General features: G+C 39.6%; 2 protein-coding genes and 1 non-coding gene across 5 annotated transcripts; 1 reads left to right on the plus strand and 2 right to left on the minus strand.

Annotated features, from left to right (window-relative positions):
- Nucleotides 1-34,069: 34,069 nt before the first annotated feature.
- On the minus strand, nt 34,070-51,934 carry RWDD4 (RWD domain containing 4). 2 transcript variants are annotated; one of them, XM_014786238.2, is made up of 7 exons: nt 51,720-51,934; nt 47,247-47,327; nt 42,685-42,794; nt 42,449-42,596; nt 41,050-41,167; nt 38,542-38,591; nt 34,070-35,915 (listed from the first exon to the last, which is right to left on the minus strand). In XM_014786238.2, exons 1-7 carry the CDS (start codon nt 51,741-51,743, stop codon nt 35,883-35,885), a joined length of 564 nt encoding a protein of 187 aa, XP_014641724.1. In that variant the 5' UTR covers nt 51,744-51,934; the 3' UTR covers nt 34,070-35,882. The 2 variants fall into 2 exon arrangements, with proteins under 2 accessions (XP_014641724.1, XP_087274460.1); XM_087418334.1 differs by lacking the exon at nt 47,247-47,327 and having other exon boundaries at nt 51,720-51,933.
- On the minus strand, nt 44,828-44,930 carry LOC147913327 (U6 spliceosomal RNA). The gene has a single exon (XR_015548887.1). It is a non-coding gene; the product is annotated as a U6 spliceosomal RNA (small nuclear RNA).
- A 253-nt stretch (nt 51,935-52,187) lies between the features above and the next one.
- On the plus strand, nt 52,188-99,336 carry TRAPPC11 (trafficking protein particle complex subunit 11). Of its 2 annotated transcripts, none has more exons than XM_004428731.3 (30): nt 52,188-52,345; nt 54,976-55,200; nt 57,259-57,428; nt 58,084-58,154; nt 59,269-59,383; nt 63,440-63,539; nt 63,906-63,979; nt 66,207-66,303; nt 68,204-68,337; nt 68,988-69,135; nt 71,554-71,647; nt 72,634-72,713; nt 72,827-72,905; nt 72,987-73,041; nt 73,380-73,525; nt 73,968-74,029; nt 74,148-74,280; nt 75,091-75,221; nt 78,622-78,777; nt 79,865-80,052; nt 80,169-80,317; nt 80,708-80,829; nt 81,620-81,739; nt 84,528-84,593; nt 84,703-84,859; nt 88,863-88,974; nt 91,963-92,054; nt 93,365-93,498; nt 94,969-95,136; nt 98,344-99,336. In XM_004428731.3, the coding sequence occupies exons 2-30, from the start codon at nt 54,997-54,999 to the stop codon at nt 98,386-98,388; spliced, it is 3,402 nt and encodes a 1,133-aa protein (XP_004428788.1). In that variant the 5' UTR covers nt 52,188-52,345; nt 54,976-54,996; the 3' UTR covers nt 98,389-99,336. The 2 variants fall into 2 exon arrangements, with proteins under 2 accessions (XP_004428788.1, XP_087274461.1); XM_087418335.1 differs by having other exon boundaries at nt 80,181-80,317.
- Nucleotides 99,337-144,179: the final 44,843 nt, after the last annotated feature.

Here is a 144,179-nt window from a genome sequence, read left to right on the forward strand (position 1 = left end):
GCCTAGAGCAACCAAGAGCTATGGGACAATATCAAACAACCTAATATATGTGAAATTGGAGTCCCAGAAGGAAGGAGAGAGAATAAATATTTACTGATTTATTTATATAATATTTGAAAATTATTTGAAGAGATAATTGTTGAGAATAAATATTTAATTTTATTCAATGTAAAATTGAACCAAAAACATATTTGAAGAGATAATTGTTGAGAATTTTCCAAAATTAATGAAAGACAACAAATCACAGATTCAAGAAACTCAGAGGACCCCAGGCTGAGGGGAAAAAATCACTCACTCATTTCATGGTCAAATTGCTAAAAACCAAGGCTAAAGATAAAATCTCGAAGGTGGCCAGAGTAAAAAGAAACATTACATTGTTGTTTTAATTTTCATTTCCCTGATGCCATAGGATGTGAAGCATCTTTTCATGTACTTATTTGCCGTCTGTATGTCTTCTTTGGTGAGGCATCTGTTAAGGGCTTTGGCACATTTTAATTGGTGTTTTTGTATTCTTATTGTAGAATTTTAAGAGTACTTTGTATATTTTGGATAACAGTCATTCATTAGGTGTGTCTTTTGCAAATATTTTTCTCCCAGAGTGCAGCTTGTCTTCTCATTCTCTTGATATTGTCTTTCACAGAGCAGAAGTTTTAAATTTAACGAAGGCCAACTTATCATTTTTTTCCTGGATCGTGCCTTTGGTGTTGTATCTAAAAAGTGACAGCTATACTCAAGATCATCCAGGCTTTCTCTTATGTTACCATCTAGAAGTTTTATATTTTTACATTTTACGTTTAGATCTATGATCCACTTTGAATAAATTTTTGTGAAGGGTATAAGGTCTGTGTCTAGATTCTTTTTTCTTTCTTTTTTTTTTGTTTGTGAGGAAGATTCGCCCTGAGCTAACATCTATGCCAATCTTCCTCTATTTTGTATGTGGGTCGCTGCCTCAGCATGGCCGCCAATGCGTGGTGTAGGTCTGCTCCCGGGAATCGAACCCGGGCCACTGAAGCAGAGCACACCGAACTTAATCACTAGGCCATGGGGCTAGCCCCTAGATTCATTTTTTGGCATGTGGATGTCCAGTTGTTCCAGCACCATTTGTTGAAAAGGCTATATTCTGACAATTTTTACTAGTTTTCTCATTGCTCTTATAAAAGAAATAATTTTCAGAGGTCTTATTTTGTTATTTTTCTGACGCTGACTCCCAACAGAGAAGCACTGGGTTATCATCATATCATCATATTCACCCCACTTCACGTTCATGTCAATAGTTTTAACATTTTGCATGAGGATAGCTCTGTTTTTCTGAAGGTTCTGATGAGACCAACAGCCATGTCTCACCGGCAATGCAACTCAACACATTTGCCACACACGTTTGTGAGCAATCTCTTCAGATTTCTTTTTGAATCAAAGTTCTCAGTGCTGTTAAGCATCTTGAGACAGTCTGTCCCTAAGGGACTAAAATAAATAAATAAAAAACAAAATGATCTCTCAGTGGCTTTAATTAATTTTGTTTCATTAGTTCTGCACTTTCATGCTTTTGTCACATAATTATTTGTAAATTATATTCATAACTGTTTCTTAATTTGTAGTAATTTTATCACTCAGAGGATAATTATTAATTATTTTTCCCTATAGTTAGCATGCAAGAAAAACAAGGCTTTTAAAAACTGTAAAATTAAATTGGAAGGGAATTCTAATCAGTCACATTCCCTTTTGCTCTGACATCCCAGATGGTGTCTACGATTTATATTCATAATTACGCAAAATGACAGATGTCGGGAAGCAAATATTTTCAGCATATTAATAAGAGCAATGTACTAGCCCCTTCTGTATTAGCAGGTATGGCACTGATAAAGAATGCTGAGAACTCTCTCAGATACAGCAGCAAAAAGGCTCATACACTATCTTCGTGTCTGGATCAGTAAACAGAAAATAAAAAAACTAAGCTCTACCCCCTACTCCACCAGAGACTTCCTTTCTGACTTTGGTTATGTTCCTTCCGGAATGCGATTGTGGTATGAACTAATCAGTAAACTAGTAAGACTAACAGGCAGATAGCAACAGCTCATGCATTCAGCACCATAAGCAGGGAATGAGGTGGTGCGCACAATTTCCCAAATATCTGAAGCTTATTTCTTTAAGATCTGAAATGCTAATTTTATCAATTTTGAAGGAAATCCCTCTAAAACTTATCACATAGGTAATTGCTTTCTTAAAGTGAATGACATGGAACACCATTTCAACCTCATCTTCATAACTCAGGCCCTTCAGGGGGAAGATGAGCAGGTAATTTACTGTGTGACATAGCATAGAGGCCAAACAGCGTGGGCTGTGAGCCAGGCCCCCAGGGTCTGCAGGCCAGCGCTGAGATTTTGAGAACTGATTCAGGACCCTAAGTCATGGCCTCATGAAGCCCGATCCATCTCAAGGAAGATAAACGAAAAAGAAATCCACCTCCAGACGAGGCAGGGTGAAAATGAAGAACACCAAAGACACGGGGAAGAATTTAGAGGAAGAAAGACAGATTACCTTAAAAGGGGTGGCTTAATTACAGTTGACTTCTCAACAGCAACCACAGAAATCAGAAGATGGAGCAACGGTATCTTCATTTTGCTGAAAGAAAGTAGCCACCAATATAGAACTGTTATACCTAGAGAAGATACTTGTAAAGAATGAGAGTAAATAAAATAATCTTCAGACAAACAAAAATTGAGTTCACCACCAACAGATCCACACAAAAGGAAATTTGAAAGGATATATTTTAAGCAGAAGGAAAGTAAAGGCAGAAGGAAGGGCTGAGATGTAAGAAGGAAAGAAGAGCAAAGGAAAGGGTGAAAAGGCAGGGTTATCAGTCACGATGGGCTATGATGTAACATGGCAGTGCAGCATAAATAACAGAGAACCCCCAATACTCAGTGTCTTGAAACAACAAAGGTTCACTTCTCACACGCGCCGCTTGTCCATCGTGCGTTGGCTGGAGGCTCTGGTTCACATTGCCTCCTTTCAGGGATGAAGACCAATGGAGCCTCCCCCATCTGGAATGTTGCTCTATCTTTTGGAATGGTGCTGGTTGCCGTGGCAAGGAGAAAAGGAAATGGCAAAATGCAGAGTGGCCCTTAATGGTTTCCACTCAGAAGTGACACAGGTACTAACATACATTTCATTGGCCAGAGCAAGTCACATGGTCACATCTAACCTCCAGAGGGTCGGGGAGAGCAATTCTGCTACGTGCTGGGAAGGAGGAACGTCAGAACTTCTACCACTGTGGGAAAGTCTAAATGAACATTGACTACTTGGAATAATAATAACTTCAGAAGTTAAGAAAACAACAGCATAGAATTAAAATACACAATGACAATAATATAAGTAGACATAGGACAAATAAAATCTAAAGCATTAAAATGTATCGTCTGGGAAAGAGTAAGTGTTTGATAAACTTTAGCCTTTGATAATTTAGGTATATATCTTGTAATTTCTTGGATAATTGCTAAAAGAACAGAAATAAACTGTATAACCTCCAAACAAGTAGAGTAAAAAAAAGGGGTGGAAATGATAAACAATGAAAGGAGAGAATAATATTTTATTAGCCAGGATTTTCCAGAGAAACAGAACCAGTAGGATGTGGATAATATAAAAAAAAGATTTATTCTGAGGAATTGGCTCATGAGACTATGGAGACTGGAGAGTCCAAGTATGTAGTGCGGGCCAGCACCCTGGAGACTCAGGAGAGCTGATGGTGCAGATGAGGTCTGAAGGCAGTCTGCTGGCTAATTCTCTCTTACTTGGGAGAGGGTTGATCTTTTTGTCCTATCCAGGCCTCAACTGTTTGGATGAGGCCCACCCACATTATGAAGGGCAATCTGCTTTATTCTACCAACTATAATGTTAATCTCATCCAAAAACACGCTTGCAGAAACACCCAAAATAAAATTTGACCAAATATCAGGGTACCCTGTAGCCCAGTTAGGTTGACACATAAAATCAACCATCATAAAAATATATGAAACAGATGGGACCAATAGAAAGGTAGATTTAAATCCAAATATATCAGTAATTACACATAAATGGACTATATGTTGTAGAGAGAAGAGATGGCTGTGGTCCAGAACTCTCTTCCCAACTTGAACACTTCTAAGAAGGCCTGTGTCTGCTGGAGGTGACTTAGCATGCTACAGAGGCCTCTGGGCCTAACTTCTCTCCCACATACGTGAGCTTTGGTATGTAGATTTGCAGGTCTAAACGTCAGAGTACCCTCCCTCAGGTCTCTGGACTGTGTTGTTGCATGAGTTATGCTTTCTCAACTCACGAAAGCAACCCTTCAGCTCTGGCACCTTATTTTAACTACTATGACTCTTCTACTCCCTGTTCAGACCCTGTTTCTAGTGGCATGGAAAACTAATATGATTGGTTTTCAAATGTTTTGTGCTTGGAAGCATTGATGACAATAGCAGGAATCTCAGTTCATTAATTTTAGCTCCCTCTGCTGATTCAGCAGCACAGATCATTTTAAAAAACCAAAAACCAAAAAATCACACACACACACACACACACCCCTTAAGAACTCTTAAGGAGAGGAAAAAACCAGAAACTGACTTGGGGATTGCTATGGTCTGCCTGTGCCCACACCCCCAAATTCATATGTTTAAATCCTAACTCCCAAGGTGATGATATTTGGAGATTGGGTCTTTGGGAGGTGATTAGGTTATCAGGGCAGAGTCTTCATGGTGGGATTAGTGCCCTTATAAAAGAGGCCTGAGAGAGACCCCTCTCGTGTGAAGACACAGTGAGATGGCATCACCTATGAGAAGTGGGCCCTCACCAGACACCAAAGCTGCCAACACCATCATCTTGGACTTCCAGCCCCCAGAACTGTGAGAAATAAATTTCTGTTGTTCATAAGCCACTCAGTCTATGGTATTTTTGTTATAGCAGTCCGAATGGACCAAAACAGGGATGATAAGGAATATTCCTTAGATTTAGATTTTAAAAAGAAGTAATCTCCATGTGAAAAACTAAACAAGAAGTCAGGGAATGCATTTTTTAAAAATAGCTACTTTTTTCTTTCACTGCTTCTTCCTTTTCATCATAACTAAAAATTATGTTAGCATCAATAAATATTACCAATCTGATCATAATAATTTATGGCTTGGAGTTACTCATTTATTCTTTTTTGTGTGTGTGTGAGGAGATCAGCACTGTGCTAACATCTGCCAATCCTCCTCTTTTTTTGCTGAGGAAGACTGGCCCTGGGCTAACATCTGTGCCCATCTTCCTCCACTTTATATGGGACGCCGCCACAGCATGGCTTGCCAAGCAGTGCGTTGGTGCGCGCCCAGGATCTGAACCAGTGAACCCCGGGCCGCTGCAGTGGAGTGCGCGCACTTAACCGCTTGCGCCACCGGGCCAGCCCCTACTTATTAATTCTTCAACAAATATTTTTGGAATGCCCATTATGCATGTGGTGCTGGGTGCTGAGGATACAGTTATGAGGAAAAGAATTGTTTTTATAATGCTCTTTTGTCTTATAAATCTGCAAGGCTTTCTCCCTAATGAGTCTCATTGTCATACCCACCCCCTGGATAACAGATGAACTCATTAATGAAGATAAATGCAAATTACTATGGATTTATTTTTAAAAATAAGACCCTCCAAAAATCTTGTCTCCATCTGATCTTCAAACCCGTCATTACAGGCAGCAGTGTGCAGCTTAACAGCACAGACTTGGGCAAGCAACAAACTTTCTGTGCCTCCGTTTCCTCATATGTATCATTGGGATGATGATAATAATAACACTACGTCATATAAGATTGTTGGAAATAATAAATCAGTTAATACATGTACAGTGCTTAGAATAGAGTCTGACATATAGAAAACACCAAATAAGTGTGAGCTGATGTTTTCATTTGTGAATTAACTGAGCAGATATTATGTCCTTCCTATTCTTATGAGCAAACATACAAAAGAAGGTTTTATACTTTGCTAATAGCTTATTATTTCCATACCCCTTTCTCATTCTTTTCAACGGCAAATTTTCTGAAAGACAAGTCTTCTGATAATTGCCATCTCTATGTCCTCACTACTGGTCACACCTGAATCCTCTGCACTGTGGATCCTGTCTCTGGTCTTCTTCAGGATCCGTATTTCTGAAAGTCACTAATATCCTCAAAGTCCAGTAAGAAGTTTCCATGGACCTTCTCCTTCTTGAAGTCTTGAAGGTATTTGACTCCTGACATGCATTGTTCTTGGGGTTTCTCTGACACTGTGGTGTAGAGTTCTCCAATCTCTTTGACCCCTTTTCTGTCTCCTGTGCCCTTTCTTTTGTCCCAAGAAAAAAGATTCTTCAAAGTTCTGTACTCAACTGACTTTTCTTCTTCCTTCTCTACGGCTTCCTGGGGGGACATCATCCATTTTCACAGGGTTAACCATTACCACTGGGGGAGGGGGAAATGGTGTAGAAGCTGACAGCACCAACAACCCACTCTCCAGACACCAACTGGGTGTCCAACAATTCAGTTCCATTCTGACACTAATTACCTGGAGTTAGTATCAGATTTCACAGATTTAAGGATTCGGTCCCTCAAGACTGCTCCCACTTCAGACGCCAGTTACAAGTCCTACCCACCCCTACTTCTGACCTACCACCTATAAATCAGGGGCTCCTACAACCCCCTCTTCAGGTTCAATAATTTGCTAGAACAGTTCACAGAACTCAGAGAAACACCTTACTTAGGTATACTGGCTTATTATGAAGGATACAACTCAGAAACAGCCAGATCAAAGGGATGCCTAGGGCAAGGTGTGGTGTTGGGGGTGCAGAGCATCCACACTCTCTCTGGCGTGCCACCCTCCCAGCACCTGCATATGTTCACCAATCAGGAAGCTCATCAAATCTTGTTATTCAAGAGTTTTTAGGGGCCAGCCCCGCAGCTTAGCGGTTAAGTGCGTGCTCCGCTACTGGCGGCCCAGGTTGGGAACCCGGGCACAGACTGATGCACTGTTTGTCCGGCCATGCTGAGGCCACGTCCCACATACAGCAACCAACAGGATGTGCAACTATGACATACAACTATCTACTGGGGCTTTAGGGGAAAAAAAGGAGGAGGATTGGCAATAGATGTTACCTCAGGGCCTGTCTTCCTCAGCAAAAAAAAAGAGGAAGATTGGCATGGATGTTAGCTCAGGGCTGATCTTCCTCACACACACACACAAAAAAGAGTTTTTATAGAGCTTAGTATTCAGCCACTCCCCACTTCCCAGAGTCAGTGGCTGGGGCTGAAAGCTCCAACCTTCTAATAAGTTGGTCTTTCTGGTGACCTGCCTCATCCCGAGGCTACGTAGGGGCTCCACCTTACGTCACCTCATTAGCATAAACTTAGATGTGATGGAAAGGGGCTCGTTATGGATAACAAAAGACATTCCTATCACTCAGGAAATTCCCACGGTTTTAGTAGGTCTGTGCCAGGAACCAGTGATAAAGACCAAATATATTTATTATACCACAGCTCCAGAGTCAGACTGCATGGGTTTGAACTCAGGCTCCAAGACTTATGAGCTGTGTGACTTATGAGCTGTGTTAAGTTATCTCCATAAACCCCAGTTCCTGGTCTTTTAAGTGGTGATGATAACAGTAGAACCTACCTAATAGATTTGTTGCGAGATTTAAATGAGTTAACAAAGGCACTTAGAACAGTGCTTGGCACACAGTAAGCAATTTAAAAGTGTTTAATCACTATTCACTCCCAGCCTCACCCCAAATTCTGACTCCTCTGTCCCCTACAGGTTAAATTCCAAAGGGCATTCAAGGCTATCTATTCTGTGTTATTCACAGTAAGTAGTTTAATAAGTGTTAGGTAGAGGTGAGTTTGGTTAGTTGTTAGTGCTGTCTAGTGGATTCCGACTCCTAGTGACCCCGTGGACAACAGAGTGGAAACCTGCCCGGTCTTTTTGCTCCATTCTCTCCCCTTCCGGCGCTCTATCAGAATGCTCTGCTGCTATCCATAGGGTTTTCATGGCCAATTTTTTGGAAGTGGGTGGCCAGGTCCTTCTCCCTAGTCTGTCTAGTCTGGAAGCTGTGCTGAAACCTGTCCACCATGGGTGTCCCTGCTAGTATTTGAAATGCTGGCATCACAGCAACACTCAGCCACCACAGTATCACAACCAACAGGCAGGTGGTGTGGTTCCCAGGCCGGAAAATGGACCTTGGCTGCTTCAGGGACAGTAAGAGCACCGAATCTCAACCACTAGACCACCAGGGCTGGCTGGCTGTGAGTTTGATTAGAAGTGCCCTTTATTCTAAATGAGGACCTTGGGAGTGTCGGCTCTGTGTGTGTGTGTGTGAGGGTGGGTGTGGGTGTGTTTTTGCAAGCACATGAGTGACATTTAGAGAACTCCACCCTCCGGAATGCAAATATTTAGAGAGTTCATCTAGGCTTTCAGTTATACCTATCAGTATAGTAATATATACAAGATAACAGAAAAGTTCCAAACCAAGAATGAAGAAAGAGAAATCTTTCCAAATCAGAAACTGATGAGTGATTTTCGCCAAGATATTTAAATAAATCATGTTTCTGGTTGTTGGCAGAATGTCAGTATTTCCATGATAAAATGTTGATTCAAATCCAGATGATACAGGATAGAGTTCACTGTGGTGCATTAAAGCCTTGGAATTCAAGGCTGCATGTACCCTGATTCCTTCCAGGGTATTACACGATTCTCATTGAAACAGGGGTAAAATCTGTTGATTCATTAAACTGATCATGAGACGACAGCAGGCAATAAATCCAAAGACAAACCCATACAGGAAAGTCAGGTTGCAAAAACTAATCCATCTCACACACCCACTTGTCTTTCCTTTGTAGCTATTTTTGGGTGCATACAACAGTTTAATTTGTGAGGATTCATAGAATCCTTTTAAGGATCTGCTTAGAATTCCCTCCTTCCTGCCAACAACGTCCTATGTATCCTCCAAGGTCCAGTTCAAGTCATACCTATCAAGAATCTTCTCCAATAACCTTATTTAGCCCTAGTCCACTACTCCTACTGGCTCATCTTGGGGGAAAAAGTCCCAGGCCATATTTTTTGGGATTCCCACTAGGTAAGTCTGGGGTGGGGCCCAGTAACCCACAATTTGAAAAGTTTCCTAGGGGATTATGATTATCAGATGGAATTAGAAGCCACTGGTCTATCTCAATGATCCGTTACTTGACAGAAGTGTGGTAGATGAGGTTTGGGAATATTCAGTCCCCAAGACCCTCTTCTCTGAGAACTTTTCCCCTGTCCACAAGGGATGGATCCTGATTAAGACAGTTTCAGTGCCCGACTTTCTCCTAGGCCATGATGATTTGACCAAGGGAAGGCATCTGGCATAAGCTGGGCCAGATTTTTTTCTCTCATTTTACAGATCTTCCTCAACCTACAATGGGTTTATGGCCCGATTAATAAACCTAACCTTCCGAACATCATAGCTTAGCCTAGTCAACCTTAAATGTGCTCAGAACACTTCCATTAGCCTACAGTTGGGCAAAATCATCTAACACAAGGCCTGTTTTATAATCAAGTGTTGACTGTGTCGTGTAGTTTATTGAATACTGTTCTGAACGTGACAAACAGAATGGTTGTCTGGGTACAGGATGGATGCGAGGGTTTCAGTTGTTGACCCTCGTGGTCGCGGGGCTGACTAGCAGCCGCGGCTCGTGGCCTTTGTCCAGCATCACGAGAGAGGATTTGCTGCATTTTGCTAGCCCGGGAAAAGATCACAATTAAAAATTTGAAGCACAGTTTCTACTGAATGAGTATTGTTTTTGCACCTTCGTAAAGTCAAAAAATCTTAAGTCAAACCATCATAAGTCGGGGACACTGTCTGTATTTAAACTGAGAGACACTGAGACTGAAAGAGCTGGATCTGCAAGACATAGAGGAGGATGATCCCAAAGGTCCACACACCTGCTACCAGGTCCCCCAGGCTGCCCTGGTTCCCACCTTTCCTGAGGCCCATTGGTTCAACTTTCTCTTGAATTCTGCAAAACACTCTGTAATAGTTTCCTACGGCTGCCATAATAAACTATCACCAACTGGATGGCTTAAAACAATAGAAATCTATTCTTTCACAGTTCTGGAGGCCAGAAGTCTAAAATCAAGGTGTCAGAAGGGTTGGTTCCTTCTGGAGGCCTGAGGGAGAAACCATCCCACGAGTCTCTAGCTTCTGGTGGTTGCCAGCAATCCTTGGCATTCCTTGGCTTGTAGACAAATCATTCCAATCTGTGCTTCTATCTTTACATTGCCCTCTTCTCTGTGTCTCTGTGTCCTCTCTTCTTCTTAGGACACCAGTCATTGGATTTAGAGCCCACCCTAAATCCAGGAAGATTTCATCTCAAGATTCTTAACTAATTACACCTGCAAAGACCCTATTTCCAAATTAGATCACGTTCTGAGGTTCTGGGTGGACATGAATTTGGAGGCAGGGACACTATTCAACCTACCACACACTCATTTGCTTAAGTAAGTAAGAAGTCAAAGACAATATGCTCACAATCCCAAAGAGAGAGGACTTCTCTTCTTCAGCATTTATACCAGTCCCATAAAGAGCCCAGGAGTCAGCTTAGGTCACATGACCACCCCTGGACTAATCAGTGTGTCAAGGGAGATGGGCATTCTGATTGGCCTGCCTAAGAGACACACTCGCCTCCACTAAGGAAGAGGGTCCACGTGATTGACAGCCTCACTAGAGTCACCTGGGATGGAGGAGGGCAAGGTCCCAAGGGGAAGGAATGCTGGGTAGATCATATATCTGCTATGTAATTCCAGCCCTCCCACATCACTGCAACTCATTCTGGCTCCAAATTTGAAGGAAAAATAAAAATTTCAATCAACATTTTCATAGTTCATAAAATTTATAGCAAATTGGCCCCCCAATACTCTCTCATTCCAGAGGCTTAGCAAACTTTAGTTATGAGGTTCCTACTGCCTACTAATAAAAGATAAAATTATTAGGTAAAGGATCTAAACCTTAGTCTCCCAATCTTTATTCACAGAAACAACTGACTCTGTCCAAAGAAATGATAGTTATTCACATTGACATGGCACTTTGCACATTCATATCTATTATCAAAATTGATAAGCACAATAACTCTGGGAGATAAGCATGTATTATGATTTCCATTTTAAGGATTTGGAAAACTGAGGGGCAGAGTGTGGAAGTAATTTGCCTGAGGTCACATGATCAGAACCAGCATTAGCATCAGATGCACCAGATTCCTGATCCAGTGATCTCTGTACTTACTGTAATGGCCCAAGTCTGGTGTCCCATTGGAAGTGAGGACAGTGCTCTGGCGGACACAGCACCTCCCCCTCAACCTGCTTCTCCATGACATAGAATTACTTTTCTGCTGGGAGGCTCTATTAGAAAATTTTGATCTCACAAATACATTTTTTGTTCCCTGGAAGCACGTATTTTCATTCAGAAGAAGTGTAACACTTAGAGGTTTCGGGAGAAATCAATCTTTGCTCTCTCCTGGGAAAAAGGAAAATAGTTAGAGAGTTTGATATTTTCTTCTCCTCTTGTAATAAAAGCAAACAAAAAATAAAGTATGGCCCCTTTCTCCTTTGGGACGTTGAGACTGAGGCCTGAGGGTGATGGGCTTCAATCTTGTCGGGAGGGACTTGTCAGGACTCAGGACACATCATGTGTAGACTGACTCTCCGGGCACAATTGTGTTGTGTGACACAAGATAATGATGTTAACTTTCTCACATCATGGTTAGTTCCCAGTGCTTATTCTAATGTGTGTTTTCCTAAGATCCAGGCAATAACAACAGAAACTAAATGGCATTTCTTCACTGTCTTTGGAACTGCAGGAAACCCAGCCCTCTCCATCATCCTAGACCTCCTGACCAGTTGAGGAAGAACCCAAGAGAAAGGATGGGTGTGATGGTTAATTTTGTGTGTCGACTTGGCTAGGCCACGGTGTCCAGACATTTGGTCAAACACTAGTCTAGCTGTTGCTGTGAAGTATTTTTTAGATGACATTAACATTTAACTCAGTAGATTTCGAGTACAGCACATTACCCTCCATAATGTGGGTGAGCCTCATCCAATCAGTTGAAAAGCTCAAGAGAAAACAGACTGAGGTCCCCTGAAGAAGAAGGAATTCTGCCAGCAGACTGTCTTTGGACTTGAGCTGCAACATCAACTCTTCCTTGGGCCTCCAGGCTGCTGGCCTGCCCTGCAGATTTTGGACTTGCCAGCCTCCACAATTGGGTGAGGCAGTTCCTTGAAATAACTCTCTCTCTGTGTATATATCTATAGACATCCCATTGGTCTGTTTCTCTGGAGAACCTGACTAATACAGTGAGGAACTTTCCTACAGCACGCTCCTGCACACACTCTTCTGGCTGGGATGTGACACCTGCATTTCCCCCTGTCCTGCTCTTATGGCTGCTTTTGTTCCCTGCCACCCTAGACGCGTGGGGTCTGCTGTATCTTCTCCATTCCAGTGTGGGCTGGTCCTGCTGGCTCTACGGGTCATTCTCACATGTACTGTCATTCCCTCATGTTTCTGTTCCCTGCTCTGATATGTTCTGCCCTTGGCCAGCATCCCTGGTCCTAACACCATCGAGCAGCGCTGACTTACACTCAGCCTTTAGGGACTTTAGCACTACAGCTCCTTCAGTTTTGCTATCTCCTCTTCCAGGGCCTTGGCACACATTTCTAGGGGAAGCCATGGTTTCTAATGACCCTCAGAGGTATCATAAAGACCTCCTTTTTGAAAAAATTAGTACATTTATGTGTTCAAATAAATCTTCTTTCTAAGACACAGGTATAAAGACCCCATAGTGTGAATTCTCCTTCTCATCCAGTTATTTCCTGAACTCTTGTACAGACTTTCAGTCACGTGCCATAGCTTTAATTTTTGATATTCTAATCCTGATGTCAAATTCACCATCATTTGGAAATTTAAGCATTGGATCCTCTGTCGGCATCCCAGGATGTTCACATTTAATTAAAAACAACCAGGGAAGACATTTCTTTAATAATGTATTAGTCTATTATTAACCACTTAAGCATATAGTAGCTCTAGGCTGTAGGAATAAATGACTTTTATCTTCCTTCTTTTCTGAAAAATCCACAAATTTCCATTAGCTCCTCTTGGTATTTGAACTACTTTCCTTTTGGGGGTGACACTTCATTTACTACTCTACTTGAAAACTTGCCCTTGACAATGACCTGAGAGACCAGGGGGCAGTGCAGAGTGAGCTTTGTCTTTGCAGGTGTCACAGTTAGTGCTTGTCTTTATCTCCCCTCCCTATCTCCTAAAATCTGATTCAAATGATACACAATATATTTCTCAGAATAAATCCATAACAGAGCTGGAAAAGAAGAAAGGTTGTTATTGGTAAATCAGAATTTTTTTTTTTTTTAATCCATAAAGGTTTCTTTTTCTTTTTTTTATTGATGTTTTAATGGTTTCTAACATTGTGAAATTTTGGGTTGTACATTTTTGTTTGTCCATCACCACATATATGACTCCCTTCACCCCTTGTGCCCACCCCCCACCCCCACTGCCCTGGTAACCACAGTCGTGTTTTCTCTGTCCATGTGTTGGTTTATATTCCACATATGAGTGAGATCATACAGTGTTTGTCTTTCTCTTTCTGGCTTATTTCACTTAACATAATACGCTCCAGGCCCATCCATGTTGTTGCAAATGGGACAATTTTGTCTTTTTTTATGGCTGAGTAGTATTCTATTGTATATATATATACCACATTTTCTTAATCCAATCGTCAGTCGAGGGACACTTAGGTTGCTTCCACTTCTTGGCTATGGTGAATAATGCTGCAATGAACATAGGGGTGCATAAGCCTCTTTGGATTGTTGATTTCAGGTGCGTTGGATAGATTCCCAGTAGTGGGATGGCTGGATCATAGGGCATCTCTATTTTTAATTCTTTGAGGAATCTCCATACCGTTTTCCATAGAGGCTGCACCAATTTGCATTCTCACCAGCTGTGTATGAGGGTTCCTGTTTCTCCACATCCTCTCCAACATTTGTTGTTTTTTGTCTTGGTGATTATAGCCATTCTAACAGGCGTGAGGTGGTATCTTAGTGTTGTTTTGATTTGCATTTCCCTGATGATTAGTGATGTTGAGCATCTTTTCATGTGCCTATTGGCCATCTGTATATCTTCCTTGGAGAAGTGTCTGTTCATTTCCTCTGCCCATTTTTTGATCGGGTTGTTTGTTTTTTTGTTGTTCAATTGTGTGAGTTCTTTATATATTATGGAGATCAACCCCTTGTCAGATGTATGTTTTGCAAATATTCTCTCCCAGCTGGTTGGTTGTTTGTTCATCTTGATTCTGGTTTCATTTGTCTTATAAAAGCTCTTTAATCTGATAAAGTCCCACTTGTTTATTTTTTCTTTAGTTTCCCTAGTCTGGGTAGGCATGTCATCCGAAAAGATTCCTTTAAAACCAATGTCAAATAGTGTGTTGCCTATATTTTCTTCTATGAGTTTTATAGTTTCAGGTCTCACCTTCAGGTCTTTGATCCATTTTGAGTTAATTTTTGTGGATGGCGATAGCACATGGTCCACTTTCATTCTTTTGCATGTGGCTGTCCAGTTTTCCCAACACCATTTATTGAAGAGACTTTCCTTTCTCCATTGCATGTTCTTAGCACCTTTGTCGAAAATTAGCTGTCCATATATCTGTGGTTTTATTTCTGGGCTTTCAATTCTGTTCCATTGATCTGTGTGTCTGTTTTTGTACCAGTACCATGCTGTTTTGATTACTATTGCTTTGTAGTATGTTTTGAAGTCAGGGATTGTGATGCCTCCTGCTTTGTTCTTTTCTTTAGGATTTTTAGCTATTCGGGGTCTTTTGTTGCCCCATATAAATTTTAGTTTTCTTTTTTTTATTTCTGTGAAGAATGTCATTGGGATTCTGATTGGGATTGCATTGAATCTGTAGATTGCTTTAGGTAATATAGACATTTTAACTATGTTTATTCTTCCAATCCACGTGCATGGGATATCTTTCCATTTCTTTATGTCATCATGGATTTCCCTCAATAATGTCTTGTAGTTCTCATTGTATAGGTCCTTCACCTCCTTGGTAAGATTTATTCCTAGGTATTTTATTCTTTTTGATGCAATTGTAAATGGTATTATCTTTTTGAGCTCTCTTTCTGTTAGTTCATTATTAGCATATAGAAATGCAACTGCGTAAATGAGAATTTTTGGGGGGGGGGTGGGTTCTGGAATATTGGAAGCAAATGGCCTCAGATTTATGAAGAAACCAAGGCAGACAGATACACCACTCAACACGGGCAGGTAAGGGGGTTGTTACTGAGGAAGCCATTCTCCCAAAGGGAGCCCCAGAGAAACTCCAAGCTTAGGATCCATGTAGCAATCACAGACTTGAGTTGAAAGGCTGTTTGCAGGATAGAAAGACTGTTTGTAGATCATCCCGCCTCTCTGCCATTTAGCATCTAAAAGCCTCCTGCATATTAATAGGAAAAGGATAAACAGTTAAGTAGAAATATGTGTATTGGATACTAACAGTCAAAAGAAATAAAATGGCCTTTAAGTACGTGAAAAGATGCTCAAATTCACTAGAAGTCAGATAAATGCAAATAAGAATGACAACAATATACCATATTTTATGCATTTAAAAGCTGACACTGTTCTGCTTAAGTAAGCGTATGGGTGACTGGGCTCTGAACTCTGTTGGTAGGAGTTTAAAGGTTCAATCTTGAGATAGCAATTTGTCAGCATCTAACAGAATGTCACAGGTACATAGTCCTTGATACAGCAATTCTTCTAGGACTTTCCTACAGAAATATTGACACGTGCAGGAAATACAAGAATATGCCATGCAACATTGTTTGCAATGGCTAATAATTAGAATCAATAGGGAAACGGATAAATAAATGGTGGTTTATTCATACTATGAAATAATATGTTTAAAAGAACTGACATGAAAAGACCCTTAAGATATATTGTTAAGTAAAAAATTAAGAAGCAACATGCAGAACAATAGGGATTGTATGATCCACTTATATTTTAAAAATCAACTAGCCATACATACAAACATACATTCATACATACATATGTGTAAGTACATGCATATGTAAATGCATAGAGAAGGTGTTTTAGCTAGGAATACTTCAGCTCCTACTAACTGGAAACTTCGCCACGGTGGCTTAAACAAAAAGGGGCTTGGGGCCGGCCCCATGGCCGAGCGGTTAAGTTCGGTGCACTCTGCTTTGGTGGACGGGGTTTGGTTCCAGCATGTGGACCTACACCGCTCATTGGCGGCCATGCTGTGGTGGCGTCCCACATGCAAAATAGAGGAAGATTGGCACAAATGTTAGCTCAGGGCAAGTCTTCCTCAAGCAAAAGGAGGAAGATTGGAGGCAGATGTTAACTTAGGGCAAATCTTCCTCAGCAAAAAAAAAAAAAAAAAAAAAGAGTCAGGGGGGCTTATATTTCTCCCATGACAAGGAGCACACAGGTAGGCAGTCCAGAGCTGGGCGGCAGTTCAGTGTGGCCCCCAGGGACCCGGGCTTTTTCCATGTTTTCACTCTGCTGCCCTTAGAGTGTCAGCTCTCATCCATCACAAGATGGGGCTCCTCCGCCAGCTTCATATCCACCTTTCAGGCAGGAAGAAAGGCAAGGGTGACAGGGCCGGCCCCGTGGCATAGCGGTTACGTGTGCGCACTCTGCTGCTGGTGGCCCAGGTTCGGATCCCGGGTGCGCACCGATGCACTGCTAGTCAGGCCATGCTGTGGCAGCATCCCACATAAAGTGGAGGAAGATGTGCATGGATGTTAGCTCAGGGCCAGTCTTCCTCAGCAAAAAGAGGAGGATTGGCATGGATGTTAGCTCAGGGCTGATCTTTCTCACACACAAAAAAAGGCAAGGGTGACAATTCAAGGTGTCACCTGTACCAAGAAAGCAAAAGTTTCCCCACAAGTCCTCAGCTTACATCTCACTGCCCAGAACCAAGTCCCACACGCACCCCCTGCTGCAAAAGCATCTCCACTCTAAACACAACCAAGGTTCTGTTGGGAAGGAAGAAAGGGAAACAACTATGGGGGTACACAAACATTTCTAACACAGAAAGGAGGTGTAAGTGTGTGACCAGGCAGTGTTATCTCCCAGGTTGGGGGAGGGGGAGTAGATTTCCCTTTTATTTGACATATTTCTTTTGTTGCTGATTTTAAAATAATTTCAGACATACAGAAAAGTTTCAAGAATAGTAGAAGAAACTTGCCTGAATCATTTGTAAGTTACCGGTATGATGCCCCGTCATCCTTGAATTCTTTAGTTTGTGATTCCTACAAACAAGGAAGTTCTCCTACATAAGCAAAACTAGCACCATCAAATCAGGAAATAAACAACGAAATCTTCCTGCCGTCTAATCCACAGATCTCATTCAAGTGCATTGTTTTCTCTGTGATCACATATTGAATTTTCATTGGTGATTTTCTTTGATGTCAACTATTTGGGGGAAAATATAAAATATTATTAAAAATGGGTCCTTCGAATTGAGGGTATTATGCTAAGCGAAATAAGTCAGAGGGAGAAGGTCAAATAAGTAGAAGGTCACTCATAAGTAGAAGTTAAAAACAACAAACACACACACAGAGACAGAAATTGAATTGGTGATTACCAGAGGGGAAGGAGAGCGGGAGGAGGGCAAAGGGATGATTAGGCACATGTGCGTGGTGATGGATTGTAATTAGTATTTGGATGGTGAACGTGATGTAACCTATGCAGAAATAGAAGTATAATGATGTACACCTGAAATTTATACAATGTTATAAACAAATGTGACCTCAATAAAATAAAAAAATAATAATAAAAATAAATAAACAAATAAATAAAAACGTGTCCTTCAAAGGGCTTGAGCAAACAACAGTGAGAGTCTTCTGGGACAGGCTGGAACTCATGAGCAGATGCACGGTCTCTGGTCTCAACACTCTGTGGAGGGACGCTTGGGTCGGGCCAAGTTGGACTATTGTGGATCTTGACTCCAAGAGAGGGAGTCAAGGCCCCCTCCCCCACTCAGTTGCTTTCCCTTTTTATAGAGCAAGCACGAGAGTGGCCTTGCCAACTGGGACACAATGTCTGCTTGGACATCAGGCAGTCTGAGGTCAGATGGCAGCTGCTCAGGGAGTTAGGTGTCTGCAGTGCTGTTGCTGGCACCTGTTGACCTTGCGGGAAGTTGCGTTTAGGCACAGCCCCATCTGCTGGGGGAGGGGAGGCTCTGGTCCCATTCAGATTGTTGCTAGGCAGCCTAAGTCTTCAGGGTCAGACAATCCTGTTTGTCCTTCCACAAAGTATATAGACAATTCATAAATAAAGCATAGCTAAGTAAAATTTAGATTGTCAAGGGAACATAAACTAGGACTTGTTTTTTTTTGCCTCTCTCTCTTCCATCATTGCCTCCAGAAGTTACTGATTTGAAATAACTTTTAGATGGTCTGCACACACAGTCTCTGCAAGAAAGAACACAGGGATAAATGTCCCATAAGCTGATGCGGCGATGATATTGTCACATGTTAGGAGTAACCTTAGTGGAGCACAGTGATTTTACAATCCACTATTTAAACAATGCATAAACACAACTACTCAAGTGGTTTGAGTTCAATGACTCCACAGAATTCTTTAGTTGTTTAATCATTTAGGGCTGCATTTTGTTATTTCACCTCTAATATATATATATTTTTTTTTTTAATTTTTTGTTTATTGTGGTAACGTTGGTTTATAACATTGTAAAAATTTCAGGTGTACATCATTGTACTTCTATTTCTGCATGGACTACATCATGTTCACCACCAAAATACTAATTACAACCCATCACCACACACATGTACCGAATTATCCCTTTCACCCTCCTCCCTCCCCGCTTCCCCTCTGGTAACCACCAATCCAATCTCTGTCCCTATGTGTTTGTTTATTGTTGTTATTATCTACTACTTAATGAAGGAAATCATACGGTATTTGACCTTCTCCCTCTGACTTATTTCACTTTGCATTATACCCTCAATGTCCATCCATGTTGTCACAAATGGCTGGATTTCGTCGTTTCTTATGGCTGAGTAGTATTCCATTGTGTATATATACCACAGCTTCTTTATCCATTCGTCCCTTGATGGGCACTTAGGTTGCTTCCAAGTCTTGGCTATCGTGAATAAGGCTGCAATGAACACAGGGGTGCATGTACCTTTACAAATTGGTGTTTTCAAGTTCTTTGGATAAATACCCAACAGTGGAATAGCTGGATCATATGGTAGTTCTATCGTTGATTTTTTGAGGAATCTCCATACTGTTTTCCATACAAAAAAACTACCAACCCAATTAAAAAATGGGCAAAAGACCTGAACAGACATTTCTCCAAAGAAGATATACAGATGGCCAACAGACACATGAAAAGATGGTCAAAATCACTAACTATCAGGGAAATGCAAATCAAAACTACAATGAGATATCACCTCACGCCCGTCAGAATGGCTATAATTAACCTCTAATATATTTAAATCCATCCTTAATGCCATAGGAAACCTTCCCTCTAGACCTGTGCGTCCAATGTGGTAGTCACTAGCCACATGTGGTTATATTAATTAAAATTACAATGAACTACTTGAAATTAAGAATTTAGTTTCTCGGTTACAATAGCCACATTTCAAGTGCTCAACAGCCACATGTCGCTAGTGGCTATCTGATTGGATAATGCTGATATAGAACACTTCCATCATCGCAGAAAGTAATACTGGACAGCACGGCTGGCCTTCGTCAGGAGACAAAATCTCAAATTGTCTGATTTCCAAGTCTTATGAAAAGCCTGTTTAGGAGAAGCAATATTTCCAGAAGATTGGTGGCAAGGTGCCCATTCCTACAATTTCTTTGAGGTTTAGCCGTGAATCAAGCCAGACCATCAACAGCGTTTTTGGATCACCGCATCCTGGCTCTCCACAGAACTGCTCTCACTGAGTCACATTTTGGGACTTTGTCCAAGAACTCATTAAGATATAACCTCGTGAATATTGCTGTGCCAGAAAGTGAGGAATTGCTCAAGTATGATGGGAGACCTGTCAAAATGATATAGGTGCCAGTTTGATGGGGCATTCACTGGCCAAATCTGGAAGAAACTGAGCAGCAAAATAAATGATGATAAAATAGATTATAGAATAAAACCAGCATGGAAATGCGTCCAGACTGACATGTGGAGGAGAATGCCATACCACAGAATGCCAATGAATAAGTGCAGGAGGAATGGCTGAATTAGAGCATCACCACTTGGCAATCTCCATAGCCAGTCTCGTTTCAAGCAAGAATCAGCAATAGAAATTATAGGTGAAAGTTGGATACGGAACAAATATTTGCATAATATCAAAGCATCTCCTTACAAAATATTTATTAATTTTAAAGGTAAGAAATAGTAAGTTCACAGTGGAGAAACCTGATAAACTCTACCTTAACCAAGTGTTCAAAGTTGACGTTACCAGGAAAGGGAAGAGTAGATACCATGTACCTCCTGACGGGACAGTGAGGGTACAATACTACTTCTGAGATATTTGTGCCAAAAATACATGACCTGAATCTAAACATAAAGAAACACTGGACAAACCAAAATTGAGGGACATTTTACAAATATTTGGTCTGTACTGTTCAAAAATGTCAAGGTCTTGCAAGACAGACTACAGAAGTGTTCCAGATTAAACAGCAAAGAGACATGATAACAAAGTGCAGATTTGATCCCAGATTGGATCCTGGAATAGAATTTTTTTTTCTTTTGCTCTAAAAGACATTTGAGAAAAATGGTAAAATCTGAAAGGGTCTGTGTATTAGATAATAGTACTGTATCAATGTTAATTTCCTGAGTTTGATCATTGTACAGTGGTTAGGTAATAGAACGTCCTTGTCATTGAAAATACACGCTGAAGTATTTAGGAGTAAAGGGGCATAATGTCTCCAACGGTTCAGAAATATGTATATATGTATGTATGTATAAAGGGAGAGAGAAAACTAGAGAGATTGGGGGCAGGGAGAGAGAGAGTGATAAAATAATATAGTAAAATATAACAAATGCAACATTGGGAGAATCTGGGTGAAAGTATAAGGGACTTCTTTGTACTGTTTTTGCCTTTTTTCTATAGGTCAGAAATTACTTCACAATGGAAATTAATAAAATAATCCTACGAAACCTATTACTACATTTGTTGCAGGAGGTTTAAAGCTCTCTGCATCCTCGCTGTGAAACTTAATATGAGAAAATTCTTATAGAGTTGAAAGCTATAAAAGCTTTGATTGCCCCCAAGGACTGTCTAGTTTCTCTTTTTGCCTGTTAAAAGCATAACTGTCTTCCTTTTCACTTTGATCTACAGAAAGCTCAGAGCTAAGTTTCTGGCTAACTACAGCAACTGTATGGGACCCTATAGAAAATTCTCTGTGTTCCATGTATCCCCATTGGTCCTATACCTCCTATATTTCCCTAGTCCCGATGCCTCTTTGTTTGTTTATACTTCATCTGCCACCAATCCTCTGTAGAGCAAGGCAGGGCAAACATAACGGCACTGCTACCTTCAGCATCTCTATGTCCTAGGCTCTGTTCTCCGTACTTTTCATCATCTTATCTTATTTGATGTACACAAGACCCCACCAGGTGGCTACTCATACTACTCCCCCCATTTTACAGATGGGGAAACTGAACACAGAGATGTTAAGGAGCACACAGCTCACCAGATTAGGAAGTGGGAGAGCCCACAGTTGAACCCAGGCTGTCTGTCCCCACAGCTGGAGTTGATGACCCCGTTGAACTGTACTGCTTCTCGAAAGGTGAGAATCAGAGAGAGGGAAGGAGGTCATTTCACAAAGATCCCCTCAGCACAGAGTTTGCTCTCAGGCAAGAGTTAAACAGGTTTGGAAATACATAAGTCCACACTGTATTGTTATAATTTTTAATTAGTGTGTCAAAATATATAATAAGGGAGAATTTTTGCAAAATAAAGGGTATTTTTCCTGAAAATTTCGTATAAACAGTTCACACCAATTACATTCATTGATGATGCTGTCATGGATAATATTGGAGAAGCACTGGGTCGGGCTAGAAAAAATTGCTAGGGAGGCACGAATATGGCAACAGATATGAAGGTGGTAGGAAGCGTGGTTATTTTTCTCCCCTTGTTGTTTGCAGAAAAAAGACGGCTATAAACTGCAAACTTTATCTATTGGTAAGGCGAGAGACTGGGCAGAGAAATGTGGTCTTGGGGCCAACCATTAGTACCTACCAATGATAATGGAAAAAGCAGATGTATTTACCAGCTGATCAGCTCTGGACGTCTCACCCACCACCCAGGCTGGCCTGGCACCCACCCCACCAGGGGTCTGCAGAGGAGGCTGACCCCTGGAGCAGGGATGGGGGATCCAAGGGCTGGCTACAGGCACCTGGTTCTCTCTTTCTGGAATGCACTTTCCCCCACCGCCTGGCTACTGCCAAACAAGAGTGGGTCCTTTCTATCAATCTATCTCATAAAACCCTGTTTTTTCCCTCATAACATTTACCATAAGTTGTAATTATAAGCAAAAGCACTTCTATTTCACTTTCAACATGAAAGCTTGCATAGATATCAAACAAAGCTCTTCTCAGAACCAAAGAAATGAACACCATGAACAGAGGCTGAGCTCAGTCACATCCAGGGTGACCACTGGTGAATTGTCCAGTGTTATCACTGAAAGTCCTGTGTCCTGGGAGACTCCACAGTAGCTTTCCCATCATGTTGTTTATCTTTGCTGCAGGATTGCTGCTGGTACATACAGGCAGCTTTGTGCAAATTAGGAAAAGGGGATTCCCCCCCCTTCCCTTGGCAGACCAACAGGAAAGGATTTTCCTTCTTCCCTGCAGAGGCGGTCTCAAGCCTGGGCACGCAGCTTGGCAATTAGTGTGTGACATGGATTTTAGTCCTTAATTGAGGCCCTTGTGCAAGGCACAGACACACATGATGGCCCTGCTTTGCTGAGATCACAAGCTCATGGCTCAGGGGACTAACCTACCCCATGGCTAGGTTTATTTGGCCTGTTTTAAAAATATTTTAATTACTAACGGTTAAAATTCAGGAAAGCTGACATAAAAATACAGATGTTTTGCTTCTCTTTAAAGACCTGGTAGGGCCGGCCCCGTGGCTTAGCGGTTAAGTGTGCGTGCTCCACTGCTGGCGGCCCAGGTTTGGATCCCGGGCGCGCACCGACGCACCGCTTCTCTGGCCATGCTGAGGCCACATCCCACATACAGCAACTAGAAGGATGTGCAGCTATGACATACAACCATCTACTGGGGCTTTGGGGTGAAAAATAAATAAATAAATAAATAAATAAATAAATAAATAAATAAATAAATAAATAAATAAATAAAGACCTGGTAATACTCCACTTACCCTCTTCCATGGCAACAACAGCCTGGAGTCAAGCATGCTGCTCTGCAGACCTCTGCACTCCCCATCGCCCCAGTGGCCCTGGACTCAGAGGCTGAGTAGAAGTTGTCCTTCCTTAACGCTTTGTGTTATTTTTCCTAAACCCAATCTGCCTCATTCACTTTTGTGATGGCCTAACCCTGTCGGCTCTTAAGCATTCAGTCCCTGTTACAATCTGACTATCCTTTGATCACAAGGTGACACATAGCAGCAATTTCAAACCTTACAACCTCTTGGCTTTAAGCCAAAAAGCAGGAGCATCTCTCTGAGTCTTGCGAAACCCTACTATGTACCACTGGCTCTTGGGGCCGGAGCAAACCTTACAACAGCATGCGAATGTTGCATTTCTGCACTTCCATTTGCTTGCAGTCTCACATTTTTCACATCATTAGGGTTATGACAGCTTGAAGGAAGGATAATGGATTTACACTGTGTTTAGACTTCTGGGAGAGTAAGGTTTCTAGGAGGGCATTGTTCCTGAGCCACATTTTGGGGAAGGTGAGGGAACACAGGAGGTGGATGAATATTCCAGACCGAGAGGATGGAACAAGGAAGAACAGACTGTGCACAGGATGAGGACGAAGAATGAACTGCCCCAACGCCCCTTAGGACTTTTCTGGCTGTGTCTTTCTCCCTCTTTCCATAAAGGCTGATGCTATTTGTCATGCGCATCTTCTATAAGCTGTCAGCCAGAAACATTTGCTGAAATAAGGGCCATCTGTCCTGACGGGTGAATGTCAAGTTGAAGCGCTCTCTGGAGGAATACAAAACAAAAAATGAACTTATTCCAGAAAAGGAAGATCTGACTTTGACCCCGGAGGGGCTTTGACACCCCCTGGCCTACAGTGGACGTCCAGAAGCCAGGTTGGTCAGAGCTCCCCCACAGTGTTCCAGCGTTCCTAGTAGAGTCAGCCTTCTGGTTGGTACAAGTCCTACTGCTAATGCTAATGTGTCTCTTCTGCATCAGGGAAGATGCTCGCTTGTTAGCACTGTGCACTGAGCACCCAGTGAAGCGAAATGGCAGGTGTTCAGAGGCAAATGCCATCAGTTGGTAATGTTGGAAAGACACACTGGTCTGGACAGGTGAGAGGCAATCTGTAAATGGGAATGATAATGGTTTCTACCCCATGTGGAGATGGACAAGCCTGGCACTTACTGAGCACTCAATAAAGGTCAGTTACTAAGGAGAAGCATTGACGTGCAGGTAAGGAGAGAGGTGGCGCAGTAAGGTGGAGACGGGTGGGAGGTCAGAGAAGGGCTTTCATTCTTCTTGTTTGAGAGGAGATACTGGAGCACGCTTGTTGGCTGAAGGGAACTACCTGGTGGACACAACTGATGATGCAAGAGAGAAAGGGGTACCTGAAGAAGTCCTCCAGACCCTTAGAGACAACGGGATTCAGAACCCCAGTGGAGAGGTGGGCCTGGGTAAGAACAGAGGTATTTTCTCAGTGTGTCAGGGAATAGGAGCGAATATGGGTACACTTACAGCCAAGGTGGGAGTGTGGTGGTGGGAAGATAAGTTACTTTATGCAAACAGTTTTCCTCCAGACTCAAGAGAGGCATTTAACCAGAGGCATCAATATGAGTTTTTTTTTTTTTTTAATTTTTATTTATTTATTTTTTCCCCCAAAGCCCCAGTAGATAGTTGTATGTCATAGTTGCACATCCTTCTAGTTGCTGTATGTGGGACGCGGCCTCAGCATGGCCGGAGAAGCGGTGCGTCTGTGAGCGCCTGGGATCCGAACCTGGGCCGCCAGTAGCGGAGCACGCACACTTAACCGCTAAGCCACGGGTCGGCCTCTCAATATGAGTTTTCATGAGGAAAGACCACATGGAACATGGGATGGACACAAAGTGGGAACTTTGGGACTTCAGAACAGCATGTGGGCTCTGAGTGTCTGTGGAGCCGAGGAGGGAGACAGGGAAGTGGGGGACACCAGAAGAGAGGTGGGAAATACAGCTCTCACGCCCTGAAGTGACACTTGGGCTGTGTATGGCAGCGCTGCACGTTTTGAGCTAGTGAATATTCACCAGGATCTTTTACTTAAGTGCCCATAGATTGCCTTTTCCTGATCAAAATTGTAAATCCTTGCAGAAACCAAATTCTGTTGAGTGAATCGATGAAGATCAAAATAGTATAGTCACCACTGGGGAGAGAAGTCAAGAAAAGTGCTGAGGAAGCTGCCTTGGCCCAACGGCCTAAGGAAGAGGGACAAGTGTCTGTATCACCACATACTGACACAGGTTCAGCCAGACCTGGGCCCATGGATCGAAGCGGAGATGCCTGTCAGGCCTTTCCTACTAAAACACTGTCACTCGGCATTTTCTTCAATAATAAATAAAATCGCTGAGTATGGAAAAGGGAAATTATTTCAGGGTGAAATTTACAAAGATGGAGAAAGGAATTTTAAGCTGATTATCAACTGCTTCAGAATGACATTCTCCTTTTGCTTACAGCCACAATGTGGGTGCCAAAATGGAGCACATTTTTGTTTTTATCACGACTCAACCCAGTAGTAAAGTAGAAGTCCTGCCGTAAAGCATGATGTGGTTAGAATGACTCAGAGGTACAGTTCAGGTGGGAAACAAACTAATTCTGTAGCTTATTAAAGAAACAGGAAGCTTAAATAAAATGCACGATTCTGCTCTATATTAGAGGAAAACTAAAATTTTAACATAAGAATGCATTTGCTGACAATAAAAATGGGTAGAATTTGTTTCTTGCAGTCTCTCAATCTGAACTCTCTGGGGCTCTGTTAGATGGGTTGGTGGCAGGGATCAAAAACTCCGGACATGCCCTGGTTGGCTGATTGGTTAGAATTCACTCCTTCTGACTTTCTGCCTTCTTTGGTCCCATCTAAGTGCTGTTCTGGTTAAATACAAGATTATTTAATCGGATTCCACTGGAACGCTTACAAACGTTCAAGCCAAGTAGCAATTTCGGATTTAGAAAAGTGGTTTTCAATTTTTTAAAAAATAGAACTCACAGTACATTTTATATCACAACCCAGTAGGTAAACACACACTGGTTCTAAAACAAGCTGAAAACATTCACAAAACAGTATCTACTCTGAGAACATACATTGTATTCTGATCTCTTCTACTCTGTTATGTTCATTAAAAAAAGAAAATGTGGCTGGAAGCCTACTAAATTGAATATTTACCCACTAATGGGTTAGGTTGTGAACCAGTTAGAAAAGCACAGGTTTAGAGAGTGTTTTTCTCTATTTCAGATATCTATATAGTGGAATGATAGAGAGCCAAGATTATAAACTAGAAAACATTTGATATTGATATTCAAGGACATCTGATTTGAATAACAGAGTTTACAAAGGTATTTATTTAAAAATAAAAATTACTACTTATTGCCTACTCTGTAACCAATACAGTATTAGGCTCTTTACAAACATTTTCTCTAATCTTCACAACAACTTTGTAATTCAAGGTACCATTATTTCTGTCAAGGGATAACTCCAACCTCACAGAGGATGTCAAGATGTAACAGGGCTCTACAGGAGACAACAAAGCAAGCAAACTGATTGAATGGCTATAACTCTGTAGTCGCTGGAAATGAACAAGACTCAGTGGACCAGAGTGAGACAGATTATGACTCTCTGCACAGCACATGACAGCAGCTCAGCATGACAGAGCCAGTTTCCCTGACCCTATGTCCCATGGGATGGTCCCATGGCAGCTATGTACATAATGGGTCGTGCTGTAGCTGAGGAACCAGGGCCAAGGGCTCAGCCCTCTTTATAGCAAGAGGTAAACAAGGCAGCCTAGTGAGATGAGCAGGGTGCATGGCAGTCATGTTGTGATTGCCTGTGGGACCAGCTACAATGAATGGCTTGGGGTCAGAGGATGGGAAGGCCTCGCAGGTTGGCACTCTCAGCAAGGACATGCGGGGTCCTCGGGCCCCATGGTGGACGCCTCTCCCAACAATTCTCTCTCTTTTTTTTTTTCTTTTTTTCCCCCAAAGCCCCAGTAGATAGTTGTATGTCATAGCTGCACATCCTTCTAGTTGCTGTATGTGGGACGCGGCCTCAGCATGGCCGGAGAAGCGGTGCGTCGGTGCGCGCCCGGGATCCGAACCCGGGCCACCAGCAGCGGAGCACGCGCACTTAACCGCCAAGCCACGGGGCTGGCCCAACAATTCTCCATTTTATAATCGAAGTACTGCAGGCTGAGAGACATCATTTTCTTAAAGCCACACAAATAATGTGGTAGAGCATACACTGCAATACATCTGCTTGATTCTGAAGTGATGTGCTTTTCACTCTACCACACAGCCTCTAATTGATCCCAGACCCAATCTGGTGCCTTTCACCCAGGATATACCTATTGATACTAACTGATACTGATTATGGGCAAGGAATTACACCAGACGTTATCCACACACACGGATCATTTCACACACAGACAAGTATAGAAGTGTGAATAATTCCCAGAAGTGGAATTTCAGGACCAAAGGCCTTGGCGACTTTGATAGATATTGCTAAATTGTCTTTCATAAAATTTGTATCACTTTATACTTAAAAAACTTTGTAAGAGAGAACCTGTTTTCCCACACTTTCAAAAACAGTGTTACCAAATCTTTCAGTCTTCGCCAAGCATAGGAGAAAAATGGAATCTCATTGCAGTTTTAATTAATTTCTTATTATGGTGTGAACGTCTTTCTGTTTACAGTCATTTACAATTCCTTTTCTGAAACTGTCACATTCTTTGCTCATTTTTCTATTACACTGTTGTTCTTTTTCTTGATAATTTCTAAGAGCTTTTTATATATAGCACTTATATATTGAAAGTAATTTTGCTTTCAAAAATTAAATTTTCTTTCAAAAAGAAAAAGTAAGTTTGTTGTTTATCTTCTTATTTATGGAAATTTTTTTCATGCAGAATTTTTTCACTTTTATGTCATCAAACTTAGCATTTTCCTTATGGCTTCAGAGTTTTGTGTCCTACTTAAGGAAGGTAGTCTCATCCTGAAATGGTACATTTAAGACTCTCCAACATTTTCTTTTTTCTGTGAGGAAGTTACTATTATGTAAAGTGTGAGAAAGGCAGGTCTTTTCTCCCCCTAGGTGGCTATCCACCAGTTGTCATAATACCATTTATTGAAGAAATTATATTTTCTACAGAGCTATCATAAATTTCTGCTTATATTTAGGTCTATTTCTGGACTCTATTTTATTTCATTGATGGGAGCAGATGCCAGCACCTTATCACTTTAATTCCTGTTGCTTGAAATGTTTTATTAACTGGTAGAACTAACCTCGCCTTATTAACCTTGTTTTTCAACATTTTTTCTGGCTATTCTACTATGCTTAGTTTTCCTTGAGAACTTCTGGATCGGCTTGTTTCTTTCTTTTAAAAATCGAGTTGCAATTTCACTGAAATTACCTTAAATTTATAGAATAATTTGAGGAGAATTAATGTCTCTATCAATTGATTTTTTGCAATTACTCAGGTCAAAAACTTAGGAGTCATTTTTGATGCGTCTCTCTCCCACATCCTTCATCTGGTCCATTAGCAAATCCTGTCAGCAGTACTTTCAGTATATATCCAGACACTGATCAGTTCTCACTCACTTCCACCTCCCACCCTAGTTCCAGCCATCATTATTTTCACCCACGTTTCTGCAATGGCTTCCTAACTGGTCTCCTTGTCTTCCCTCTTGCTTCAGTCAATTCACAACACGGAAGCCATAATAAACTGTTCAAACATAAGTTAGATTGCCTCATTCCTCTGCTGAAAACCCTCCAAACAATGGAGTATCATTCAATCATGAGAAAGCAAGAAACGCTGCCATTTGCGTCAACACCGATGGAACTCGAAGGCATCATGGCTCAATGAAATAAGCCAGACAGAGAGAGACAAATACTGTATGATCTCACTTGTATGTGGAATCTAAAAAAGCCCAACTCATAGAAACAGAAACAGAAACAGACTGGTGGCTGCCAAGGGCTGGGGGGTAGGGAGAACCGGGGAGATGTTGGTCAAATGGGACAAACTTCCAGCTGTAAGATGAATAAGTTCTGGGGACCTAATGCACAGCTTGGTGATTACAGTTAACTATACTGTATTACACACCTGACAGTTGCTAAGCAAGTAGATCCTAAACGTTCTTACCACACACACACAAATAATTATGTGAGGTGATGGAGGTGTTAGCTAATCATATTGTGGTAATCACTGCGCAATAGTGAGTGTATTAAATCATCACACTTTACACCTTAAACTTACACAATGATCACGACAACTATATCTCAATGAAGTTGGGGGGAAACCCTCTAGAGGCTTTCTACCTTACTCAGGGTGAAAAACAGACTTGGAGGAAAGATCCGAAGGTGAACGAGTGAAGGTCTGGCGAACGAGTTAACCATGTGACTACCTGAGGGAAAGAGTCCCAGGCAGACGCACGAGCGGAGCAAAGGCCATGAGGCAGGAGCATGGTGGACGGTCATGGGAGCCGAGGTCACAGACAGCGGCAGACCGCAGACCAGGGTCTGCTGGGCCAGGTTCAGCTCAAAATTGTTGAAAGCAGTACCTATGTGGAGTGGGAATCGGGGGGAGGAGTGTGGCAGGGAAAATGGTCTTTTTACACTAAAAGCCTTGTAGACCTATTTGACTTCTAAAACCACCTATACGTATGACTTTGATAAAAATTAAAATTTAATAAGGAATTTTAAAACATTGACATACAAAAGAAAACTTTAGAAACTAAAGGAAAAATTTAACAGATGGCATTTGTTACCACGTAGAGGGAGTTAAGTCCTTCTTTTTGCAGATGGATGGACATTCTTATAACCAAACTCCATGACTTCTCAGTTACCGTGAAGATTTTAAATAACTAACATCCATCAATTTGAAAGGTTATCTTTGAGCAGCCCCTGGAAGGTAAGAAATATTTAGGTAGTGTATTCAGCATTTATCAAGTGAAATGGCAAACTGACCAATTCTAGATTTAGTGATCCTTAGACAAATAGAACAGAAAAAAGGAGGAAAAGTTTTCAACAGTTTTTAATTTCTTTCATTTTGGTGTTTTTAAAAAAAGCATACTATTGGGTAGAATTTGAAAAAGATGTGAATTTACAGTACAAAACAGACAGTGAAAGGAATGTAGGGATTAATAAAGTGTTTGCTTCCACTGAAACCTCAGCAGTGTTGCTGCACAAAATTGGGGTTCTCTTGCCTGATGCACATTAAAAAAGCCAATTATTATGACATCAGCTTTTGGGAAAGAAATCAGCTTTATTTTGCGAGATTGATCTGCAAGGAGACAGGGGCATGTCTCTCAGATCTGTCTCCCAATCCAGGGTTTGGGGCAAAATTTATGAGATGAAGGGTAGGGCGGTCTAAAGTGTGGAGAGAGATGATTGGAGGTAAGAAGAGAGATAATTGATGATCTGCGCAAGTGTAGTCAAGCTTCATGCCTCTTCATAGGACACGTTCACAAAATGGTGGCGTTACCGTGATCTGAGGTTGAAGTTTTTAGCTCCTTGATGTCAAAAGGTCACTTATCGAGCATTTGCCTGGGGCCAACTTGATGGTTTGGTGGTCTCAAATGGTCTGAACTGGACAAGGGTGTCAGTTCCTGAATAACCACTCTTACCTACTCTGTTGATAAGATGGGGTCAGTTGAACTGGTCCTGGAGTGCCCACGGTTACGGAGGGATTAACATTTTCCCAGGATGCAAAGGTCCAAAACTTGGTATGTTCCTTCACAAATGAGTTGGATAGTAAGTCATTCAGAATACCACCTGCCCTCTGTAAAAACAAATATTCAGTTTCACCCTGCAATGGGAGCAGGAGAATGAAGTGTGAGCACATCAGAGGAAGGTCTTCAGTCTACACACAGTATGACTGGTCCTCTGTAATTCCACATATTACATGAAAATCTTTCTCCTTATCTTTCTGTACTCTAAACACTGTCATAAGATTAAGGCTTTCAAGCTTAATTTCTAACCACTTAATTATGAAGCCAAATGTTTTCATCTGCATTTTTTTCCTGTGAACAGTTTCCTTTTCTAAGTTGCATTCTCTTTTGTTAATGAAAGGAGAAGGAACTGAGCATAGAGATGGCTTGTTATTTAAAATATCAAGAATAGTGTCCCAATAGGCCAAATCTTTGTGGAAGCAACAGAAAAGGACATAGTGTAGCTCCAGGAGACCACAGAGAAACTTGCAGGGTCACTTAGAACTTCCCAGATGCCAGCAGTAAATAGGGGGAAATGGGCAGGGGTGGGAGTGTTTCCTATTTTGTCACCACCATCAGCTGATTAGCAGACACCTGGTCCTGTCTAAAACATTCATCAGACATTTGGTACATGCCAAAGGGTCCCTGATATCTGGTCATCTTATGTCCTGTCCAAAACGTCCATGGAGACATTGGGTCCATGCCAAAAGGTCTTTGATATTTGGTCCTGTCCAAAACCATTTGTCACAGACCAAATATGGTCATGGATGTTTTGGACATGACCATATGTCCTGCAAGGCCATCAGCCTGACATTTTGGAAAGTAGATTTATATAGGAAACTCAGGAAGAAAATGATTATTCCTCTAGAAATGATTGGAAAAGCGAACTAAGTTTATTTTGGGTTCTTATTGGTAAGAAATTAAAGCTACTAAAATTATTTATTCAGGCATTAGCTCTTATATGATCTCTTCAGTTCTTCATATAAGCAAAAATTGTCATGCAAGAATTTTCATTACTGGGGGGGCTGAGGTGGGGGAGAGAAGAAAAGACTTTTCATTATTACAAATTTACGAAGTCATTAAAAGAACCTACTCTAAATCAAACGTATTGCTCCTTCCCCATTATACTATGCAACATAGCTTTCCTCAATTGGTCTTGAGGAATAATGCAAAATCAACAGCAAATGTTCTTGGTATTTTGAAAAGCACATTTTGTATTTCTAAAAATTAACAATTTTCATATAAAATTTGTTGCATCTTTTGCATGCTCTGATCAGCAGCTTTGAAACTCTTTCTTTGCCATGACTTAGTTTAAGAAATAAATTTTACCTAGTACCCACACATACACAGCCAAAACTGAAACAAGTTTCACACACATAAAATACCCCTACAACATGTAGTATATACGCTGGTACTTTTGTTCAATTCTATTCTCTTCCAATCCTTTAGAAAAATTGCTGGTAAACAGCCTCAATTAATTTCTTCATGAATGGATCACAAACTGCAGTTTTAAGAACACTTTAGATCATACATCACTTCCTTATTATTTTGAGACACAATTGAAAACACTGAAATACAGAATCAGATTACCAGGAAACCCCTACCAGATAATGCCTCTTGTTCTATTCTTTCCTCTGTGGAATAATATACAATGGCAAAACAAATAAAACAACTCTCTATTATTACATAGCATGATTTTTAATCTATTAATTATTTATAAAGCTATCACAGACAGTCCTCTGGAAGCGCTGGCCAATTCCTTGTCACAATTGTTCTCTTCTGAAACAAGGCGCAGGGCAGGCACACGCATGGTATCAAGCAGAACTTCGTGAAAGCTTGAGTCACCCAACTAACCTAGAATGCTGGGGCCTGTGGAGAAAGGACGGGGAATGACTGAGACTCTCATGCTACAATAGAGAGAAAATCCAAAATGCAAGTGTAGTGCCCCTTTCATTCCACAGGGTATTTATACACTTCTCATTTGCGAAAGTACACTTCGCAAGCAATACTCCTCTTCCTCTGTAATTTTAATTTCAATGATTTTCTTTCTCATTTTGAGAAGTTCTATTTGGTTCTTTTCCAAATCTGCTTGAGGATTTTTAACAGTTTCTTGCTCCTTCCTCAATTTCCTCTTAATACTTCAGAGTCTGTACTATCAATATATCCTCCAGGCCCTTATTCCCCATTCTTTTCAGCATGCTCTCATAACGCCCTGCTTCCGTGCATTGACTGACAGCGCACATTCCACGCAGTCTACTCGTGGGGCTTCTTTGAGGCCTGGGTTGAAGGTGGGTTCTTCCAGAGCAGATTTGTGGTCATTTCTACCAGTTGCCCAGAGATGCTACCCACTTGGTACCACTTTAAACTAAAATCCTGGCTTGAGGGTTGTTTAGAACACCTACATGGGAAGAATTGGAGCTGAAATCCAAGTGCGAGGTAACTTGTTCTAAGTGGTCAGGAGAATACATGCATGTTTATTTACATTTTACCACCCCATCTAGACCCAAAGTTCAAGACAGGAACTCTTCCTCAGGGTCCCCGCTGAGGGAGAGGTTTCAGACTTGTGTATGCTGTGTGTGTGTGTGCGTGCGCACACATGTGCATGTGTGACTCCTTACCCTGGGCTGATCCTGGATTTCACCTCCTGTCTTCAGGGTCCCCTGAAGCTGTGAAAACTGAAGCTGTCCTTAACCTTCAGGTTCCAACATTCATTTAATTTTTTAGACTCTAGGTATTTCTTAGTTTCTTGTCAGCTCATTTAAAAAAATATATTTTTTAATCCAACATTTTGAACAATTTCTAGCAAGAGGGTACATCTTGCGCTACAAGTCTATGCAGAGTTATAAAATCAACAACTCTCTCAAGTGATCTGAAATAAAACAGGTAGAAAAATCATTGTGTGCAATTCAGATTTTATTGCTCATTAATTATGTCACTTCATATAATTTTAAGTAAACAGACTTTGAGAAAATATACCGGGAGTATTAAGCAGATGATGGCAGTATTGATGAGGATGTTCAGGTGTTTTACACAAGGTAGTAGGAGGCACCACTGCCACCATCACCCCCCGAAATTTGTACATTTCATATAAAAAGAGTAAAAATAGTTCACTGGCATTAAACTAGCATTATTCTTTGTAATCTATGAACCACGATAAGCCTGAACAACTTCAGAATCTTCACAGCAAAACAAAGTATTTTCTCCCATTAGCAGATGTGACAGTTTCAGCTTTTTTAAAAAACAAGCAAATAAATCAACATGACAAAAACTACACACACAATCCCAAAACAAAAGTTGGTATACCCCAGTGGTTCTGAAGTTTAATGTTTCTATCATATTAGCTCAAGAAATAAAATGTGATTCAGCTTTTGAAAATGAGATTCAACTTCTTCACTGTAATTATACTTAACAATTCAAACTATTTAACTGAAGCTAATGTTAACCCAGTAAAAAGCATGGATACTATTCAAATTGCTCTTGTGTTAAGGAAATTTCTCTAAAAGTTCATTATTCTTTAAAAACTGAGACCTAAGCTGCACAGGTATAATTGGAGGAACCAACAATCTACCCTTCCAGACACCACAGAGCAGTGCTAAGTGTTTTTAAGGCTGGGGAGCATATACAGAATCACTGTAAATCGCACACACACGTCAATACCTTCCTGGTAAAACTGTACTAATAGTCTCCTCTATTAATGATTTAAAAAACAACAAACATGTACCACAGTTCAGCATTTGAAAGGCTTCTATATCTATTACTACAAAGATGCTTGGGCTGAGAAATACATTTGGATACTTGAAAAGCAACAAGACTTAAAATGTGGTTTTATGTTAAACCATTTAGAAGACCTCAGTTACCAAACAACTAAAAATACATAATAGCAGATAAATAGGAATCTATTAAAACCATTGTCTCCAACAATACAAAAATTAAATATTAAGGCATCTTTTACTCCCATCTTGGTAAATGCAACAAAGAGAAATGTCTTCAATAGGAATCAGCACTTCTATTCAAACGCCTTCTAATGTATTTGGCAGATTCGTTTTTATATTTTCATAGTACACGTACCACTGAAAGCCCTCATGATCAAACACTGTGACCCAAACCAAGAGAACAGAATAAACAGATGTTTATTAAAGAGAAGCAGTTCACCCTTGGAAAATTAAAAGGAACTACAAAGAATATTATGTATAAAGTTCAAATAGCAGTATTTAAGTTTCTCTGAAGCAATTTATGCTTCAGTAACTAAGAGAAAGAAGAGATGAAGAGTTTATTGAGACAAGAAGCCTGTTAGTGTGGGTCATGCTGTGGAGTAACTGTTCACTCAGTATGCTGCTCCACTGGGATGAGAGTTTGAAAAGGACTTCCTATTCCTTTAAAAACAAATCACGTCCACTAGAATAAGACGATATAAATTAACATGCATTATTTTTTTATTCCCCCATATTTGTCCATTTCCAAAGCTCAACAGGCTTCATAAAGTATTCTAAACAGTAACATTTTCATCTTTTATTAAGGCAAGTTTGTGAAAATAATTTAATACAACCAGATCTCTTCATGTTCAGCTTAAAACATTTTTTATGTAAGAAACATACAAAAAAAAAATGTGTTTTATAAAAAGCCACCTCAATACCAGAAGAGTAACAAAAGATTTTGAACCCAGTTTACTTTTTAAAGGATGCTCTTCTCTTGTCTCAAATTCCAAGCACTATTCATCATCTTTAGAGCCAGTTTTGCTTAACTATAAAAAAAGATAAAAGAAATGTTTAACAAGTTTAAGCTATCAAATTATGAGTTCATTATTTCCACTTAATATCAAACGTAAATATTTAGTTAAGAGAACAGACAACAAGGTTCAAGTAACTAAGCCATTTACAGCTTTTACCATACACAATTACTTTTCAACTTCAGGCTTCGCTACTTTAAAAAGGATTCTTTACAAATATAACCTCAACAGAAAAAGGGGGCAAAAAAGTCCCTTGAAGCTTTCCAAGATATATAAATTGGAATCAAGATTATATAAAAGGTGTCATTTATAAAATGAATGATATCTTCTATTTCTGTTTTCTATCATAAACAATAAATTCTTTTTTTAATTTCTAAAATTTTTAGTTGTGATAAAAAACAAAAGACATTTATCATCTTAATCAGACAATTCTTAAAGTATAGTCTACAGCAGGAGTTGGCAAATGGGCGGGGGACAGATAAAATCCCCAAAGAACACAAAGGTAATTCTGACCAGAATAAAGACCAGCCACTAAAAAATCCCCATTTAACCCAAACCCCAAGAACCCCAGAGAATGTGGAGAGCTGTAAAAAGCAGAAACTGTTAAGGGTAGCAGTCCTCAAACCTTTTGGCCCCAGGACCTCTTTCCACTCTTAAAAGTTGAGAATCCTAAAGAGCTTTTTCAAAAATGTAAGTTATACCTACTGCATTTAAAATTAAAACTAAGAAATTTAATTCATGTAAAAATAACAGTAAACCCATTATATGATAATCCAGTAACATTTTTTTAAATAAAAAACTGCATTTTTTAAAACAGCAACAAAAACTTAAGGCAAAGAGTAGTGTTATTTTACATTTTGGCAAATCTCATTATCTAGCTCAGTAGAAGACAGCTGGGTTTTCACAGATCTGCTTCTACAGAAAGGCAGGTATAATGGAAGACAGCTAATAAGAACACAGTACAAGTACTAAGAACAAACTGAGTTAAAATAAAAATGCACATACTTAGATCCTAAACTTACTTACTACCTTAGAAAATTACAGAAAACACAAGAATATAAAAGCACACATTCTATTAGTGCTGTTACAGAAGAATATTAGTAATGGCATCACCACATTTCACGCAGCCCCTGGTAAATGCCACTGTACACTCATCAGAGAAGGAGTAAAAAGGCAAACACCACCTTAATATTACAATGCAAATAGTTCTGACCTTGCAGACCCCCTGAGAGAGCCTTCAGGACCTTCCAGGGGTCCAAAGACCACACTGGGGAACCAGTAGCTTAGGGTATTGGATTCTGAGTCCAAACCGTGTCTGGGTGGTAACCTCCTTCTTAAAAATATCTTTCCCAATCTCCCAAGATTACTGGATTATTTACATTTTACTTTCTTTTGTAGCTTAAAATTCTAATTTCTAATTTAATTTTTAATTCTAATTTATATTAACAAGGACTCTCTTAAAAACAAACAAAAACCTGAACTTCTGGAGCTGGGGAAGAAGGCGCTCTATCCTTCTTTGGATTAGTCAGATTCTTTTTCCTCTCCCTTTCAGCTGAGATCTGCTGCACTGAAAAGATGCATTCTCATCCTGATTTAGGGAATAGCTCAGTCTGGAGCATGGAGCATTTCGAGAACAGACTTAGCCGGACAACACGAAGTAGCTATCAAGCACCAGTGTAGGGGACCCGAGCAAATGAGAGAATGCCAGAGAAGCTTCACCCATACAGAAATCCTGTATACGGTCAGCTTCTCGCCCAAGAAGGTGAGAAGAAATACTGTTTCTTTATTCCCATCACAGCTCAGGGCTCCCTACTGCCAGGTAATACTTTTATACCAGATTTTAGAAGCACAAAGATTACTTTAAACAGTTTCTATAGAAAAGGCATCCCACGGTCCAAACAGCTGACTTTAAAATAAACTTGAAGAATATACTGCTTGTAAATTACCCATATTTGTAGGTCCTCACTAAAATCCTAATCTTTAACTACCCTTGGATCATATTAATTACTTCTCACAGCAGTAGTGGCACTAATTGGCATGCAAAACTCATTTCATGAAGTCCTACAAAGAGAATTAACTTACTGTGTTAAATATCAGTTTAATATATTTGAAACTACAAATACTGCCAGAGAAACATTAAGTTGGCAAAAAAAAATTCAAAATGGAAAGTAAATAATTTTAAACAACAAAAACAGAAAATCCTTCTCGATAATGATGGGAAACTACATCTAGGGTCTGCCCTAAAAAAATACTTAATTTCTATAATTTCTACTGAGAAATCAAAGCATTCCTTTCTGTGACTTGTTTCTTCAGTTTCCATATTGTAACCAACTTACAGTCATATTTAAACATGTCCATTCTTAAGATGTACTTACATATACAGTTAAACTTTATTGTAGTTATAACTTACTTCTACAGATTTTCCACTATTTAAAAAAAGAAAATCTAAAACTGAAGGTACAGGGAAGAGAAGAATGTGAAGGATATTTCAAAAATACTTACATGCTGAATGTAAAAAAGGAAACAGACATCCCAGTAAAATCCAAAGGTTGAGGGGGAGAAAATGGGAAAATACAAATTTCATTATTTGATGGCAACAGTTATAACAATTTTTGAAGACTAGAATATAAACATTATATACCTTCACCACATCAACCCAGTTCCATCCTCGAGGAAGTTCTCCTTTGTGATCTAGAGGATAAAAACAGTTAACTTGATTTCTAAGACCAATTAGTAATTGTTTAATTAATTAATATTTTAATAATAATAATAAAGATTTTATATACTATTCTACACAACAAATAGATCAAAAACCTAAATCACATATTACTAAGTTGGAAAAATAGTCTATCATCATTGTGAACTGAAAGCATTGTTCTCCCAGGAATAGCTGCCAAACGTTTCAGGTGTACCCCCCACTTCACATTCCCCTATTTCCATTCAAGACAAAACCTGACATCAAGGAAAACGTATGGAGGTGAGCTGGTAACACCAGCAAGCGCAGCCAATCAGCTTAGTAGTTTCACGAGTTTGCACAAAGATTCTACTGCTTTGCACAAGGTCCTGGCTTACTCACTGTTTCATGAGTTAGTGCTTCACACTAGCAAGTTAGGTTCAAGACAAAATGCCTTATGAACAAACGTCTGGCTTCAAGCCAAGGAGGAGGCCTGGTAGACTTATTTATTAAACTGCTGTGCTCTGATAAAATATTCATTATTTAATCTGACATTCTTTAATCAGGGCTTTAATCTGTTGGAAGGGCTTGAAAACAAGCTCAACCTTTATATCAGAATTTCTAATTTACAAACTCATATCATTCTTTCAATAGAATATTCAAATTTAAAGCAGAGTTTAATATAGTCATGTGCCACATAACGATGTTTCGGTCAACGACGAACCACATATACGATGGTAGTCCCATAAGATTAGTACTATACAGCCTAGGTGTGTAGAGGCTATACCATCTAGGTTTGTGTAAGTATACTCCATGATGTTCGCACAAGGACGAAATCGCCTGATGCCTTTCTCAGAAGGCATCCCCATCATTAAGCAACACATGACTGTAAATAAACACAATCTAAAAATTCTTCTATTTAAAAATTCTTCTATTTAAAATGACTTGATTTCCTTTATGCTTAATAAATCTATATTTATCTCATTTTATGAAACCTTCAAAATCTTCATTCAAAACAAGACCATTAATTTTACAGCAAGGGAAACAGAAAGTAACCCCATGATTCTTATAGGAGAGAAGCAATATTACTGGAGCTCAATTTTAGATGCTAATGGTTCCTTTCTTCTTCACGCCAATAAAATCTTATCCCACTGGTTACTGGTTATGAGCGGCAGGAGGGCAGAGCACCAACTTTGGTAACCAAAACTTACCAAAAGTGCTGTGACTGTCCCATTTAAGTTTTATTTAGAATGCAAGCTCCAAGTCACAAACTCCTCAAGCATAATTATAGGAAGATAATGACTTTTAGGTGGGCATCATCAAGAAGATGGAGGTGGGGAGGGATTAATGAAAGGGAATGACCATAGGTCATTATGTATGCAATAGGTAACGAACTAACTGACACAGATGCTAAAACGTTCCAAAAACAGATTTGCCAGAATTCTAGGAAACAGATTATAATGGCTAACAATTCACTGCTTTAGTTGTTTATACTTTAATGCTGCTTTGACATTAGGTATAACGCATTCTCAGATTTTTCATTTCGCAAACTGTTATAATTTCAAAAATGTGTTTTGAGGGCCAACAGAGAGTTGCTACCTTTTTATTCTGCCACAGATGACATTAAATAAAACATAAACAACCAAAAAACTACCATCACTTTATAAAAGAAAGGGCATTATTTTAAACCTCCTCACCAAAGTAAAAGGGTCAGTTCTTCTCAATAAAGGGCAGCTTGTAACCTTACACCAATAACACACACATACAGACGCAAGTATACATACACACACTTGTGTATATGTATATAAATGTACATATGCACACATGGCAATGTCCTCATTTTCCTTAACTGAAAAAAAGGTTACAAGGTGATATAAATTTGCAAATATTCAGGTTAAATAAAGAAAAGGGATCAAATATTATAGGTGATATGAGCTGGAGTTTATGATGCTCTTCTAAAGGTCCAGACCAGATGATTCTGGTTTAGGACACACAGGAATTCTATTCTTAAATCTTATTGTTGTTGTATAAAGAAGTCAACTGCAAACAAAAACATTACATTATTTATTGTGCTAAGATCTAATGTGTACCAGATTTCATTTCAAATAAAAGCTACTTTTCAACAAATTTTCAATAACACACATATCTGCTATAGAGGTGAACAAATAGGAAAATCCCAAACACGTCAGAAAGCGTACAAGTAGGACACGCTTTTGTATACTAGTCTATGTTTCTCAATCTTAAGACTCATTTATAGTTACTTTGCCACTCAGTTACCTTCTTCTCAGATGGTTACCTCTGGTGGTGAGCAGTAATATATATTTTCAATATATATCTGTGACCTAAGACCGTCTCTGATCCAAGTGTTCCAAGAATAGAGAGCTAATCTTCTAAATCTACTTATTAAGTACCCATATCACACTAAAAAGCAACTCATTTATCTGCGTTATAAAAGAAAAAGAAAATAACACAAACCTGTTTTATCTGCCAGCTTACGTTTCTGGGCTTTTGAAAGTTGTTCTTTTTTGTCTTTTTTCTTACTTGATGGGGCTGTATTAGGAGTTTCAACAGAGATGATATTGCTTATGGATGTCTAGAAAAAAAGAAATAATTCTTAGACTCATGCTTTAAAACTTACTGAATTGCACTAAATATGGCTACCTCTAATTTTTAGATCTGTGAAGTAAAAGCATCGCATATTATCATATTCATTTATTCATTTATTAGATCAGGTGACCTTAGCACACTGGTTTCACTCTTCTAAAAGTTCACATCAAAGGACATATTAGTTCTATTATTATAACCAGGTCCCTGAGAAAGAAGAAAGGTTATTTCTGAAAATAATTCTAGAAATAAAATATTATTTTTCTTATTTAATAACGTTTCCTTAAGCAGCAACATCTTCAAATTGAACTGTGGCAAGAGTATTTACAATTAAATAAGCCTCACGGACAAAGTAATTTCACACGTATTTTAGCACTACATAAGAAATTCTCTAAGCTTTATGAAGACATTAAACAAATTTTGAAAAATATTTGGTTCTACAATAGCTCAGTTTTGGCGGGCCCATGAAGTATTCTAGTCTTATATGAAGGGTAAAATCTAGAGAATAAAATTCCATTTTTTTTTTTTTTGTGTGAGGAAGATCAGCCCTGAGCTAACATTCACGCTAATCCTCCTCTTTTTGCTGAGGAAGACCGGCTCTGAGCTAACATCTATTGCCAATCCTCCTCCTTTTTTTTCCCCAAAGCCCCAGTAGATAGTCGTATGTCATAGTTGCACATCCTTCTAGTTGCTGTATGTGGGATGAGGCCTCAGCATGGCCAGACAAGCAGTGCGTCGGTGCACGCCTGGGATCCGAACCCAGGTCGCGAGTAGCGGAGTGTGCGCACTTAACTGCTAAGCCACGGGGCCGGCCCAAAAATTTCATTTTTGAAGTTACATAGATGGTAAGAAATCTAAAATTCATTTTTCTTATTTAACTCAGATGTAACTCTCACTTTAAATCTAACACAAAGTCTCCTACTTTTTTTTTGTTTTGTGAGGAAGATTAGCCCTGAGTTAACATCTGTTGCCAATCCTCCTCTTTTTTGCTGAGGAAGATTGGCCCTGGGCTAACATCCATGCCCATCTTCCTCTACTTTATATGGGACACCGCCACAGCATAGCTTGATAAGCGGTGCGTAGGTCTGTGCCTGAGATCTGATTCTGTGAACCCCAGGCCGCCGAAGAAGAGTGTGCGAACTTAACAGCTACACCGCTGGGCCAGCCCCTCCTTCCAGTTTTTAAAAGATAGTAACTAGTAACAGTTAATTACTAGCACAGTAAAACCAAAACAACAAAAAAATCTGGCAGAAACCAATCAAATGCTCACCGTAGAATTAACAGGGTTGTGATTCTCCATGAACTGCTCTTTATTGTCCTTGGCATATTCAAACAACGTATAGGTCATTGCGGTCCCGAGGTTAACTTCCACTGCCTCCTGTAACTTGGCTAATATACTCTGCTTTACAGCTGACGATCTATAAAGCACAAGAAATATATTGCTAAGAGAAAAGTGAAAGAGAGTGTTAAAGAAAAACCAAACAGTGAAAATGAAACGCTACTCACATCGTGTTGTTAAAAAAAGCGTTCATAGATATAATTGGAGGTGTTTGGGGATATGTTTCTGTCCAGGAAATCTCTATTAAGAAGGCTTTGGGATCACCATTTTCACCTATCTGAAGAAAAGGGAAATCTTAGACTTGTAAAAACTGATACAAAGAACATTAAATTATCTTTAAAATGATGAATTCTTTCCAACACTCATGATCAGATTAGAAATGTAATATTTTGAAAACTTCAGGGGCATGGGCTAAGACCCAGCAGCGGGTGAGGGCAGTATAAACAGTCTGACTTTTAACTCATTCCTAGTCTGTCTTAACAGCTTTACTTGATGTACACGGCCTGTCTCTCCGACCAGCCCTCCAGCTTTTTTCAGTACCAAGGCTATGTCTTATATATTTTTTTGTTTCATGAAAAGTTTCTGAGGACAAAGATAAGACATCAAGTGGGGAACAGGAAGAGAATGGACAAAAATAATAATCTACAAACTTGAAATTCCTCATCTTTATCCTAAGTTTTTCAATTGCTAAATGATGAGGCATTAAAAATAAGTAAATCAATATGCATTAGCACAATCTCAAGAGACTAGAAAACAAAATGTAAAATTTAGAGAAAAAAGGAAAAGGCAAAAAGATAAGGAAAAGGAATGCCTTAGGCTGAACAGCAACTCCTGAATAAATTTTTTTCCTATTTATTTAGGTATAACTGACATACAACTTTACATTAGTTTCAGACATACAACATAATGATTTGATATTTGTATATATTGTGAAATGATCACCACAGTAAATCTAGTTAACATCCATCACCATACATAGTTACAAACTTTTTTTTCTTGTAATGAGAGCTTTTAAGATCTACTCTCCTAGCAATCTTCAATTACACAATACAGTATTATTAACCATAGTCACCATGTTGTACGTTACATCCCCAGGACTTATTTATTTTATAATTGGAAGTGTGTGCCTTTTGACCTCCTTCACCTGAATAATTTAAAGATGTCTTCTCTATTTTTTTTTTCTCTTCCCAACTTTTTATTTTGAAATATTTTAATTTTATACAGAAACTGGAACAGAACAATGAACACTCACTGACATGTATCTTATTCACCAAACACCTTTTACTCCACGTACTCTCTCTTTCTTCTTCTCTACTACAGAATCAACCTCCCTCCCCCAACACATGTGACTTTGTTTCCTTTGGTTTTTGTTGGACCATTTGAAAGTAAGTGCAGATATCATGAAATATCCTCAAATATTTATGGGTAAAATATTCTAAGAATAAGGACATTCTTCTTTATAACCATAATACCATTATGATGCCCAAGAAATTCAACATTAATGGAAAAATACTGTCTAATTCATAATCCATATTGAAAGTTCCCCAAACATATCTAAAGTATCCTTTAATAAACCACCTCCTCAACCCACAAATCCATAATCCATGGAGGATCATGGATTACATTTTCTTGTCAAATCTCTTATTTTGCTTTAATTTAGGACAGTCCCCAGCCCTCTCCCCCACCTTTTAAAGATTTTATTTATTCAGTTTTTTCCCCCCAAAGCCCCAGTAGATAGTTGTATGTCATAGGTTCACATCCTTCTAGTTGCTGTACGTGGGACTCGGCCTCACGTTGGACGGAGAAGTGGTGCCTCGGGGCGCTCCCGGGATCCCAACCCGGGCCGCCAGCATCAGAGCGCGCACACTTAACCGCTAAGCCACGGAGCCGGCCCGTCCCCCACCTTTTAAATGTCTTTTCTGACAAAAACAATGTAGGCCAGTTTTCTTGTTGTATAATGTCCCTGACTGTTCCCTCTGTTCAGATCCTGACTAAATGGTTTTGGTAAGGATACTACATAGGTGATGTGGTATATTCCTGTACCATTGCATAAGGAGGCACATAAGATCTTCCGGAATCATCACTGGTGATACTAAGTTTGATCACTTGGTTAAGGTGATAGTCCCAAATCTCTTCAATGTAAAAGTATCTTTTTCGTCTTGTAATTAAGAAGTAATTTGTGGGGTGATACTACAAAACAGTGTAAATATCTTCTTTCTCAACTTTTCACCCCAAGGTTTCAGCATTCATTAATGATCCATGCCTGAAACAATCATTACAGGGATGGTTGTAAAATGCTGACTTCCTGATAAAACTATAGAATGATTCACGCATCAGTATGTCATCCTTGCACAGGGCTATGCTAATCTCCTCTGTAATATTTTTAGTATACATGCTGCTTTTTTAAAAAAATATTTATTTCTAAACAACAGCAAAAAGATTTAAAAAATTTTTACCCCAAGTTATTACTTGATTCACTTTTATTTTATGACCATGAATTTTTTATTCCCATCTCCTCACGCTCCATCACACCTCGTACCAACATAAGGTGAGACTTAGAAATTATGTCAAATAAACTTAGGGATCTGTTGATATACCCATATAAGCTGATTACCTGCATAATGGACGTCATTGGTTTATGCTCGTGTTTTTTTTTTTTTAACGTCATTGGTTTACGCTAGTGTTTTTTTTTTTTTTAACAGTTTTATTTATTTATTTTTTGTGAGGAAGATCAGCCCTGAGCTAACATCCATGCCAATCCTCCTCTTTGTGCTGAGGAAGACCGGCTCTGAGCTAACATCTATTGCCAATCTTCCTCCTTTTTTTTTTTCCCCAAAGTCCCAGTAGATAGTTGTATGTCATAGTTGCACATCCTTGCAGTTGCTTACGCTTGTGTTTTAAATACAGAGATATTTAAAAAGTAATAAAAGTTCCTGCTTTATGCAATCACTGAGTCCATACTCAAGATGTGTGCGGAAACAAACTCCACATCCCCACACTGCTCGGTACCGAAGACACAGAGAGACAGACCATTCCTGTCTTCAAGGGAGACAGACGTTTAGAAAACTCACTAACTGCAGTATGATTAAAAGTTCAAAAGTGACAGAACAAAGTACGAAGAAATGAGGAATGGTCAGTTCTACTTTGCAGTCAGGGGAGAGAGGGGAGACATGGCCCAAATATGTCACAGAGGAGGCATGAGTTAGAGATTAAAGAAGCAGGATGCGTGACGGATGAGAGGTGAGAGGAAGAGCAAATGATGTGCCCAAAGGCACAGTATTAAAAAAAAAAGCAGGGAAATATTTAACAAGCTATTATGTCTGGATGGATGGCAGTGGCTGCGCAAGTTTGGAGAGGAAGTTTGAATCAAACAAAGGGCCTTGAGTGTCAAGCTAAGGAATTTAATCCTCATTCTATAGGCAAGAGAAACCCGGAATGGGCTAACTATGTGTTTTGGAGGGCTAACTAGTAGTCTCTGGGAGGATAATGGTGAAGCGTAAGGGAAGCTGAAGAAAGAACTAAGGGGGGAGAACCATTTTGGAAGCTACTGAACTAGTCTGCACAGAAACTGAGGGGTCCGACTAGGACACAGCCAGAACGTACCCTAGGTTCTCTGACTCTCAACACACTGTCTCCAAAGCTCTCCTTTCATTCCCCTTAAATCCATCCTATGGGACACATCAGAGTGTCCATCCCATGAGACACACACAGGTCCTACAGCAGTCTGTATACTGTGCTCAATAAATCACTGCTGTTGTTAATGCAGACATTTAGGAAAGCAGAGGGGAATCCTCAATCTCCCATCTGCTAAGGGGAGAGTGGCAGTGATTGGGAAAGTCTAGGGAGGCAGCTGGATTAGATAGAAGGGCCTAGAACTTAACTCCACTGTTAACTTTGGCTGTTACAAGTCTCTTCGTTGTTATATACATGGAGAGGTGTAAGGAGTGTTGAGTTTGAAAGAGAATTGAGAAGAGCTGAGCAGAGAGGAGAGTATCTAAAGGAAGTAACTACAAAGAATTTATTTCCTGTGAGTCTATAATAATCATGTATAAGGATCATTTTTCATACGATTTATTTAAAACGGCGACAATGTTAATGACCATAAATCTTATACAAAAGAATTTTCCCATAACATTATTACTTACAATCATTTGGATAAATGGTTTATATTATTTAATTACAAAATAAAATACTGGTATTGTTTCATGTTGAAAACAGAGTTATAAGTAACCTCCATTTTAAAGAAAAATTGACATTTCACATATGTGAAAAATATTCACACATATTGATAATATAGAATTAAGAAAATATCAACTTTTCTTGACTATATCATAGCGTAGTTAAAAGAATACTAGACCTAGAATAGAGACCTGGATTTTAATCCTAATATTTATCCATATCAGCTATCAGAGCTTAGGAAGTGATGACTGACAGAAGTTATCTTTAAGATTAGAAAGCAAAACCATATAATTTCTAAGGTTTCTTCCATTCTAACATTTTATAATTGTTACAATAAAAACAAGTTTATCTTAGTTTTTAAAAGTTCTGAGTTAAGTATTCAAAGTTAAAAATAAGTGATGTCATGGTGATGAGTTTTCACTTAAACGCTTCAGAAAATCTACAGACATAATAAATTTAAACGAAATTTAAAAAACAAAATCAGCATTTTCAGCATCCTTTAATCTTTTCTGGCAAAGTAGTAAATGCTCCTATTCATGCCATGTCTTACCCTATACTGAAATGAAACTGGACTTAATTCCCGGAAACTTTCATCTCCTTCATAAATAGAACGTAATGCTTCCAGTTCCATCTGAAAGAAATAAATCAGAAGGGTTTTGTTCAGTGGTATAAGTGGCTTAGAAATAGAGGGTATTTAGTTTCTGATTCAAGCCCACTTAACTATGTAAAACTTGGCTAACTTATATGGCTTTTGATGTTTATAACACACGTGTATATACTAACACGTCACTATACTAATACTTCAAAACTACATGCCAGGCACTGCTAAGCATCTTAGTGTATTATCTCATACAATTCTCACATCAACCCTGTGAAGAAGATACTATTTTCTCCTTCTACCAGGGAGGAAAATAAGATTTGGTTTAAAGCAACTCTAGAGCATGTGGCCTTTATCACTCTGCTGAAGAGGAGCCTGGGGTAGACAGAGTATTGAACTTGGAGATGAGAAATACGAAGCACGATAATTCTCCATTATTTACGTATGCTATTTATATTTGGAATCCTTCCCACAGAATGATACAAAACTTGTAAAAACACTTAAGGACAATAAAAAAAACTTATTTATTTTTTTCTTTTTTGTTTATTGCAGTAACATTGGTTTGTAACATTGCATAAATTTCAGGTGTACATCATTATACTTCTATTTCTGCATAGATTACATCATGTTCACCACCCAAATACTAATTACAACCCATCACCACACACATGTGCCCAATTATCCCTTTCGCCCTCCTTCCCCTCTGGTAACCACCAATCCAATCTCTGTCTCTGTGTATTTGTTTGTTGTTGTTATTATCTACTACTTAATGAGATTATACGGTATTTGACCTTCTCCCTCTGACTTATTTCACTTTGCATAATACCCTCAATGTCCATCCATGTTGTCACAAATGGTTGGATTTCATCGTTTCTTATGGCTGAGTAGTATTCCATCGTGTATATATACCACATCTTCTTTATCCATTCGTCCCTTGATGGGCACTTAGGTTGTTTCCAAGTCTTAGCTATTGTGAATAACGCTGCAAGGAACACAGGGGTGCATATATCTTTATGCATTGGTGTTTTCAAGTTCTTTGGATAAATGCCCAGCAGTGGAATAGCTGGATCATATGGTAGTTCTATCCTTAATTTTTTGAGGAATCTCCATACTGTTTTCCATAGTGGCTGCACCAGTTTGCACTCCCACCAGCAGTGTATGAGAGTTCCCTTCTCTCCACATCCTCTCCAACACATGTTGTTTCCTGTCTCGTTAATTATAGCCATTCTGACAGGCGTGAGGTGATATCTCATTGTAGTTTTGATTTGCATTTCCCTGACAGTTAATGCTATTAAATATCTTTTCATGTGTCTGTTGGCCATTTGTCTATCTTCTTTGGAGAAATGTCTGTTCAGGTCTTTTGCCCATTTTTTAACTGGGTTGTTAGGTTTTTTGTTGTTGAGATGCATGAGTTCTTTATATATTTTGGAGATTAACCCCTTATCAGATGTATGGTTTGCAAATATCTTCTCCCAATTGTTAGGCTGTCTTTTCGTTTTGTTGATGGTTTCCTTTGCTGTGCAGAAGCTTTTTAGTTTGATGTAGTCCCATTTGTTTATTTTTTCTATTGTTTCTCTTGCTCGGTCAGACATGGTGCTTGAAAGTATGTTGCTAAGACCGATGTTGAAGAGCGTACTGCCTATGTTTTCTACTAGAAGTTTCATAGTTTCAAGTCTTACATTCAAGTCTTTAATCCATTTTGAGTTAATGTTTGTGTATGGTGTAAGGTAAGGGTCTACTTTCATTTTTTTGCATGTGGCTATCCAGTTTTCCCAACACCATTTGTTGAAGAGACTTTCTTTTCTCCATTGTATGTTCTTGGCTCCTTTGTCAAAGATTAGCTGTCCATAGATGTGTGGGTTTATCTGTGGGCTTTCGATTCTATTCCATTGATCCGTATGTCTGTTTTTGTGCTGGTACCATGCTGTTTTGGTTACTATAGCTTTGTAGTATATTTTGAAATCAGGGAGTGTGATACTTCCAGCTTTGTTCAAAAAGAACTTTAAAAAATGATAACTAGGGGGTCAGCCTGGTGGTGTAGTGGTTGTTTGTGCTCCGCTTTGGTGGCCCGGGTTCGCAGGTTTGGATCCTGGGCCTGGACCTACACACTGGTCATCAAGCCATGCTGTGGCAGCATCCCACATACAAAAATAGAGGAAGACTGGCACACATGTTAGCTCAGGGACAATCTTCCTCACCAAGAAAAAAAAAAAAAAGATAGCTAGAAAAAGTTTGACAAGGATCTACCCAAGATGGGAAAAAGGACTTCGAGAGAAAATGTAACTAGTAATCCTTGCTGGAAATATTTCTTAGAATATTGTGGGCTTTCAAATGAGAAGACCCAATCATTGCTGTGATTACGGACCAATTCCTGAGAAGAGAAGCAAAGACAGACCACATTTGGGTACGTATTTTAGTTTTCAAACAGATGTGTGTCATGAATTCTACCAACTAAAGATGGGTGAGCTTGATCTACATGGACAAAATTTTAGAAGAGATCTTTAAAGAAATAGTTTGTGAGAACCTGGAAGAGTAAGGAGGAGTCCCGAAGGCTTGGTAAGCATCCGCAAAACAAGACATATGTAAACAACCCTTCTTAGAGAGGGTAACCTGACTGGTACATTAGGGAAACACACAAAGCAGTCTGCCTGGATTTCACCAAGGCCCCTCAGGTTTCTCTTCCCACCTTCACAGAAAAAAATAGAGGAATTCAACTGGATTCAAGAATAACTGAGAAGACTACATAGGAACAAACAAACTTACTCAAAATATAGCGCTACTCCTTCTGTCCTCAGTCTTTGCCCATATTTTAATTAATAATTTGGACAGGAACAAAAACTGAAGGCAGGCTTACCAAATACGTGGATGACAACTCGATGGGACAGTGAGTCATGCTGGTGGCAAAGTAAGAATTCAAAAAGTCCTTGACAAACAATCTAATAAGATGAAACTTTACAGGGTAGGTAGAACCTGTCCTTAGATACCTACATGTAAAGCAGAGGAAACACAAATTGCTTGGCATAAAGCACTTAAAGGATTTTAGTTGACAGTAACTCTAACTGCAGAAAACTGTGATGCCACAATTCTAAAACAGGATAGAAATAAACTTATAACTGTCCACAGACACACAATTCCAGGAGAGGTAAGGAAGTAAAAAGACTGCATATCCGGAGAAAAGCTAAAAGGAATTATTAGTATGAGAACAGGAGGCCAGGAAAATTGTCTTCAAATATCTGAAAATCAGTCACATGGAAGATGAATGGAATTTTATCATTAAAACAGATCCCAGGGCCCCACCACAGGAATTCTGATTCAGTAAATCTGAGGTAGAGCACAGGCATCTGTTGTTCTGTCAACCACCCAAATGGTTCTAGGCTGTGGTCCATGGGCCGAACATTGAGAAACATTACACTATATGCTCCATGCTTCACAGTAAGAACCATTCACGCCATGGCTTAGAAACTCACCTGACAAGAATATTTAAAAGGGATTTAGATATCAACTAGCTTGTTGGACTTTGGGTCTTTAAAAAAACGTAACTTCTAATTCAGAGATTTCATTACATCTGTCATGTAAAAGTGCTAACTTCCAAGCAATATATTCTAAATGAAGAGAGAACTACTTCTTATCTAGGAGACTGGATTCTAGCCCTGATTCTACCACAGACTCACTGTGCAGCCCTGGGACAATCGCTTCACCTTTGTAGACCCTTTGCATCTGCCCACATTACAAAATTAGAAGGTTCCCCCCGAGATGACCTGAAGCATCCCCTCCAATTCTAATATCATATGATTCAGCGTCAAAGTGGCATTTCACGAGAAAATATCTGAGCATAAACCATACAATTCAGGTGATACATGTATGCTCAAAACAGACCTCACAACCACTCGACAACTATGAGATGAATGAATGATTCCACCAAACAATATGGCCAGGAACCGGGGATGCTAGTGTCATTATCTTCCTCCACCAGAAATTTGACCAACTCAATTAATTCTCTCCCTACCAGCCAACAGACTTTAAAATTTAAAGGGGATCAGATTCCACACGCACAACTCAGTACACAAGCGCTAACACCACATTGATTTGAGCAAGTGAGCAAGCCAAGTGCACCGGGTCGCAGACCAAGGACACTCATCCTTGTTATTAAGGAGACCTGGGGCGACCCCGGGGTTTGCGAAACGGGGGGAGGGGAGGCCGAGGCGGACCCCTACCGGGTCACTCGGGCCTGGCCTCTCCTCGCAGGACCCCTGGACACTCGGGGCCCCCCAGCCAGGCTCTGTCGGCTGCAGGGGCGAGGGCACGTGCCGGGCCGCTCGCCCGGGCGCCGGGTTGCACCCGGGCCTCGAGGGGGTCAGCCACCCTCCCTCGGCGCTGTGGCACCGCGCCTGCGCGGGGACAGGGGCGCCCAGGCCGGGGACTCACCTCCTGGTCCTCGTTGGCACTCATCGCGCCAGGCGCGGGGCGCCTCCCGGGCGGACGGCGTTCGCGACCACAAAGACACAGCGAGAGCAGTGGCCCCGAGGCCGGGGCGTCCCCCTTCCGCCCCCTCGGGTCGAGAGGCACACCCTTCCCAGGTCCGACGAGAGTCACGCGCGCCCCGGCCTTCAGGCAGGGCCCAGGCGCCGACAGGAGCTGGGGGCGGGGACGGGAGCCCGCGGCAGGTGGGGCGCTGGCGCGTCTGGGGAGAGGCGGGGCGGCCGCGGCGGAGGCTCCGCCTCCTCCTCCTCCTCGCTTCTCCTATTGGCTCCTTCCCTCTACGCCCCTGGCTCCTCCTCCTCTAGGAAATGGAGCGTCTCCCTGACGTTCTGGGAGCAGCGTAAAGTTCCGGGACAGGGATTGGTGTAGCGCGCTGTCACTCAGGCCCAGAAAGTGCTTCCTGTGCCTGCGCAGGTGGGCTCAGGGAAGTCTCGCTGGGTGGTATCTGCTCTGGGGCAGCGGCGTTAGGGACGCGCCCCGGCGTTCTGTGACACCCGTGTCTGCTTCCCCTCGTCCTCTCCCGGCTGCGGCGACCGGCCACAGCTGCAGCGGGCCCGGGGCGTGCGGCCTGGGTGAGTGCAGGCCCGGAGACCGCGGAGGGAGAGAGGTGGCTCTTAACAATGCTGGTTTGAGAGGGCCTGCCGTTTCCTTCAGTGTCAGCGGATGCAATTCTGGCGTTTCTCTTTTAGCCCCTAGAGGAAAAGATGCACCTATTTCTAGGCCCTCCAGGTCTAAGGGGAGACGGGGAGGAGGATAGCGTCTGCCTTTAGGGCTGCAGTGTGGTTTCTGCGTCCTTCCTCATTGGAGCTACCAGGTCGGAACACTGCGACCCTGGGGACGGTGCCCTTTCCTAAGTCGAGTTATTGCTTCACACCCGCAACTTCTTTTTTTTCACCAGACTGTCATTCCTCTTTTGATCGTTTTGTAGTCTAACTTCTCTACATCTCATCCTTACAAGCCTTGTGTCCTGCACCCTGAATCTCCGTTAATTAAAAATTAGTGACCACATTATTTTTCCATCTGCCACTTTGATTAGGTCACCTTTGTTTGCAATATATCATCCTTTCCAAGAGTCTTCCCTGTTGTCTTCCCCGCCAGCTTCCAGATTACTTCCCTTGCACAACATGATCTCCCATCCAGAGTGTTCACTTCTACTTCTGCACCTCTTTGCACGTCATGGTTTGGTTAGTTGCTTCCTTGGCTTCTTCCAGGAGGTCTGGAAATTTCTCCTCCAGGCTGTCATCAAGATCCGTACAACCCCTGCACCTATCCTTGGCTGGTGTTCTTCTCATTCCCATTCCTTTGTTATAGAATAAGCACGACCATTTCACGGGCCAAAGCTTTTAAGGTAGAATTTGGCAAGAATTTCTGATACAGTTTTCACACAGTAATTTTTTGGGACAGAATTACGGTAGTTTAGAGCTGCGCTATCCAGTATGATAGCCAGTAGCCTTATGTGGCTATTGAGCATTTGAAATAGGCTAGCCCGAATTGACATGTGTTGTGAGTGTACAATACACACCAGATTTTGAAGACTTAGTACAAAAAAAGTAAAATATCTTGTTAGTAACTTTTATATTAAGGTTAAAATGATAATATTTTGGACATCTAGGTTAAATAGAATATTAAAATTCCAGTTTTTATTTTTTAATGCGACTTCTAGAAAATTTTAAATTTTTTGTATGGCTCATATTATATTTCTCTTGGACAGGACTGTGATTTAGAGCTTTATAAGTCATTTCTGGTTCCCCTTATTTCCGCTCTGTATTCAAAGACCCCGCTGATTCTCTTGAGCCTCTGGGGTTGTTAAGAGAAATGGGCCCCTAGGGCTCCGATCTACACTCTTTGGTATCAAGCAAAAGTACCCATATTGTGTTTTGACCGCCTCTTTTTTATTTTCACTCCAAAATTCCCTAGAACTAAAATATTTCTTTCTCTAAACATGCAGTCCTTTGCCCTCCTAGCTTAATCGTGTCCTAAAGATGTCTGATTAGGGGCTGGCCCCACGGTGTAGTGGTTAAGTTCAGTGCTCCGCTTCAGCGGCCGGGGGTTCTCGGGTTTGGATCCCCAACACGGACCTACACCACTCCTCAGCCCCGCTGTGGTGGCGACCCACATATAAAAAGTGGAGAAAGATTGGCACGGATGTTAGCTCAGGGCTAATCTTCCTCAGCAAAAAAATAAATAAGTAAAAATATGTTTAAATAATTCTAAAACTTCTATCTATTGTAGACATTTATCATATCTGGTAAGCTTTCCATGTCATTTATTCAATACCCATTGTTCCTTCAGTACTTAAATGTGAGAATCCTAATAGTCTTTTTAAAATTAACCTTTCAGTTAAAAATATTTGGTTATCAAGTGGTGGCATAAGTGTTCCTAACTTTTCATGCAAATGATATTTGAGTCTTGTATAATATACTGGTGAAGATCACCTTTGAAAAGAACGTCATGATACATGTTTTTGGAAATGAGAAGTTATTTTTAAAGTATAATAATTTTGTTTGACATAAACAGATTTTTATATAATTGCTTTTCTAAAGCTAGTGCATACTTGGATTTATTATAGACTGAGTCTCAGCCAAAGGACACAGTAGAAACATGTCCTCCTAGAGGTTTCCATTCATTATTCATTTTTCCCTTACAGATTTTCCTTTAAATAGTACATTTTGTGTTAATTGTGGAGAAATGAGAAAACAGCTATTTAGATAATTAGCATATTATTTTTAAAATATCCCAGGAATTCAGAAATTAGGTGTTAGCAATTACAGAGAAATTAGAGATTGTTGTACTTTGTTGTATATGTGAGTCAATGATTATTTTTCTTTATAGCTGAAATAGGTCATGAGACCTGTTTTAATTTGATCACCTTCCTGCTTTCTTGGTCTGCTCATCCCAGAGTTCTGTGTGCATTTTTGAGATGTTACTGAAAATACTGATTTGTCTTAAAGCGGTCCACAACCTTTGTAATATGAAAGATTTTTAAAAAATATAATACCACTAGCTATTAAATTTTAATAGATAATTTAGGAATTACAGTTTTCCCTTTTGCTGTCTTCTTTTTTATTAGCTCAAAAGTTTGCAGACACTCAAAGTCTTTTGCCTTTTTGTAATGTTTTTTGAATGGTGGAGGTTCATCTATTAGGTATGGATATGGGCTTCTGAGAAATTAATTATGAATGTGTTAACGTTTGTATTGCAGATTTCTTGAGACGCCTTGAACATGAGCCCCACACAGTGGGACTTCCCTGTGGAATTATGTTGTCGGCCTATGGCTTTTGTTACTCTTACGGGCCTGGATGTAGTTTATAATGCTGTCCATCGAGCTGTCTGGGATGCTTTCTGTGCCAATCGGAGGGCTGATCGGGTACCAATTTCTTTCAAGGTGCTCCCAGGAGACCATGAGTATCCCAAATGTAGACCCAAGGTAATGACATTATGATTGCATGGGGGCTCTCCTCTCATTCTCTCCCTGTATGTGTGTATTCTTTCTTATTCCTATTGTCTGTGCTGGAAAACCCCTGAGTTTATCAAGGCGGTGGTTACAGTGATGCATAAAGAAAACCCTAGGCTTTTTCATGTATGTAATACACTATAGGTATCTTTAATAATAGTTATTTTTTTAACCCCAGAGAAATAATTATTTTATAATTATTAAGCTTTCTATCCTATGAGCCTAGGTTTTTCTTTTTTCATTTGTTTAAAAAAAACCCAAGTCTCTGTAGAGGCCTCTTTAAAAGGAAGGTCTCACATTCCCCATTCATCGTTACCAGTATCGTTGCACAATCCGTAGTCTTTAGAGTTTGGTTCCATTTCACACACATTTTTTGCGAATTTGCTTTGTGTCAGATACCTGGAACTATGCAATAGGCTGGTGATAGAAATTTAAGTAAGACATGCTCTCTGGCCTTGGGAGTCCTACATACACTAGAACAGTTTATTCAGTGTGGAATAAGGAAAAGTATTAAGTTCAAAACTGACTTTTAGGGCGGACATCATAGTAGAGACTCTGATTTACCTAGAAAAATAATAATTATGATGATAGCATTAATAATAGCAGCTAATATATATGTAGTGCCTACTATGTCAGTTTACAGTTTACTTCTTGGAGAAAGTTATGTATAATGATTGATTTGTTATTTATCATAATCTTGTGAGGTTGGTCTGAAAGTCAGTTCACAAGACATGTTGATCAAAATAAACCTCCCACCCATTTTGTTTTTGCCCTAGAGCGCTGTTTTTGAGACTGGTCTCTGGACCAAGTATATCATCATCGCCTGCAGTGTTTATTACAAATGTAAATGCCAGGCCTCCTCAGTTAGACTCTGGGAGGCAGGCCCTGTGGGTTTGGTCACCAGCTGATTCTTTTGCTTATGTGTTTGAGAACCACACACTACAGACAGTCTCATATACCCTGCCATAGAAACTGTGAGCTCTCTCTGAAATTGTGCAAGATATAGCACCCCTGGCCCTTACACATTTTTTTTTGCTGAGGAAGGTTGGCCCTGGCCTAACATCTGTGTTAGTCTTCCTCTATTTTGTGTATGGGACGCCACCACAGCATGGCTTGATGAGCTATGTGTAGGTCCGCCCCTGGGATCCAAACCTGCGAACCCTGGGCTGCTGAAGCGGAGCACGAAAACTTAACCACTACACCACCAGGCCAGCCTCCTTACACATTTTTTTTTAACGTGGTGTTTGTGTCGTGGAAGGCTAGTGGCCCAGCACATCTCACCCTCCTTTCTCCTTGATGAATTCTCCAATTCAGGAGCTTTTCATTTTCCTATTCCTGGTTCTTTTCCAGAGTCCTCACGTTTTTTTGTGTCAGAATTCCTTGTCCTTCCTCACTTGAGGTAGACATTAGACCACCGTGAGCTGGAGTAGTCTGACTCAGTACAGGTGCTCCGGAAGTAATTCGAGATTTCAGCTGGGTTCTTCAGGGCTAATACTCACGTCTACCACGTCCCCTTCCCATGACATGACACTTAGTGGTGAGCCCCTGGTGACTGCTGCCATGCTTCTGTATTTAAGAATTGTCATTCATTTTTTCTTTCCTCCACAAGTAAGGTGGGATGCCATCCTGGCAGTATATCTTTGAAACAAATGAAGCCATATTGGATTTTAGATAACATTTTATTTGAGCACCTTTATAATAATAGAAAGTGGAATGGTGAGGAATATAAGTAGAATTTACCTGGAAAAGGGCTGTTTACTTCCAGGGTATTTGAGAGCCATGACATCATTAGAAATGCTTTGGCTTTGGTCATTCTTGAATGGAAATTGTAGCGGGTCTAGGGTTGAGATTCTGCCTCAAATATTTGCTAGCTCTTATTTGATCTCTGTAAGCCTGAGTGCCCTCATCTTAAAAATGTGTCATGTGTATATTAAATGAGATAAATGCACATAAAGTACCTGTCACTCAATGACAGGTTTCTGCTGCTATTGTTATCAAATAACTCTTTTCAACTTTTGCCAATGTTTGCAGAGAACTTCATATGAATGGTACATTCCTAAAGGGATCTTAAAGACAGGTTGGATGAATAAACATCTGAACCTGGTGCCAGCCCTGGTGGTTGTGTTCTATGAACTGGACTGGGATGAGCCTCAGTGGAAAGAAAAGCAGTCAGAGTGCGCTACCAGAGTGGAGATAGTCAGGTATGATCTTCTCCATTGATCAGGTTGACTGTGTTAGGTTGCACATGTCTGTTACTTAGTAACATTTATTGAGTGCTGTTTAGACTGCAGTGGTCATTTGGGGATTGCTGACCTCCAGTGAAACTTGTTCACTTCCTAACAGGTAGCCTTAATATTAACTTAAATACTGTTAAGGTATGTGAAGAAATTTGGAAGACAGATTGGTCTGCATTTCCAAATGCTTTTTCTTGCATTTATAATATTTTTTTTGAGATATAGTAATTTACTATTTAGTCCCATGAAACACTTGGTTTATCACCATTTCAGTTTCAAAATAGTTAATTCTTTTGGATGACTAACATATCACTATAAAGAAATAAGTTGTATTATAACTCTTACATAAAAGTATATATTAAACTTTGCATTTAAGGCAGATTTTTCTAAGGATTAGAAGCTTGATGTGAGATTATACTTTTAAAATTTAAATCATTGTGGCATATATGTTTCTTTGTATGCAGGAAAAGATTTCCTCTAATCTTACTTAGGGTTTTTTAGTTGAAATTTTTCTTCGATTGAATTATCAAGCTTGTATTTTATGTAAATTCTTGAGTAAATTTTTTTAAAGTTAAAACACTTTAATTATTTAATTAATTTTATTATTATTTTTCCACTGCAGGCAGAGTTTACAAGGGAGAAACACAAAAGTTGCAGTGGTTCTGATTCAGAAGAAAACCCCTTTGCCCCCAGGTATCAAAAGGTTGATTAATAACTAGCTAGTTGCTTTATACTTAGAATTTTTATTATCAGGAGGCATAGTTTTTAATGTTAAAGTATTTTATGCATTCAGTTATGGGAAAGATGGTGTGTTAACTTCAAAAAGTACCAATAATGCATGAATGAATAAATGCTTGCTGTGAAACATTAAAAATTACAAATTTTTACAAAAATTCTACTCCCCTAGTTCCACTAACCTCACCACGTAGTCACATATCAATGGACAAAACAGTTATTCACTTGATTTTTTTAATTAAATTATTTATTTATTTATTTATTTATTTATTTTGGTGAGGAAGATTACCCCTGAGCTAACATCTGTTGCCAATCCTCATCTTTTTGCTGAGGAAGATTGGCCCTGGGGTAACATCCTCGCCCATCTTCCTCCACATTATATGTGGGACGCCTGCCATAGCGTGGCTTAATAAGCGGTGCATAGGTCCATGCCTGTGATCCGAACCTGTGAACCCTGGGCTGCTGAAGCGGAGCCCATGAACTTAACCGCTGTGGCACCGGGCTGGCGCCCCGTCACTTGATTTTTTAAAAAAGAATGTTATTTACTTATCTGAGATCTATTTGAAATTCTATTTCTTATGCAAGATTTTTTTCCTAATTTGCAAGAGGGCAAAGAAAAATGCTATAGGATTTCTAATTTCCTATAAGAAAATGTCCTAGTTTCAAATGCTCGTTTCTTCTACCTTCTCAGACTTTGAGAGGCCAAAATATGTTTTTGTTTCTATGTTGAAACTTGTAGGATCCTAGATAGTTTTGGAAACCACTTTCATGAATTATTGCTTCCATTTTTAGTTACGGTTTTTGAAATAGTTACGTGATGTATCTGTTGGCATTACTTGGCCTGTCTATCTTGGCTCGGTAGAAAATTCCACAGTGTTTTCCTAACAGATATGTACTGTTTAACTTCTTGGAACCCCGCAGAGCTCTCAAGGACCCAGGAGTCCTACTGGCATGGGGCAAAGTGGTTTGGGTTTTTATTCTTAATTATATTGTTCAGATTTGGGGAAACAGTCATTTATAAAAATACATTAATTATTTTATTTCGCTTTATCTTTATGGGATTTGTCAACAGGAGAAGATGTCATTGCTTCAGAAAGGGCTGCAGCTTTATGCAATGCGTGTGAACTCTCCGGAAAGTCTCTCTTTGTACTGCCCCACACTGACCACCTTGTGGGTTATATTATCAGGTAAATAAAGGTCTTAAAATTTTTTTAGATTGTTCGTTAAGCATTGAGAAATTGTAGCTCAGACCCATTTATTTTTGAAAAATACATATTCGTGGAGAAAATTTCAACTATACAGAGAATATAAGGTAAAAATGAAAGTCCCCTTTGTCAACTCCCTAACCTTTTCCAGCTCCTTGAGGTAATCACTATCAACGATTTCTTAACTTTCATTCCAAAAAATGTCTTTTTATCTAAAAATAAGTGTAATCATACAACACATACTGAACTGTCGCTTAGCATCACCTCCCTGACACCATATGTACATCCAGGCCAACCTCACTTTTTAAAAAAATATTTACGTGTTTTCCTGTTGTACTTTTCAGTGACAACCCTATCTCCTTTTATGACGTATTTGTCCTTTTGTATGACAGTGCCTCCATTTCTGGCCTCTGTTTTGCTTCATTTTTTATTTGTTGGTGTATATATTTAAATAATTTTTAAGAAGGGTCTGAGGCCCACCATATCTTAAATATGTTTATAAAGCTTTGTATATAAAGGACATATTACATGGGGACACAACATTATCTCACAAATTATGTGACCGTTATCCATTGTTTTCTAGCATTTAGTGTTGCAAAGGAGTTTTATAGTATTAAATTTCTGGCTAGAGTGTATTTAGATATGAATATTTTATTGATCTTAAGTATAAAACGGTAAAAGTGTCTTTCTTAAACTTGAGAACAGTTTAGTTTATCTTTGATTTTTGCTTCTTTTGTATCTGTTCCTGTCTCAGAAGCAAACTTGTGAAAATGACCTACTGCAGGACGTTATATGGGCGTTCTCATTGGTATGTAAGTGACAGGGCTTCTAAGAAAGAGAAGGATAAATTTGAAGGAGAGACCACGAAAAGGCGACAGGGTCAAATGAGAAGATGAACCACAAGAAAACTTAAATGCAGTTGGCAAAGAAGTCTCCACACTGGAAGCACTAAACAGTGGAATTGATACTGCAGAAGGTCACATCAGTAGTGCTAAGGCTAAAATGGAGATGATTGCCCAGAATGCGGAGGAAAAGGTCATGAGTTTGTTTTTTAAATGCGAGGATACGACCCAGAGGGGCACAGAGAGGAGGGGCCAGTATCTGGAGAGCTGGTAGCATGTGCACACTGCTCCTCCTTCCCCAGGCTCCTCCCAGCCTCACCGCTGGCGTTTCACTACCTCTCCGCGCTTTAGACCATTCCGCCTTGTACTTGGCACTTCAGTGTTTCCCTGTGACAACGCTGTTCTTGTCACTGTACTTTCAAGCTAGCTCCTGCCTTCCAGCTCCCCTTTTCTGGGCTCTCTCTTACTCAACTTTTTTTTTTTTTCTTTTGCTGAGGAAGATTTGCCATGAGCTAACATCTATTCCAGTCTTCCTCTATTTTGTATGTGGGTCGCCACCACAGCGTGGGTGCTGATGAGTGGTGTAGGTCCACGCCCAGGAACTGAACCCAGGCCACCAAAGCAGAGCACGCCGAACTTAACCTCTCAGCCGTGGTGCCGGCCCCCTCTTACTCAACTTTTAAGGCTTAGTTCACATGCAGCCTTCTTTAAAAAGCCGTTGTCCTCTCTCCTACACCTTAATCCAGTGATTCTTTACTGGAGTGATAATGCCTCCAGGGAGCAGTTGGTAATGCCTGGAGACGTTTGTGGTTGCCACAGCTGAGGGCGTCCTATCCTGGCAGCTAGTGGGTAGAGGCCGGGGACGCTGCTGTACCTCCTGCAGTGCGAGGGAAAGCCCCACTCAGCAAAGAATCCCCTGGCGCAGAACGTCGACAGTGTGAGGTTGAGAGACCCTGCCTTAACTCCTAGTGATCTCAGTTCAGCTGTAGTGGCTGAGATTGTGTTTGCACACTCTAAAAGCGTGCCTGAGTGATGTGCGAGTGCAGTGGTAGCAGAAAATGGAGTCCAGATGATCTTTGTATGGATTTTGCTAAGAGTGAAGACCACATGTCTTCTGATTAATCACTAGAGTAGGGAGCTGCCTGTAATTAAATTTTAATCTAAAAGGTAAATTCTATTTTGACACAGGTCAAATAATAAATTTAAAATGCAGACGTCTGTGTGTTTATTTTTATGTGTGTGTATGTATGTATATATACAAGATGTCTGTGTGTATATTTTTATATGTGTGTATGTGTGTCTATATACGTGCGAGTATGTGTGTCTGGTCTCTTGTCTGATTCAAAACAAGTTGGGTAGGTTCCTGCCTTGATGGAGGAACTAATTTAATTGGTGAGACCGAAACTGTCCATGTTAAAACCCACAGAGCATGCAAGTGTGGAATCTGCCCTACGGTTTGTAAGTCCTGTAGGATTTCAGAGAACAGTGGATAAAAGTGGCCTGGGCAGGCGTTAAAGACGACGACGGACGGCACCTATGCTGTGAGGGTTAGATCAGTGGGCAGGAAGTAGTGGTTATTTGCGGGCAGAGGGACATCATGAAAAAGCACGGACATTTACAGTTCAGCTGGTTTAAATCTCTAAACGGGAAGACTGAGTTAGTTGGATTATCTGTCGTAGAGTTCAAAGTCAAACCCAATGTCTGCTTCCCCCAAAAACCCTTCTTAATTGTTTGATGTTACCTTAAAAGTATAATTTTGGAATATTTGCTAAAAGAATTGGTCTTTTCCCTCACCTCTTCCTATCTTGACTAGATCTGTCATTAATTAAATTTATGTTTTTTTGAGCTGGTTGTATGTTTTTTTCTCAAAAAAAACCCCACCTTCAAATAGTATAGAAGTATATGAATTAAAAAGTTACTCTTACAGCACTTATCCTATATCCAGGGATATCTCTGTAACTATTTAATCTGTTATATTTGAAGGGAGGGAAGGATTTGATTTCGTGTAACAAGTTTAGAGGAAATAATAGGATTTATCAGGGTACTTGCTCTCAGTTCTCTGTATTAACTGTCTAAGAGGTATTTTATCTCTGAGTATACATCCAACTTGAAAAGTAAAACCAAGCTTATCTTTCATCTTTACTGATGTAATCTAGATTAGTGATTGAGATTTCTTTGTTGAGAAGGCTTTTTTTTTTTTAATCATTTAGGATAATCTGTAGACATATTTCTGGCTGCCATAAGATTAGACATTTCTAGACAGTGCCTCATTGTTACGCATTTATAAGACTGTAAAGTTCAGCTTAGGTTAATATATTCTTTCAAACATTATACAGTTCAAAATTAAAATCTAATTTTAATTATTTTCATATTCAAACATTTTTAAACTGTAGCTTTGAAAATAGAAAATCTTAACCTAGAAAATCTAATTTAAAATAGAATACCTAATTTAAAATTTTTTGACTTATCCATTGTTTTGTTTTTTTTACATATTTTCCTTAGATGTGTTTAAACCCTTTGAATACAACTTCAAAATTCTCTTTTGTTCTGACGAGGAAAAACCTTGAAGTTCAACCTTTATCTGACTATGAGTTCAGCTTTTTCTCATGCCCTAGGCAGATACTTCAGATATGTACTTTCATAGAAGGAGCTTTTGCTTGTTTATCCATCTCTGGTCAGATTTTCTTTGTTTGTATGTAATCTCAAAGTAATGGCCTGAAGCAGGGTTTAAATCATACAAATGTTATTTCACCCCATTTGCCAGTTCTCATTTTTGGCCCTTTTCCCATTAATTTTCTTATCCTTTAAACTCTAAATATTCAAATCATAAAAAATAGGCAAATCTAATTGAGAATTGGATATCTGTTTCTTTCAGACTTCTTATAAAATTATAAAATAATAGAGGTGAAAGTAATGTAGAGATTACCTAATTTTTACAAATTACAAGAAAGTTATTTTAACCAGTTATTTCTTGGATTGTAAATAATTTTAAATGGCTTTTGGGAGGTCTTATTTTTAGATTTTTATCTAGAAATTCAGGTTACATTTTGCTTCCTCTGTATCTTAATCATGAAGTAAATGAGGCATTATCTCTGTCAGGATTTTACTTTCAGGTCTTAACAATACGATTCTTGAAAACAGTTTGGTTTAAAATAACTTTAGTAGTGTTTGAATGCTGGTGTTTTGTTTTTAACAGATTAGAAAATGCCTTTTATGAACATGCACAGACTTATTACTACACTGAGATCAGAAGAGTGAAATCTCATAAGGAATTTTTGAATAAAACGACACACCAGGTACATGTTTTTCCCTAAAGAAGGAAATAATAGAAGCATTTTAGAGCAGATTATTCATCATTGATTAGTTTTGAGGAGATTATTAAATGTCTTTAATTCTTTGATGCTTTTAAAAGGTTTTTTTGTACTTTTGAAGTCATTTTTAAAGCTTTTAAAAACTAATCTGTCTTTGTGCTCTTTGCCCTTAAAGTTCTTAAAGATAGATATAGCCTTCTTAACTATACTTGTCTGTTGGAATAATTCTTGAACTTTAATTTTGAATATTTTCCTTCATACTTTTATGTCTGTTTTTAATAAACATTATTATAATTTTTACATTTTTAAGAGAATGTGTATAATAATGGTATCTTTTATTGTTTTTTTCAGCTTTTATTTGTTAGACATCAATTCAAAATAGCTTTCTTCAGTGAGTTGAAACAAGATACACAAAATGCTCTGAAGTAAGTTTCTAACGTCAAACTAAATTTTTCTTATCTTTATGTTAACAATAATGTATTAATGGCAATTTCTGAATCTCAACCAAACTCTAATTTTAAAATGTTTGTGTTGGTTAGATTCACGTATGTAATATTTACTTTAATTTGTCTAGAGGTGAATGGAATAGAATATTTTGGGATTTTAAAAAAAACTTCCACTTTATTATGAATCATAGCAATGAATTCATAGAAATGAATTTCATATGGTCATAAAGCTTTCTGGTCTAATTAACTTTCATGATCTAAAGAAACATAATATTAAAATATTTCCCATCTTATTGACTACTTCTTATATGTATATTCAGTAAAGTCCTGTGTTATGACTGGTTTCCAAAGTTGAATATACATTAAACATTATCTGAATCAGACTAGGAATTTCTTAAGGTGTGTAGTACATGTATTCAGTTCAACTATGATTTTATTTTTAATTTAATTATTTTTTGGTTGATAGTGCCTGTCATGGCATCATTTTTCATTCAAAGGCTCTGCTTAGAGCTTTGAAGAGTAGTTGCAGATATGTGGGCAGTGGTCAGGCATTTTATTCCTTTGCTTTTTTTTTTTTAATAATGTTATTTTTTTCCCCCCAAAGCCCCAGTAGATAGTTGTATGTCATAGCTGCACATCCTTCTAGTTGCTGTATGTGGGACGCGGCCTCAGCATAGCCAGAGAAGTGGTGCATCGGTGCATGCCCGGGATCCAAACCCGGGCTGCCAGCAGCAGAGCACGTGCACTTAACCACTAAGCCACAGTGCCAGCCCCTATTCCTTTGCTTTTACTAAGCATAAAACATCTCTTTCTAGCTGTAACTCAGTTTTTGAAGATTGCCAGTGGCAGTGTAACGAAGGGATAAAAAACATCTATAACAGTCATGTGCCTCGTAACGACCTTTTGATCAATGACAGACCGCATATATGACAGTGGTCCCATAAGATTAGTCCCATATAGCCTAGGTATATAGTAGGCTGTACCATCTAGTCTGTGGAAGTACACTCCATGATGTTCGCACAATGATGCAATCACTTGTTGACGCATTTCTCAGAACTCATCCCCGACATAAGCAACGCGTGACTGTATATCCTAAAACTGAGGAGAGGCTAAGTGTACAGGGGAGAAAAATAGAGAAATAAATAAAAATAAGTCTGTTATTCAGAGGAATATTGCTGAAACCTCTTCTTTTTTGTTATTATTTATTTTTTTGGTGCAGAAGCTTCACCCTGAGCTAACATCTGTGCCAGTCTTCCTCTATTTTGTATGTGGGATACCGCCACAGCATGGCTGATGAGTGGTGTAGGTCTATGCCCGGGATCCGAACCTGCGAACCTGGGCCGCCAAAGCGAAGCACACTGAACTTAACCACTAGGGCACTGGGCCAGCCCCCTTCTTTTTTGTTATTATTGGGGTGCTAAGCACCAAATGGTGTTCTCTAAATCTGAGCAACTTCATATAATTATAGCTGGCTTTAATGTAGTTCATTTTTTTATCCATGGTGTTAGTTAAAACCTTCAGTTCCACTTCTGTTCAAAAATAAATCTGGGAAGAAAAATTTTAGCTGGAAAAGTTAGCAGCAAACAATTTTCTTTGGAGCAGACTGAGATTTTCTCACTGCCTTCCATCTTCAGGGTAGGCCCCCTTCTTCCAGGCTCTCCTTTCTCACACCGTTCTCACCTTCAGCACTAGCCACCCTAAGGAGATTTCCCCCCTTTCCAGCCTGTACCCGAGACCAGTGATACCCACTTAATACAGAGATACTTGGGTTTAAAAGCTGTGGACCTGTGCTCTGTCTTGATAGCACCTTTTTTGCTAATAGAATTTCTATTTGGGAAGCTTGTAATGGTGCTTTTAAAAAATACTTATTTTTTTCAACAGAATGCTAATTTTTAGTGTAATTCTAGACAATTCTCCACTTTACTTTCATTTTTCAACTTTATTGGCAGATGTTAATGACAGAACAATGCACATGTGACGGTTCTGTTCTTAGTGAAAAGTCATTGATTCCTCCCACACATTATTAATCAGTATGTCATTTTTCAGGAAATCAGAGATTGATATGTATATGTTATTATTGAACCTATTGAGTGCTAAGAAATCTTGAGTAAATGTTTTCTGTTACCTGTAATAATTTTGTTCTTAGGAATCTTTTCTGAAAATTAATTTATGTCATAATTAACCACCTTCCTCATGTTTATATTAGGAATTATAGGACCGCCTATAATCTTGTACATGAATTGAGAGCTCACGAAACAAATATTCTGGAAATAAAGACTATGGCAGGATTTATAAACTATAAGGTAATAGTTATACTTCCAAATAAAGAAAATTTGTCTTTAAATATTAGATTATCTTTTAAAAATTTGAAAATCAAAATTAGTTACTTGTTCTAAAAGGTGAGTGTTTGGTTAGTTATTCTCTCTTATGTCCTTTTTCTCAAGGAGCACCCTGGTTCTTAGCAGACTAATTGTAGTGCTTGGTTTTGAGTTTATAGGTCCCAGAGTTCTCATTTAGACCAGTTTTCCTTTTGTGAAACTCCTCTAGGAGGGTCTTTTGTTTGTTTGTTAAGTGGGAGCAGGAGGGAGTGAGAAGAAAGCCGCCTATATTATTGAATTTTAAAAGATACAACCTATTAGAACTGTGTAAGCCTTCCTCGGTTTAATGGCACAGCCATAGAAAAGGCATGTCGGTTAGCCTTAGAGGAACTTTTAGCTGTCATTTGAGCATTTTAAGATTGTATATGGTAGAAATAGATGCCCCCAGAAGGCAAATGAGGGCTGTTCATTTGCTTTTAATTTTTCCACACTCATCTTTTAAAGGTGGCTGGCACTGGGTTGGTGATGTGAGGCCAAATAGACACTTTAATTCATTGTTCATGTAAGTGTAAATTGGTCCAGCTTCTATAGAGAATATTTTTGCAATGACTGTACAGATTTAAAGTGGATGTTCCCTTTGACCTAGCAATTCCCTTTCAGGAAATTTATCTGACATATCTGCTAAGACTTGCAAATCACACATGTAACGATATTTGTTGCATCTTATAATAGGAAAAGATTGGAAGCGACCCAGCAATAAGTGACTGGTTAATATAAATTATAACTCCAAACAATGGAATATTATACAACTGTTAAGAATGAGGCAGCTCCATATATTAATATGGAATGATATCCAAGATATATTGTTAGGTGAGCAAAGCAGCATATTTAGTGTGATGCTATTTGTATAAAAATAATAGCATATATATAAATGCACACACACACTTGTCTCTGCGTTTCACAAAACATGTGCCAGGAGCTGGTTGCCTCTGGAAAGGGAAATTGGATGGCTGAGGGACAGATGATGAGAGACTTGACTTTTCATAAGTTCCTTTGTAACTAAAAAATAAAATTAAAAGTAGTAATAAGCATATGGAAGTAAATTTAGGCTGTATTTCTTCTGTTTTTCCTTTACTCTGCCTTGTTTTGAAATAGCATTTCAGACAAAAAGTTTTCAAGAGTGTTTGTAATCCTTGTTTGATATGGAGGCTACTATGCTCTAATTGTGCCACGGAAAATCTTCAGCTTTCTGACAATTCTGAAACTGGAAGTTAATCTGTCCTTTCTCAGTACTCGGTTGGAGAGATTTTATTTCTGCCCATCTTTATGTTCTTTATTGGGTATGATATTTCTTTGTTCTATTCTATACATTTGAAAAGCCTATTTTTTTTTTTTGAGAGGAAGAGCAGCCCTGAACTAACATTCGATGCCAATCCTCCTCTTTTTGCTGAGGAAGACTGGCCCTGGGCTAACATCCATGCCCATCTTCCTCTACTTTTTTATATGGGATGCCGCCACAGCATGGCTTGACAAGCGGTACATCGGTGTGCACCCGGGATCTGAACTTGTGAACCCCGGGCCGCTGCAGGGGAGCATGCGCACTTAACCCGTGTGCCACCAGGCCGGCCCCCTTGAAAAGCTTTTCTAAGGTATAGAATAGATTCAGTACAAATACTGAATAATTTTATTTCATTTATCAAAGGGTCATAACCTCTGGTTTTAGCGTAACCGTTCTGATAGAGTAAATCAATTCCATTGCAAAGAACTTCAGAGAAGGAAATTCCATACTCTTTTTAAAGTTAGTCTCGATTTTTACATATTTTTAAATACATATGCCTTTTGACTTTGATTTTCTTTATTTTTGGGTTGATTTTACATTTTGCAGATCTGTAGGCTGTGTTTTCAGCACAACACCCCGTTGGATGCAATTGCTCAGTTCCGGAAACACATTGACTTGTGTAAGAAGAAAATCGGAAGTGCGGAGCTGTCTTTTGAGCATGCCGCATGGATGTCTAAACAGTATGTTTTCAGTTGTACTTTCACAATGTTTTTTAAAAAAATACTTAGGATTTGGAGGAATGGAATTAGCCTGAACTCTGGTTTTAAATTGAAGTAAGATTTTTTTCAGTAAGTAGGTTTTTAATGACATAGCATAAGTAGGTTTCCAGTAATAGAGATATTGATTCATACAGTTCCTTAATGGAAATCAGTTAATGGTACCGTCTCTTTCATTCAACATATATTTATTGAGTTTCCACCATGTGTGTAGGTACTGAGAATATAGCAGTAAACAAAACAAAATCCCTGTGGCCGTGGAACGTGCTGTTTGAGACTGATGTTTAAAAATTGGTAAAATGAAATTGTTCACAGAAACGTGGATGTGTTTGAGTGGTGGGAACTATGTTGACATCTACTTTGATGGTATATTTATGAAGATTTGTTAGCACAAAAGAGTTGACTTAAATACAGAATTTATCTGTGACTTACAATAGTGTGTATTAGTATTTACAAAGAAATCTCAGCAATTTACAGTTCGTCAATACCAATTATTTAAATATATTCTGCTGAGGTTATGGTTCCAGGATGAATAATTATTAGAAGTAAGCTTCTTTCTTTCCTTTTTCTTTTTCATTCTTTTTTTATTTCTTGATTTTTTTTTTTTCTTTAAGATTCCAAGCCTTTGGAGATTTATTTGATGAAGCTATTAAGTTAGGGTTGACAGCTATTCAAACTCAGAATCCTGGTTTCTATTACCAGCAGGCAGCGTACTATGCCCAGGAGCGGAAGCAGCTTGCAAAAACCCTCTGTAACCATGAAGTAAGTTACCGACTCCTGTGTTATCTGGCATTTAGGAAATTTATTGATCTCCTATTAAAAGAAGATAAGACTGATTGGTGTTGATAATTTTTTCCAAGTCTTTGAATGGAATCAGTTTTTATCTTTTATATTTTCAGGAAGTATGATTATTTTCAGTTTTAGGCTGAGTACCCCATTTTCACCAGTGAATTAAGCAGAAGTTTTTCTTTGAAGAACTTTTATGATTGACAGTAAGTTAGTGATTTAGGCAAGAGAAACTTGCTGTAAAATAAAAGCCCCAGTTGAGTCCATGCACACTGTGAATCCATTGTTTTGTTTTTGTGATCACTGCTGTAGGAGTTTGCAGGGCACTGGAGGAATGGGCTTTATTTTGACCCACTGGAGAGGGTAACTTTGGACTTCTTCCTCTTCCTGGGCTTTTCTTCTCTGGAAAACTCTCCAGAACCTGTATGAGGCGTAATGTTAATTGCATAGTTTCTTAAACTTGACATTTCCTTTTGCCTTCCTCTTGGATGATTATATTTAGATACCAGTTTCCCCATAAGCACCTTAAAAAGAACATGGTGTGTAATTGACATTCATATGCTTTATCAGTTTATTTTCTTTTTTTTTTTGTGAGGAGATCAGCCCTGTGCTAACATCCGCCAATCCTCCTCTTTTTTTGCTGAGGAAGACGGCCCTGGGCTAACATCTGTGCCCATCTTCCTCCACTTTATATGGGACGCCGCCACAGCACGGCTTGCCAAGCAGTGCGTCGGTGCGCGCCCGGGATCTGAACCAGTGAACCCCGGGCCGCCGCAGCGGAGCGCGCGCACTTAACCGCTTGCGCCACCGGGCCGGCCCCATTTTATCAGTTTATTTTCACTTAAAATCTGCAGTTTTCTTCTCTGAAGAGAGGTGAATGTTCAACAGTACTCCTTTAAAAAAGTGTTCCAAAAACAGGGTTTATATAGTAGTACTTTAAATGTATGGATTTTTTTTCCTTAAAGCATGATCTAACTAGACTATTTTCTACCATGTTATTTGTGTATGGTTTATAACATCATTGCATGTTTTATATTTTTTTTTTTGTGAAGAAGATTAGCCCTGAGCTAACGTCTATCGCTAATCCTCCTCTTTTTGCTGAGGAAGGCTGGCCCTGGGCTAACATCCGTGCCCATCTTCCTCCATTTTTTATATGGGACGCTGCCTCAGCACCGCTTGACAAGCAGTGCGTTGGTGCGTGCCCAGGATCCGAACCCTCGGCCGCCGCAGCGGAGCATGAGCACTTAACCGCTACACCATCGGGCCGGCCTCGCATGTTTTTATATTTTAAAAGTTTGTCATATGGTAATTTGAACACAGTATTTTAAAAGTGATTAAAACTAGGTTTTATAAGGATATGAGGAAACAGGCATTAACAAATATCATTGGCTGGAGTGTAAAAGAATATTTCCATCAAATAATAATTTGAGAAGCCTCAAAATCGTGCATATCTTTTGACCCAGAATTTCATTTTCAGGAATCCTGAGGCAGATAAGAGATCCTAAGAGACAAGTACTAAAATTTATTTATAAAGTTGTTCTGACAGATTTATTAATTGTAATGTAAAATAGAAATAAAAAGATGAACAACTATAGGGAATTTGTTAAAACGTAGAACAGCAGGCAGCCATGAAAAATAATGTTTTAGAAGAATATTTAATGATATGGTGAAATGTACAGAATATATTTAAATGAAAAGAACAGGTTGAAAAATTATTCTTGTTGATAACGAATAAATGTTTGCATACAAAATGTGGAAGAATAATGTATACATTGTTAACAGTGGTAGTAGGTTTATAGGTAATTTAAATTTTTATCCTTTTCAATTTGGATGTTTCTGTATTTTTCAACAATGTACTTGTATTGCATTTTGGTTTCAGAGGGAAAAAATTATAAAAAGAAAAATAAAGCAGTGTAAATTTGTAAATTCTGTTGCCAAAAATATCCCTCTCCCACCAATACCAAGACTTAATACCCGAATGATATAGAAGGAAAGTAGTGTCTTCTTTTTAAACCTTCTCATATGTTATTTTCATTTGCACAAAAAGCACTTATACATATGGAAGAAACATCAAGCATAATGTGTAATATATTTTTACTGGTTTATTATAGCAAAGATAAAAAGATGTAAAGAAGTTGGTTACTATGAAATCATTTGTCAGAATCAGGTTGATTTATTCAATTTAATTTTTATGAGGCTACCTAAATATTAAATGAAACATTTTTAGTTTAGTTTTTGTGAAAATTTATGTTAAAGTATTCACAACTTTGATATTTGAATGTGTGTTTGGTATTTGTATTTATGAAAACTTTTTTGTTCTATCAGAGACTGAGGGAGAGTTGGTTTGTGCTGGGTTCCATAAACTCTTATTTGGAGTTGTGTTTTAATTTACAGGCTTCTGTGACGTATCCCAATCCTGATCCTTTAGAAACACAAACAGGCGTTCTTGACTTTTATGGACAAAGATCATGGCGACAAGGAATACTAAGTAAATAATTTTTCCCTCCTCCCTTTTCTTTCAACCTCAAAAGGCAAAGAGTGCTATCATAATTTTTCCCTTAGCTGCATTAGGCATAACAAACTATGTTGAGGTAAAAATGTGTACTTTTTAAACATTTTTTAAGATTTTCAGTTCTTTAGTTTTTAGAATGTTTTGTTTGTATCACTATATCTTAGAAGAATTTATAATTAAATATGTGGATGTGATTAAAACATTTGGACATCTGTTGTCTTAAATGGTGTAATTAATAAGCTACTCTGGTCTATTTAAGTGTTTTAATTCCAGTTAACTTTAACGATGTATTGTATTTAATATTTTAAAACAGCATTAACTTGTATCACCTTAAAAACAGTCTCTGCATCTTTTCTGTATTTTATGCACCTTTAATTTTATTTATTTATTTATTTATTTATTTATTTATTTTTTCCCCCAAAGCCCCAGTAGATAGTTGTATGTCATAGTTGCACATCCTTCTAGTTGCTGTATGTGGGACGCGGCCTCAGCATGGCTGGAGAAGCGGTGCGTCGGCGCGCACCCGGGATCCGAACCCCGGGCCGCCAGCAGCGGAGTGCGCGCACTCAACCGCTAAGCCACCCGGCCAGCCCTATGCACCCTTAATTTAATTTGAGCGATTTTCTGTGGCAATTGAACCTTAAATGTTATGAAATTATTTACTTTAATCTCCAGGAAGTATACTGTATCTAGAGAATGATATTGGTATTATTCTTCAGGTGGTTGATTCCAGTAGGCAAAAGAATATTGCACTCAGTAATGTTCTCTTCAGAACAGAGATCACAGAGAAGTTTCCATGGTAATAAAGCTGTCTCTTAGAGTCTCTAAAATTCTAGAATGTTTAAGGATCTTAAATACATTATATTAAGTAAAGGATTCAAGGAGTGTACACAGCCCATGTTTGTGTGAAGGATTTATGTTAAATGAGCTCTCTAAAATGGGTTGTGTCTTATCTTATACAGGTTTTGATCTTTCTGATCCTGAAAAAGAGAAGGTGGGAATTCTTGCCATTCAGCTGAAGGAGAGAAGTGTTGTTCACTCTGTAAGTTTTTTTTCTAATATAAACTATTTTTTACTTATTTTTTTTCCTTGTTATTCAAGGAAAACATGAGATAATTTTTATTATAATGTTTCACACTTTATCTGTTCTAACAGGAAATAATAATAACTCTTCTGAGCAATGCTGTTGCACAATTTAAGAAGTATAAATGTCCAAGAATGAAAAGTCATTTAAGTATGTATCCACCCATACCACAATTTCATGCAGCTTTGAATAATTTTAAATTATGTTCATGAAATCTTTTTTCCTTTATAGTGGTTCAAATGGGAGAGGAATATTATTATGCAAAAGATTACACAAAAGCTTTGAAGTAAGTCCTATTCGCTATTTATTTTTATAAGTATTCTGATTATCTCACAGCAAAATTAGAATAGAATTTTGTATTGAAGGATTTATTATTTTTATATTTATTTCCGAAGTTCTATTAAACTCCATTTCTGTGACATTTTTCAAGTACTATCTGCTGGTACCATCATTTTCAAAGTCTTAGGCTACCTCACGTTTAGCTAAAATTACCTGTTAAACTATTTCAGTAAGATTTTCTGAAGTGTATACAAAATGAGTAAAGCACTTTATTTTCTCCTAAGACTCTTCAGACCCTTTCTTGTGAAGCTGTGTCCGTATGTCTTACATTTTGTTTTCTTTGAGGTTGCTGGATTATGTGATGTGTGATTATCGGAGTGAAGGATGGTGGACCCTACTCACGTCTATACTAACGACAGCTCTGAAGTGTTCCTACCTCATGGCCCAGTTAAAAGATTACATTACTTATTCCCTAGAACTCCTTGGAAGAGGTAACTTGATGTTCTTTCAGTAAAATTCTGCATCTTTAAAGTTATTTAGCGTCTTTAAGCTTCTCAAAATGGGAAGAATCATTCAGTCTCAATATTGGGTAGTACTTTTACTATGGGAGGCACTTGGCTGAGTGAAGGGATTTTTACTCTCGTGGAACTTATTATAGTTGAGGGTCTTACTATCATTGAGAAGAACAAAATTCTTTTGCCCTACTTTTTAAATATCACATAAAATAATGTTTCACATGGAGTTCACATGTAAGTATATAAAGTCTTGGGGCTAACTTTGAGAAAGCCGTGGTATCTGTAAATTTTCTGGAATTGTGCTTAGCTGTCTTAGAAGAGCTACTTATTCTATGATATTTTAATGCCTTAAATGGAGGTAGTGGACTCACTTGCCTGTCTTGCAGTTCTGATTTTCTCCCTTTTTCCTTAATATTAGCTTCAACTCTGAAAGATGACCAGAAATCTCGGATAGAAAAGAACCTCATAAACGTTTTAATGGTAGGTTGCAATTCTTTATATAAAATATGTTCTGGGGATATGTATACCTAGATCTGTATCTGTATAAGTGTGTTTTTTGTAACTAGCTGAACGAACATTTAACTCTGTGTTGGTGCAGAATGAAAGTCCTGATCCTGAACCCGACTGTGATGTCCTAGCTGTGAAAACTGCCCAGAAGCTGTGGGCGGACCGAGTGTCTCTGGCCGGCAGCAACGTTTTCACAATAGGAGTGCAGGACTTTGTGCCATTTGGTGGGTAGCCAACATCTACAGTATTGTTTCACAGAAATCATCCTTATTTCCACAAAATGAATAGATGCAGAATAATAAATATAAAAGTCAAAGGAAGAACTTTCAAAGTATAGTCATTTTATAGATAAATTGAGATTTTTTTTTTTTCTTTCTTCCCATTGATTTTAAAAGATGATCAAAATTTTAAATACTTAGTTTATGTCTTAAAATTTACTTTGGGGGCCAGCCCCATGGCGTAGTGGTTAAGTTTGGTGCGTTCCGCTTTGGTGGCCCAGGTTGACAGGTTCGAATCCTGGTTGTGGACTTACACCACTCATCAGCCACGATGTGGCAGTGACCCTCATACAAAATAGAGGAAGATTGGCACAGATGTTAGCTCAGGGCCAATCTTCCTCAACAACAACAACAACAACAAAATTTACTTTGTTCATTTGTAGTTCAGATGTTATTTGAAATGCATTTGAAAAGTTATTTAAAGACTTTATGCTTTAGTGTCTAGGCAGGTATTTTGAAATAAGTTAAAAATAACAAAATGGTTCTTCTTCCTTTAAAATCCTAGGTTAGTTACGTTTCAGGAGCAACTATGTTTTTAAAATTAAAGATGGTTTTGGAGCTATAGTTTATTCAAATTTTGTTTGTTTTTAAAATTCAGCTGCATTTATGTCTGTTGAAACACTTCAAGCATGGAAGTTAGTCAGAACAGCCAGTATCGATGTGTCCTTTCTGAAGAGTAAACGTGGAACAGAGAATCGTGTGTGGGTCCAGAGTGCCTGCTCATGTGTGACTCAGTCCTTCTCGTTTTATTTCTAGTCCAGTGCAAAGCCAAGTTCCACGCCCCGAGTTTTCATGTCGATGTTCCTGTGCACTTTGATATTTATCTGAAGGCTGATTGTCCACATCCCATTAGGTTTTCTAAGCTCTGTGTCAGCTTTAATAATCAGGTAATGGTACCTTTTCCTGTGTTTTTACCATGTTTGTATCTTATTGTAGCTTGTGTTAAATTTGATAAAATGAGCTTAGTGAATTTTAGGTCCTAATGGTTTCATGGTAACAAATGGACTTTGGTGAAGTCTATTTAAAAATAAATGTATTTATATTTCTCAACTTCTATATCAGCATTTCAAGTTTTATACTTTTCTTAGTCTAATTTTTGTTTTCACTCTGTGCTTATGAAATCTCAGAACTGTGTCTATGTATTTTTTGTAATATGTAACTTGAATTTCAAATAAGATATATTCAGAATGAGTATAATCTAATTTTCAAAATCATTTGTTTTATATTCTAACATTGGTATTAGATTTTCATCTAAAACTATTATATGTTTGATGTTAAAGAAATGGAAGTGGAACAGATGGATATAAAGTGAAAAGTCAGTGTGTAAATGTGTGCTTCTCCAATGTCATTCCCCAGAGGTCATCACTATTAACTGCTTGAGTAGTCTAGACATACTCTGTGCACACATCTATAAGCAACTTCCTTTTCCTGCAGAATCGCGATCATACTATATTTCCTTCATTTGAGCATTTTTGTAGTGTGACATAGTTTCATCAAGTACTTGATTACATTCCAACTGTTTCTCTTATAAGCTCACTTAATAGGTGATTATCTTGCAGTCATCCAGAAAGTATATTGAGCCTTTAACCAGCAAGCATTTATTGAGCATTACAATATTCTTAGCATCATGGTGAACCTGAAAAAGTTTAGCATATGTCAACCCCATGAAAATACAAGCATTTTGGGGGGCAAGGGCCAGAACTGACTCACAGATTGCCTGAGTAGGTAATGAGGACTAAGTTATGGGGTGTAGGCTAGAAATAGAGTTATAGTAATCATGCGCAAGAAAAGGGAGGAAGTTTCAAGAATGAAGATGAAATTAAGATAAGTATAAAAAGACGAGGGGGGAGAACATGTCTGTCTGTGAGGAAATTCTGGCCGGAAGCAGGGGTGCACCTTCTGTGTTTGTGGGCAAGTGAAGACACAGCCTCTCGAGAGCAGAGGGGTTCTGGGGGATAGTAGGAAGTGAGCTGGCTTAAAGGAACTTGAGGAGTTAGGCTAGTATGTAGAAGTCTTTTAAGATTTATTTATTCATTCATTTCTTCATGTTTTGTCTGTCTATCTGTTTATTTATTGGATGGGGGTAAAGAAAGAGTAAAGAGTGTTATCTGTTTTAATGGTGTTTTTGACTCCTAAGAAATGAGAAATGTCCCTGTAATAGAATTGGTTAGATGAACCTGGATCACCTGAAGATTAGTATGCTTTATTAAACTTCAAACCATGACTCAAGGATTCCTGCTAATTAGTTTGAGAATTTTAAATCAAGAGCATGAAATTTATGTTTAAGAAACTTTATTCTAGTTGCAAAATAGAGGGAAAGAAATGATATAATGGAAACAACCAGAGGCTCTTTGTATGAATCCTGGTGCAGAAGTAGGAGGATTTGGATCAGGATGCCAGGGCTGGGCATGGAGATAAAGAGATACAAGAGGCATCCAAAAATGGATAAGTCTGGATTGCTGAGTGTATACGGATGATACAGAGTAGGGAGAGGATGGGTAAAGGACAGGGGCTTTTTTTTTCAGGTCAAAAACAATTTATTTAATTGTTTTCAGCTTTATTGAGATATAACATACAACACTGTGTAAGTTTAAAGTGTAACACATGATGGTTTGATACACATATATTGCAAAAGGATTACCACTGTAAGGTTAGTTAGCACATCCAGCACCTCACATAATTACCTTTTTTTTTTTTCTTTTGTGGTGAGAACATTTAGGATCTACTCTCTTGGCAACTTTAAAGTATATAATACAGTATTGTTAATTATAGTCAGCATTATAAGTTATATCAACTTATTTGTCTTATCACTGCAAGTTTGTACCGTTTGACCAACATCTCATTTCTCCCACCTCTTGGCAACCACCACTCTACTCTCTGTTTCTATGAGTTGTGGATTCCACATATAAGTGAGATCATACAGTATTAGGACCAGAACTTTTGTACGTGCTGTTTCTTCTTCTTGGATTCGTCTCCCCTCTTCTCTTTTATCCGTTTAATTCCTCCTCATGTTTTATCCTCTTAGAAGCCTCAGTTCTTCAGGGTCGCCTCCCCAGACCTGCATGACCAGTTGACCTCGCCAGGCTTGCATAACCCTTCATACTTCTTGTCACAGCTGGAGTTTCACCTTTGTCTGTGTGATTATTTGGTAAATTGCTTGTTTTCCTGAATAGAACATAAGCTCCACAAGGGCTGCTAATTTTTTTTGCTCCCTCTGAAATACTCTAAATCTAGAATCAGAGGGTCAATGTAGAGACTCTTATTGTACTTTTCTCATTATATCCTACTATTTCATTTCTTTCTCTTTCTTTTTTTTTTTTTAACAAACATAGACTATTTCTGTAATAAAAACTGATAAAAAAAAGTTAAAATAAAATGTGAAGCAATTAGTTTTTAAAGTTAGATTATATTCTGAATATGTGTAATTTGAAATTCAAGATACAGAGCACAAGAAAAATAGTAAGTACTTAGATTTCATAAACACAGAATAGAAATGAAAATTAGAGGGAAAATATAAAACTTAACTACATAAGAATTTTCTGTGAATATAATTCATCTGCTGGGATAGAAGATGGCTCTTGGAAAGTTCTCAATATTTGTTGAACGGATGAGAATGGTGATTCCACAGATATTTACATGAAAGATGTCTCCATTTATTCATCTGTAAGGAGAATGCTCTTTGGGAAGGTAGATACACATTCAATTTGGGACGTGCTGAATTTGAAGTGGCAGTGGAATTATCCTCTAGACAACCGTGGATATGAGCTTTCAGTTAAGGAAATAGGACAGAATTAAAAGTTCTTCTGTGGGAAATATTAGCCCAGAGGTGCAGAGTATGTAGAAATGGATAAACTTTGCAAAGAGGCGAACATAAAGAGAAAAGAACTGAAAGCCAGGGACTGAAACTTGTAGGACCTCTGAATTAAGGGGACAAGAAGAAGAAAAAAAGACCATTGAGAGAAAGCTAGGAAGTAGCCAAGGAGGGTGAGCAACAGGAAATATTATGGCTCATAGAAGCCAAGTAAAAAGAAAGCTTTTTAAGAACAGGAGATGAGAGACAGTAGCGTCCAGTGCAACAAAGAATAAATCTTTGTTTCTCTCTTCAGGAGAGGGGTGTCTCAATGTTCCCGGAAATCAGTCTGTGTGTAGTGAATTATCTTTATCTTATGGCACTAGTGAGTGGATAGGCGCCTCCATTTGGCATAAAAATACTTCTTTTTATTAATAACCCTTCGACATCGAATGTGGTAGTTTATAAACTGTGACCTTGGCTGACCTCTTTTTCAGGAATACAACCAGTTTTGTGTCATCGAAGAAGCATCCAAGGCGAGTGAAGTTTTAGAAAATTTGACCCAGGGAAAGATGTGCTTGGTTCCCGGTAAAACAAGGAAGTTTTTATTTAAATTTGTTGCGAAAACTGAAGACGTGGGAAAGAAAATTGAGGTTAGTTATGAAATTTGTTTAAAAAATATTTTAAATGATAAAGTAATATGTGTATGTCAGAAAAAATTTCAAATGATCCAGAAGTTTAAGTAAAAAATGAAAACCTTCCCCTTAGACTTCCCAAGGGAAATCATTCATAGTGGTCTGGTAGCTTTCCTTTCATTGAGAATATTCCGTACATAGTATTTAGTAGTTGGCTGTTTTCACTTAATAGTGTATAGTATACATCATTCCCGCTAGTACATAAGACCAACCTCATTTTTGAATGGCCATGTAGTCAGTTAAGGAATTTTAAACAAAATATATATGTGATATGGCAATTATATTTTGTATAATATGACATAATTCAGACTAAAGATGTATATCTTTTTGATGTTTAAACATTGCCAATTGCATATTTTTAAAGAAAAAATGAAGTTATATATTATAAAGTATGTATATTATAAATGTAGATGATTCAGGTGCCTTTCAGAAATATTTGATGAAGGTAATATTTTTATCGAGCATAAACTCTGGAACCAGACTACGGGCGTTTCAATTCCAGCTCTCCAGCTTATTAGCTTGTGGCCCTGGGCAGTTACTTGACTTCTTTGTGTCTCAGTTCATTCATCTTTAAAATGGGAATAATAATAATACCTGCCTCATAGTGTTTTGTAAGGATTAAATCCTTCAGTTAATGTAGGTTGTTTGGAATGGTGATTGGTACGTAGTAAGAACTCTTTAAGTGCTCATTTTCCATGGCTTGAATGGGAATGTTGGCTAATCTAAACTTGGGACTATTTCTAAGATAGAAATGTAAGACTGCACTACCAATAGTCCCATAACACTTTTGTGAATCTGTTGATTTTATTATTAACCCATATCCAGAGCTTTTTGCTTATTCATTTTTCAAAAATTTTTCATGATTTTGACTAAATCCCTAATGACGTATTTTACTTTTTCTGAGTTACCTAAGGAAGCCTACCAGGCGTAAATCATAATTAATAATATGATTTGGAGTACGTTTGTGTTCTACGATGCAGTTTGTTGAGGGGGATGGTGACAAACAAGCATAAGACGTCGTTTCTGACACTCCTCCTTCTTGCAGATTACTTCTGTGGATCTGGTCCTGGGCGGTGAGATGGGGAGATGCGTGGTTCTAAATTGGCAGGGAGGAGGGGGAGATGCTGCGTCTTCCCAAGAAGCCCTACAGGCCTCGCGCTCTTTCAAAAGACGGCCGAAGCTCCCTGACAGTGAGGTTCACTGGGACAGCATAGTCATTCAGGCCAGCACGATGTAAGTGACCTTGCTAGGCAGATCGTGAAAGTTCATCTTATTTCTTTTAAATACTTTGTTTGAATAATCTGTTTTTTAAAAAAGATCAGTTACTTAGTTAAGGTTTTTTTCCAAAGGATCATTTCCAGAGTTCCGAACATTTCTGTCCATCTGCGACACGACCCTCCTGCCCTGACTAATGAAATGTATTGTTTGGTTGTGACTGTTCACTCCCACGAAAAGACCCCAATCAGAGACGTGAAGCTCACTGCTGGTTTGAAACCCGGTAAACATTCCTTTTTAAAATTTAATCAGTATTAAGCAACATAAAATAAGTGTCAGTGGTGTCAACTATGGGACGTTTGCTTAATATATGGCTATGATATAGTGCTCCTTATGCAGTCTTAATCATTAGGATAACGTTTGAATTCTCTGTATTTTAAAACACCAATGTTGGGCCGGCCCTGTGGCTTAGCGGTTGAGTGCGCGTGCTCCGCTGCTGGCGGCCCGGGTTTGGATCTGGGCGCGCACCGACGCACCGCTTCTCTGGCCATGCTGAGGCCACGTCCCACGTACAGCAACTAGAAGGATATGCAACTATGACACACAACTATCTACTGGGGCTTTGGGGGAAAAAAAAAAACAAAAAAAAAAACACCAATGTTAACACTTTTAGGACAGGATGCCAATTTAACTCAGAAAACTCACGTGACTCTCCATGGAGCAGAGCTATGCGATGAGTCCTACCCAGCTTTACTCACTGACATTCCTGTTGGAGACCTACTCCCAGGGGAACAGGTGAGCTTGGTCAACTGTGATTGGAGAGGAAATCAATTCGGTTGTAGTTTTAAATATGTAGTGAGTTTTAGACAGCTTTAGAGCATTTTAATAGCATATCCTGAGACTCAAAAAGTGACTTCACTAATGCACGTTATCCACATTTTACATATTTAAATGTGTAAAATGTCTTTAAGCAGTTTTTCTACAAGGGATTTTAAAACAAATGACCTTAATATGGAGAATTAGTTGCCTGACAAAATAACTAAATAACACAAAGTTTGTAACTTAGTGAAATAACCTTTCAGTCTACTTTTATTTCCAAACCAAACACAAGGAATTCTCGGGAAGTTGAGAATGATAATAAAAATGATGGAGGAGCTGGCCTGGTGGCGTAGTGGTTTAGTTTGCATGCTCTGCTTCAGCGGCCCAGGGTTCGTGGGTTCAGATCCTGGGTATAGACCTACACACCACTCATCAAGCCATGCAGTGGTGGTGTCCCCCATACAAGATAAAGGAAGATTGGCACAGATGTTAGTTCAGGGACAATCTTCCTCAAGCAAAAAGAGGAAGATTGGCAACAGATGTTAACTCAGGGCCAATCTTCCTCACCAAAAAAAAAAAAAAAAAAAGATGGAGTAGTAATGATCCCACTCTTATGCTGTAGCAGGAACGGCCTGTGAAGAGTGTCCCAAGAATTTAGCCAGTGGGTACAGTGAACTTTAAAAGGGGGGAACATTATCTTAGAATATGTATCAGGAGGAAATCTCTATAGTATTGATTAAATTACAGTACTTTTATTTTGTTGCAGCTGGAAAAAATGCTATATGTTCGCTGTGGAACAGTGGGTTCGAGAATGTTTCTCGTGTATGTCTCTTACCTGATCAATACAACTATTGAAGAAAAGGAAATTGTTTGCAAGTGTCACAAGGTATTTTTTTCATAGCTACTTCAGGAAGCATCATATGTGGAGTATTACCTATTTTGTATTATTTTGGTTTCCTGTAAAATAAGCAGATTAGGTGCTTAGAGTCTATTACAAATTTTAATTAAATAGTGGTTGATTTTTTTATCATTTATATTTCTTATAAACGATATAATATGGCATTCATGGCTCCAACATTAGAAAATTGGCCTACGTGGCTTTTCATATAAAGAATCAACAGGTTTGAGATCTCATACAAAAAAGTCTTGAGCCTCTAAACCTTCTTTGTAAAACCACACATTAGATAAAATCTGTAAGTTGGCTTATACGCAGAAGGTTTTGGAGGAAGAGAGATCTCCCTTCATGAAATATTTTTTTCTGTTAAGAAAGCATCTTAAGAAAATCACTTTTGATAAGGGCACATGGAAGAGAGTGAGAATAGGAGAGCCATCACAGTCGTAGATCCAACAATTCAAGAGGCAGCTGCTGGTAACTGATGTATTTCTTATTGGTCTCTTTTCTATTTATAGAGATGGGGGGCAAGTTTTTATATAGATTTAACCATATTGTGTGTAATGCTTGTATCCTCTTTTATTAATGGAATATTATGATCTTTAGTATCTTCTTAGTCCTGGCAGCAGTGTTGTCTCAGCCTTTTCTTAGGAATTGGGTCCTTAGCCCAGCAGAGGAGAAGGCCTGGCAATCTGGGGACTCGTAGTTTGGTTACTGCACAGAATCTGGGCCGTGGGCTGTCTTATAAGTCATTGAGGGGTAAAACTATCCTAAGATAGTTAGGAGTATTCCTGAGTGGGAAGGAGGAGGGCATGTAATGTAATTTCACCTAGCCTGATGTAGTGAAAAGAACCCTAGATGGTGAATTGGGAAATCAGGGTGCCAGTCTCAGCACTGCCTCCTAACTTGTGAACTCAGGCTACCCAGGGAACTTCTTTTGGCCTCAACTTCCTCACCTACAAATGAGAATGTTCAAGTTCTGTGCAGCTTTAGAGTCCTAAGCCTTGGGTTTCATTTCTCCTTCTGATGATGAAGTTTAACGGTAGTCATGGAATATACATTTTTGAAATAATTGTTTGCTACCTACTAACTATCTTGGAATCAAGCTAAAACAGTGAGCTGCTGCATCTTTAAGTGGTGTTCCCTTCTCCTTAAGACGTGATATCATTGAGGTCCCTGCCACTTTTGTTAGACAAGGATATATTTATTCTTCTATCAGCTAGTCCATTCCCAAGACGTGCATTTACGGGACACTGATTCTGAGGGATAGAAATAGATGTTACACAAAAAAAGAATTAATTGGTCACATATGTTTGGAAAATGCTGGGTTAAAAGATATTAAATAGATATTTTTACTTCAGGACTTAGCACGGCGCTTAATTTGCTAAGGTCTATAGAGAATCTTCGCAAAAGGCTGTAGTGATTATCTTTCAAAATTATTTTACCAAGAAGCACTTTTCTCATGGATGTCTATATTATAGGTCCTGGAAGACATTTTTTGAAATTTAAATGTAAATGTTTTTTCCTTCAGTGATTAAGTCTCATTTTCACTTATATGTGAATGTGCTCTGTAGGCCGTGCAGAAATTAAAGGCAGGTCACATCTGAAGGAATCACGGAGTTGCTTCTTCATTTCATAGATCTTTTCTGTGGGGAAATGTTGAGGCCCTAGGCTTTAGACCCATGGAACTATTGCACACTCTTTTCCAACTACCAAAATGAGTAAGAATATCATGTATCCTACTTATTAGACTTTTTTAAAAAGTTAATGATATTGAGGGAGGAAATAATTTGAAGCATATAATAATAATAAACATTATTTAGGCATTTTACTAAGTGCTTTGTATGCATTATCTCATTTAATTATCATAGCAATCCTTGTGAGGATTATGAAACTGAGACTTAAAGAGACAATATAACTTTCCCAAGGTCACATCGCTATGTCCAAGGTCTACACGGCTAGTAAGTATGTATCCTGCCAGGATTAAAATCCAGATCTGTCTGGCAGTACAGCCTGAGTTTTTAACCAACGTGACCTTTTTTAAAGGTTTCTCATCAATAGGGTAGATTGTTTGTTTCCAAAGGTATAATAATAACTCCATTGTTTTTGAACCCCATTGTTTTTAGAGAGGAGTTGTAGCATGTTGGTTAAGAGTACAGGCTCCAGGGTCAGATTCAGTTCTGTCTCTGCCTTTGTCACTTACTAGCTTTGTGACCACTTCATCTTAAAATGGCACTAATAATGGGATCTGTTTCCTTGAGTTCTTGTGAGCATCACATAATACATGTATAGTGATTATAATACTGTGTGATATTACATTATTATTATCATTATCATTACTGTTATTTTAGTCATCTTGAGGTGAGATAAAGAACTTAGACAAAAAGAAGACCCAGGTTCTAGGCTTGGCACCACTAGCTTTGTGGCCTAAGGCCAATCACTTAGTCTTCCTTAACCTCTAGTTCCTCTTCTGTAAAATGGTGCCCATGCCTGCCTTGCCCGCTTTCGCTAGATCCTGAGATAAGTTATGTATAAGAAAGCACTTTGCAGTGTGAACTGTTATAAAATTGTAAGATAATTTATTAGAAATAGTAGTCTGGTCTCCCTACATAGATTTTTACAAATATTATTCAGAAGAAAGACCCCAGCTTCTTAATGTATAAATTGGGATTATTTATTGGTCAGTAATAGATTGTGGTTTGTATGCCTTCTATTTTTAAAACTTTATCTACTGTTAAGATTTAGAAAAGCCGTTGAATGTGCCCTTTAAATTCTCTTGCAGGATGAAACTGTAACAATAGAAACCGTCTTTCCATTTGACGTTGCAGTTAAATTTGTTTCGACAAAGGTACGTTCCTGTGAAGCATGTCAGAAATCACTTAGGTTATAGAAATGAACAGAAAAGATAAAATGGATTAATGTAGTTGCTGACGACCTTTTGTCTTCATGTGTGACAGTTCGAGCACCTGGAAAGGGTCTATGCTGACATCCCCTTTCTGCTGATGACAGACCTTTTAAGTGCCTCTCCGTGGGCACTCACTATCGTGTCCAGTGAGCTGCAGCTTGCTCCTTCTATGACCCCAGTGGACCAGCTAGAGTCCCAGCTGGACAAAGGTGAGCATGTGGGGCATCCCACTTAATTAGTCAGAGATAGTTCTGTGTGTGTGTGTGTGTGTGTGTGTGTGTGTGTGTGTGTGGCTAGCAGTAAGAGCTTTTTGCTAAGGGAGGGAGCTTGAGACTTACACTCACAAAAGCAGATACATTTAGAATTAAGGTAGAATGAGCATCATTTACATTTTGCTTGAGTGGGCCTTATTTCAAAAGATCTGATTTTTGCTACTTATAAGGAAGTTACTCTTTGAAAAATGTACTTGAAGATAAAATAATATTTTTTATATTTGGATTTTTATAGACTGTTTTTTCTTATTAATTAAGGTTTACCATTGTTTATAATTTGAAATGGGAGAAGATGTTTATTAAAGAAACTTTGGAAAAAATAGAAAAGTAGACAATAAGTTTTCTAAATCTATAAACTGTTTCTATACACTGAAACAGTTTATAGAAGAGATTCAGACCCAGGATATTACCTTTCTGGTTTAGTGTGCTTTGGGCTTGTATGCTTCTTGGGCTGTTAGAGGGAATAAAAATTAGTTTGATTGTTAACCCAAGCAAAACTGTGCTCAACTACATTATAAGGGTAAATACTATGAGAAAAAAAAAATAACGATGTATTCTTAAAACCAAATATAAATAAGTCGTATTATTTGCTCTCTTCGTGTATCTGTCTACTACCTGACTTCAGTGTTACAAGTTGTAGTTGGTTTGCAATACCAATTAAAATTAGATTAGTAGTTGTCAGAATTCCAGCGTATTTTTGCATCTGGCTTGTAAATAAGTTTCAATATCTATCAATAAATAATCAACAAATATTTATTGAGTGCTTCCCTGTAAGCACCATGCAGGGCTCTCTAGAAGACACCAAGAAGAACAGGCCGTCTCCAGACTCACTTCTGTGCATTTTACAAAACACATCATAAAGGAGGTACCATTTTCCCTTGGAATGATAGGGGTTTTGCACAAGATCTCGGCATCAAATCTGTATGTAAGATTAATAGGTAAAAATCAAGCATGTCCCTAAACCTCTCTATTTAAGTGCTGAAAATATGTCCCACATTCTATAAAGTAATAATAATAAAAAACATGTTTGTTTTCAGAGTGCCTTCATAAGTTTTTATTTCTCTCTGGAAACTTGCTCTTCTCTTGTGGTTTGGGAATCGTCGTCTCTGGTTCTGCTTTGTTCCTCTGTCCTCTCCTTCCTTTCTCCTCACTGTGCTGACGTGGAATAATCGTGAGTTTTCCAGTCAGACTGAACTAGATTCAATTCTCACTCCTACCGCTTGCTCTTTCGTTATGTTGGACGGTTCATTTTGCTTTATCACCTCTCAGAGATAAAGAAGATAATGTACATGGAATAATGTATATGAGATAATTTATATGAAATACCTTAGCCCAGTGCTTATCTCCTAACAGCTCAGAACAAGCCGGTACTTGTCCATTCTTCACTGATTCCTTTTCTTACCCCTTAAATGTTGGTCGTTTCCAAGATCCTGACTTTGGTCTCCTTTTTCTTCTTCTACGAGTCTTCCACTGCCATGCAACCTTGGGCTGCCTGCATTCCCTAGTCCAGTTAGAGGAGCCACTGTACGCTTAATCCAAGCTAGAAACCACGGGGAAAATCTAGACTCCCTCTGCACACCCACATCACCCGGCACCAAGTTCTCCCTCCTACACGTCTCTTGAATCCAGCTTCTCGTCTCCATGCTCACTGCCATCCTCACCATTTCTCACCTGGCCTTTAGAAACAGCTGCGTAACTGGTTTCCTCCGTGCCGTTCTCCCCGCTAGTCTGCCTTTCACACTGCTGCCAGAGTTTGAGTCCTCAAAAAACTATTCTGAACTTGTCAGTCCTACTTAAAAAACCTTCAGGGCGTTCTAGACCTTTCCCTGTCAGGCTCGGCTTACCTTTCCAGCTTCTTCTACACCAGTCTCTCTGCTTCCCTTTGCTGTGTCCCAGGCTTCAACCAAGCCGGACTTTCCACATTCAGCAAACATTGCCCCCATCTGTTTTGAACATATTATTACTTTTGTCCCAAACCCTCTCCCTCTTCTTTTCAACCTGTTAAACTCTCATTTGCTCTTTAGCGCTCAGGTAAGCTTCGACTTTCTGATCCTCCCAGTAGGGCTAAGAACTCTTCCTTATTTACTGCCATGGTACCTTGTACATCCTTCTATTATAACACTTATCCCGTTATATTGTAGTTACTTATTTATAGATATGGTTCCTCTGCTGAACTGTGTGCTGCTTTAGAGCCGGAGCTGTGACCTCCTCATCTTTGTATTGCCAGCCCCCTAGTGGTTGGTTAATAAATATTTGTTAAATTAATGAATAGTCTCTAGTTTGAATCTGCCGTTACCAGTTTCTTATTGCTGCTCTAACAAATTACCACAAAGTTAGTGGCTTAAAACAACACAGATTTATTATCTTAAAGTTCTGGAAGTCAAAAGTCCTAAAATCAAAGTGTTGGCAAGGCTACATTCCAGAACTTCTAGGCTCTAAGGGAAATTCTTTTCTTGCCTTTCCTGGCTTCTGGAGGCGACTTGGATTCCTTGGCTTGTGGCTCCTTCCTCCATCTTCAAAACCAGCAGTGTAGCATCTTCAAATCTCTCTTTCTCTGACCTCTGCTTCCATTGTTACATCTCCTTCTCAGACTCCCTCCTGCCTCCCTCTTTCCCTTTTAATCCTTGTGATTACATTGGGCCCAACTGGATAATTCAGTATAATCTATTTGAAGATCCTTCTCTTAATCACATCTGTAAAGTCCTTTTTGCCATGTAAGGTAACATACACATGTTCTGAAAATTAGGATGTGGATATCTTGGGGGGGCAGGTGTTGCAACATTACTTTGTCTGCAACCTCCAAGAACACCAGCACTGATGCACTATAAAATTTGTGTTTGACCCATTAAAAATAACAACTTGCCTAGCTCATAAATTTGACTCTAATGTTAATTCTTAATAAACATTGTGATCATTTTGGTTAACTTCTTAGAATTAGGGAGGACTTTGGGGGAGTTTAATATGAATGTCCCAGGTATTAAAAAAAAAAGTTATCTTAAGAGGTTTGAATTGATGTATTTTTTTTACTTCCTGGGCTGCAATATCATTTCCTAGTCCTTAAAAATTGCTTAAAAGTAGTTAATTAAAGTAAAGATTGACCCGGCTTTTTTCCTTTTCACTTCTGGTATCTACTCACAAGCATAATCATTAATTTATCACACAACCTTCTTCACTGGAAGACCATAAAAACAATTATGTATTGTTGAGGAACTTTTTTATTGTTATTTGAAACTTTCATTCATAGATCTGCTAAAATTGGCATTAGATAGGCACCGTTGCTGCTTGCATTTGAAGGAGTGACATTGTAGGTCCTTAGTGCTGACAGGTAGGGAGGTCTTGGTTTAGATGAGCATTTATCTTGTGATCAGGAGTTTGCTATAAAATTGGCAAGAGGAAAGCATCCTTGTACAAGAGGTAAGTAGCCACATTAGACAATAATGAGGCAATAGGTGGTGTATTCCGTTTGAGTGGTATCAATAATATGTACTTATTGAGAGAAAGCCAGAGTTTTCTGGAATGACATTTTGAGTGCCTTAACGGGTAACTAAAATTTTCTCTTTTCTTTTTCCCTACCATGAAATGTTTCCTTTGGAGACATGAAATAATTTGGAGAAAGAAAAATCATCACCAAAGGGTATTATTCTAACTCCAGACTTCTCCCTTTTATAGTTCCTGTAGGAACCTGTCACAGACATATTGATGCCTTACCTGTTTTTATTATAATGGATTATTGATAGATTAGAAAAAACACTGGATAGGGACTTGAAAAAGTGTGACCTTGAAAAAGTCATTTAACATCTCTGAGTCTTACTTTCCTAGTCTCTCTACATAATGTATAATTGGTAAGGTATTCTTTTTTTATGTTACTTGGAAGTAAAACTCTCCTTTCATAGATGAGATACTTGCATAAGGATTATAAAGGCTCTTTCTTGTCTTGTAGTTGTCTTACAGACTGGAGAGAGCGCCAGTGAATGCTTTTGTCTTCGGTGCCCCTCTGTTGGAAATATTGAAGGTGGCGTAGCAACTGGGCATTATGTTGTCTCCTGGAAGAGGTAAAATTATGTCAGCCCTATCTTTTCTTCATTATCTGTGCTACTCTAATGCCTTTATTATTTGTCATTGTCATTTAATAGTTGAGAGCTTCAGTCAGTCCTGGAGAGCAGACTAGGAGTCACATGCTATCTCTGACTATTTGTCAAAAACAAAGATTAAAAAGGATAATTAAACTTTCATTTGTGTTTGTCACAATTCGTGACCTATATACCGATGAAACTTTAGACAAACTAGTTCTGATTATAGGACCATTAAAAACATTAGGAGAAACTGCCCTTATTTGCAGTCAATAGTATTGTCTACATAGAAAAGCCAAGGGAATCAACAAATTATTAGAATTATAAGAGTTTCAGCAAGGTTGCTGGCTATAACATCAATATACAAAAATCAATTGGATTTCTATATATCAGTAATAAACCTCTGGGCAATGTACTTTTAAAATGGCTGTCATTTACATAACAAAAATTATAAGATATATAGGACTGTATCTAATAGAAGATGTGCATTACCTTTACAGAGAAAATGATAAAACTTTAAAACATAAAAGGAAGACCTAAATAAGTGGGAGAGATACAAAATGGTCTTAGGTAGGATTTGGATAAGATTTAATATTGTAAATTGTTCTATAGATTCAATGTAGCTTCCTTCAAAATCTCAACAGCTTGTTTTATTTTGTTTTTGTGGAACTTGACACTCTTGATTCTAAAATTTGTATGGAAAAGCAAAAATTGAGAAATAGTCAAGATACTCCAGAAGAAGAAAAACTAGGCAAGGGTACTTGCTCTTCTAAATTACGAGACTTACTGTAAAGCTACAGTCATCATCACTATGGTATTGGCTCAGGGGTATGTAAATAGGCCAGTGGAACAGAAAGGAGTCTAGAAATAGATCCATAGATCCACACATAGGGAAATTATATTTTACAGAAGTAGCATCGTAGATCAATGGGAAAAGGATGAATTGTTTTATAATTGGTAGTGAACAATTGGGTATCCGTTTGGGAAGAAAATTGGATCTCTCCTGTGTACTGTATGTAAAAATTCCAGTTATATTGAAATTCTAATTGTAAAAAGCAAAACTTTATTACTTTTAGTAGAAAAATAAGAGAATTGCTTTATGACTTTGGAGTAGGGAAGAATTTCTTTAAAAAAGACACAAAAAGTACAAGCCAGTAAAACTGATGAATTTGATTTCTTAAAATCAAGTTTCCAGTTCATTAAAAAACACCGTAAAAAAAGTGAAAAGACAGTACAAACTGGGAAAAGCTATTTGCAACATGTAAAACTGACAAAGGGTTAGAATTCGTATCAAGAACTTATAGAGATCAGAAGAAAAACATGAGTCTCCTAACAGAAAATTGAACAAAATGCTTGAATAGGCAGTTTAGGTGGAGCAGAGGAAGCCATGTAGTCAGTAAACACAGGGAGAGAAGGTCAGCCTTACTAGTGATCTGAGCTTCAAAGTGCTCCCATTAGTTTGGAAAAATGAAAAGCTTTAACAAGGCAACGTTTGTCAAGAGGTAGAGGATAAATTAAAACAATTATTTGGAAATCTGTTCATCAGTACCAGGTACAGTTGAAGAAGTCTGTCCCCTTCAGTCCTAGGAAAGGTCTCAAACATGTATACCAAGGATGTATGTATAAGAATGTTCATAGCAGCACTGGCTATGATAGTAAAAGGTTAGAAACAAACTAAACATCCATCAACAGGAAAATGGATAAATTGTGGCACCTTCCTACAACGGAGTACTATGTATCAGTGAAAATGAATGAACCAGAGCTGCACCTATCAACCTATTAAGTGAACAAAGCAACTGCAGATGTTCAGAATATGAACAAATTGCGTATATATAATATTGGAAAACATTTAAAATATACCATACGTTTCTTAGGGCTACATATAAATTTGGAAAAATGTAAAGAAATACATAGGAATGATAGATATCAAATTCAGGATAGTAGTTGCTTCTGGAGGGGAGAGGAGGGAGGTGCAAGCAGGAAGGGATACACAGGAAGATTTGACTATATTATGTTTTTTTAGGCTGGGAGGTAGGTACATGATATTTCATATGTTATTTTCTTGGTATGGCTCAATTATTTCATAAATTTTAAAACACTGAATAAGATTTATTAAAAATGAGAAAGGAAAAATATGCAGTTTTCTTAAAAAAAACACTAACTTGTTCTTATTGTCCCTACTTCTGAATTTATCATGTTGGTGTTCAATTTAATTTATATATTTATAGAGATTAAAACAGCATTTTGAAGGCCCTGCTTAGTTATTCCCTCATGTTACTGTAATACTGTAAAGACACACGTTTCTTAATGATGAGGGTTTAGATGTTTTTGCCTGTAGGTTTTGCTCTGTAGTAGTTTGCACATGGTGTCAGCTGTTCCGCCTCTAGATACAGACTCTTCCTCAGGGCTTTCCTTGGCAGTCAGATAGCTGTTCAAGTCCCTACCCTAACTGTAATATAGGGAAACACATGTACCACTTTCATAAGCTTACTCACCTTATCTCAGTAACGTTGGAATGCCGCTCTGTTTATGGATAGTAAGGTATTTTTAGTTCTTCAGTTTGTCCTGTGTACTTACAGTGTAGTTATAACAGTGCACGTTGAAGTGGTCTGGTGCTCATCTGTGAGCTGTCCTACCACCTACATCGAGAACATTTTGCTACCAACACACCATGTGCAATGGTGTGCTTTGTGGTGTAGTTGATTTACAATCTGGCTCAACTCCTTAACTTCCTTACAGGGACCAGACAGGAGCCTGGGGTTGTAACATGTGTTAGTTGGAAATATTCAAAACAAAAATGGGATTCTAAAGCTCTTAGTTCACAAAACTTCCATTAATAAAGTTTTAGAAAATGGATAAATAATTTATATTTCCACTGAAACTAGTTGGTGCATATACAGATTCCCTGTTTTTGATTTATTAACTTTTCCCATAAAATGTGAATTTAAAAGATACTCTCTTCTGCCATAGGACTTCAGCCATGGAAAACATCCCTGTCATAAGTACTGTCATCACTCTGCCACATGTGATTGTAGAAAATATCCCTCTCCATGTGAACGCAGGTAACGGCATTCAAATTTCACTTGATTAGAAGAATCCAGTAAGAATATTTATTTTGGCTTCTAAGATTTTTTAAAATTTTTTATTATGAAAAATGCCCAACATTTACGAAAGTAGATTATGATCTTTCTTGTGTCATCTCTACCTCTACACACTCCTCCTTCCCCCGTTATTTTGACACAAATCCCAGATATTATTTCATCTGTAAATATTCGAGTATACATCTTTAATATTAGTGGTTATTTTTCTAAACATAATCACAACACCGTTATTATGACTTAAAAAATTATCAATAATTTCAGTATTATAAAATTCCAGTGTTGAAATTTCCCTAGTTGACTCGGAATGTTCTTCAGTTTGTTTTAAGGTCTCTGCATTGCAATTGATGGGTGTCTCATCCTTTTGGACTCTGTAGGCAGGCAGACTCCCTCTCCCCCACTCCACTGCCACCTCCTCCCTCACCTCCTCCATCACCTCCACCTTCCCACTTTCTTCCTTGCTGTTTATTTGTTAAAGAAACTGAGTCGTTAGTTCTTAGAGCTTCCTACCATCTGGATTTTGCTGATTGTGTTGTATCATTTTTAAGTGTTTATCTTTCCCTATAAATTGGTAGTTAGATCTGTAGACTTGATTAGATTCAGGTTCAAGTTTGGGGCAAGAATACTTCATAGTTGATGGTATGTGTTCCCATCAAGAGGCACATAATGTCTATCATTGTATCTTGAACCATCATTGATATTTAGGGAAATCTTTTGTATATTTTAAAAATTATTCCTAAACTATAATTCAGCTCCTGATAGCCAAGACCTTTTCCAAGTCAATCCATTTTAGAAGGGGGCTTTGATTCTTCTTAGCCTGTTTTATCGTAGTCCGATGGCTATTGTCCAATCAGCAAGGTTTCTTATTTAGTAAGAGTGCAGTAATATTATTAATTTAAATATTCCCATGTCTATTGAATGAGATTCATTTACAAAAAGAGCCCATGAATGATAATCTATGTTTGGTTTTTTATTTTTTATTTTTTTTGGTGGGGAAGATTGGCCCTGAGCTAACATCTGTTGCCAGTCTTCTTCTTTTTGCTTGAGGAAGATTGTCCCTGAGCTGACATCTGGGCCAGTCTTCCTCTATTTTGTATGTGGGTCGCTGCCACAGCATGGCGTTGATGAGTGGTGCATAGGTCCGTGCCCGGGATCCAAACCCACGAACCCAAGCCGCCAAAGTGGAGCGTGCTGAACTTAACCCCTGCGCCACGAGGCCAGCCCTAATGGTCTATTTTTTTTAACCAAGAGAAATGTGTCATCTTTCTCTGCAGATCTGCCATCATTTGGGCGTGTCAGAGAATCGTTACCTGTCAGGTATCACCTACAGAATAAGACTAACTTAGTTCAAGACGTGGAGATTTCTGTGGAGCCCAGTGATGCCTTCATGTTCTCAGGTCTTAAACAGGTACCAGTGGTATCTCATTGAGCTGCTCACGTAGACACCAAAGTGTGGCCAGGAAATGGAGAGCGGTACATTTAGTATTTACAGATGAACTGATAGGCTGACTGTGGTCCCTATTATTTTGATAGTAGTGAATTTTTAGTCACTTTTAATGATTAAGTACAGTTTGCTAAGAGGTGGATTAAATGGGCAACACTTTACACGTCGAGATCACACAAATAGTTTTTTTCTCCTTATAAAACAAGAGTTTACAAATCCTTGGACTCTAGTAGAATTCCTGAAAACTTTAAATTTCCCTTTTATTACTAATGAGTTTGTGTGTGTGTGTGTGTGTGTGTGTGTCTTTTGAGGCCTGGAGGCATGACCACCCATGTTAAAAGCCTAACTCTCTTCTGAACTATCATTGAAATTTTTTAGAGATTTTGACCAATAGAATTTACTTATCTTTGGTACATTTAGACACAATTTTGTATCTACACATAAAAATAAATTATTCAGGTGTTTTGATTCATCCATTCAAATCAGGGGTGGAAAAGTTCATCAGATTTTTGAATGGAACATACGCTCTCAGGCAAAACCAGGTTTCAGTGAGAATACTGTCCTCCACTGTCCAAGTGATAACAGAGACGGCCCTCAATAGTCAGTAAATAGTTTTTATTAACAAGGACGTAATGAGAGGAACAAAGGTGTCGTAACAGCCAGAAGTATCTACCCTGACTAATCATCTGTGCTGTGCGTGTTCTGAGTGTTGTGTTGTTGTTAAACGCAAAACAGAATTATATATGAAGTATACTGTAAGTCCATACTCTAATTTAAATTTTAATTTATATTAAATACAATATTAGCTATGATATGTTGGTACCCACACGCATTTATTATCTTTGACACTTCATAAACCTCTGTGTACTCATTTGCAAACAAGGATGCTTTTCTTGCGTGTCCTGATCTTTTTCACATATTGACTTGTAAATAATTAGATAAGATACTCAAATCTTACAAGTTTGTGTTCTAAAGTATTGATAAAATTTTCCAAACATCTTTTTTTCCCCCTGAAGCCTTACCACAAAGGTAAAATCCGTAAAAGAAAACACCGGAAAAAACTAGTTTGTCTTATGTTGACATAATGTTTACAAAGCTACTTTTCTGTAAATTGTCCCATAACGTATTATGACTATGCAGTCTGCCTGTGAAGTCTACACAGGAAATATTGATCCTTCTAGTGTTCTCATTTTGAGAAACTGAGAAATCATGTACATACTATTTATGCATTTATTATCTGCGTGGCGTTAGCCTCATGCTAATTCAGCCCTACAGTTTGGAATCTGTCCGGAAGATGGCATAGGAGAGAGAGGGAATATTTCACCAGAAAGATTTGGGTGTCCAATCATTTGTAAATAATCGAGGGGTAACAACATATAGATATTGCAAGTATGTGTATTTGATTATCTTTCTCTGTAACTTTTTATGACTCAGATTCGATTACGTATCCTGCCTGGCACTGAGCAGGAAATGTTGTATAATTTCTATCCTCTAATGGCCGGCTACCAGCAGCTACCTTCTCTCAACATCAACTTGCTCAGGTTTCCTAACTTCACCAATCAGCTGCTCCGGCGTTTTATACCTACCAGTATTTTTGTGAAGGTAAGGCTTAGAAATGTTCTGCTTTTTAAATGTACTGTCTTGAAAACAAACAAAAGAAGACATTTTTTCATGTAAACTTCACTGAACAATATGTTGAGACTAACAGTGATAGTTTTGACTTTTATTATATGAATTTGGCCATATTGCTATTCATTTCTATAAAGTTGCTATTATTTTATAGAATCTAACTTCAAAGATTTTTATTCCCTTAGGGAAATAATGATTAATCCTTATTGTATCCTTCAACAGGTGTTTTCTTTGGCTTAGTAAAGTGTTTTTTTAAATTGTAGTTAGTCTGTAACTAGTTTTTAATCAAAATGGATTAACTTTTTAAATAGGATCCCTGAACTTTCCTGATTCTCTTAACTGTGTAATACTGGATTTGTGTCCTTTCTGAAAATGATCATCTGTTGGAAACTGTACTCTGGTTTAGTGTTTTGATTTCTTAAAATGATACGATTTCCAGGTTCCTACAATAAAAGAACACGTAGGGCAGTCATAGTGTGTGAGAGACTGAATTGGGCCACATGGGTGGTTCATTTAGCCCAGCGCCTCACCTCGAATGAAGCCACTCTTGATGCCTAAAATTAAGGCTGTCTCTCCAGATAGTTCTGGTTTCTCTCAGTAACTCAGATATACATGAATATAAATGAATCCTGTGTGCGATCTTTAAGTTTATACCCCCTTTTGGAATGACAAGTTACATTGCTTACTCTTTCCTTTTTTGTGTCTGTCTTATTCAGGTTTTGGAGAACTGCCCCTTGTTTATATAATCTGGGATTTGGTAAATTATAAATTAGTCTGTGTTAATGTATTCCTCATAATCTTCCTAGCTTTTATCTTTCCAGACTTACACGACTTTTTTTTGCATCTGCCAAAAAATCATTTTATTAACCCTTCTAAGCTCCTGTCCTACACCATACTTTTAAATTGTAAGAGAAAAATCACATAATTTTAGATCTCTTTGTGTTTAAACAGTTACTCTTTTTTTAAGACTTTATTTTTTTAGAGCAGTTTTAGGTTCACACAAAGTTGAGAGGAAGGTGCGGAGATTTCCCATGTACTTCCTGCCCCCACACAGCAGTAGCTTTTTAAATGTTTCCACCTGGTCACCTTCTGAAGCCATTTCCATTGCTGTTCCTCACTGTCATGTCTGAGGTCCCCTGCAGGGGAAGGTCTCGTGACTGGGGTGGGGAGCGGTGGGGGGACGGGTGGTCTCTGATGTCCTGTTAGCTGTTTGACCTTCTGAAGATTGGTATTCCTAAACTCAGAAGTACAGCTTTAATCAGTGTGAAAGTATGTATCAGTGTACAGATGTGATCGTATTCTAGCTGTACAAACATAGCTTGAGATGTGAGAATTGATTGTATTGAGGAATCAGGATTTAGGTTCCATCCATTAATCTGTGTCATTCCTTTCCCTGCACGACTCAGTACCCCTAAATCTAATCCTAGCTAATGCTAGTTCAGTCTTCTGATTTTCTTTCACAGTAAACCTCTTCTGGGTAATGTTTAAATCCATGAGGAGAGATTCCAGAAAAATAAACATTCATAAGTTTTAACGTAATTAACATGCCCTTTTCTGACTGCCATGATCTTTTCTCTGAAGACAACTACCACTTTCTAGTAACTTGACTGCTGCCAAAAATTGTTTTACCTGTCACACTCAGGACAGTGAATGAGGATTACCCTTTTCACGCTTACTGAACTATCACTGACTAAAATTTTCCATCCCGTCACACTTTTATTCAACTTTAGAGCTGTGCCGTGCCAGTATGGTAGCCACTGGCCGCATGTGCCTGTTGAGATTTTAATTAAAATTTAATTTAATTTACAAATTAGTTATGCAGTCACAGTAGCCACACTTCAGATGCTCAACAGCTAAATGTGACTGGTGCCTGCCGGATTGGACAGCACTGAGACAGATTTTGTGCTGCCCTAGAGCAAGGTTGGATCAATATTTTCTTCCTTTGAAAAATAGATTTCAGTTTTCTAATTGCATGATGTAGTTGTCTTCTGTCCCTGTTTGTAAAGCTCTGTGGGGTAAGGATTTAACCAGGTTGAGCCATTATTCTGTTTCTAAAATATTTCTAAATTATTCTGTTTCTAAAATAGATTCTAAAATTTCTGAACATCCTCCATCAGTACTAAAAAATTTCATCGAGTATAAAAACATTCTTTCATTTATTCCGCTCCTGCCTTGAACGTCAGAGACCTAACTTACACATGCATGCAGACATGCGTACATACATATATACCTACATACACAGAACCACACAGCAACAGACCTTAAAGCCGAGTGCTCCTTCACTGCCTCAGGGACTCCCGCAGGGATCGTTCTGCTTAAAGCATGGCAGGTGGCTTTTGGCGGTGAAGCTGTAACACTGTTCTATTTCATGTCCTGAACACCATCCCCCATGCTTTTCCCACAAAGGTCTGCTGATGTACATGTTTATACCGAAATAAAATTATTTGCAAGAATTTTATTTTTTTAGCTACTTGATGACTCTCTGGGGTGTTGCTAACCTGTAGAAATTTTCCACCTGAGGACAGTTATGAAACTTGTTGTTCATTCCCAGCCTTTACTCTTCTGCTGTGAATTTTAAATGTTTTGAGTAAGTGACCTTAGAGAAAGGGAAATTTTCGTTTCTGTCTGCGGCCTCTGTCCTTGCAGTATTCGTTGTTAGACAGCCTAGAGTCATTGTGAATCGCTTCTTCTCAAACAGGAGATTGGGAGACCTTGAATCCCAGGAACTTGTCTCTCAGCTCAGGTTTGTGGTCTACTTAAGGCTTGAGACATCTGAGCAAGAGATAGGGACTAAAACTTGATCACTTAAGCATGAGTGGTGAATAGTGTCCCTTTCACCTGCCCCCAGTGATAGATTGGCAGTAGCTGCTAGAACACAGGTTAAGAGAGAAGTAGTGGCCGAGGTGGGTTCAGCAGGTGGAGGCATGTAATCAACTGGTGGTCTGCCACTGGTGTCGGAGGGAACAGGGCAGCACCTGGGCTGTGCGGTTGCCATGCCCAGGTTCAAGTGCCGAAAGTGGGGGGCAGTGAAAGAGGAGAGGAACATATTTGATTTTGATACTGGCACACCTTTATTCTGCTTTTGTGAAACAGTTCCAAGAATTTCAAAATCTTTTCAGTTAGTAGAGCTTTTGTTGTCATTATTATTTTGTAAATCCATTTCATTTTCCCGCTGTAAAGCCGCAGGGCCGACTCATGGATGATACCTCCATTGCCGCTGCGTGACGTTCAAGACTGGCCCCTGGCGGTTCTTACAGAGAAGTGGATAGAGCTGTATGCGTTCTCATTGTGAACTATAGCTTTGATCATGGTAAAAGTTAATCTTTTCTATTTTTTAATGGATGTTATACCAACTATTCAGAGGAACTCATGCTTAAAATATTAGGAAAAATCTATCCTCTCTTATAGTTTCACTAATAAATATTTGAAATCTGTCAGTGTGACATGAAAGGATGTCAGATCATTGTTATTGTTGATCATTTTATGAATAGTAAACTCTTTTAAAAGTAAGTGATTTACATGTGCAATATCAGAGGGAAATTAAGCATCTCAAATATGACTGTACAAGGAAGGGAAAATCTACCAATATCTGCCCCAGGAAAGTTCTGGATCTCCATGAGTCTCCTTCATAGTTGACGGAACTGGAGATAAATCCATCCTCATAAAGTCAATGTGTGCTCAGAATACATCACGATGACTTATAAGCAATTGTATGAGTGATACAGAAAACTTCCAGAAAGTTCTAATCAAAGCAATTTAAGTTGTCAAAAATATCTTTGCGTACCATCAAAATATGTCACAGAGGTTCAGCTCACAGCCAAAATGTGGATCATTTATGAAGCAGGTTTGTATTTATAAGTGTGTCGTTAAGATCTTCAACCATAAGGTTATGAACTGCAAGGATCTGACTATAAGCATAATTTCGTAAACTAAAAGTTTTTGAAAAAGATGCAAGGTCTAAATAAGAACTTTTAGTTATGTTGTGCAGTTTTGAAAGAACTATGTAAAACTCTTGAAAATTCTTGTAAATAAAAATCATATTGTGAGAATTTTCTTTGTTAAAATATCTAAATTTAAAACTACTTGATTTCCTGGATCATTTTGTTATTTAAAGGTGTAGGAGTTGTAAAAAGGAAATAGTGATGTAAATAAATGTGTTCTCTTTCAAATATACTTGTATATATCTTTTATTTATTTTGAGCTTGTTTGATTTTAGCTTCATGAAACAGCTTTTACTAAGAACACTGTTGCACGAGGTGTAGTGGAGAGCATAGGATTGGAAATTGGGAGATCTATGTTCTAGAACTGGCTCTCCTAACCTTCGGAGAGACTCGGACGACGGAATGGGCTGTCTTGGGGGTCATGAGTTCCCTGTTATCATGACTTTTCATGTCAAGGCCACAGGAGCTTATCTCTGGAGTCAGATTGTCTAGGATCAAATCCCAGCTCTGCTGCTGGCCGGCTGCGTGGCTTTGTTCAGGTTACTTATGCTCTGTGTATCTCGGTGTTCTTAACCTATAAGATGTAGATGATGTTAATACCTATCTCACAGGCTTGTTATGAGGATGGTAAAAATTAATACATGAGAGAGCTTGGAACAGTGCCTGACCCGCAGTAGTGCTCAACCAGTGACATCTGTGTTATTACCTTTGATGGGAAGGCTGAAGAGGACGTGCGTGCGTCTACTGGGGGGTCTGTGTTGTCAGGATTAGTTGATACATTTTACATATGCAGTACATACATGAGCATATGTATGTGTACATACGTGTGTGTATACATGTAAATATATAAAACTGTAAACACAGGTTTCATGAAATACTGCCTACCATCTGTGTACTCTCATATTTTATATCCTACTGTTTTCTTAAAAATTATCCCTGGTGTAACCTGCTAAATTGATTGCATGACTCACTAGTGGGATGTAACCTGCTATTTGATAAATTCAAAGGTCTGATGCTTGTGTAATAAAGATCTCACATGCTAACATTGCCATTGTCAAACACGAAGTCCGTGTTAGAACAAATGGGTCTCTGACATACACTTCAAAATTATTAACATTGATGTCAGTGTGACTTGTATGACATCAAAGTAACACCAGTGGGTAATCAGAGTGTCAAGTGTCACCAAGAGGATGAGGGTGATAATGTCTTTGGGAGAAAAAAAATTCTTAATTTGCTTAATTTTCTATTTTTATGATCCTAAAAGTTCAACTTAAAATTTCAACTCAGTTTTCCTGATCAAGTCTTAGGTTCCTTTCCTTGAATTCTTCTTTAGGAGGTTGTAGGGAGCATGACTCTACACTGAATTTTTTTTAATGTCTTTCACGTTACTTGAAGGAAAGACTCTTCACTTTTGTTTTAATTCAGTCATTTCTTTCATGGCCCATGTTTATCTCCACCCAGAATATAAAAAGTCTTCCAGTTGGTACTGTCCCTAATAATAGCTGTTAAGAATTCTGAGTTGTAATTTCCACGTTGGCATTGCAATGAGAGAGGGAGTGCTTTTAAGGAAAAAACACAGCAAGTGGAAAAGTTGAGCTCACCCTTTTAATGGGGAGGGTCCACATAGTCCCAGCAAATACTTCTGAAGCCCCCCTCTTGACATAAAACCCCAGAAAGGAACCTAAAGTGTCCCGACTCCTAATGTAAAAAATACTTAGCGATGGGTTATACTATTTAACAGTAGAGTGAATAAATAGTAGTGACTAAAATTTTCAAGAAGCAGTTATGTGGAATGTCAGTGATCAGAGATTGTTAAATGAATCCATGATACCAAAGAGAAATGTGCACTTTATCTTGTCCCTTCCCATTTTTCCATGCCATACATCCTCTCCAACTAACACGTTATAAATGAATGCTAAGTAAAAAAATCATTGATCCTATGCATTGATATATAAGAAAACAAATTTCACATTTTATCTTGTTGTCCCAATATTCTTAAATATCTTTTATGCTTACAGATTTGTTCTGAAATATTTCTAGCAAGTGGTACTCATGCCATCTTTTGGTTAACTCTGTAACCATCTTTTATTTTAGCAGACAGTGCCATTCTCAGACACATCTACTGAAGAGCTGCATAAAATTCACTAAATGAGTGTAAAATCCATGTTTTCTTAAGAGAGAAAAGAAATTTATGGTTTAATTATTTTCAGGCTCTCCTCAAAGATCAAATTTATGAGAATCTTTCCCTTCCACTCAATTTACTTAAGCCTGAGGACAAAAGAGAAAGTGATCACAGGCCCCATTGTTTCTGCTTTCTGAAGCATGTTTTGCCAGAGGGAGGTAGGACCAGAGTCAGCACTGCCAAGCCCTCCTGCATTTCAGGATACATACCCCATGCAAATTATAGCCCGAGAGATTTTTAAGTTCTCTTTTCTCCCCAGTCATTGAAAGAATGCAAAACTCATAGCACCCTTGAAGTTGATTTTTCATTTATGGAATACACCCTTGTCCAGGAGCTACCAGCATGCGTGGCAAATGGGAACTTGCAGATATTATCTTTATTAGAATGGTCAAGATTTCTAATGATGTGCGTTTCCCAAATGATAATTGCCGACATTTACTGAGTGCTACAGTGTGCCGGACGGTTATGTGCTTACCTCGTTTAATACCCCTAAAAGCCCAGTGTGGTGTGGGTACTGTTACTATCTCCATGTTAAAGATGTGGAAGCCAAGGCACAGAGAGCCAGTGTTCTGGTTATCACTGCAGAATAAGCCATCCCAACACCTAATGCTTAAAATGACAGTCACCATCTCACATGGGTTTAGGGAATCAGGAATTCAGGAAGGGCGTGGCCTTGCAGTTCTGGCTTGGGGTCACTCATGTGATTGTAGGCGGACAGTAGCTGGGTCCGAATAAGGGGGGTTGTGAGGACGAGGGAGCTGAAGCAGGCTGGGACTGGCCGGGCGTCTCTCTCCATTTAGTCTGAGGACCTTGCCACGTGGTTGTTGGGCTTCCTCCCAGCGTGGCGGGCTCAGGGTAGTTGGCCTGCTTACATGGCAGCACAGAGCTCCAGGGTGAGTGTTCTAGCCAGCAAGGTGGAAGCTGCGTTGCCTCTGTGACTTGCCTTGGATGTCACGTAACATCACTTCAGCTATGGTCATGGCCCACCCAGAGTCAAGGGGAGGGAACATAAACTCCACCTCTTGATGGGGAAATGGCCACATCCTAGAACATATGGGACAGGAGGTATTATGGCAGCCATCTTTGGGAAATGCAATCTGCCATACCCAGGGACACAGCAAGTGGTGGAGGAGCTGGGACTCAAATCAAAGTGCTCTCCTGCACAGCCACCATTCTGATGCTCAGTGCTTGGTCATAAGTAAGTGAGTCTTTGGCTAAATACGGATTTGATGACTGAGGCATTATGTGTTCTGTGAATTAAGACCTGTTCTTAAGTCTACGGCAGAAAATCTGTTGCCCTTAATTACACATGGAATTCCAAGTGTTTTGACACCTACATAGGCCAGTTTCTATGCTGGTTGTTAAAGCCATCAAGGATCCTATTCCTGAAGACCAGGGGTCCAGTAGGAGACACTGCCATGTAAACAAATTCCACTACAAAGTGATAAATGCAGTGGAATTGGGTACAAGACTGGAAAACTGATGGGATGTCTGAGATTTGCTTTACAATGTGCCAGAAAACAAAACAAAACAAAAAACTAGGTCCGGAAGAAAGAGATGAAACAAGATTTGAAAAATGTTGATAATTGTTCAAGGCCGGAAACGGGTGCCTGGGGGCTCATTTCACTCTGCTTTTGCGTGTGTCTGAAAATTTCCCTAATAAACACGACAGTAAAAGATAGAGAGGACCCACAGTGGAGATGATTCTAGCGTGTGAGCAACTAAGCAGCAGTGAGGCAGGCTTCCTCCAGGGGCAACGTCGGCACTGTTTTCATATTCATAATCACATGATTCTGTGTTTCTCTTGTATAGGAATGCATCTCCATCATCCTTGAATAGATAATGTTACGTGAGCTGAGTTTTGGAGGACATGTAAAAATTTGTAAAATAAACAAATCAAAGAAGAGCTTTCCAGGTGGTGCAGGGGGTGCTGGCTGGCATCCACCCCTCCCAACACCGTGGCATGCCAAGTGCTTTTAGCGTAGACAGACTTGTCCGCTGTGGAGTAAAGCTAGGGTTGTTTTCCTCCCCGAGACGTTCATATTCAGTGATAAGAGAATTGGGGGGGAATGAAACGCACTTACAACTTAAAGAATGCTTGCTGCTGTCACCCCGGCTGCTTCTGGAGGGCAGGGCTTTTTCTGTTGGAATTCGAGGATTTATGGATGAAGCTTGTCTTTTTTTTAGCTTTATAATGCTCATCAGATTGACGAATTGTAGTTTGAAAAATGTTTGATCTTGGGTCCTAATCAACAACCATCGTCTCAACAAAGGACTGAATCCCAAATGCCAAACTTAACAAGAAAAATAAGAAGCCTTATATTCAAGATGAAATATTGAATTATTTAAACACATGACTTGGGAGGAGCTCTATGATAGCTGATGATTTTTATCAGAGGTGTCAGGGACCACCAGTTGCTCAAACTACAATATTTTCTCCCCTTCTGATTGCCATGTTTATTTCATTTTATTTTTTTATCGTGAAAATTTCCAAACACACACAAAAGTAGAGATTATAACCCACACTTCCATGCTTGTACTCAGCTTCAATAACCATTAATACTTTGCCATCTACCATCTATTCTCGTCTTCTATAATTTCACCCATAAATAAAAGGATTTTTTAAAAAACATAACCACAATGTATTATTACATCTAAAAAATTACCAATAATTCCTTAGGATTGTCTAATACACAATATACGTTCAATTTTTCCTGATTGACTATGCAGTCTTTTTACAGTTGGTTTGTTTGAATCACCATCCAGACAAGGTCCATCATTACGTCTCTTAAGTCTAAAAAGTTTCATTTAATGTAGAACAGTCCCTTCTCCCTTTTTATCCCTTATCATTGACGTGTTTAAGAAATGGGGTCAGTGTCGTGTAAAACAGTCCACATTTTGTTGGCTCATTGCTTCCCCAGGGCGTCCTTTAACTTGCTTCTCCATCCCGTGTATTTCCTGTGGACGGGGAGTTAGCGATGAAAGCTTGCCTGAGTCCGTCCCTTCTTTCCTTTTTTGGTAAGAATATCTCATAGATGATATGCTAATCCTGTTGCCACACATAATGTCTGGTTGCCTCCCTTTTAGTGATGCTAAGATTGATCAATGGGTTTAGAGGATGACAGCCTAATCCCTTTATTATAAGGTTCAGCTAAACATCCATCACTGGCAATTGTCTGAATCAGTTACTTAATTAGAAGTTGCAAAATGTAATTTAAAAAGCTATTCTGCATTTATTGGCTGGAATTATTCTGTATAGAAACTTTTTTTTCTCATCCGCTTGGTCTATTTACCCCAAAATATAGTTTCTATAAGAAAGAGAGATTTTTTTTAACTGAATTCATTCTCTTGATAATTTTCGGAGTAGCGAGTTGGTGCCTTTGCTATTTCTAATGTTATTCAAGAGCTTTGGTTTTGTTTTGGTTTGTTTGTCCTTATCTTTTTCTCCCTTTTCTTGTGAAATAATTGTGTAAATGAGAAAGCCAGGGGCCAGGAACGTCAGGTTGGTGTGATGGCTCTCTGACATTTTTGGTGGCAGCTGTCGCCTTCTCTAAAGGAGACCAGGACCTTCTATCTGCCTTCATATGAACGGAGGGAGACTCATGCCTACGCCCACCTGTTTAAAGCTTCTGCTTTGAAAAATAAAGTTGGGGCCAGCCCCGTGGCTTAGCGGTTAAGTGCGCGCGCTCCGCTGCTGGTGGCCCGGGTTCGGATCCCGGGCGCGCACCGACACACCGCCTCTCCGGCCATGCTGAGGCCGTGTCCCACATACAGCAACTAGAAGGATGTGCAGCTATGACATATAACTATCTACTGGGGCTTTGGGGGGAAAATAAATAAATAAAATCTTTAAAAAAAAATAGAAAAAGCCGACAGGAATCCTCAGCTGTAAGAATAAAATCAACAAGACAACTTCTACAGACTGATATGAGCCCTTCACTCCTGCACAGCTTTACCAACCATACATTTAAAATCTAAATTATAGATGTTCCAAATGATTACCTTAGGAAATTAGTGCAATAGCCTGACATGGAGGAAAGATTAAATTATGTTTAATAAATGGTTTTTTGGGTTTTTTTGTGTGTGTGAGGAAGATTGGCCGTGAGCTAATATCTGTTGCCAATCCTCCTCTTTTTTGTGCTTAAGGAAGATTGTCCTTGAGCTAGTATCTGTGCCAGTCTTCCTCTGTTTTGTATGTGGAACGCCGCCACAGCATGACTTGAGTGGTGTGTAGGTCCACAGGCCGCCGAAGCTGATGTGAACTTAACCACTACACCACCAGGCCATCCTGTAATAAATGTATTTTATACTAATTCTTTGAAAATAGGTAATCATTGAATGATGGATCTTTTACCACACACACACATACACAGAGATACTGTTAAAAAATCATTCAGGACACTTGTTCAAGACAGTAAAGCAGACTTTGTTCAAGCGGGGCTATTGCAATGGGGTTTTGTGGGAGAGAAATCAGACTCAACTCAACTCCAACAAAGTGGGGATTTATAGCTAAGGAGCAGAGGGAGGGGGGTTCAGTGGGTGGAAAGAAACATCAGGGTAAGGGAGATTCTTGCTGAAGGCAGCCAGGGTGGTCAGGTACCAAGAGTGAGAATTTCCACTACACTGATTTAGCAGGATTCTTGCTCAAACAGGATTCTCCAGGGACAAGATCAGGCCTCATGGAGTAGGGGGCTCAGAGGAGCCTGCATTAAAGTTTGGTCAAAGGACAGAGTCTGTCAATACACACAACTATTAACCACAATATTTTATTTCTCAGGTTAATAATTCCTCCTCCTCTATCAGGTGTGGAGTGTTTACTATTCTGAAAGTCAAGTTTGTCTGAGCCCGGCTGGGTGACCACCTTTCAAGTGTTGCCTCCCTTTCTCTCATGGAAAATTAAACCAGGGCTGCCCCTTCGAGAGGTCGCTGGTAAAGCTCCCATGCATTAAGAACACTGTCTCACTCCCCGGGACGAGGTGGGATGACTGACTCCAGGGGCTGCGGAGCAGAAAGAAATTTCCAAAGTGGTCAGACAGGCTGGGTGACTTCAGGACAATGAGCTTTTATGTTTTAAAATCGGAGGCCAGCTGTGACGAACGAAAAGGCTGTCTTGTACTTAGCTGAAACAACCTGCAGAAACCCGCGCTGGTTGAGCGAGTCCCACTCCGCGCCACCGCCACCGGGGTGCACCCTCTCCAGCCACGTGTCGCCGGGCCCTGCCCGTTCCGCCCGCGCTGGGCTGCAGTGACCCGGCTCTGGTGGCACCAGGGCTGAGTTGTGGCGAGATCACAACCCCCAAGCACCTCCGAAGCAGGCATCACGCTGCAGGTGTCCGCCTCTGTCTTCAGTATGGAGTAGCAACTTCCAGAAAGCTGGTACAGCTGCGATTCTCCAAGAGGCCCCCATTGCATTTCCGAAGCATAATGCAAACTGCCTTCTAAGGATTTTGCAAAGCGCACCTAGGAGGTGCAGCAGGATTAAATTTACCTTTTCTTTCCAGAAGGAAACATGGTCCAGAAAGAGAAAGGATGTGCCTAGCCTAGCATCTCCCGGCCTTCCGAAGGTGCCTGGGGTCTGCGGGGCCCTCCCCTCGCTGCGCTCGTCCCACCCACCGCCGCAGATGCAGAATTGAAGAAAAGTGGAGAAACTCTGCGTTCCGGAAGCGGCGACTAGTATCTGAAAGGGAGGCAAGGGGATGAGAGCAGCAAGCTGATTGCCAGGCCTCCTGGCAAACTTAGGGGCCTGTGGCATTTCCGCTCCCAGAAGAGTGGGCCGCCCCCTTGCCCCCCAGGTCCTGCCGTCATTCTGCCCTCTGTTTGGTTTGGCAGAGCTCCCCGTGGGGCCCAAGAACCCACCCCAGTGGGGCCTGATCTCCACAGACAATTCTTTCTTGTCACAGGGGCCCTCCCCCTGGTGAAATCGCCTTTATTCCAGATATGTAGGTGTGGTCATAGAGAAATATTTGATAAACTGAGAAAATATTCACTATATATTGTTGAGGAAAAGAGCAAGTTATAAAAGAGTATTGTGGGGCCGGCCCCGTGGCTTAGTGGTTAAGTGCGTGCGCTCCGATGCAGGCGGCCCGGGTTCGGATCCCGGGCGCGCACAGACGCACTGCTTCTCCAGCCATGCTGAGGCCGCGTCCCACATACAGCAACTAGAAGAATGTGCAACTATGACATACAACTATCGCCTGGGGCTTTAGGGGAAAAATAAATAAATAAATAAATAAATAAATAAAAAGAAAAAAGAGTATTGTGATATGATCCTCTTTTGTAAGACAAGGCAAAACAAGCACTACACATTTACCCAAAGGGAAAAGACCAGAAGTATTACACACTAAGCTATATCATTGGGTTACTGGATTATAGATGGTTTTAATTTTCTTCATCTTATCTGTTCTAAAGTATTTTCTACGGTAAATGTGTTTTTTTCCAACAAGAAAAAATGATAAACGTTACTTTTAAAAGGAACGTATCACAGCACCAGTGGGAAGAGGGTCGGTGGATGTTCCTGTTCATGACTTTGCTCCTTCGTGACCGTGACAGTCACCCAGGAGGTGAGGTGTGTGACGGCTGCGTAACGTTCCAGGGCGAGGATGGGATTAACCGGTTTATATCCCCGCACTGAACACTCTCTTCCTATTTGGACAAGTTCTACTCAGAGGAGGCCTAGGTGGGTCCCTAGCAATATGATTTGAGAAAAGGTAAAAGATCTCCATGCCTAAAAATGTAACCCTGAAATTCCCTTTGGGTGAAAGCTTTGTTAGGGGTCTGAGACAAAGAATGTTCTACTCAACTTGAAGGCACAGATATGTCTGCTTGTGAGCTGTGACTGCAGAGACCACCTGAGAAGCATCCTGCCCAGAGGCCCAGGCCTGGCAGAGGCCGCGCACTGAGGGCAAAGCATGGAGGCAGGAAGACCAACAAGGAAAGGAAACAAAGATACTTTTTTTTTTTTTTTTGGCTGAGGAAGATTAGCCCTGAGCCAACATCTGTTGCCAATCTTCTTCTACTTTATCTGTGGGCCGCCGCCGCTGTGCGGCTGATGAGTGGTATAGTCTGCGCCTGGGATCTGAATCCGCGAGCCCTGGGCCACTGAAGCAGAGTGTGCTGTACTTAACCACTATGCCATGAGTCTGGCCCCAAAGATACATTTTGTGTGTGTGTGAGGAAGAGTAGCCCTGAGCTAACAGCTGTTGCCAATCCTCCTCTTTTTGCTGAGGAAGACTGGCCCTGGGCTAACATCCGTGCCCATCTTCCTCTACTTTATATGGGACACCGCCACAGCATGGCTTGACAAGTGGTGCATCGGTGCACGCCCGGGATCTGAACCTGTGAACCCCAGACCGCAAAAGCGGAGCATGCGAACTTAACCACTACTCCACTGGGCTGGCCCCCAAAGATACATTTTTGAAGCTCATTATTTTCTCTCTCAAAGGCCAAGCCTGGAATGATCATCGACATTCCAGTGGCCAGAGGAAGCAGGGAAATGCCATCTCACTGGGTGCCCAGGAAGGGGAAATGGTAGACAGAAAGCATTATCTCTGCCACTGGGTCCCTTCAAGGCTCAGCTGCATCTCCACCTCCGCCCATAGCCTTCAGAGGTCCTCCCATGGTCCTCTAGCATTTCCCGTAGGTACTGTCCATCTCATGATTTTTTTTTTTTTTTTTGGTGAGGAAGATTGGCCCTGAGCTAACATCTGTGCCCATCTTCCTCTACTTTGTATGTGGGATGCTGCCACAGCATGGCTTGATGTGTGGTGTGTAGGTCTGCGCCCAGGATCCGAACCCGCGAACCCCAGGCTGCCAAAGCGGAGCACGCAAACTTAACCACTACACCACCAGCCCAGCCCCCATGTATTTTAATTATTTAAAAAAAAGTATTTTTAATCTAAAAAAGGCAGCTAAACTCTGAGTAATTTCTACAAACAGTACAATAATCTTAATTAATTGCTCCTCTTTTTTGCATTCTGCTACCTACTGTCCCTGGGAAGAAAAGTGTCTCATTGAAGGAGATTATTTTTCCCCCTCATTCTGATACTGCTCACGTGCCAAGGACATATATGATGGGTCAACACTGGCCAAAACATTGTAAAATGGGGTCAAGATTTTACTTACCTTTTTCTACTTGTAAAAAAAGATGTGGCGGAGATCCTGGACCTTAACAGAATTTAACGTTTAAGGGCACGTTCTTGGTTCAGCCAATCTTAAGAAAACCATTTGGCCAATTAGTAGTGGATCCTGCCTTCTGCACAACTGTCCACTGGATTCCATTCAATCCAACGGGCATGGGAGAAGTGAAGGCCTCTGAACTGTGTGTGTGAGTGAGTGGGAGGGGCTCCCTTCCTGTTCAGCCACCCTGTGATTGACAGCAGCCTGGTCATCATTGGTCTCTGAATCCAACACAAACCCTATGGAGGCACGGGGGATGTTGGTGGAGCAAGCTAGTAGGAGAAGCACAAGAAACAAGTGTTCCCTACTTATTAAGGAGCAACTTTCCCTGGAAGTTGACAGGGCACTGTATCTGTTCATGTATTCCTTGCCACTCCTTGGGAAGACCACAGACTGAGAAATCTGCTAGGCATCTCTGGTCATCTCAACCTAGAATCCTATCTGCCTATGGATGGAGATGTTCATTATCATACTCTGAATTGTTCATTCATGCATTTAACAGTTATTTACTAAATACTAACTATGTGCCAGGTGCTCTTTTAGGCCAATTCAGGTACATCATGAACAAAATATACCAATATTCCTGTCTCATAGGTTTTATAGGAAGACAGATGACAAACCATAAACATAAGGAAGAAGTCAATTATCAAGTATTTTAGAAGGTGATCCGTGCTATGGAAAAAGACATAGAGCAGCGTAAGTGACTGAGGTGCTGGGGGTGGGGCTGCAATTTTAAATAGGAAGTTAGAGTAGGCTTCACTGAGAAAGCAACATTTAAGACTTGAAGTAGAGGAGGTTAGCTTTGAGCTAGTTGGAGCGTGTTCCAGGCACAGAGAAGAGTAGAGAAGAGCTAGTTCCAATATCCTGCGGCAGGTGGATGGTTGGCAAGGTCGAGGAATGTCAAGATGAGTGTGAGGAGCAGAGTAGCAAGGGCTCGAGCAGTAGGCAATGAGATCAGAGGGGTGTCTGATCTTGTAGGACCTTCCAGATCATTGCACGGACTTAGCTTTTCCTCTGAATGAAATAGGGAATCACTGGGAGGCGGGGGCAGGGTTTGAGGGAAAGAGTGACATGATCTGACAGATTTCACAGGATGGTTCCGCTGTGTCAATTCTAGACTATTGGGGTACGAAGAAAGAAGCAGACATTGCGATGATCCCAGTGGCTTGGAGAGAGAAGTAAACAGTGAAACTGGTGAGAAGTGGTCAGATTCTGGTAGAAGTGATGTGACTTGCCCAAGATCACAGCTAGTTAGTGGCAGAGCCAGGGGAGAACCCACTTTTCCCAAAGTATAATCTCACGCTTACTCCAGTACCCTCTCCTGGATTCTCTTGGCGTCCTATTGCCACGTTGAGATGCAGGTTTTCGCGTGTGATTGTTGGTTGTCTTAGAAGTATCAATGCATTTTAGTATCTGTGTAGCTACCTACTTTCAGCACTATTCTTTTGCAAATGTTTTGGGGCTAGAAGGTAGTATACCAGATGCCTGCCCTTTGCTACTCACATTGATACCTAGATGTGATTCTAGTGTTGTTACAAAACTTCTGGGGCGTATCCTCCTGCTTTTGAAAGGCACACCTAATGTTACCAATATGCCAGCTGGAAAGCACCCCATGTGGATTCCTGCACAAGAGAAAGATCTGCTCCTGTCCCCCAGCCGCTCAAGGAAGAAGCATGTGAGCCACCACTAGAATTATAACCATGATGCTGTTCTTTTACCCAGAAGGTTCCTGAAGTTGTTGGTGGCTCTAATCTGTTGCTTGGCAGTCCTGCATGGCCAGGGGGAGTTCTCATAGCAGACGCTTTGCCGTGTCTCAGCTTTTAGATTGTAGGAGCAGATCTAGATTTAGATCTCTGACCTCAGGAATGATGCTAAGGGGCCCAAGGAGCTCCAAAGTCTTAACTAAACAGGATGGAGCTGGAAATTTCCAGGCTTCAGTCTTGCCACAACTTCCTAAATGGGCCTTCCAGCATAATCACTAGACTGTAAGTGCCAAAAAGACAGGTTTTATTCACTGATCTCTCTCCAGCTCCTAGAACCATCCCTGACATATTAGAAGGGACAGTAAATATTTATTACATATATTGGTAAACTAAAGACTGACTCTTTGGAAATTTTTATCTCCCAGTTCTTCAGATTTCTCTTTTCTGTTCTTTCCTATTTCTTGTCCTTTCTCCCCCTTCTTTTTTTTTCTCTCTTTTACATCTACGCTTGAGATCTCCTCCCTCACCCCATGCCCATTTGTCGTTCACCCACTGTCAATCCAGTCATTTATTAAAAAATTAGCTCATTGTGGAGCCAGCCTGGTGGCATAGTGGTTGAGTTCACATGCTCCACTTCGGCAGCTCGGGGTTCTCAGGTTCAGATCCTGGGCGCGGACCTACACACTGCTTGTCAGCGACCATGCCATGGTGGTGTCCCACATACAAAAAATGGAGGAAGATTGGCACGGATGTTAGCTCAGGGTCAATCTTCCTCACTAAAAAAAAAAAAAAAAAAAAAAAAATTGGCTCATTTGAATGACAACTAAAACCACAGGCCATTGCCATGTATGATCCCTGGAAGCTTCCAAGTCCCGTCACAACAAAGTCTTGAGGTATTTAAGAGCAAAACCAAAACCCAAATGATCCCACCTGTGCCCTTTATTCTCATGTCCAGCTCTATGTAAATTTGAGATTGACTGCAGTGTGTGGTAATGTGCTTTAGGGATATCAATGATTTTTGTCTAAACATGAGACTGAAAAGTTTTGTCAGACACTGCAGGCAGATGGACCTGAGTAATTTGTGTAATTCGGACACCCTGAGCAGACAGACTGATCCTATTCCCCTTTGCAACAATCCTTTTGTCTCTCACCAAGCTGTGTTTCTGCGTCCTATGCCCCAGTGAAAACTCTAGATAGTAGAAAATGGTGTCTTTGGGGGACTCTTCCAGTAAGGTAAAATATGATGTAGATAGTAATAATATTTTGCTTTTTGGAAACTTCTTCAAAAACCCCATATGGCATTTCCATCCATCACAAAGATGAGAATGGGGTCGTCCGCCCAAGGCTTACGCAAAGCAGCAGGGCAGTTCTAGTTGAAGCTGCACGGAGGCCCTGGCAGACATAACTTATCTCCCTCCTCTTCCCTGTTTGTGCCATCACAACCCTAATTTGTGAGAAAATTGTATTTCCTGCATTTGGAGCCCTGGTCTTTTCCCTATTGATATAAGGAACAATAGGAGGCATGGTGGGGCTGCCATGTTCCCCGACTCCATTCGCGTGGAGTTTCGTGACTGGTGGCCCATGGAGCCGTGCACTGCAGAGGCCCTGGAATGAGAGAGGCTGGCACCAGTGAGTCTGAGCAGCACCCATACCCATCCTGCTGGCGATCTGTCATTTCTGTACCTCAATGAAAGCTCCTTGCAAGATTTGTATCATATTTTCTCTGCAGCAAACAATAGGGTAAACTTTCTCGTTGAAAACAAAGCACAAGGATATGATAGAATAGTAGTCAGTCACAGACACATAGAGCATTGAACTTCTCCCTCCATCATTCCCCCTTTGAAACTCCACAGAGGCACCATTGTTGACAGTACCTATTGAGAGCCCATTCTGGGAGCACTGCGTGAGGAGCTGGTTTAGGTGTCTATGACTCCTAAACAACCTACCATCCCAGAGAGGAGGTTTCCATCTTTGTTGGAGGTTCGTCACCACCTCGTGCTGGCAGCAGTGTCACACAGGGCTCCACCTGCTCACTCTGCCAGTCCCCTGTGGTGGTGCTCTGGGCGTTGCTGCTGCTCCCGGGCACCAGCACACAGCACCTGGTCTCCTGCTGCCTGCCCCTCACCTCCCACTTGACACTTCCCTGTTGCAGCAGAAGCAAGTGGCCCCTGGGAACTTCTTGGAGCCCATACTCACTGTTCCACCCAGCCAAGCCCTTGAGGCTGATGCCTGCAGGTAGCAGGGGGAGGCCGCCACTACTGCCTTGGGGTCTGGTTTCCTTGGGGCTGCTTGGAGACGCCCCACTGAGATGAGGAGTTGACATCCTGTGGGGCAAATTTTGGTCTATGGGAGATGGCAGTCGATGAATAAATTCTTCTCTCTTCTTTTCTGCCATAGACTGTTTCAAGATGTCTAGTTTATTCAGCCTCTCTGAAGACTTCCTGTAAGACTGAGAAACGGCTGTGCTTCTGATCAGCTCAGTAATGCTCCCGTATTTGCTCTCCCCCCTTCCCTCCTTCCCTCGCTGCTCCTTCCTGCGATTTCTCTCCCCAGTGAAGGGTTAGCACAAATGCATTGTCCTTTCTGATTTCTAGAGAACTCGGGCTAAAATAGTTTTATTCCAGAATATCTTTAATTTTTTTAGTTTAAAAATTTGTTTGTAAATTTTTTTTACCTAGACTGTTCATTTTCTTATTTTTACTATGTTGTTTATAAAAGTAATATATATATGCATAGCAGAAAATTTGGAAAATGCAGAAAAATGAAAAGAAGAAAATGAAAGTAATTCATAATCTCATTACCTAGTGATAAAGACCTTGGACATTTTGGAGAATTTAATTTGTTTTTATTCTTTATATCGAGGGAGTTTATTTTCTAAGGAGTTTTTCCCCAAAGCAGCCAGACCTATTACTTTTAAACTCTGTCTCATGCCTGACAGTGGACACACTTGCAGATTTTTATGTGGCCAACTTAAATTGGAATAATATAAACCCATAAGGTGATTCCTAAGTGTATTCTGAGAAATTAATGGAAATTCCCAAAATGTCTAACATGCTTTAAAAAGGCTCTAGTCATTGGTAGATTTTCTGATGTAAACGACTCTCCTTTTCCCTTCACATGCAGTGGCACTAATAATCGTCTCTCACAATGATGCTCGGAGAACAATAAGGCGTGGAGGAGGGCTGACGATGCATCTATAAATAAGAACTGCAAATAAGAACAGTCATGGGATTCAGTGGAGAGATGCGAGGCAGTTAAAGTGATTATACGAAAATAAAAACTATTCATGTTGGCTTGTTGGAAGCTATGCGAGCATTTTGGGAGACTGTGATGTCGTTATTAATAGCACAGACTTTGTGATCAGCCAGTCCTGGCTTTTCTACTTGTCAGTTGTGTGGCCTTTGGGTATTAGCCTCTTTAAGTCCCTGTTTTCTCATCTGAAACATGAGAATAATAATAGGTATCTTGCAGAATTGTTCATTTATTCAACAAGAATTTGCTCAGTACCAACTATTCAACAAATATTTATGCAGTACTGTTCTAGTTTTGGGGGTGTAGTAATGACTAAGAAAGTCTTGGTTCTCTTGGAACCTGCAGTGATGGCTCAGTAAATGGTAATTTGCATCAGAATCACCACCACCATCATCATCAGTGACATTCCTCCTATGTTGACTGATTTAGAAACATTGGTTAGCTCAGAGCAATGCATTTTTTGAGTTAAACTTTTTATTTTGAGGTCATTATAGATTCACATGCATTTGTAAGAAATAATACAGAAAGATCTTGTGTACCCTTTACCCAACTTCTCCAAAGATAACATCTTACAAAGCTAGAGTACAATATCACAACAGGATATTGACATTGGCAATCTGCCAATCGTATTCAGCTTTTTCTAATTTGACCTCTATTTTGTGTATGTGTGAGTGTATTTAGTTCTATGCAATTTTGTCATGTCTCCACCACCACAGTCAAGACGGAGCATAGATCCATCTCCACAAGGATTCCTCGTTCTGCCCTTTTATAACCATGTTCATCTCCAACCCCTCACGTGGTTCCTAACCTCTGGCAAGAACTAATGTGTTCTCCATTTCTATAATTTTGTCATTTCAAGAATGTTATATAAATGAAGCCATAGAGTATGTAATCTTTGGAGATTGGCATTTTTCACTCAGCATAATTCTCCAGAAATTCATCCAAGCTATTGCATGTATCAATAGTTCATATCTTTTTATCCCTGAGTAATATTGCATGATATGGATGTACCACAGTTTGTTTAACCATTCACCTGTTGAAGGACATTTGAGTTGTTTTCAGTTTTTGACTACCATGAATAAAGCCTCTATGAACATTTGTGTATGGGTTTTTGTGTGAATAGTTTTCATTTCAAATTTGATCTTTTCTCCATTATAATATGTATTTACTTTTTTGGTCTAGATACCAAATGACTTTATCTTTCAATTCCAGTAGTTTAATTCAAATGTGTCTCATTGTGGACCCTTCTGGTTGTGTTTCCCACATACATAGTGTGTTCTTAAAACATGTAGGTTCTAGTGTCTTTTCATTTCATGAAAAATTTCTTGAGTTAGCATTTGTTCTATTGATTTGATTTCCTTCTTCAGGAACTCTAATTATACATTGTTGGATTTTCTTTGCCTATTTTCTACATTTATCTTTTTTTTTTAATGTTACCATAGATCTTAGCAACTTCAGTATACAATTTTGTTCTTTCCTTGTTAAATCAAGAACTTTCGGGCCGGCTCCGTGGCTTAGCGGTTAAGTGCGTGCGCTCTGATGCTGGCGGCCCGGGTTCGGATCCCGGGCGCGCCCCAAGGCACCACTTCTCCGTCCAGCGCGAGGCCGAGTCCCATGTACAGCAACTAGAAGGATGTGAACCTATGACATACAACTATCTGCTGGGGCTTTGGGGGGAAAAAAATGAATAAATAAAATCTAAAAAAAAAAATCAAGAACTTTCACTTTTTTTTTTTTTGAGGAATATTGGCCTGAGCTAACATCTGTTGCCAACCTTCCTCTTTTTCTTTTTTCTCCCCAAAGCCCCAGTCCATAGTTGTATATCCTAGTTGTAGGTCAGTCTAGTTCTTCTGTGTGGGACATCGCCTCAGCATGGCTTGATAAGCGGTGAGTAGGTCCGTGCCCAGGATCTGAACCAGTGAACCCTGGGCTGCCGAAGCGGAGCACGCAAACTTAACTGCCACGCCACCAGGTCGGCCCCTACATTTATCTTTTTAAAAATCCTTTTTTTTCCTTTATTTCCATTTTATTTTTTGATTCCTCCTTTCTGATCTCAATTTCCCTTGCTGTGCTTTCTGTGATGTCTTTTTACTCTTGTGTGACTTCTAGCTTAGACTTAACTCATGAAATATTATTTTCTATTTCTTTTCTGGGCTTGCTCAGCTCTTATTTGACACATCCCTGTTGTTTAGCTGTCTCATTTCTGAACTTCTATGTATCGTATTTCTGCCACGTTTCTATAACCTCTTACAGTTTAAAAAATTATTTTGAGTTCATTTTATATGAGGACACGTTTTCCATCTGCTTTGTGGCCAAAGCTTGTGCAGTATTGAGTTCACTTTTCTCTTTTTCCTTAAAATGTTTTTAGTGGGGGTTGGATTACATTTCTTTTCTAATATTTATACTTGTATAAGATTGGTTTTCCTTTAATTTTAAAACAATATTGTCATGTAGGGAGTAGGGGATACACCAAGGTGGCTCGAAGACTCCCTTCTCTATTGTCGTTTCAAAGTATTACCTTCCATGTGTGCACCTCCACAGTCGTGAGATCTTCTTCCTTTGTGCTGTCTCTCTGTCTACACCCAGTGCCCTGTCCTGATCAATTTAGATTCTACTACCAGAAGACTTTACTCAGGGTATGTCTGTTTCCTCCTCGAAGAGCGTTTTTATTGAGTATTTCTGAGGTCCTTGAAGATCTAGGTCCCTCCAGTTTTCTCTCAGAGTAGTGTCTTCTGTTGTGAGGATAGCTTTTACTGGCAATGTGTGTGTTCTAAGGCCCTCAGTAGAGACTCTAAGGCTCTGATCCTAAGGCTTTCAGGTTACACTAGCTTGCAAGATGAGATTGTGTGCAGTTCTTCTCAAATCTGCAGTCAGTGACATGAACTATGTTAGAGTATTTATACCCTGAAAATCAGCAAACACGACAAGGCAAGTTGGTGTCTGAGTTTCACTTTTGTTTAGTTGTTTTAGTTTTTGGTTTTGTTTGTGGAGAGCTAATTCACCAGCACATCACTGGTTCCTGCACCATGAGAACTCTCCTTCCTCATCCCTTACATTCCTCACACAGTTGCTAACCCTCCGAGGGGGTGAGCAGGCTTTGCTGATAGGGGTGGTCTGTTATTCCCAGGTTCCTAAGTAGACCTTGTCACCTAATTTTATTGAAAATATTGTCTGAAAATATTGTTTAAATGCTGCTATCCTATTGCTATGGGGATTTGGAAAGATATTTAATGGTCTTGCCCTGGCTGAAAGCCCCCAGAAATACTTTTCAATGTTATTGGTAATAGCAATGTTCATGTCTTTATAATGTAATAACATTTTCATATCTTTATAGTAGCACTTTATAGTTTACATAGAGTTTTCATGTAATCCCCTTATGAGACTGAAAGAATATGTATAATTTCATTTTGTCAGTGAGGAAACTGAGGCTTATACAAGTCAAATCATTTGTTCATTTACAGCTAAAAAGTGACAGAGTTGGAGTTTAAACTTGGGTTTTCTAACTCAAATCTAGTGATCTATATTAAAATGTAAATACATTTGCTAAAAATGCTTAAGTTGAGCTAATACATTGTCAAAATCTAGGGCAGTATTCAGATCTTTGACCCCTCATGAACTAAATATCCAAATATTTGGCTCAGTTGCTTCATTAGTCATCCTTGTACTGAAACAACTTCTCTTTCTAGTTTCTCCATTTCTGCAAATTGTACCTCCCTCTCCGGGCAGTACAGTTTTAAACTCTCTCAAGCTTAAAACTGGGAAGCAGGGCAAAGAGGTGTTCCCTCCACGTGTAATTCAGGAAAGCTAGAAAGTTGTCTTCCCTTTTCCTCATGCCTTCTGTCCAAATTCCTCTTGGTTCACTGAGGCCTGAAATTCCATAATTTATTGCTTTGGCTTAAAGCCAGAAGAGGAGAAAGGACATAAATTTCTTCTTCGCTAGTGCTGACTATGCGCCAGGTTCAATCTTATTTACTCTCCACATCAATCTTATGCCTTGCACCCTTTTATAAAGGGTGGAACTGAAGCTCAGAGAAGCTAAGTAATTTTTTCAGGGTCACAAAGCAGGTAAATAGAAGAGATTATAACTGAACTCAAATTGGATTGACTCCAAAATCTGTGATTTATCTACTCCTCTAGGCTAAAATGTATGTGAGCCTAGCACTGTATTAAATATTTGTCTTATTAGATATATATTCTCAGGGTAAATAAATTTATCAGTGTAGACCCTGACAAAGGTACCCCACCCTTATCTCCTAGCATCACCATTATAAAGCGTTCTGCAGGACTTCTGACGCCTGAGGTCTTTCTTGGGCTCCAGAGCTCGCCTCCCTAAGAATGTTAGTATGGCGGACTGAAAATCCAGGAGAAGTAACTCTCTCACCTCAACCCCAGCAACCCTCAACCACTGCCTGACAAGAACAGTGTACAAAAGCTGCAGCTCCCGTGCCCCTGGGTGGGATAACCCTACACTGGGATTAAGCTCCAGTGGTCTACAAAGTGATGTGCTTGATAATACATCCTTTATTGTCTGCCACCCTTTCCCAGTCTCAGTTCCCAGCTTCCATCTAGATGTTTCCTGGGATCCTTTCCAAAATAAACTGCTTACACTCGAATCCTTGTCTCAGGGTTCTCAGGGACTGCTTCTTTGGAACCCAAACTAAGGCAGTCAGCAACTGCCCTAAGTATAGATTTTCATAAGGAGAAGAGTCAGCAGACTTTGAGACCATCATATGTTAGAGGGCACAGAAGAAACATGCCAGCTCTCATGTGTTCCCAAATATTCTTTACTAAGTCAGCTGTCTGTTCCTTATCTCATTAGGTACAGCCAGGGAGATGGAGTCAGATATTTGTCCATGAATAAATATTATGGCAATTCTAGGGAATAGAGATAGGGCAGTGAACAGAATGGATAAAATGCCCTGCCCTTATGCAAGCTACATTCTAGTGACTTCCAAGAGATTTATAAAAAGAACCAAATAGATCTCCTGGAATTAAATAATGCATATCTGAAAGAAAACATTTATCGGGTACACTTAATGGCAGAAGAAAGGACCAGTGAATCTGAAGACAGATGGATAGAAATCATTCAAGCTGAAGCAAATGTAATAAAAAGACTTTTTAAAAAATGAACAAAGCCTCAATGATTGTGGGACAATATCCAACATGGAGTCCCAGAAGAAGAGGAGAGAGAGAATGTGGCAGAACAGTTATTTAAAGAACATAATGCCCCCTAAATTTCCAAATTTGGCAAAAAGTATTTCTACCTGTAGACCCAAGAAGCTCAGTAAATCCCAAGCAGGATAAATGCAAAGACAGCTACTGTTAGGCAAATCATGGGCAAAGTGCTAAAAACCAGAGACAAGCAGCTAAAGAAAAAAGGCACATTATGTATAGGAAAGCAATGATCAAAATAATGGAGGCAGAAGACATTGGAAAAACACCTTTAAAGAGCTTGTAGGGGGGAAAAAAACCCTGTCAACTTAGAATTTTATATCCAGTAAAAATACCCTGAATTATCCAAAATGAAACAAGCAAATTACCTAGATCATTCGATCTACAGAAACACTGGTTTGGATGGTTTAGGCTGCTCCAAAGTACGTCATATGGACAGAGATGAGTGATTCTGGAGCCAGCCCACCTGAGTCCAATTCTTAACTCTAGTATTTACCAGCTGAGTGAACTTGGGCAAGCTCCTTAATTTCTCTCTGCCTCATTTTATCATTTGTAAATGAGAATGATATAATAGTATCCACCTCACATGGTTATTGTAAGGATTAAGTGAATTGTTTAATTTCCAACTTTCTCAGAATTTTCCAGATATCTGTCTGTTATTGATTTCTAATTTAATTCCATTATGGTCCAAGATCATATTTTGTATGACTTCAATTCTTTGAAATTACAAAGTTTTGTTTAATGACCCAAGATATAGTCTATCTTGGTAAATGTTTCATGTGCAGTTGAAAAGAATGTATATTTTGTTGCTGTTGTGTGGAGTGTTCTATAAATTTCAAATTGGGTCCAGCTGATTGATGGTGGTGTTCAGTTCTTCTAAATCCTTGCTCATTTTCTGACTACTACTTCTCTCCATTACTGAAAGAGGAGAGTTAAAAGTCTCTAACTAAAACTGTGCATTTGTTTAAGTCTCCTAAGTTCTATTGGTTTTTGCTTCATGCATTTTGAAGCTCTGTTGTTAGGTGCATATTTGTTTAACCACACCATTGCATGTGAGCTGTGACTTGAAAGATAAGATGCAATTTAAAATATGCCACAGCCAGGAAGAAAATTCCAGGAAATAGGAATAACTATTACCAAGGCACCAATGAATGGCGTGACATGGTCAGTGAATGAATGACAAGCACCATATTGCTAGAGTAGAAAATGAGTGGCAGAGAATCACCAATGAGCCATAAAATTCACTATGTTTTGTTTTGCCAATTTTTTTTTTTTTTTTTTTTTGGTAAGGCAGATTAACCTTGAGCTAACAAATGTTGCCAATCCTCCTCTTTTTGCTGAGGAAGATTGACACTGGGCTAACATCTGTGCCCATCTTCCTCTACTTTATATGTGGGACACCTGCCACAGCATGGCTTGATAAGTGGCGCATAGGTCCACGCCCAGGAGCCAAACCTGTGAACCCGAGGCCGCCAAAGCAGAGTTCGAGAACTTAACCACTACGCCACCGGGCTGGCCCCTGTTTTGCCAACTTTTGACCTGAATTATCCACAATGAAGCTAAGTGAATTATCTGGGTCATTTACTCTATGAAAACAACTGATTTGGATAATTTAGACTCCAGAGTATATCACATGGGCAGTAGAGCATGATTCTGGAACCAATCTGCCTGAGTCCAGTTTTTCACTCCAACATTCACTACCTGAGTGAACTTGAGCAAGTTCCCTAATTTTTTTCTGCCACATTTTCTCATCTGTAACAACAGAGCTTCAAAATACATGAAAATTTTATCTGATACCAATAATATCCACCTCAGATGGTTATTGTAGAGATTAAGTGTCATGACCTATGCAAAATGCTTAGAATGGTGTCTGAAATGGCGATCACTCAACAAACCTCTATGTATTTCAAAAGCAGCTGTCTGAGTTAATTGAATGACCAGGCAGAATAGGACCTTGTATTAGTTTTCTGGGGCTGCCAAAACCAAGTACCACAAACAGGGTGGCTTTAGACAACAGAAATTTATTCCCTCAGAGTTCTGGAGGCTAGAAGTTTGAAATCAAGGTGTTGGCAGAGCCATGCTCTCTCTGAAGTCTCTAGGGGAGGATCCTTCCTTGCCTCTTCCTAGCTTCTGGTGGTTGCTGGCAATTTTTAGTGTTCCTTGGCTTGTGGCAACATATCTCCAATCTCAGTCTTTGCCTGCACACGGCCCTCTTCCCTCCACGTCTCTGTTTCCAAATTTCCCTCTTCTCATAATGACAGCGGCCATTAGGGCCCACCATAATTCAGTATGGCCTCATCTTAACTTGACTACATCTGCAAATAACCTATTTCAAAATAAGGTCATATTTACAGATTCTGGGTGGACATAAATTTGGGGGGAACACTATTCAACCCAGTACAGACCTCAACTGTCCGTGTCTCTTGACAATTTGCTCTGGATAGCCAAGCTTCTATTTTTCTTTAACCCTTTTGGACAGAATATTTCCAAGCTTCCTTGCTTACTTTTCATCATTTTAAAATCAAATGGCCTGATTCCAACTGTACTTTCTTTGTAGTCCTCGGCCATCAGTTCACTGTCACAGAGGCCTGTGATGTGATTTGAAATCCGCTGTGCTCTCCAGTACTTGGGTTGGCACTTCAGACTTTATCTGTTTTCTTTCCCCTTATTGTTATTATCTGTTACTCCTTGCTGATGTTGGCATTGTGTTTGTGTAAACCCTCTCTCACTTCTAATGTCCGTGAGGTAGAAAGCCAGAGCTCCAAGTTTGCTATAACTGTAGAATTTCTCCTTAAACAGCCTTAATAACAGACCAAGGGGCTTCTCTTGAATACAGTAGATAATATTGAATGCAAATGTTGCATGCAGCATGCACAGAAATAAGCCAGAATTCTAAAGGTTTACTAACTTGGAACCTGTTGAGAAAGCTTGAACTCAATGACACAATATTATAGCTCATTTCGACAGGGATATAAACAATTCTAGGTATTGATAGTGATTTCCTCTTTCTTGTGATTAGGGATCAGCTGACAACATTTCAGCCTTGCAGCTAAGGACACAGACCCTGCCCTAGCCATCCGGAGCATCTGTCCTCTTTACATTGTCCCCGTGCTGCTGGCTCTTCTTTTCTGCATTGGATCCTTCCTTTTTCTTTAAGGCTCTTATCACTAATCACAGCTCCAGGCACTTGTTCAAAGCAAAGTCTTGAAATAAACAAGCTTCATTAATTGATTTCTTTAGAAGACTTTGCTTCCCTCCAATATATTCTGCAAAACGTGGGTGCCTGCTTTGCGGGTTAATGGGAATGGCTACATAATACTCTGTCTGTCCATCTGTCTGTTTGTCTGTCCCTCTTTCTCTAACCCAAGCATTGTTTTTCCAGTGCCTTTAATCTCTGCGCCATCACGAGGCCCCTTTTCTGCTTTCCTGATTCCACTTAGCGTTTGCTATATACTTGGATTGTAGATGAGTGAGGTGTTATGTATTTACTTAGTCTGCTAATGTGTAGAAGCTCAAGTGATAATGGAACACACAGTTCTTCTATTACTGAGCCTCGGATTCTCAACTCCATTAACCTCTGGCCCCTTTCCTGCCGGGATTCAACAAAGGGGAAGTCAAAAGTTGAACTCCGGAGGAGGAGGAAATCGACTGTGTAAATGCAGATTCTTCTGGGCATTAAAATAAAGGCTCAAATACTGACCCCACTGTGTCCTGCAATAATTTCTTCTGAAAAGAGGGTCAGTAGACTGTTTTCATGGAGCATATTTTTGGACACTTTGCCATTAAATCCAGTTTTGCAGGTGCAGGCCTCGCTCTGGGTAAAACTGTAGTCATGGCCAAGTTTGACTTTGCTGCTTTCACAGCTCCTATTTGATTTCTCCTATTTGACAGTCCCTTCTCTGCCCCAGGTCCCCCACTGGGGCTCACTCCCTTAGGCAGCACCTCCTGCTCCAGAATTTTCCATTTCTAAAAGCATCGGACCTGTCCTATGTTCTGTTTCCTTGGGGTTGAGCTAGACACTGACTAACAACACAGAATCCTGGAATTTTCAAGCTCAGAATTCTAGAGGTAGATCAGATGGATTAATTTTAGTTCAGAGCGAGATAAGTGATATATGTACACAGACACACATGCGTGGGAGTGGGTGGGTGTGTATATGTGTATATATGCGCACACACACACACATATATATATACACACACAGGTACAATACAAGTATAATATAGTACAGGGGGGCTATGGGGAGAGTCCTCCCAATTACTCCATATCACAGGTTTACTCCCTCAAAAGACCTGCCCAGTAAATGATACACAGTTGAAACTATCTTATCTCTTTGGTTCAATGAGCCAAACCCAAGACATAGCATTATACCAAATAGGAGAGATTAGTGAGCCATTATCTTCCTCAGGAATTTTTGCTATGAGAATTCACTCTTTAATTACGAGGACACAAGTCTCTTTAAAATCTTGGAATTCAGAATTTTTTTAAATTGAAATATAATTGACATAAAATATTACATTAGTTTCAGGTGTACAACATAGTGATATGATATTTTTATACATTATGAAATGATTCAGAATTTTTTTAATTAAAATTTTTATTTTGAGATAATGAGACAGTCTCATGCCATGGTAAGAAATGCATTCAGTACTTTTAATTCGGATAACAATTTCATAGGGCCTTACATACTGGGGGCATGTTCAATATATAATGATTGATGGCTAGATTGATAAAATAACTATAATTCGTGCCTTACAAGTGGTCTCTTGAGGGAAATGCGTTCGGTAATTACTGGGCCCAGGGCTAAAAGTAAATCGCCTGGATCATTCGGTGGCTTTGTAAGTGTTTTGTTTCTTATGCATTTCTCATTTTTTAAGGTATTTTTATTTAGTTTTTACGCATACAATAGACACAATCTCATTATGTTTTGCTGTTGTTTTAGTGAACATGATGAAATGTAACTCGTGAAATGCTAGTATTTTCTTCACTGAATTGGTCAATGAGGAGGAAGCAGAGAAAGGCAGTGGCTGGGTAGAGATGAGAACAGCACATTTCCGAAGGCGGCGAGGCTCCCCTGGCCCCGAGCACCTCAGAGGGGCAGCGTGGCTCACGGATGTTGTTCCCACAGCACAAAAGGAACAACACTCCCTTCAGACCCAGCTTACCCACAGTGACTTCTATTTATCATTCTTTCATCTCCCTCTAGAATCCTGATAGGCAAGAACGCTGCCTCAGGGCTGCCATGCTGCAAAGAATGACAGCCCACTCTCAGGGAACCATAAATATTGGGAATTTGAAGTGGATTAGGAACTTAAAAAAAAACCTTAAGAAACTAAAGTTTGGGAACAAGTTAGCCAAGCCTGGATTCCTCGAAATGCGTTTGATAAGCATTGCGTTCAAGTTGACCTTTTAGCAAGAGTTTCCGAAGAATGAGTATTAGTGTTTTCTTTTTCTCTTTTTTTCTTTTAAAGTGATAAAAATTCACTCTGCCAGCTGAGCATGTACTATGGGGTGAGAGCAGGTTACTTTCTCTGTGGGAGAGAAAAGTGTTAGAGTGAGGCCCTCTGGGGGAGTCCTTGATGCTGGCTACAGCTTTGATGAAGGCTTAAGCTGAAAGACACATCAAGACTGAAATACATATTTTACAAGTGGAGGGCATGGGCCAGCCTCCTGGATTCCATCAGGCATGCACAGAGCATCCTGTCACGCAAGGCCGAGGGGGGTTGAATTTGCCCCTCAAATCCCTTGCGCAGCAAGATCCTCTTGCTCAATCTCAGGATCAAAGTCACATAACTTCTCCTAAGACCTGTCCAAATTAAGGAAATTAAATTTTCTAATTGTGAGGAAGAAAAAGAGTAAAGTTGCACAAAGAGAGAAAGAACGAAAGAAAGAAATCATTTCGCTAAGTTGTGTGCTGAGATTGTAAAGCTTTCTCCTTCGTAGTCTAACAGGAAAATCTTGGAGCAGTCACAGCAGTGGTTTATCGTGTGTAGACCAAAGTTCTTAAGGCCACAGCAGAATGGACTATCAGTGTCAAAGACAGGGCGTTGGGTCTAAACTCGCCACGCCCTTGGGGGTAGCTAACCTGAGTAGGGAAGGAACGTGGTGGAAGTCAGGGCTGGGGTGTGGGGAAGGGTGGGACTGGGGTCAGGGATGGGGGAAGAGCAGTGTTGGCAGATGTGAAGTCAAGCTCTTCTGACTTGAACAGCAAAACTGTTTTGTTTCTTCAAATCACACCCTCCTGCCCCAAGACCACCATCATTGGGAAGGCTAGCCCGAACTTCAACTCACAGGTTAATCCCAGTGTGTTGTTTATCCTCCCTAACATTTCACAGAGGGAAAATCCGGTGACAACCAACATCAAGGAGAGATCTGAAAGGAAAGAGAAGGGCAGAAGCGTCCTAAAGGGCCCAGAGTTGTGGAAGGCAGAGACCCAGCTCTGACTCCCATTCTATCTGTGTATTTTGTCAATTCGGCTATTTCAAGACATTTTTAGCACCAGTTGGGGTACCAGCTCTTTCTCCATCCTTTATCTCTGACTCCTGGAAACTCCTCCACTAACTGCCCCATTCCTGTTACATTGAGGATAGTTCCGATCTCAGGTCTCCAAATCCAGAATGACAAATTCCGAGAGTACAAAAGAGATGTAAGAATTTGAAAGAGTAGCTCCAAGCGTCACTTTGGATCTGAGTCTGGTAGTAAAGAACAGTTCTTGGCCTTATACTAGGCAAAATGGTTCTATTCTATATTGCCTGTGATTAGGGTTACCAGATTTAGCAAGTAAAAATACAAGATGTAGGGCTGGCCCGGTGGCATAGTGGTTAAGTTTGTGCTCCACTTCAGCGGCCTGGGGTTCGTGGATTTAGACCCCGGGCGTGGACCTACACACCGCTCATCAAGCCATGCTGTGGCGGTGTCCCACATACAAAATGGAGGAGGATTGACATGGATGTTAGCTCAGGGCCAGTCTTCCTCAAGCAAAAAGAGGAAGATTGGCAACAGACATTAGCTCAGGGCCAATCTTTCTCACCAAAAAAAAAAAAAAAAATACAGGATGCAATGATACATGCTACAACATGGATGAACCTTGAAATCATGCAAAATGAAAAAAGCCAGTCACAAAAGATCACATATTATCTGAGTACATATATATGAAATGTCCAGAATGGGCAAATCTGTAAAGACAGAAAGTAAATTAGTGGTTGCCTACAGTTGCAGAATGAGGGGCAGGGATGGGAAGTGACTGATAATGGCTACAAGATTTCTTTTGGGGGTGATAAGATGTTTTAAAATTAGATTGTGATGATGACTGCTCAACTCTGTGAATATATTAAACACCATTGAATTGTATATCTAAAGTGGTGAAATTTTATGAAACATGAATATCTTAATGAAGCTGTTTTTAAAAATACAGGATGCCAAATTAAATTTGAGTTTCAGGTAAACAATGAAAAAAATTTAGTATAAGTATATCCTATGCAATATTTGGGACATATTAATACTAAAAATATTTTCATTATTTATTTGGAATTCAAATTGAACTAGATGTCCTGTATTTTAATTGGCAATCCTACTTATGATTCAATTAAATGTCTCAGAAAGCACCAATCCACAACAAAAGTAAGAAGAAATAGTTCATGAGATGTCATTTAAATGAGATTTAAGGGGATCCCTACATACTTTGGCCATCAAAATGCTTAACAATTAAACAAGACCAAGAATTTCTTGATTTAATGATAATCACCAATTTAAAAAATCTATTGTAGCTACCAAGCAGAGAGATCCAGGAAGAAAAGAAATATTACTAAAAATTTCCAAAAATTATAGAAAATTTTTAGAAGTGAGAACAATTAGGTATTTTACATTCTAATCTTTACATTTTATGAATCTTGCCATTGAATTAGAAACATTTTGGGGGAAGTTCATGAAGGTGGATCTTAAAATTTTTTGACTTGTGCAAGTAGATGAGAAATTATTATAAAATATTTACTACATAATGATTGTTACACAATAAGATTTACCATAAAATAAAGATTGTCATGCTTTATGGAAGAAAATGAAAGTGCCTTCGAATAAAGATGATATGTATAATATATGTATGCACATTCTTTGATGTTTTATATTTCTTTTAAGAGGATGCCTCAGTTTGCAAATTCTGGTAAGCAGAATTCCTTAAGTTTGCGTTTGCATAATGGTTATGTTTACAGAATGGCCACACCCCTGTTTTGATACTGGAAAATCCAGCACAAAATTGCTACATTGGCATGAATCAGTGCAAGATTATTCAGCAATTATTAGCAGGTTGTGCCTGCAAAGCTCTATTCATGCTCTTAGTACAGTGATAACAGTAGTTGATATTATTTTTCTTATTTTACAATTGGGAAACATAAAACTGCAATAAATTGCTCTGAATTTAATAATTTTATAAATTGGAATTAGAATATGTAGGGGCTACATGGTGCAGCATTTAACCAAACCTTAGATTTTAATTTTACTTTATTTTTTGGCGAGGAAGATTGGCCTTGAACTAACATCTGTTGCAATATTTCTCTTTTTGCTTGAGGAAAATTGTCCCTGACAATTTTCTGTGCCCATCTTCCTCTATTTTGTATATGGGACGCTGCCACAGCATGGCTTGATAAGCGGTGCGTAGGTCGGTGCCCGGGATCCGAACCCGCAAACCCCAGCCCACTGAAGTGGAGTGGGCAAACTTAACCACTATGCCACTGAGCTGGCCCCCAAACCTTAGATTTTTGATTAAATATTTTGAATAAATAATATTTATTTATTACAGTGTGAGTATTAATCCCTCACACTGTGATAGCTCAACTTCCCACCATGACATTGTTGTGATAAAGGATAAAATTTTCTAAATAAAAATAAAAATTATAGATTAAAAGAAATTAAAGTTAAATTAAATTGGCAAGTTCCATATAAGTTCAGAGAAAGAGACTAAATCTTGCCCCTTGAATAATTTCAAGGAATGTAAGTGATGTCAACATGAGTGATAGATATTATACATGCTTTCAACATAGGGCAATGATTTTCAGGACACTTGCCTCATCCTACTTACACTTAGAGTTTTAAAAAATCATTCACTTAGGTCACGCATTGAGATTTAGATTCCTAAGAGGCCATTGCATAATTGTTCTCCTTTTGCAAATTTCCTTTTAAGGGGTAAGATCTTTATGTAAGAAATAAGCATCAAAGAAAGAAAGTATGTAATGTTTTTCAAAACATGAAGCAGAATTTGAGAGTATAAAGAGCCTTTGGGGATTGAATCTGCTTAAAAGAAGAAAAATTCAGGCAGCTAACTTCATTCCTTAGATTCATGAGGGCTTTTTCTGATGAAACTCGCAAGGACTGGAGTGTTTCTGGGGACAGGAACAGGGAGAGTGCTGAAACCCCCCGGGGCTAGCGCTGGATTCGGGCACCCCCTGCTCCCTCCTTGTCTAGTGTTGGCTCATGTAGTCTGTTGGATTCTGGCCCCAGCCATGTTAATTAAAGCCACAATACAAATCAGGAAGTTCAAACTTCCCTAACGTACAAAGATAGGAAATTAGGGTCATAACTGAACAGTCACAAAACTGAGGGACTCCATAGCTCAGAGAGCTGGGGAGAATGCTCATTAGACTCAACCAAAGGGACTGGTTCCATGGGAGAGTGAACAAGTGGAAAGAGAGGAAGGTTTTTGTGCTTGAATGGCTAAATGATTTAATTAGAATCACTCATTAAAATTAACCACATCTCCCAGACTTTAGTAGGTAAGAATATTTGCAAAATAAAAATGCTACACAAGAGGGCCGGCCAGGTGTTGTAGTGGTTAAGTTCATGCACTCTGCTTTGGCGGCCTGGGGTTCACAGGCCCAGATCCCGGGCATGGATCTATGCATCACTTATCAAGCCATGCTGTGGCAGGTGTCCCACATGTAAAGTAGAGGAAGATGGGACATGGAGATTAGCCCAGGGCCAATCTTCCTCACCAAAAAAAAAAAAAAAAAAAAGCTACACAGGCTGGGGGAGAAAAATGATCCATGATGTTCATACTTGGAATTAGTGTAAAAAGCAGAGATTAACTTCACAAGGGCTGAATCTTTTAGACATGGGTAAGAAAATAACCCATTCCTTTTCATTCATTCTTAAGGACTGAATATGTTTGAAACTGGTATTACCGTTTCCCGTCTTCTGTTCATTCTGTACCAGAAGCTTTCTCTTTGCTGTTTCTTTAAAGTTTTAGTGTTGCCACCTTCGGGCCCAGGTTTCAGTTAACCAAATAAGGAAACTGTTAGAGCCGCTCCCAGCCACTTGCGCTAACACATTAAATCAAGAACACGTGTGAATCTCTGTTTCAATCTGTATTACATAACACACATTATCTATTTATATAAATAAATTCAGCCCAATCCAACATCGTATTCCTTCCACTATGATCCAACACCCTTATTGGATTCCCACATGTGTCCCTCAGGTTTCTGTTGATATAAATTAGGAAAATCTTGCAGTTCTTCTGGTATGCATTGCAACCTCATACGTCATATTTTGTACTCGTTAAGGCCTGCTGAACTTGAGTCTAGTCCAGAATCTATGGGTTGACCCTGAGCGGGGTCACCAGTCTCTTGTAAGGTCTTAGAAAGATCTTCAGGCGTAAGGATGATAACCTCCTTAGACCCGGGAGAAAGAATTTCTTCTACTAGCAAAGAAGACTTGGGAGATTTTGGGGACTCAAGGTCCCCAGCTGCACTGACTATGCCTATATTGGAAATTCCCTTCCCAATTTTTAGGGTCCCACTCCTTTCCAATCATTGCTTTAACTTTAGCGAAAGAGATCCTGTAGGGGGCCGACCCCCTGGCTTAGCGGTTAAGTGCGCGCACTCCGCTACTGGCAGCCTGGGTTCGGATCCCGGGCGCGCCCAGACCCCCCACTTGTCGGGCCACCCTGAGGCGGCGTCCCACATACAGCAACTAGCAGGATGTGCAACTATGACATACAACTGTCTTCTGGGGCTTTGGGGAGAAAAAGGGAAAAAAAAAAAAAAAAAGGAGGATTGGCAATAGATAGCTCAGGGCCGGTCTTCCTCAAAAAAAAAAAATAAATAAAAACACTTTTAAAAAAAAGAGATCCTGTAGGGTTGGGAATTCAATTGGTTTGGACTTTGGGTTTCGTTTTAGAAATCTTGACCCTGTAGCTACAGGAAGAAGGTTGTTCGTTTAGGGCGGTCATAGAAGATTGCTTGCCCTTCAGCCAGACCTTGAGTTGGGAATTTAAAGACTTGAGCTCATCTTTTTCTTTCCCCAAGTTCTTCAGAATGCAACCAAACAACCCCATTATATATAAAGTTTTTTTACGGAAGAAACTGCTTAGTCATCCAAAGCCTTGCTTTCTACAGACCTTTGATTGCAGGTAATAAGTAAAGTAACTTTTGCCACTGCATCTCGTGGACTACCATTATTAGTTATTATTAATGATCCTGGATCACTAATAGCTTTAAACTGAGTCAGATCAGAGGACCAGTTTCAGATAGCCTTGACCTCCTGCAGAGAACACATCCTCTGGAACCATTTCTGGTACCAATTTCCATCTAAGTCTGGGTTCAGTTAGAGAAGCAGAATCACTATAGGTGATACAGAATAACGGATTTATTTTAGGAGTTAGACCTTACACAATTGTGGGAGCAGGTGGAGCAGTTTATGCAAGGCGTTGCCTCTCCATCTGGTGATGAGCCTGAAGTCTTTATCGGTTACCTAGACCAAGAGTGGGGGAGGAAAGCTAGATATGAAATGGGACCAGCAAGGGCAGATCGGGACCCACGAGAACAAACCGGAACCCACAAGAATAACTGGGACCCATGAGAACAAACCAGAACCTATAACACAGGTAACCTGTAGGAGAAGCTGGTGGTCTTCACCCTGGAGCTGCGCACATGCCTGGCCCAGGACGCAGACCCTGAAGGAAGAGATCTGCTGGGAACTGGAGAAGCACGAGCCGGCTACCGCCCCATGCGACAGGGTGTGCCAGCAGATCAGTGACCACATGTGTGAGCTGACACACTGCCCCGAGCTCTGCACTGAACTTCAGAGCATAAAAAATATGGCAAAGCGTTCACTTTTGACTTCCAAATATGGTCAAATTTCTCTTGTGGTCAGCCCTGACCCAGAAATATGCAGGAAAGAGAATGCTGGAAATGCAGTTCCAGCTTAGCTAAGTACAGTCACCAGACCAGGAAATAATCAGTATTTCCTGTTGTAATGAGTGCTTGTATATACGTGTGTGTATTTATGGATAAGAAATATGTACTTTTTCCTTATATATATAGCATTATAATATGTAATATGTGTAATATTGTGACATACCACAACTTTCTGAGAAAAGTACTTGTATTATGTCTATTTTACAGATGAGGAAACTAAGGCAGAGACAGGTTAAGTACTTGCCCTAGGTCCCACAGCTAATAAGTACCAGACCCAAGCTCTGGGTGGACCAAGGCAGTTTGCAGTCAGAGGCCACAGCATTAACTGCTACTCTATTTTATTAATTCTGCATAAAGCCTTCCCCTCTCAACTCAAACTGAACATACCTTTCGGTGCTATCACAGATTTGTCTAGTTGATGACATTTGTACTGTCTTCTCCTTTAACTGTGTTGTGCTTATTGGTAATTGCACAATCTTCCAATTGGATATAAAACTCTTTGATAGAGAATATGACATTTTTCTGCATGTTCACTTCAGCTGTTAAGAGTGTACACCCAGCTGGCACCTTGTAACCTCTTGTGTTGACAATGCCTCTGACAGTCAGAGCGAGGTGTGGGTACTTGTGGCTTATGCAGCACTAAATCTGAAAGAAATCTTTTCTAAATCACTTTTGTCAATTCTTTGAAACGTGCTGAAGGAAAGAGAAAGCAGTCAGGGCTCCTTCCAGGATTCACCTGTGTGCTGATCTCGTGATAATCACATAATCCAGACAAGTCAGGGCGAGGGAACAGTCAGGGAAGAGAGACGGGTCAATGCAGAAGCTGCTCAGATGGTGCTTGGTGTTGAGACCTGCTTTGAAGAAGGATCGTCCCACAGGATTCTTAAATAAATTCCTGTAGTTCGTTCAGCCGATGGAAGGTATAGAGACTTGAAACTTCAGCCCTAAATCCTGCATTTTTACAGGAGCCCAGAATGAAAAGGACCTTTGTTGACTTTCATTTAGATTTATTTAACATTCAGCCCACAGAAAACGGAAGCTGGTGTACGACATGGAGGGGAAAGGGGCCCTGACCCACCTCTCATCATTTTGGCATTAGCTGTTATGCACTCCGGTGAAAACATTGGAAGGGAATTTATTTTGTGGTTGGGTTTCCTTTTTTTCTTTTTTTTTTTTTTTAACGTCATTCCAGTTAGATCTGCAGTATTTCCTCAAATATGTGAGGGGAAGGGAGCGGTGACTTCCTAAAGGAAAGTATTTATATTTTTAGACTGAAATATGCTTTTACAAAGCTTTTCTCGAAAAATACATACAAAAGAGAGTTCTGAACAACAGAAAATACCTCTTAAACCGTAGTTAAGGCAGTTTAGCTTATAAAATATATTTTAATGTAATGAGAAAGAGATGAGTAATTTTGTTTTATTTTAAAGGATGACCAAAAAAAATGCTTCTGGACTTTAGAATATCTGCCTCAACTCCACTTTCTTCTGAACTCTCTTGCTTTAGGCTCACACGTCAGCAGAGTCCAGGAGAGCCATCGGCTTTGGAAGGATAGGATCCAGTTCAGGCTGTGAGTGATGGACTGGGGAGGAGGGAGTGTGAGTGGGAAGAAGGAGAGAGGGCATGGGAGAGATGCTTTCCTATGACGACACAACCTACACTGTTTTGTGGTAAAGTTATGGTGTATTACAGCTTAAGGGAGTCCTAGAGGTCATCCATCCAGCTGCTAATCCATCCATCCATCCATGTACCCATCCATGCATCCATGCATCCATGCATCCATCCATCCATCCATCCATCCATTCTCGTATTTTTGACCATGCCCACCAGAAGGTGGGGCCCAGGAGTCCACATGCTTAATATGCCACCCAGGTGAGGTAGTCCAATACTCAGTTGGTACAACAGCCTTATTTCACAAAGGAGCAGTTGGTGGTGTTGAGAGGTAGTGGGACTCAGAAGAGCAGCCAATTTAAAGCAGAACTCATTTGAGACATGTGGCTGTGCAGACATGGGTGTAGACAGGTAGACATAGCCTCTATGACACACTTTATGGGGCTCTGGGAAGACATCCTCCTTACCCCTTTATTCCTCTCTTACTTGCTCATCCTGAAATCCATTAAAGAAGACACAAAACCTTCATGTCACAGTTGGAGATAAAATGTGAATGGTCTTTAAAAAGCTAAGAAGTTAGCATAAATATGCCAAAAGCTCAGGAGATGTGATAACGGGTAACCATCCATTCCTGAGCAGATTTGATATTGGAGGATGAGGTGGCCTGAAATTGCACAGGACCTGAAGGGGTGCCCTGAATGGTGGAAAAGTCACAGATCACAGACTGAAGACTGGCTAGAAGATAGAAAATTTTTCTAATTTTTTACTATGAAAGTTTTCAAACATTCAGAAAAATTAAAAGAATAGTATACTGATAACCTGGATATCTACCATTTATATTAAAATTTTTTAACATATCCGCATATTTGCGTCAACTATCTATCGGTATATATCTGTGTGTGTGTGTGCACGTGTGTATGTGTGTAGTTGAGGACGAGCGTTTCTCCAAGAATATGGAGTGCTAGACAGGGAAAAAAGACATGACACTTGAGAGAGGTTTAGAATTTACTCCAGATCATGGAGTCAGAGAAGGGGGACCAGACCCAAGATATCTGGGATCTCATACTCTGCTCTTTCCACTGTACAGCATATACTATTATTAACTATGATGACTCATACTCGACACTTTGATCACACTTTAGAGCGTTCAAGTTGCTTTCACATAAGGCATATTATTTTCAATGTCATTCTACCTGGTGTTAAGGAAAGAGGAAATTACCAGGGAAAGGGAGATGACATAGGGCATGGAATGTCCTGAAAGCAAAGTATTTCCAAGCAGTTAAAGCTCAAAAGACGAGGTGCTGTTCTTCTCACGCTGAACTTCAAGGTTCTTTTGAAGTTTGACCAGGAAAAGCTGGAAAAGTTAATTTGGGGTTGTCAACCCAGAAGCAAGAGCCACAGTACTTCACAGGGAAACAAATGAGGCATTTCTATCCAATACTCATGTTCCCTGTTCTCTCCTGCTGATGTTAGAATCCTTTTTCTTTTTTTTTTTTTTTTGGCCCTGAGCTAACATCTGTGCCAATCTTCCTCTATTTTTGTATGTGGGATGCTGCCACAGCATGGCTTGAGGAGCCGTGTGTGGGTCCGAGCCTGGGATCCGAACCCACGAAACCCGGGCCCCGAAGGTGGAGCCTGCAAACCTAACTACTGCGCCACTGCGGAGGCCCCTGATGCTAGAACCTTGAGGAATACAGTCGTTGCTCAGAATCCGCCAGGGATTGGTTCCAGGGCCCCTGTGGATACCAAAATCCGTGGATACTCAAGTCCCTCATATAAAATGGAGTATAATTTGCATATAACCTATGCACATCCTGCTATATACTTTAAATCATCTCTAGGTTACTTATAATACCTAATACAATGTAACTGCTATGTAAATAGTTGTTGTATTGTTTAGGGAATAATGACAAGAAAAAGTCTGGGGATATTCAGTACAGACGCGACCATCACAGGCCTTTCCATTCGCGGTTTGTTGAATCCCGGGATGCGGAACCCGCGGATACCAAGTACTTACTTGCGGACACTCTGTGTTTCTGCCGCCTCTCTCTGGTGGAGGCTTCTCACATGCTGTTTCCTCTTTCTGGAATACCCCTCTTCCCACTTTTTCAACTGGGTTGGGTGCCCCTCACCCCCACCCCCAGCCTCTGCGCCCCCACCCCACCCAGTGATTTCTCTTATGTTGCATTTTCACTCTGGGTTGTAATTTCCTATTTGTTTCTCCCACCGAACCACAGACTTCACAGTAACTGAAATTGTGTCTTAATTGCCTTGATGGTCTCAGTACTAAACTCAATCCCTGCCACTAGAAGACATGCAATAATATTTGGTGAATGAACCTCCAGAAACCATAAACTTACAAGGATCGGAACTCCTAACTCGGTGTAGTAAGCTTTAAATGCAGGTGGAATAAGGTCTAGCAGGGTTTCTTTTCAGTTTATTTTGTGGTTTGTTTTTCAAGAGTGAGAGGCAAGTGAGAGAGTTTGGCAAGTATCTGAGGAAGAGAGGAAACAGACTCCAATGCAGTTAAGAGGGAGGCCTACGCAGGTTGGACGGTAGCCCAAGGGAATATTTGCAGAGCTAATGACCCAGTCTTGGGGACAGAAAATATGAATGCTTTCAAAGAGTTTATTGAGCTCTGTGCTGTGGTCAGCATGGATGGAGGGTGCAAGAGAGCAGGTGTAGGGAAGCATCAGGGCAAGAGAGGCACATGGACGCGGCCACAGCTCGGACCGGGAGCCACTGCATTGCTGGGTTTAAGGGCAAATGAGATCAAAATCAGTTAGTTCAAAAGAAGCTAAAACTCCGTGTACAGCCTGAGCAGGTCTTTTCCAGTCTCCAAAGGAAGAGGTTTAAATTTCCAGAAATTTTTATTTAATTTAAATTTAAATATTTAAATTTTTATTTTAATTTTAATTTAAAATATACACAAAATAAAATTCACCATTTTAACCAATTTAAAAGTGTACAGTTCAGTAGCATTAGGTACATTCACATTGTTGTGCAACCTTCACTGCCATCCATCTCCAAAATTTTTTTCATCTTCCCAAACTCCATACCCATTGAAAAATAATTTCCCATTCCTTTGTCTCCCCAGCCCCTGGCAACTACCATTCTACTTTCTGTCTGTATGAATTTGACTACTCTAGGTAGTTCATAAGAGTGGAATTATACAGTATTTGTCCTTTTGTGATTGGTTTATCTCACTGAACCAATAATATCTTCATGATTCATTTATGTTGTAGCATGTGTCAGAATTTCCTTTCTTTTTAAGGCTGAATAATACTCCATTGTATATACTCACCACACTTTGTTTACCCATTCATCTGTCGATGACACTTGCATTGCTTTTTGGCTGTTGTGAATAATGCTTCTATGAGCATGGGTGTACAAATATCTCTTTGAGAGCCTGCTTTCAATCCTTTTGGATATATATACCCAGAAGTGAAATTGTTGGATCATATGGTCATGCAATTTTTAATTTTTTGAAGAATTGTCATACTGTTTTCCACAGTGGCTTCACCATTTTACATTCGCTTCAACAGTGCACAAGTGTTCCAATTTTTCCACATCCTCACCAACCCTTGTTAGTTACTTGTTTATTTTTTATACTGGCCATCCTAGCGGGTGTGAAGTGATAACTCATTGTGGTTTTGATTTGCATTTCCCTAATGATGAGTGATGTTGAACATCTGTCTTATTGGCCTGGTCTTATTGGCCACTTGTATATCTTCTTTGAAGAAATGTCTATTCAAGTCTACCCATTTTTGAATCAGGTTTTGTTGTTGTTGTTGTTTAATTGTAGGAGTTCTTTTTATTCTGGATATTAAGTTTCCAGAAGTTTTAACCACTGTCCTCTTAGTATTGGCCAAGGGTTGGTCTTGATCAACCATATTCGTTTTTCCTTTTTACCCAAGGAACAAATCTAGGTTTATCACTGTGACAAAATTAGGCCCTCCATGCCCACTCCCGTCACACCAGCTACTCATAGATTCCTAAACATGCCTGTATTTGCATTTCTCCAAGGCTCTGGAGGACACTCCTCTATTTGGAGCTCCTTTCTCCAATCATGTCCACGCTGCGATGTTTGACTCACTTCTCAAGATCCACCTCAAATGCAAGTCTTCCCTAACTTCCATCCAGAATTAATCATTTCTTCTAGTTTCTGGAGTAGTTGGTTTTCAAACTTCTTGGTCAATCAAACCCTAAAAAGGTTTTGGAAAACTGTTTAGTCCCTTGCAGATGATCAGCTTAATACTCCCAATTTTTTAAATCATAAGTTTAAAGAGTTGCATAAGATTTAATTTCTATAGTATTATAAAACTGATAGTTTAAAATATAGCATTTGTATTTCTCTTTTAAATGATTCCAATGGAATCTAAACAGCATTGCCAATTTGATCTCCACCTTTAGCCATTTTTTAAAAATGCAAGAACAAGTTTTTCCTTGATAAGAGTAGAATGAAAGTGATTGAAAGCAGTGAGAGTGTAGATGTTGGCGGGTTCCAGAAAGAAAAGCCTGCCCTGCATCTGCTTCTCTAATTGGGGTTTGGGGCAGCAGCAAAACCACAGACAGGTTTGTGTGCCAGAGGACAGAGGGAATTTTTTTGTGTGTGTGAGGAAGATCAGCCCTGAGCTAACATCGATGCCAATCCCCCTCTTTTTTCTGAGGAAGACTGGCCCTGGGCTAACATCTGTGGCCATCTTCCTCTACTTTACATGGCACGCTGCCACAGCATGGCCTGACAAGCGGTGCATCAGTGCACACCCGGATCGCAACCCGGGCCCGCCAGCAGCAGAGCATGCGCACTTAACCGCTAGGTCACGGGGCACGGGGCCGGCCCCCGACAGAGGGAATTTGTGTGCTCTGCCCTTCTGATGCCCCAGGGAGGTCACCAGATCCTGGAGAAGAGATGGCTATGGGATGGGTCAGACAGCAGCAAAGAGTTTCCTGCACCTCAGCATGTCACAGAAACAGCAGAATGATTCTTGGGTACCCACAAGGAGCCCAGGATTAGGGGAGAGAGCCCCAAAACTTGAAGGAGCAAGTGGATTGAAAGGGAACCATCTCTGTGATGACCTGTGTAGACCAAAGACCAAGTGCCAGACAGGCAACACGTGTCTAAGCAGATGCCTGTGTGGACAGGTGACAGTGAGGGCCTGGTGGACTCTCCCCCCCTTCTGGACACCTTTGCATGACATAGGACCCCCGCTGCCCCCATCCAAAACCTAGATACAACCTCAGGTAAAGGGTTGAAGGAGATTTAGTTTCTGACACTCTGATGTAATGGTAATGGTGTAATGGTGACTTGAAAGATAAAATAATACATATTAAAGAAAAATATAGCTACATTTCTTACACATCTGGGTGTGCAAGAAAAAAATATGCTGAGATATAGACCTGTTACTAATGTATAGAACATTTTGTTCCTGCTCCCCTAATTAGACCATATACTCCTAGAATGGGGATTGGATCTGTGTTAAATGTAAAATCAAGCATTTTGCACACTAGTGTTTGTGGAATAAGTGTGTGTTGGTTACAGTGGCTGTGGTGTATGAAAAAGAACCTTCTTGATTCCAGACAACTCAATCAATATTTCTCCCGTTCGAATTCGGTACATGTGTGTGGTGATGGGTTGTAATTAGTATTTTGGTGGTGAACATGATGTAGTCCATGCAGAAATAGAAGTACAATGATGTACACCTGAAATTTTTACAATGTTATAAACCAATGTTACTGCAATAAACAAAAAATTAAAAAAAAAAAAATATTTCTCCCGTTCAATTTGATCAATTTATGCCTTTTTTGGTTTTATTTTGGAATCACACTTACAAGTCCCTCATGAGTGTTGGGAAGAAAGTATTTTCACTGACGAAAAAATGAACTTAGAAAGCAAAATAAAAGGAAAAAAAGGAAATTGGAGAAGATAGAAAAATACTAATGAGAATGAAGGAATTTGTGAGAATTTCCACCAGCTGGGAAATCAGAAGGAAGCAAAAGTTCAGCTCAAGTTCATTGGGCCATCAGAAAGCAGCCCAGACAGGCCTCCAACCAAGCACAGACAGGAGTCTAAGGTTCTCAGATTTAAATGCATTTCATAAATGGGCCTTCAAATCCAATTAAGTGGGGCCAGAATTATAAGAGCTTCAGGTTAAGCTTTTGGCTGAAATCTGAGGCCTGAAAGTTGACTTATTCCTGTGCTTTTGACTAAAGCGTGAATAGTTGGTTAGACAAAGCAGAAGCAACAATAAAGCAATTTTATGTCTTTAGAATCCTTGAGCAGGTGAGCTTGGTCTGCCTGAGGCGAAACTATTTACAATGCACCAACCTCCACCATTTGTTCTCTCTAGTTACAGGTTTTGAAAGAGGACTGTGCAAAATTGCCGTGTCATTGAAATAAGGTCTTGAAATAAGGTCTCAGACTAATAAGGTGCCTTGTGTTGGAAAGGTGTCTGAACAATGTAAACATGAGAATGCACACTCACAGTTTTGGTGTTAAAATATCACCAGGGAGAGAGAAGATGGTAAGAGTTTCCTCCACCAGGAGAGGTGAGGTGCCACCAAGTCCCCAAATCACAGAAATCTTGTAGTATCTTAGACTAACTCGAAAGAGATAAATGGTGGTTCTGCGAATGGATTGAATGGGAAGCCTGTTACAAAAGAAGTTTTCTAGGTGCATGTTTTCTCTGTATTGTAAAAGATATAAAAATTGGGTGGCAGGACTGGCCTGATGGCATAGTGGTTAAGTTCACGTGCTCCACTTTGGCAGCCTGGGTTTCGCAGGTTTGGATCCCAGGTGCGAACCTACACACTGCTCATCAAACCATGCTGTGGCGGCGTCCCATATACAAAATATAGGAGGATGGGCACAGACATTAGCTCAGGACTAATCTTCCTCAGCAAAAAGAGGAAGATTGGCAACAGATGTTAGCTCAGGACTAATCTTCCTCAGCAAAAAGAGGAAGATTGGCAACAGCTGTTAGCCAAGGGCCAATCTTCCTCACCAAAAAAATAAATAAATAAAATTGGATGGCAAGGGGAAAAAAACATAATGAGTTGATATAAATTCTACATTAGGTTATCATTATAATGATCACATTCAGGGAAGGTGAATTGATGTACAACTATGTTGTGGTCAATAATGTCAGCACCAAAATGATCAGAAAAATGTACAGTATGTCGGTAATAAATGAGGATTTTTTAAAGTCAAAATAATCAGTTCTTTCCTCCAAGGCAACATTCATGTTAGGAGAATGTTTTGGTAACTCTCTGAACATGGGCAGCAACTCGTTCCTGCTCATTCAGTAAGAGAAATATTGACTGAGAAATTTATAACACTCATGTGAAAGTGTGTGACCACTTTTGTTTTGGCTGTTGTGGTCACTGTCTAGAGTGGAATTCTTGCCCCTTTCCGTTTCTATATAACCCAGAGGAGGCCTTCTCAGAGCCAATTCCTTTTATAATGACATGTGCCTGAGACTCTCCTTGTCCCTTGTCTGTCTTATGGATGTGTTGCGGACTGACTTTCTCCAAACAGCATTTTGTAGTCACAGAACACCATCTGTCCCCAGTTGACAGGACATTTATTTACTATTTTCCTCCAGAATCAGGTTCAAAATTCCTCTACCTGGCTCCCAAAACCTTCTGTAATGTAGCACCAAATACAATTCCTGGTCTTGAGCTACATTTTCGAAAACCTTAGCTAAGACCTGTAAATTGCCAGGTGCTGGCGGGTGGGTGGATGTATGGATGATGAAGATGCAGTGCAGGTGCACTGCTCTCCAACGCTGTGAGAGTAGGGCTCATCTTCTCACTCATCCTGCTACAAGCTGTGTTCCTACTCACTGCGTTTCCCTCACATGAAATATCTTGCCCTGTCCACACTGCTACCTATATTCCGCAGGACCTAACAAATGTTTCTCTTTGTCACGAAACTTTCTCTGGCCACTTTAGTCCTCACTGATCTTTAGTTCTGAAATTTCAAACTAACCATACTCTCCTCCACACAATTAAGCAAGGTCATATCGTTATCTTTAATGTTTGCTTATATTTCAGATATATTGGTCTTATATCTCCAATATAGACTGTAAATCCCTTTTACCAACAGTGTTGGACCTTCATTAAATATTTGTCTGGTGAGTGATAATGGAAGACTCCTCCTTAAAATCAACAAAAACAACACTTGCCCCCCTGTCTAATAAAAGAGTCTTTATTTCTCTTCTTTATTATAATTTTAGTGAGATTACGGGAAGATGTGTCCAGTCAGCCATCTTTATCCCCAAGTCTAGGTAACTTTTCCAACATCATCAGCTTTTAAGTGGTGGAGTCAGGACCCAACCTGAGATTTTCTGACTCCAAGTTCAATGTTCTTTCCAACTCAGCACACCCCTTCAGTAAGAGGACAGAAATCTAGGGTTCCCAAAGCCATTGGTAGTTACTAAGGACATAAATGGAAATCTACACTGGATGACATGATTGCTTCCAGAGTGTAGGAGTGTTCCAACTGTCCTGGGACTCTTCTCAAAGGGGTGAAGACATTTAAATATCTACCCAGATGATCGGTGACTGGATAAGAGGGGAGAGTGATCAATGGCTTGTGAGTAGACGTGTGGGGATGGAGAGGAGAGCTGTGAGCTAATTGTAGCAGCATTTTTTAAGGCATTTCCTAATCCTGGAGCCAACATCCAGCTTCTCCAGAAGCATAGTGGGCAGCGCAGTTAGGAGCTGAGACGGTGGAGTCTCACCACCTTGCTTTGGATCCAAGGGTCTTCTAAAAGCTGTGTGACCCTGTGCAAGTAACTTCACGTTTCTGAGCCTCAATTTCCTGTCTGCAGGAAATCTGTAACATTAGAACCTCCTTGGCAGGGCTGCTCTGAAAAATAAATGAGTTAATATCTGTGAAGTGCTTAGAGTGGTGCCTGGCTCGTGATAAACACTAAATAGGTATTTGTTTAAAAATAAAACAAGAAGCATAGTACTGTTTGTGGACTTTGTTTTTCATAAATGGCACAGTATGCCATTACAGAATTTGCTTTTTTCATTCAACATGTATTTCAGATATATTCACTATAATATATATAGTTCTAGTTTTTTTCCTTTTAACTGCTATATAGTGTTCCATTGTATGAATATATTTCATTTGGCCATTTGATTACTTATGGTGGTAATTAGTAATTAATTAGATTGTTTCTAATTTTTTTGTTAGAGAATGAGTATTTAATAATATTCTCATCTATTAAGTCAATATTTTTTATTGCAAATAAGCTTTCCCAAGGTTTTATTTTTTTAAAGCTTAGCTATATAAAATCACGGAGTTAATATTATATTTAATCATAATTAAGGGCTTTAAAATTATGAGTGAGAAAGAACATTAACTTGGGAAAACGTTGCTATATCACTTTCAAAATAAGCACGTATTTTAAACAGAAATGGTTTTTGGGAGAATATCTCATTTAGCTGCACCTGAATGTTGACGCTTCACTAAATTCCTAGCAAATGCATCTTTTTGGAATAATTTTTTCAGGGTAAATAGTATAATATTATGTCATTTAATTTCCTGTTCCTTAACATCTATTTTAAAGTTTCTTTTTGCTCACGAGTCCATACTTGATGATGAATTCCATTTTTAGGAACTTAAAAATAGATTTTTATCAATATAACACAAGCACACACACTTGTAGACAAATCTTTACATCATATAGAGCAAACCTACTACGTCTTTGTCTGAACTTCATCCCATAGTGATAAGAAATAGGTACACATCCTACATGTGTTCTGAGTAATATTATTTATTTTTTTTTAGCTTGGTTTTGCTTTTTTTTTTTTGAGTGTGTGTGTGTGTATTTAATTACCAAAGTAACACTTACTCATTTTTAAATATAAAAAAAATACAGAGCAGGATAAAATAAAATTTTAAACCCTTTATCAATTCCTCCTGGTTCCACTCACCAATGGTAACTCCTGTTGATTGCTTGGATCTTGGCGGGAAACAGATGGCACTGTCGGAACGGATGACTGAAGAAAGTTTTATGAAGGGAGTCTTTGCAAAGGAGTGGGCGGGGTAAAGAGGATCTAACAAGGGATAGTGAAGCATCCTGGGGTAGCAGCAGCAGAGACTTGTAACTACTCTTCAAGGCCTCAAGGGGCAAAGTAAGGGAGTGGTTGCCCATCCAGCAAGACCAGCCATTGCAGAAAAGGGCCCTGCAGAGGAACCACGGCCTTGAGTAGAGGAACACGCTACTGCCACCCCCGGGGCCTGACCAGAAAGAGCTGGGAGAATGAATACCCCATCCTGTCTCTCCTCCTGGCCTCCTGGGTCTTACCAATTTCTGCCATCAGCCCGACCTAACTGGAAGTAAGACGTCAGGAGAGCCCATTGGTGCAGTCCATGGCAGTCAGGCTCCTGGGTGGAGAGCAGGATAGAGGAGGATGGAGAAGGAGTCTGGAGGAAAAATGGAGAAAATCCATCAGGTAACTTACCCACAGCCTCAGTGACTCTCAATTTCCGAGAGTCTCTCCCCAGCCCGTGCATTTGCAGGTGTCCCTGGGTTTCCTCTTAGGGCAGAGGCAACCTCTGTGGAAGATGATCCCTTAAAGAAGAGGGCTGACAGGGTGGATAAGAGCCTGGAGATCTGAGCCTCCCAAACGGTTACAGTCTCTAGCCACAAAAGGGCAGATCTGAGCAACAGACGTTGCCTGCGGCGATGTTTTAATATTTAGAGTCTGACTCATCAAATCCAGGTGGTAATCACTTAGATTCTCGGGCCACGAAGCAAAGATTTATGACAGAGCAC

This window comes from Ceratotherium simum, chromosome 28, assembly GCF_057802395.1.
Source record: "Ceratotherium simum simum isolate JZ-2026a chromosome 28, ASM5780239v1, whole genome shotgun sequence".
Taxonomy (NCBI): Eukaryota; Metazoa; Chordata; class Mammalia; order Perissodactyla; family Rhinocerotidae; genus Ceratotherium; species Ceratotherium simum.

Excerpts from the sequence above, each read along its gene's own strand:
- RWDD4 (XM_014786238.2), bottom strand. The coding sequence starts at position 51,743 with ATGAGTGCCAACGAGGACCAGGAG. Across the intron at positions 47,328-51,719 it reads GTGCCAACGAGGACCAGGAG|ATGGAACTGGAAGCATTACG; the intron begins GTGAGTCCCCGG and ends TATTTCTTTCAG. Across the intron at positions 35,916-38,541 it reads ACTGGGTTGATGTGGTGAAG|TTAAGCAAAACTGGCTCTAA; the intron begins GTATATAATGTT and ends CTTTTTTTATAG.
- TRAPPC11 (XM_004428731.3), top strand. The coding sequence starts at position 54,997 with ATGAGCCCCACACAGTGGGACTTCCCTGTGGAATTATGTTGTCGGCCT. Across the intron at positions 84,594-84,702 it reads TTAAATTTGTTTCGACAAAG|TTCGAGCACCTGGAAAGGGT; the intron begins GTACGTTCCTGT and ends CATGTGTGACAG. Across the intron at positions 95,137-98,343 it reads CTACCAGTATTTTTGTGAAG|CCGCAGGGCCGACTCATGGA; the intron begins GTAAGGCTTAGA and ends CCCGCTGTAAAG.